Source organism: Enoplosus armatus, chromosome 8, assembly GCF_043641665.1.
Source record: "Enoplosus armatus isolate fEnoArm2 chromosome 8, fEnoArm2.hap1, whole genome shotgun sequence".
Lineage (NCBI taxonomy): Eukaryota > Metazoa > Chordata > Actinopteri > Centrarchiformes > Enoplosidae > Enoplosus > Enoplosus armatus.
This window is the reverse complement of record NC_092187.1, coordinates 4,536,182-4,680,360: the sequence shown is the minus strand read 5'-3', so window position 1 is coordinate 4,680,360 and position 144,179 is coordinate 4,536,182. Positions and strand designations below refer to the sequence as shown.

At 41.8% G+C, this 144,179-nt stretch overlaps 1 protein-coding gene across 1 annotated transcript; it reads left to right on the top strand.

Annotated features, from left to right (window-relative positions):
• Positions 1–29,199: 29,199 nt before the first annotated feature.
• klhdc8b (kelch domain containing 8B) lies at positions 29,200–143,297 on the top strand. Its single transcript, XM_070911025.1, has 5 exons — positions 29,200–29,590; positions 95,991–96,155; positions 103,014–103,238; positions 132,139–132,240; positions 143,101–143,297. Exons 1-5 carry the CDS (start codon positions 29,200–29,202, stop codon positions 143,295–143,297), a joined length of 1,080 nt encoding a protein of 359 aa, XP_070767126.1.
• Positions 143,298–144,179: the final 882 nt, after the last annotated feature.

Genomic DNA, 144,179 nt, shown 5'->3' with positions numbered 1-144,179 from the left:
ACAGTAACGAGAGTCAGCAGGGAGCAGCAAATCATTGGCCACATTAATTAGTGCGGTTTCAGTGCTATGAAAGGAATGAAAGCCAGATTGGAATTTTCCCAAAATACTATTGTGTAATGAAAACTGAAACTTTGAAATAGACCTAAAATGATTTAAAACCAATGGGTCGAGGCTAGATTTTCTCAGCAAAGGCTGGACAACTTCTTGCTCAAAGCTAGATGGGAAAGTGCCAGTGGAAAGAGAACAGTTAATAATCGAAAGCATATTTGGTCTAACGGTGTGAAAACAGATTTTTTCTGTGTGGGCAGGCTCATTGAGTGGGATAACATCACCAGGGGTCAACCATGATTCAGTGATCAGAAGGAAGTCAGTGTTGTTGGATCTTATAAAGTTTTGACACAAGAAGGAATTATTCACCAGCCCTAATGAAGTGAAACATTTAGAAATAGATGGCAGTATTATTAAAAGATGGGCAATGTGTTAAGTTTTCTTTAGACCCCCTCGGCTAATTACATAAATATTGGTCATTTTGTCCCTGGGAGCAGAGGGAATCCACTTACTGTGGGGCCTTGCTGAGGTACACATCATTCAGAGGGGCAGATTAAGACTTAATGTTGTCAGTCAGAAACCTCACTGGGAGTGAATGTCATCAGTTATGAACGCTTGTTCCAAAAAACAGTGGAAATGATTTATATAACCAAAACGTAGCAGTACTTTGCAGTACAAATAATCTGCAGCCATTGGTGTAAACTGAAGAGGCGACTGAAACGTAATTTACACAAAAAACAAAGAATAAAAATGACAATTCGCTGTTTTACAGGGGTTATAGGCCGAAGTGTTTTTTGGCTCCGAGCAGTTGCCAGGCAACCAGCTGTGATTCCTGGAAATTATTGCTCCCAGCCAAGAAATAGTCCAGCATTAATCCCCATAAAACGGCGTGCTGGTAGGTAGATTAGACATTAGAGTGGTATCAATCTGCTCATCTAACTCAGCAAGAAAGCGCACACGCGCATTTCCCAAGACGTCAAACTGTTCATTTGACTTTATTGTTTCCGAGGGCAAATTTGACTTGCAGCTAGGTTCAACACAGAACACACACAGACTTGAACATAAAACATAATAAACGCATGAAACATATAACAAAATATGTAAAACAAATGCAAACCCTCCTCATGCAAGCTCACAATAAAAACAATGTACATCAGTGACCATCATTGTCCGCCTCTATCATCTGGAAGACGGATCACCAGCTGAGTCATCCTGAGCATTTAACAGTTTCATTTCTCACCCGTTAGACCTGACTTTAGGAACTCTGAATATCCGTCTAGGGGGGTAGAAGCTCACTCTCTCCATACAGAGGATGAAGAGGACACTCTAAAATGAGTCGAGCCTTTGAAATAGCTGTCTTTTAGAAGATGCTAGACAGATCGCGAAGTTTGACAGCACTGATCTTACTGGCCGCTTTAACTCTGTGGTGCAGCCTGCTCTTGTCATCTGCAGAGAGATAATAAAGAGATGATAATCTGGGGCTATCGCTCCTCTTGCTTTCTAATTAGCAAAAAGCTGTGTCATATATCGGTTAATGTTAATTCCGTGTGTAACTTCAGGCCAAATTGAAACTTGTCTGTTTGAGTTTTAGTGCTCTCTGCAGCTGGTGTGTGTCCTCAGCGAGAGAAAGATCTTTAGTGAGGGAAGGACCTCCACTCTGTAACACCACTGTACAAGTGGACTGAGTGTTTGTGTACATTCAACAACTCCCCAACAGTATGCTACATCTTTCCTAGTAAAACCATCACCTGATGGTGTCTCGTCAATGTCAGCAGTCACATTCTCCAGTTAAACTTTCATTGATATCAGATCAATAATTCAAGCTGATAAATGTAGTTATTTTAAACAGGGACCTTCAGTATTTGGATCAAGTAGCTCGTGAAAAATAAGGTGCGCCAAATGTACCAGATACTTCTTTATGCATACCTTCTGCTGCTTTGTATATACAAGTATCGGATTGGACTAGGTTTTGGCAGATACACAATAATACTTGATCTGGATCTACTCATCTGTAAATGTTTACGTGGCTCCTCATACCTTTTGAGCTGTCACTCCTCCTCTTCTCTCCTCTTCTTAACCGTGCTTGATGAAACTAAGCATAGCTTGGATCACTGGTGTATCACATTACCATTAATGCAATCGTAGCTCTGTATTAAAATAACAAGCCCACAGGGGCGAGTGTGTTGCATTGCTAACTTTATCACCCCTTTGGTTCTGTTTCTCATCACGTGTCCTTGTTTTCTCCCTCATTCTCCATCTCGTCTCCTCTCATAACGCTGCCATCCTTTCCTCACCTCACATTAGTTTCTTTATTACACTGTGCTTTTACTGCCACTGTGCACATTAGCCAACATAACTGTGCCAGCCACATATTTTTACATTTTTCCCATCTCCTGTCCTTTTTTACTACCCAGTAGCCCACTCATTGCTCTGTTTTTTTTTCACCAGCTCTCCTTATTTTAGTCTTATCGTCCACCCTCTCTGGCTTTTTCCTTGTTTATTCTCTCTCTTCCGTCATCTACTGTCCCTCCCCCCTCCCTCTGTTGCTTCTCTTAATTCGGCCTTACATCCTATCTATTTAAGGAAGAAAGCAGCATCTGCTGGGAAACTGCTGGGCTGGGAGGGGAGATTCAGCTGAATGGCAGCAGCAAGTCCCCAGATGCCTTGTGGCTCATGCTGCAAAGGAAGAGAGGAAGAGAGAGGGCGATGCACTGTGGCAGATAGTCAGATATGGACGGGGCAACAGCATGAATAAGAGAAAATGACTTTAGAGAGAGGGAGAGTGGACAGAGGAAAAGATTTACAAAGGAAACGGAGGAGTAGAAAAAAGAAAGCTCCACCTCCGCTGTGCCCTGTCCTGCTGTGAAAGCCTCTTAATGTTTCTGCTCCACCATGACTCATGGCTGCTGCTGGCCACCAAAGCTGCGCAAGCACCCTGTACACACACTCAAATATACACACCAACAGCACCATAACTGATCTCTACTCACCCCAGAGGTCCGCTGATCTTATAGAAGACAGTGGAAGAAGCCATTCCTGACATAAATGGTATTTTGTTTTTGATTTCACTTTAATGTTGGGTGTCCAGATACTGGGCACATTTTGTTCCATTGCAAAGTATAAGTTAGAGGACAATAATGATTCTGGTTTGTTACAATTCACTACTGGAATGGACAGTTTACAGCCTGAATGTTTCAACTTTGATTTACCGTGCTTGCCATAGTTGCGCACACACAGTTTTCAATTTCGAGTGCTCTCACTTTCAGTTTTACCTCCAAAAGTGGCTTTAGATAAACTTGGTAAACTGCTGGCTTTATCGTTGGACCGCTCGTGTTTCTTGCCTCATCTGTGTTGTAGAATTGTCTCAGCAATTAGTTTGGTGAGTATGTTGCTATCATATCCAACATAACAATGATGGCAAAAACGACATCCCCTTGTAATAAACCAGAATCATGTTTTAAAGCTTATAGCAATCTTCATGGCTATAAGGTGTATTAACGTGAGAAAAACGAGCAGGAACAGCTGTAGAGAGGGAAATCTAAATTGGATAGCAGAGGGTGGCAATTACTAAATGAATCGGAGTGCTCCAAACCAAATCATAACAGCGCTGGTCGTGCCAGACCGGTGTGGTTTACAACCCATTTAAATTCTGTACACAAAATGTCACATCCCGCTTGTGTCTGCATGAATCAACAGAGCAGAGTGACAAACAAAAGTGAGAGTGATAAAATGCAGATCTTTCATGTGGGTTGGGATGAATGAACTCTTTTTCTTCTGAGTGAATCAAAATGGGAAGTTATTGTTTTGTGCTTTCACTTTGAAATCACAATTTGATCCTGCAATCGAGTGCGAGGTTCAAATCCCCAGAGTTTCACTTTTAATACCTTGCATAATTTAGTGTTGTAACAAGCTGTAGCAAGTCAGAGTTTTACGCTGGCAACTGTTGCCGGCCATGATGACAGCTGTCATCGGCATACATATTCAGCTGTAGCTAATTAACGTTTAGTCTGCGAGTTGGCAGAAGAACCAAAAAAAAGAAGCTCTTGGCTCTGGTCCGGTTAATTATGCTCTCCGGTGACTGAACATTGATGCATGGCCAAATATTTTTGGAGTTATTTTAGAAGAAAAAACAGAGTGGTCCGTGTTGGTTGTTCATGAACAGCAGTCGCAAGACAATCAAGGGTGATTGCCTCTCGCCAAACTTCAAACTGGTAGCTAGCAGATAGTTTGGCGTTAACGGTAGCTTAATCTGCTGTAGTGCAGAGCTGCCGTTACCATTGGGTTTCATCAGTCTGATAGCAACACATTGTTACTCGTTACTTAAGGGCAGTTTGATATATATAATAAAATATTGATATCATCAATATGATACCGACATTCATTCTCTTTTAGCTCTGTTTTACGTCTCTACCAGCTCTTGAAGGAAACCTGGATCTGTAGCGGCTAAATGCTCCACTGTGTTCACGACGCTATCAGAGCGGTGAGAGTGAACCAGAACAGTAGTCGTGGGCCGGACAGCCAAACAATGAGCTGAAACTATGAAGCTCAGTAAAGTTGAAGGGAGCTGCAGATTCAGGTGATAATTCTCTGAAGGTTCATCACTAGTTCACTTAGAAGTTGACTTTTCTCTTGTCTCTCCTTGTCTGAAGGACCTCAACAATTATTTTCTCTGATTCTATTCATTTAGAAACAGGATTAGTTTGTGACTGTGCTTGGTACAAGTAATACTCTATCTTGTTACTATACAAGACTATACACTAAACTATATAGACCACAAGTCCCTTGGTTGCTTAGTGGAGTTGCAGTCTTTATTGTTAGACCACAGTCATTTAATTAAAAGAATAAAACAACAGTTCAATTCTATAAATTGGTTTAGTCAAATTTATAGAAAATAACCAGAATTTTAAATCGTGTTGCAGTACAGAAAAAATTAGAATTAGAAGCCTTAATTTGGATTAAGGAATTGATTGATTTTATATTTAATATTACCTCAGTGCAACCCTTCCTCAATGAGCAGCATTCAGTCACACTACGTGCCGCTGTTTGACCATCAGCTGACAGGCATTCACTCCATTTACCTGATTCTCTCTTTTTCTCTTGCTGCTACACAACATGTGGCATAACAGCCAGGCAGCGCGGAGTTCAGCCTGTGATATGATAGAGGTGTGTGACCACGAGAGAGCCACAACATAGCCATTAATCTGGTGGGATGTTGTGATGGGTCAGTCAGTAATGGACCGAACCACACTATATACTTGTCTATCGTCACAGCATCATATCTAATAAAGCAGAAATACACTTTTGAAACAACTGTCTGGATTCCTCTCACTCGGCTCTCACTCATCCACATTCCAGTTTCAGTCTTCATCTCTGTTATTCTGAGCTTCTGTGAAATATCTCATCACTTTTCATCTCTACTGGTTTCTCAGTTGTTTAAGTCTTGTTTCCAGGCAACCCTTCTCAGCGGAAGAAACACAGCAACAGTGTCAGCTGCTAAATCTGCTGATATATCTCTGTTTATGTTTACAACAGGCCTCTACGAGGAGACGTATCCGTTCCCCCACTGTTCACGTCTCAACCCATCTTCTCTTCCTCACCCCACCACCCCAAACATTTTTTTTTTTTTTTTTAGCAATCTGACCTACTTCATGATTTCCCTTGGTCGCTTAGTGGAGGTAGTCGTCTCTTTTATTTTTCTCTCCCCCTCTCTTGATTTTTCATTACAGAGTGATGTTCTTGCATCTCTCCAGTCAAGTTGAACACCTCCATGGAATAGAGCAGCACGCCGCTGTGTTCTCAGAAAACTTCTGATTCGATATGAGCTGTGGGCTTCACTCTGTCTTCTCTCTGCAGGAAGGTGCATCACTCAATATCACTGCATGGTGAGAATGAAATAAATAATAAAAGCCTGCCCAGCAGTGCAGGCTAATTTCCCTTTTACACAGAAGCAAGTGAGAAGGAGAGGTAAAGGGGTGTCAAGTGTTATGAATAATGTGAAGAGCAATCATATTCTTGAATTCAAATAACTATTGTCATCTTGCTCTACACAGAAATGCTGTGTTGCATATATTCATTGTAAGATTTGTAAATTGCAGAGCTGCAGGAAGAAGACAGTGCCCCCTCCAACTCCATGGATTTTCTCAGAAAAGAAAAGAAAAAGTCAAACCTACCCAGCATCCCTCCTGTTCCAATTAAACCAGTCAAGCATTGGTATTATCTCCAGCCCAGTGTGTGTGTGTGTGTGTGTGTGTGAACTATGACCTCAACCCAGTTGTAGATTAAAGCTCTCGAGGCTGGCATTAACAAATAAAACAGATGGACTCAGAACATGACAGGCTGGTGTAGCATGCACATGTTGTTCTGGTGGTGTGTTATATCAAACATCATTTTGAACACACAAAGCCTAATCCTAAACTACGTTGTAGATTTATTGTTCCGTTTATTTGCTGTGTTTCCACAGCCTCAGTTATCATTACAAGTCAGCAAACAGTCCTTTAAACACGATCTTTCCATCTGTGGTGTTGAATGTGCTGCCACACATTACTTCTCAGATGGTCAGGATTATCCATACACCACGGCTCCATTTTGCGTTAGTGAAGATAGCAACAATAGCCTAGCTCACGGAGAACAACAGGACAATGGGTCAGACAGTACGTTTTAGAATCGCCCACTACTGGAGTACAAAGCACACTCTAATGTTTCAGCTAGGTTATAGTACATCAGCTATGTAAAAGTTATAATACTTAAGATTTCAGTCTTGGTTGATTTGGCGACACCTGTGGTTACTGGTGGTATCAACAGGTGCAGTGTAAGACTACAGGTCCCAGAATTGTGGGGGGCAGCAAACACTCCTTGGGAAGCCACTTTGTCAACAATTTTATTGTGAACTAGCAACAGAAGAAAATGTTGGGTTTGTATTAGCAGTAACTTAGCTCTGATACGGCTGTAGGAGAGTGAACAGGCTCATGTCAATAAGATAACATTACAAACATTAACCCTGGATCACATGCATGCATCATTTTCTGTGAATCCCTTGCGCGTAGGTGGGCGATTTGAATCCAGCGTAGGAATGGCGGACTCAGCCACTCACAGTGAACACTGCTATATGGAGAGAAAGTTGCTGAAAAATGCAGACCATGAAAATCTTAAAGATTTTAGCTTTAGGTCTGGGTGGAATATGGCTTGGAGTGGATGGGTGCACGTGTGTGAGACAGAGAGCATTTATGTGTAAGTATGTTGATAATTGGACAACAAAATGACCTTTGTGACTTTGTTGTAACTCACTCGACAAAACGAGTCTGATGTAGACGCTATTAAGGACAATTTCCCGCAGTTTGTTCTCCTGTAGGCCAGTATCGGTGGTACATTAGCACAGCTGGACTCAGTTGGGCCCTGGTGCAGGGTCTCCTCAGACTGGGGCCTCTGGGTATTAATTAGAACATGTGTCAGATCTTACTCTCTTGAGGTCATGCTGTTAGTGCAGGTTAGTGTGAGACATCAGCGCTGGAGTGCTTTCTGAGCTGATAGTGATGGATGACACCAGCGGTGGAGACGCAGTGCTGATCGGAAAACTGACAGCTTACACAGATAGGAGACTGGGTTAATAAGAGTGGAGTTAGGTGTAGGTCATAGAGTCAGATAGCGAGGGTTGACGGGGTGTATAGCTAGTGACGGTCAGTCCCACGAGGGGCACACTGTTAAAAATGTTTGTGTTCGCAGAACTCTGAAAGATGCTTTGGAAGAAAGAGGGAAGGGCGGAGTGTAGCAACTATTACACGGCTGGATATAAAGAATATACGCATTATCCAGCATTTATTACATTGTGATGGGTGTATTTTAACTGTTATAAATGGTATTTGATATTACTGACCAATAGACCTACTGAGACCTACTGCTGTCTCAGACTGCTATAATTTCCTGGTTGCTAAACATTCAGTGATGGGACTCAACTAAATGATTTAAACCTGCAGTAACAGAATTTTTTGTCCATTTGGGGGCAGTGGTAGCAAGTTGTAAACACAACACTGACATATTATCAGCTTTTAAGGTGATATGGCTAACTTGTTAAGTAGTTTATGTACACATCGAGCAGATATGCAGCAACATGAGCATTCGTTTGAAGTCATGTTTCTGGCAACCTGATGAATGTTAGTCCAATGTTCTGTTATGGAGTTCCACCAACTCCTGCGGGAAGTATCTGGCTCTTAGCCTATTGTAGATAAACCAGTATGAGTGTAGAAGTCGCCCAACAAGAAACATTAAATTCCTTTAAAGTAATGCCAAAGATATGTAGAAACAATGTCTCCACTACATTACACTATATATTTTTAATTGCAAAATCACCCACTCAGTAAATATTGCAGTCACAGTTCCTTAAAAAACAAAACACAAACAAATTTCAGGCATATATAATTGAATATATGTAATCTGTACATATTTATATTTTCCGTGTATATATTTATTTTGTTCCCCACATTTTTTATATCTGTATTTATTATATGTATATTGAAGACTGGTTTTTATTGACACAGTGCTTGTCTGCTGTGTGTTTCTGCACCTTTCTGTCTTTGCTGCTGTGACTTGTAAATTTCCCCGCTGTGGGATAAATAAAGTCTAAGTCTAATAGGCAATTTTAAAATATTGGTCAGCCTATAGTTTTCGGAAACCATGAAGCTCAAATATTGCAGAATCAATAGAAGTAATAAATCTGACATTTCTGTTACGAATGTTGATGCCTATTTCTAACCTTCTTAAAGTCGAGATGAAATGAAAAATGCCTTTTTAACCCTTTTAAGATCACATCCCCGGTCATATTGTGTACCTATTTAACAATATATGCCAAAGAAGTTACACAAAATCAATTTCTTTGTGTTCTCATGTTCTCAAAATGCAATCATTTTTCTCCCTGTAAAACAAAATATGACGTGTGCTTACGTAAGCTTGAACCAACCAATTTCAACCAATAATATCCATCCACCCATCAATCAATCTTCAACTTTTAGTGGCACAGTTCGTTAGCTAGCTAACGTCAGTTAAGACCATATACTCTAACTATGTATACTATATAAAGAGGGACGACGCGTCCCCACTTCCTCCCACTGTACAAAAACGAAGCTAAAATATCCCGGATACGGGTGCTGCCATCTTGCACTGGTGACGTCATTTGGAGCCAGAGTCTGCGCAGTGGTGATCGGCGAATGGCGCCGCGGTGCTAGGCCCCGCCCATGCACCCGCCCGACCCAATCGCGAGCACACCACAGTCAATCACAGCTTATCAGAAAAATGAACATCAGCGTGATAAGAACTACCTAAAATGACAGAAACCATCTGCTAACATGGAGGGGGCGGGGTTTATGACCTATACAGCCAACTACCAGGGGAGCTGTCATGTTGTTTATCTTTATATACAGTCTATGGTTATGACATATTCAAATCAAATTCCTACCAATGTTATCTCCCGGCTGCCAATCCTGTTTAACTCGGAAATGCGTCTCGATACGGAAGCTAGATAGCCTCCAAAACGTTTCATCTCGACTTTAATTCGCTAGCACTTGGACGTCAGGGGAGGGAACACTTGACCTTTGAACCTCTTTTTTAGGTGACACCTAAATGCCGATTTCTGACTTTTCTCAAGTGTTGAAGTTCTGGTTGCTGAATCAAAAATGTCACTCCAGTTGTCACAGAGAGGGAGAAAAAGAAAGTGAGAGCCGGACAAAGAGGATTACATCCAGAAGATTAAATGTTACGGACTGAAGTGAACGAGCAACATAATACTAACGGTCTTGTATGTTCCTGTGGGGTTGCGACCCCGGTGACGTGGTTGCCTATCAGTTTGTGTTACCAGCCAATACCCTCGATGATGTCACCGGGGCTGTCTCCGTGGAGACGGGTAGTGGAGCGACTGATTGGACAGTTGACCTCAGGGGCATCCACGACGACTGGGCCTGCTGCTCCTCTTAGTGGGACTGATGGGAAATGTGCTCCAGAGAGAAACGCTTTCATTTCGCCTGCCAGGCCGGCACTGTGTGTTGGTTTAATTCCCACGCAAACAAATTTTTCTGTGCTCTTATGTGCCTCATTGACTGTGACCGTCCTCTCCCTCTACTCTCTGTTTCTCACACTCCCTGTGTTTTTCATTTTTATTCTGTCACATCTTTAGTAGTGCTTTTAGTAGCTGTTCCTTTATACTCTTTATCTTCCTTCATCTTTTTCTTTCATGCAAATTGCAAAAACTACTTTGCATTTTGCGTTCAGTCTTTCTCTTATACCCCCCCACGCTTCTCCTCTCTGTCTATCGCTGCTTTGAACATCGTCTCTGCTCTTATTCTTTTTTGGTCATAATATGACTCAGCTGTATTTGTATGTGTCTCTATACTGTCTGCTTTTGTGAATGTGTGTGTACATTTGTGTCTTTCTCAGTGTATGTGTGTGCGCACTGTCACACTGGTTGTCATGATCTCTATTGAAATTCCGTGTTTACGTTCACTGGTTCCAGTGAGTCAGGCTGAATGAGAATGGGATAACCGATCCAGAACCCATTCACATTTCAATATACAGTGCTGTACCTCAGGAAGTTATACGAAGGCAGAACTTTTTTATTACTTTTTTATAAGCGCTCTGCTGCTCGTATTGACTGGCAAAGGATGACACCATGCCAGCCTTTTCCCTGTGTTCCTAGTTTTTCATTGTTAAGATTTTATAGTTGGAGGGAATAATTGGGGAAGTTTTGATAAAGAGACATCATGTGCGGCTTTTCCGTAGCGTTGCAGACAGCGCAGCCACAGAAGAGATGGCACGCAGGACCATGCTGAGCCTGAGCCTATTTTTTCCTTCCAATCAGACATTTAAAACACAATAAACTCTGCCCTTGTTGGCATCACGTGTGAATCTGTGTGCCTTGAAAAATTAAGAAATTATACAAACTTGGGAAATATCTAAGTAAGTTAACCGACTTTTAGAATTTTTTTTTATCACAGTTATGAGTACTCAAGATCCAGAATGAACCGACACGCTCAAGAGATTACATGTATATACAATAAAGCTATTTATTATCACATGTAAAGGAGATGTCAGTTCATTCTGGTGATATTGTTGTATTTAGAAATAGTACTGATCGGCTGGTTAACTAGCTGTTAGCTGACTAGGTAGCTAAGTCCGTTAACGACAAAAGTGTATTCCTGGTTTAGCCTATAGACTTTTGGCTACATACATATGTTGCTAAACCGTGCTCAGTGGCCAGCTATCAATCTAACACATTCCACTTTCTAAAAGACTGGATAAAAGCATCCTTTTGAATATCTAATTAGTGTAACTGCTTAACCACAAACTGCCATTTATTTAGACAATGTTTAATCCACATATCTAGCAGCTATCAGTGGTACTGGACTTCAACACACTTCCACACTGGCTTCAGCTGTCTGTCCTGGTAGCAGCCACTCGATACAGATGTTATTTGTTATAGATGTTCACATCATTTTTATCTTGCATTGATGTCACAACGCAAACATTTATTCAACAATGTCTTGTTCTGTTTCTGCAGGAGTGCCTCAGTGGGTATTTGGGAATTTCAATTCCGTGCCGCTCGGCATCCACAATATTGCCTCAGCAGTTATTGCCAATCTGTCTGAACCAGATCAGAATAGAGGTATTATTGTATTAGTGCACTATTGGAATACACTGGAATGGATTGTGTTTGCTTAGAGCGATGGAAATAGCTGGAATGACAATCCTAAAAACAGCAGCCCTCTATCAAACCCTCCTTGAGGGATGATTCACTGTGTAACGTTGGGATCCAATTTAACACTTCAGAGGGTATTAACAGCTCAACACAAATGTTTTAAACTCGACCCCACAGGAAATAATCTCAAAGTTTTCTAGAGGCTTCAAATGCAGTTTGCATATCTGTGTAGTTTCCATGTAAGATCCCAAGTGAAGACGCTGAGTTTTAGAAGCACAGGCTCGGTCCGCGCGTGACAGCTGTTCTCTGCACGAGGCTCAACATTTATCTTCTTGTGTATGGCAGCACATAGTCCGAGGATGGCAGCTACACACCTGTCACAGCCTAGCTCTGGGGCCACGACAAACATGGGAGACACCATTTCAACAACAACTGAAGTCACTGAAATGTAAAATGCCAAAGCATGGGACGTGAATGTCAGTAGGGTCAGTAATGTAGGGTGTGCGTGGAGGGTCAGAATCCTGTGTGAATGTTGTAGAATGCAAAACCCAAAAAGAGTTCATGCAGGGGGAGAGAGAGAGAGAGAGACAGTGAGTAACAGAGGCTAGATTTTACAGGCTGGTAACACCGGGGCCAGGTGTCACCAGAAGGCACCGATGACCATCCAGTAATTAACTTCCAGGCATGGTAACACACCGACACTGCTGAGTAACAGCAGGGTTCCACACAACACCCAATTGTACCACCTGTTTCAGCATAGCAGGTACATCAGCTATATTACCCCTTTAGTTTTTAGACAGTGAAAAGAAAAATGAGTATAATACAGCTGGGCAAAATTAGACATCATAATCCTGCTGAAATCCTTGATGAAAATGATTGTCAAGCTTGTCATCCTACAGTGAATGCCCATTGCCTCAGGCTTGTGGGTAATTACGATAATTGAACTCGTTCTGTGACACGTAGGATTTGGTTGCTGCGAAATACAGTGTTTGTGTTTGTCCCAAGGCAGCACAATCAATATTCTTGCTACTGATAAATATCTGTATACCGACATTGCCTTGAAATGGTGACAGGAAAAAAAAGCAAAAGCCAAGATTAAGTTAGTTATTTATTGTGTTATTTATCATGTAATTCACATACAAGAGCCAAAAATACTGTTGCAGTGGTGAAATAACGCTGATAAGATTGTAAGTTCTTGCATAGAATATTACATTGCAAACAAAGAGCTCTCATTTCCTTCCCAAAACACAACTCAAGTTCTTTATAACCTTTTTACTAGAAAGAGTAGCCCTTAGATAATCATATGATAAGCAATAAACATGTTTTTCTGTACAGACCAAGTAGCAATTACCCTATAAACTGTTTTGGAAAATAGAAAACTTAAATGAATCAAACAAAATAACAATTTTACCTCACTAATCCGGCGATGTCCATGCTGTCTCTCATGTTAAATAACCCTCATCACGATTAAATTGGCTGCAGAAGATGTGTGTAATTTCTCAATGTCTTTGTGCACAAATTTCATATTTGATGCAAACAAGTGAATAAACAGGGATGTTAGTTAAATGGAATGTGCACAAGTTGTCAAGAGATGCTTTTAGACACTGAGCTGTAAGTGCTGCGTCTGTTGCCTTTTTATTAGCCATGCTAGTGGCGTGGCTCTAGAAATGGCAGTGTCGGTCAGTTGGTTGGTCGGTCCACCGCTTTGGTCCTGACTGATACATCTCGAAAAGCTATTGGATGGATGCCATGACAGTCATGGTCCCCAGAAGATGGAGTGTAATGACTTTTCTTTAGCGCCACCATGAGGTTCACATTTGGGGTGTTGAGGGAAATGTGCTTGAAGAGTATTGGATTAATTGCCTTGAAATTTGGCACACAAATTCATGGTCCTCTCAGGATGACTTGTAAAAACTGTTGTGATCCCAAAACCTTTCATCTAGCGCCATCATCAGGTCATTCTACTTTGCCCAATACTTTGCTTGTTGATGAAATACCTGCAAAACCAATGACATTCCCATCAGCCTCAGCTGTACTTTGTCCCTGCGAGCATGTTAGCTTGCTGGCGTTAGCATCTAGCTTAAAGCACCGCCGTGCCTAGGTACAGCCTCACAGAGAGGCTAGTGCAGCTGTAGACTCTTATTCTTGTTCATTTATATGTTTGTTCACTGCTGGTGAAGAGGTCTAATTATTCAGGAAACTCAGATCCCAGTGAGTTTAGCTCCTGCATTGTTGGTGTTGTTTCTGTGGGAGCCATAGTCACGAGGCCGCAAGTTGGAAAAGGTTCCGTCATCAACCAGACGGCAGCAACTAATAGGGGTATAGATTAACGTTATGTTGCCGCCTTCCTCGGCAGGACGGCTGTAGTTGTGTTTACAGTGGGAAGAATGGAGGCTGTCTGAAAGTACCTGTAGTATTGTGAGGACACATTTAGCGGCTTGTTCACACAGTTTGCACGAGGCTTAAACTCTCCTTGTCATGCACACGAGTTAATACTTAATTACCAGAAAATACATTGTTTCTCTAATCCCACAGGAGGGTTTCTCTGAAGGTCGGTATATACCTGACGTGCACAATATCCATTCTGTTTTCCAAGACACACACACACACATACACACACACACTGTCATAGACACAGGCTGAGCCTCTGCAGCAGACTCGGAAAGCCAGCCTGTGTGATGTTACTATGTAAGCAACATTACGTAACCAACACAAGATCTGTGTGAGCCAAAGTGATGTTTTTTCACTCTCATCATCTCATTTGGTCAAACATCTCTTTGATCAGACGTCTTGCAGCCTGGGAGGATTGATTCCATTCAGCATACTGACCAATTTGTGCACCAGAAGGAGACGCAAACTGAAGAGAAAAGACTGGAATCTCTTATCTGCTGGGAATAGTTTGGGCTAAACATTACTGTGAATACAAGATCTTATTAGTACTTTCACGCTTGCACTGATATCTCTAAGTGTGGGTAAACGTGTATGTTTGCATGTAGAGCTGCCCATGGCTTTTTCTTTCTTTAAGCTCAGCCACCTATCTCTAGACTCTTACAGGGTTTTCGTTTTAAAATGTACATGTCAGCTAGCTACCGTGGATACAATCAGCCAGCAGCAGTTGTTTCAGATAACAAAATTGACAGTTGCCTCTGTCGGAAATCGGGGGCACTACTGTAAAATTACTAAGGATTTCAAGCTAACCCATTGTGAACTACATGTGTCATGCTGGACTGAGAAGCTTACCTGGCATAAAAACAGTAACTGAGGATTTTAACTGATAAGAGTACTTACACGTACACGCAACAATATTTTGTAGCATCTGCAATGCTAGAAAAGTGCCCTTCTGTTAGGGGTGTAAACTTAAATGTGTGTTTAGTGCAGCATCACACAGGTGTGGAACAAATCACATCATATTTCAAGTACAGTAATTTGTGTAAGTGTATTTTTACGAGTCTACATGATGACGACTACATGATGTAATCTACTTGGCTTGAGAGTCTAATTCCCATTTCAAATAAATCTTTGATCTGCTTTACTCTTATTATTAAAAAAAATATATTGCATTGACCAATAAAAGTGCCATAGGGGAAATAAGCTGCCAAAAAGCCTTTCATTGAGTAGATGGCGTCCTGTCAGTACATAGCACTGGGGCACTTGGCTTCCTGAATTCCCACCAATGTTCCCCCTCACCCTCTAAAACAGCCGATATAACACTGTCCTTGAGCTGTACTTACACCTTTCATTTGAATGATTCATTAAATGACATATCAGATGTATCAGTGGTGAGTAAGCCCCTCTGGTCATGTGGTCTGAACATGGCAGCCATTGTGATACATTTAACAGGAACTGGAAGGTGAGAATAAAAGAGCTGAGAAGTAGAAAGAGGAGAAAATCCCAGGAGAGCAATGAACCAAGGGAGGAGGATGTGGAAGTGGGGAACCAGTTCACAATGCTCGTCACATTTAAATTATGAATGACGAGCAGCATCAAACTTTCAGACTGAATCTGGGATGCAGCAAGCAGCAGGGATGGGAGAAGAGAGAAGAAGAGCGAGGGAGGGAGGGAGGGAGGGAGGCGACGGTGAAAAGCTGGCTTGAACTATTTTGAGTTTGGGGCGGGCTTGGATTTCATCTTATTGTTCAGAGCATTAGAAAACAGCCTCCATGATGAAATAGCCGAGAGGAAATTAAAAGGCTTTCAAGTATTCACAGCAGAGGGTGAAGCTAGCGGAGCAGCCGCCGCGATTACGCGCCTGTCTCGACACACTTCACAGTTTCTGCATGGAGAGGCTCTCCAGCTCTGAGTTGTGGGAAGTGAAACATAAACATATTTGACCTTTTTGTTGCACAAGATGTCTGAAGAGGTTGGCACACATCCTGTTCAGAGACGAGACCTGCTGGCATGAATTTCTGTCTTAAGGGTTTCTAAGCAGCGAGTCTTGTCTGTCAATAACTCTGCACGTGTGATATCGTATTTCAGGTATTATAATATCTAATGCTTCTTCATTAACCTCATTTAAAAAAAAAAATCTTACCCAGTGCAGCTGCAAAGCTTACGCACATCAGTGAGACTAACAAAGGGTGAAGCTAATTTAATCAAAGGTAACAGAACGTTTGGTGTTGTATCTGTAGCTGATGGCCATCATAAAGTTTTGCGGATGTCTGCTGTAGTTAGAGATGGCCGAGACATGATTATCTTTCAAATGGGGGTAACGACACACAAACTTCCGGACAGTCTTTCCTCAAAGGCGCTGTTGCACATGAGAAGTGACAGAAGTCATCGTGTGAAGAGTGAAAAAGGAGCTTGAAAGAGAAGTTCTGTCTACTTTCACACCTCCGCACACCCAATTGTTGGGTGCGCTTGTCAGATTGTTGGTTTTCTGAAAGGTACAAATTGTCGCACCACCACTTCGGATCGAAAAAGTGTTGGGGGAGGGGGGTTTCAGACACAATCTGACAAGCACTTGGTTTGAAGCATACAGCTTGTTTCCTTTGTTTTGTGTTATGGAAGAGCAACAATATGTAAATCTGCAGAGGGCAATTTGGCATGCAGTGGATCGAAGTAACTGAACATTTTACGACCCCTGCTGCCGCACGAGGCATGGATTGTTGCGCTTAGGCGCTGTGAATTTTGAATTCAAACCAAATCATTATAGATTGAATATTTTATTCTTTCTGTCCTCCCAACTAGGAACCTGCTGTGTGGCGTATACCAAAGTGATATCATCAGACAAGATACCCTGATTTGTTGCGTTTACGTGTCCAGAATGGGCAAAGAAGTGGCGTTCTTGGGGTGTAACCATAAAGGCTGCATTTTCTAACATATAAGGTAGTGCAGAACCTCTATTACATGAAATGCAGATAGACATTCACACTCACTTAAGAGCTGCCACTTTACCTACCGTGCATGTCTTTGGGCTGCGGGATAAAACTGGAACACGCTGAGGAACCCTTTCAGTGCTTGATTCTCTTTAGATTATGGGCTATAAGCAAATCAGCTGTCACTCACTTTCGTCTCACAGGCCACTAATCATTCAATCGCCAGTTGTAAGACCTTAGTGGATTCATTATACCCATGTCCTGAAACATGGTGGGAAAGACAATACTCTGTTTGGATGACGATGTAGTCAGTAAAAAGTTCTTGTCAGAAACTCTGTTACTCACCTCTCCTTTGTGATCAGAGTAAGAACTCAGCTCAGCTCAAGTTTTGTACTGTCTTCCTTTACTTTGTCGCAAAACCGTCAACTGAAAGCCTGCCTCCTATGTTATATTTAGAAATACAGAGAAGTTCATGAGCACTCCTTTAAATAGCTAAACCTCTTTCCTAAACCTCTAAGCTTCTTGTTCTGTCTAAAGATGCATATACAGTACACTGCCTTTTCCAGGGCATTTACTTTCTATTCGCCAAGTTCTCTTTTGTGTAAAAATGCGCCGGCAGTTGGAAAAAAGTGGAACACTGTGAACAGCCTGAAAGCTGGTGAAAGAGGATTAGAGTTTCCGAAGATACAGATGGAGGGAGATTTGGCCCTTGCTGTGACCTTGGGACTGCAGAGAACTTTAAGGCCATGAATGAAAGAGCCCCAAGGGTTCATCATTAGTGAGGACAACTTCTCAGCACAGGCTTTCTTTCGATGATCTAAACAATTGATGACGCTTAGATTTTAAAGAGTATTATGCCCTATACATACACATTAATGTACTGTATATCAAGCCAAACTTCATCCTCTTAACTTCTCAATATTCCAACTTCCTCGACACTACCAATCTTAACCATGAATGAAAGACGAAACAACAAAACGTCCTTTGTGTCTCACAAAACTGAAGACACTTGCGGCAAGGAGTTGCTGTATTTCTTCTATTATTCAATTTCATCAGAGTTTCCCACATCTTGAATTATGCTGAACAAAGTAGGCTGTGCTGAACACGAACAGCTTCTTAAAGTGAGTTGGACGTGTAACTTCTTCCTCGGTGCAAGAGGAGATGGCACCAGGGCTCGGTAAAGTTGTCATTATACTTATAAAGAAGTGCAATCGTCGAGGAGTGTCTGAAAGCCACTCCCCTCCCACCTCCCACTGCACCTTTCCAATGTCGGAATCAGCGGGGTCGTGTCCAACAATTTTTGCAACTTTCCAGATGGACAGTCTGACAGTCATGCCCACTTCGCGCAGTATTTGTCGAGATGGGTGGAGGTGAGAAAGTAGGCAGTGTGTGAACTTCTCTATCCCATATGAACAACTATCCCATCTGTGGCAGTTCGTAAAAAGCTATAAACACTTTCACGTGTGGTCGGACAACATGCCATATGAACTAGTTGAGGAAACCCTGGATTTAACCCTCTGCAATCAATGGCCTGACCTTTATTAAAACTTTGTGAGTGACACACCCAACATCCAGCCAAGTTCTCGTTCACCTTCATAAAGACCTTTGACAATAGAGTGGAAGTGGGAGGGGCCGCTGGTTGCGGAAGTGTATTTCCTCATCCTGTATTCTCTATTCTCATTCTCATAACTTTTACAGCTCTATTGTGACATTGTGAACTACACCTTTATCTTATCATGTTGAAAAATAAAATCAGAGCACAGGGCGGAATGGTAGCGAAGCTCAAACCAAGAAACCCCAAACTGTAGAGACACAGTTTGTAAATTGCAGACTTTACTAACTTGAAGTAGATACATTTCATGATATGGTGCCATACTTCAAAACTCTTTTATTGTACCTCAAGAAAAAACAAAAGATGCCGCTGTCATCTGTGCTGCTGTGAGACTGATTTGCATACCTTTCATATACAAACCTTGTTCCTTTGTTTCCCTTATTGCTTTCGACTGGCAAGCCTCCGCTCCCTTGAGTCGAAATGCCGGTTGATAACATGCGATAAATACGAAATGAGTTGTGACACTCGATACCGATTGTCAGCAAGGGCATGTATGAGCTGCGTTTGTCACTCAAAAGCTTGCGAGCAGTTCAGGAACTCAGCTGCCTTTATAAGCATTCATAGTGTCATTTCTGAATCAAGTTACTCTGTGATTGAAATTCACATCATTGGCTAGGCGGTAATTAAAGATTCACCTCGATTCCCATTAGAATGTGAGGAAATAAAATTTGAAGACATGAGCGGGGTAAAGATACCGATCAAGCCACTGGGAGCATTGTTCACCAGCATTATCTCACCACCAGCATAGTCTCTGTCATTCTCATCCCCGAGGGCCTCTTTGCCATCTTCCTCCTCCACTTCTCCTCATAATCACCTCCACAGCTTCATCCTCTATTATTTATTCTTTAAATGCTAGTGCATAACATATACATCTATCATTACTCACTTATAGACAATAAAAGCACATTTTTAATCATTACCAACATGAGCACTTCCACCTGAGACAGTGAGATCTTTATTGCTGCTGCCACAGATTCTGTCGAGGGAAATCCACTTCACATCAACTCAACGACTCTGTCTTAAATTCTCTAATTTAATATTTACACATTTGCAAGAGAGGCATCTCTGAGGCATTCCCACAATGAGAATATGCAATCAAAGCACATGTATGCTGTTAGCAATTTTTCTGAAGCGATTAAAGAGACTACTGGAAACAGTCACGTCATGATTGTTTTGATTGTGAGAGACATAAGGCACAAACAAATAATGAATTGAATTGCAAAGCTCTCCTAACTAAGGAGTGAGTTTTCCTGTAGTGGGTTGGGCATGTCTGCGTCGTGGCTTTGTCTGAACACTGACTGCAGCCAATGGGCACATTTTGATGTGATATTTGGTCTGAATAGCAGCCAGCTACTTTTGCTGCATTAAGTGCCATCCATTTTATCGATAGTTGTTTAAATGAACTGCCAAAAACAGTGCCAAACAGGTACTCCATGGCTAGTAACCTATTCCCTGGCGATTGTAACGCATGAAGACTGTGGAACCTGAAACCCTCCTACCACACAACCCTGGCTCGCGTACGTTAGTTGTGTGTTTGGGAAGTGCAGCTCTTTATTACTGTCATGTTAGTGTAGCAGAGTTAGCTGAGCTTCCTCTTTTGGGGCCCCTGCAGACTTTGTTACCAGTCTACTGTACCCTGACCCTGTGGTAGATAGATTTGTAATATTGGTAAGCTCCTTCGAAATACTTCTATACATACGTCTATAGGTGTTTCTGTTACGGTTGAACTGGTTAAACCAAGCGTTACGTACCGTAACCCGTGTTGATTGGACAGCTGTTCTGGCAGGAAGCCTATGTGGCAGAAAGCCTGGTGTTTCCATTTAATGAGTGACCCTGCGTCTGTTGTTGTCGTAGTTGAAAACAGCGGGAGAACACGTAGCTGTCCCCGTAAATGCCTCTTTGTTTAGTGTCTCGTCAAAACATACCTATCTGACTAGTCTTTGGAGTCTTGTTTGAGGGAACGTGTCACACACTTAAACAGGAAGAGAGCAAGTTGCTCTCAACAGCTGTCGTAGCTACGACAACAACAGACGCATTCGGCTGAAGGTCGCCAGTCATCATGGTCACTCGTTAAACCGAAACACCTGCGCCGGGAGCCCAGAAGGCGAGGACAGCTATCAAATTTGGTAATGTGTAACCTGCATACTTTTTCAAACCCTGATGGTGACTTGAGTCCAAACATGTGCATGTGATGAAGTGCGCGTGATTAAGAGCATCAAGTTATCACTCCAGCCAGGAACCCAAAGTTGGCAACCCTGATATAAAAAGTAGGTTATTCTCATAGCTGATTCAATTTTTGATCTGGTGTCAAGTTGGTAAAATTTAACAAATCTCTTATCCAGTCACTTATTCTCTCTTCCTTTTTAATAGCAATGGCAATGTAAAAGAACACTCAGATAGCCATTTAGCTAGATAGCAAAATACATTCTAGTATGGCAGAGATGACGGATGGCATAGCGTGGGCAAATGCTAGGAGCATTTGAGCCTCTGTTAATATAAAAACTTTAATTAGATAAGATTAAAACCTAAATAGACTTGATTCAAAAGTATTCGTTATTCAGATTCTGTAAATTGATTAAAATCTGGAAGGTTTAATGAAATACTGTCGAACCTCAGTTTTACAGTTTTACCCAAATTTAGGATCTACTCCAAAATACACTATATTGCCAAAAGTATTCACTCACCCATCCAAATAATTGAAATCAGGTGTTCCAATCACTTCCATGGCCACAGGTGTATAAAATCATGCACCAAGGCATGCAGACTGTTTCTACAAACATTTGTGAAAGAATGGGTCGCTCTCAGGAGCTCAGTGAATTCCAGCGTGGTACTGTGATAGGATGCCACCTGTGCAACAAGTCCAGTCGTGAAATTTCCTCACTCCTAAATATTCCACAGTCAACTGTCAGTGGTATTATAACAAAGTGGAAGCTATTGGGAACGACAGCAACTCAGCCACGAAGTGGTAGGCAACGTAAAATGACGGAGCGGGGTCAGCGGATGCTGAGGCGCATAGTGCGCAGAGGTCGCCAACTTTCTGCTGAGTCAATCGCTACAGACCTCCAAACTTCATGTGGCCTTCAGATTAGCTCAAGAACAGCGCGTAGAGAGCTTCATGGAATGGGTTTCCATGGCCGAGCAGCTGCATCCAAGCCACACATCACCAAGTGCAATGCAAAGCGTCGGATGCAGTGGTGTAAAGCACGCCGCCACTGGACTCTAGAGCAGTGGAGACGCGTTCTCTGGAGTGACGAATCGCACTTCACCATCTGGCGATCTGATGGACAAGTCTGGGTTTGGCGGTTGCCAGGAGAGTGTAAAGTTTGGTGGAGGGGGGATTATGGTGTGGGGTTGTTTTTCAGGAGCTGGGCTTGGCCCCTTAGTTCCAGTGAAAGGAACTCTGAATGCATCAGCATACCAAGAGATTTTGGACAATTCCATGCTCCCAACTTTGTGGGAACAGTTTGGGGATGGCCCCTTCCTGTTCCAACATGACTGTGCACCAGTGCACAAAGCAAGGTCCATAAAGACGTGGATGAGAGAGTTTGGTGTGGATGAACTTGACTGGCCTGCACAGAGTCCTGACCTCAACCCGATAGAACACCTTTGGGATGAATTAGAGCGGAAACTGAGAGCCAGGCCTCCTCATCCAACATCAGTGTGTGACCTCACAAATGCGCCTCTGGAAGAATGATCAAAAATTCCCATAAACACACTCCTAAACCTTGTGGAAAGCCTTCCCAGAAGAGTTGAAGCTGTTATAGCTGCAAAGGGTGGACCGACATCATATTAAACCCTATGGATTAAGAATGGGATGTCACTTAAGTTCATATGCGAGTCAAGGCAGGTGAGCCAATACTTTTGGCAATATAGTGTACTTGTCACAATCTAGTCACGTCCAGGTATTTGGTTATCTGTGATAATCACATCATCATTTTTGAGAGAAAAAACTTTAATTTTAATTTTTTTGTCTTTCTTTTCCCTTTTAGACCTGTGAGCTCGATCAGATTGAGTTCTGGCTACGTGACGTTAGGCCGCAGCAGGCAAACACGAGATCAGAAACTTATTCATAGCACAAACATCTTCACTATTATTAACTTGTCATTGCTGGCTAGAGGTCTAAGCTGCAATCAAATGTGATTTATTTATAGTTCAGTGGTTACAGCTCTGTTGTAGTGTAGCCAGGAGTACCAGCTCTAGCTCTGCTGCAGTGCAGCCATGGATGTCAGTGAGGGAATCTATGGTTATTGCCTTGATGAGTTACATTTGAACAGAAGCTTGTACACTCCTTTTAAAGCATTATTGAGCGTCAAATGTTTATGCAAAGTCGCTGTTTCATAAGCTACAGGAAGCTGGTCCTTGTTGTAAAATACGTCATTTAAGCACAGTTGCTTCATGCGTAGCTTGTTGGTGATTATTGTGCAGTTAGTAATCATTCTCTTGCTGTCCCGGAGACTTGCTGTGCCTCTGGGATTCAGTCTACTCACGGAGGATTTTGTTGTGTATAGTCTTAACACTTAATCCATACAGTAAGTTGACCAACACGCCAGTCTACCAGAGACTTTGTGTGTTATTTTAATCTTGAATAATTGCTAGTACGTGACTTATTTTTACCTTCATAAATTGGCAGTTCCAGCTGTCGTTATCGCCAGCAGCAGCAGCAGCTTAATGACTTTTGTAGGCATTTGCTGAAAGTATGCCCAGGAGGGTTTTTGCAGTATGCCACTGATGTTCCTGTTGTCTCATGGGAGGACTCCCAGCTGATGATTATACTTCCTATCTCAGTAGAGACCCATGGGTCAACTTCTGCAGAGTCCCTCCCCGTACAGTGGTGTGGCTCTGAGGATGGCACTTTGGTCCAGACTATTAGATGGTTTGCCGTGAAATTTGGTACAAACATTCATGTACGCTGAATATTTTTGGTGATCCCCTGACCTTTCACCTCGAGCCATGTCCAGTACTTTGGATTATGACCAAATGCCCGCTGAACTAATGACATTCCCATCGTAGTAGTTTGTGTTGGTGGTGAACATGGTTAATATTAGACATACTAAACATCAGCATTTTAGCATTGCCATTGTGAGCATTTAGCTGACAGCACTGCTGTGCTTACATAATCGTCCACCCTCCTTTCACACACAAAGCAAAATAACCTTGTGGCTGTACTTAATCCGTGATAGATGAAGTGGCTGTTTGGTATCTCAGGCTAATCTATCCGTATTTAACTGTCACTGTTTGTTGCTTAGCAAGGACAGACGAAGGCCCCCACAGGGTTTTGATTCAAACTAAATACATCCATCAGCCTTTCCACCACAGCCCATTATTGTATTCCCATGATAGTGTGGTGCTTTTGATTCTATTGGATTTCTTTTCTCAAGTTGTTCATCGCACGTAAGGCTGCTGTGGGCAAGATTACATTTTCCAAGTACAATTGAACCTCAGCATCCCTAAAGGGTCACACTGCTGTAACTGTACTCCATTTTTCCCTTCCATTAGGTGGTTGATTCCCTGCGTTTAACTATGATTGTGTCGTTGGCTCACTGTATTAGGCTGTCAGCATGTGTTGCTAGTAGGGACAGAGCTCCCCAGGGAGTGTTGATCATAGTCACATCTGCCATGCATGCTCTAACACAGCACCATTCACAGCTAATAATCAAGAGAGTATGATAATCTCTAGCAGCTGAGCATTGGGAGAACGGTGTGTACTCTTTAACCTACCGGTATTATAAAATGAAGCGGCTCAGTTAGATCCTTAAATGAAATGCCTACAGTATGGGCAAATTATAAATGCATAATGTCTCCGCCTTTCTAAGTCACCTATTTTTGGCATCATCAAGCACAGCATTTAGGGAGGAAATACAGAAAGGCTGAATGTGAGAGGAGAGAGATGATATTTATCCAGTAATGAACTGTGAACTAGATATGTGTCTGCTAATCTCTGTGGTCGACTCTCTAGAAGTAAAAGAGATCCACAGGAAGGACTGATGCCTTTTTTTCTTCTCGGAGGTGTGTGAGGATGTGGGTGCACCTTGTCTGATATGACGAGCTTCAGATGTTAAATTTAGCAGCAAGACTTTAACATATGCCACATGACATGTTACCACGCTGCCATGTATATTTCCCCATGTTATTGGAGCGTGTTTGTGGCAGAATTCTTATATCTTAACAAAATAGTGAGCTTGGGATTTGACACCCAAAATCATCATACACACACACACACACACACACACACACACACACACACACACACAGAAACACTCATCAAAGACTACAAATGCTGTCAACATTATTTATGCAATTTCTTGAAATACAGACGCAACACAAACAGCTTCTTCTTCATTGGGGCTTTCAGCTTTAAAGGTAACCTGAACATGACGGATGAATTAAAGGAATAGACATTTCAGGAATTATGCTTATTCTTATGCTTTCTTGCTGAAAATTAGATGAGTAGATCAACACCACTCTCATCTCTGCACCCTGACTATGTAGCTAGAGCCAGGTGGCAATTAGCTTAGCTTAGCACAGCTAAGCTGTCTCGTAAGGTTAAACACAAGTGTAAGAAAGCACGGAGGGCACCCAAATGGTCAACAGTGGCCCTGGCGTCCCAGTAAGTGAGCACCAAACACTGTATACACTTCATGCATTATTTATGTATGTGCAACACCTGCGTGTGAAAGTAGTGCAATCCAGTTATGCATTGCTAATAGATTAAGTGTGTTCACATCATCAGCTAGAGGTGCGCCATACCATATCCTAATAATACTATGAAATGTATTCTGAAGTATTAAAGTCATGACTATGTACAGCAGCAGCAAGCATGGCTGAATGCAAAAGTAACGTTGCCGCTGGCTCCACTGAGCAGGAGTTAATTTAAAAAAATAAAGGCAGTAACTTTGGCAGTTTGGTTATTAAAGGGCAGATCAACAAACCACAGTAACATTTAAGCCGTGGTAGAAGATGGTGAGAGCAAAAGGGTGCAACACAACAAACTTCTCACGTTGTTGTTTTTTTTTTTATTATATCATTATCGCAAAAACAGTATTATTTCAAGGCAATGCCACCCACCCCTGTCAGGTTTTTTTTCTTTTTCTTAATCCTTCCTTTTCCCCTCCTGTAAACACACTCTCACACACATACACACACACACACACACACACACACACAAACACAAAGATGTTCATATGTCTACTCATATGCAAATACAGCCACATAAACGTGCAGGGACGGACACACACTGATCTGGCTGCTGTCGTCCTCATTTCTCTTCCCCTCTCACTTGTAAAAGGTCAGCGTTGCCATAGGGCTCAGGCCACTAAGTGGGACAAGGAAGAAGGCATCATGAATTATGAATATATAGTATTATTAGTGAGTGTGAGTGAGGACAGCAGAGGAGAAACTGAGGTACACAGAGAGATATTGTGTCGCTTTCCATCTCTCCTCCCACCTGCTAAATGTCATTGCTTTCTCTGTCAATCCTCAGGTCACAGTGTGCTCGCCTCCTGCTGTGTCTCTGCCACACACACACACACACACACACACACACACACACACATGCACACACAGCCAGACGTCTCATTGCTGTCAACAGTATGAATGCAGTTCTGATTATAACGTGGATTGTAATCTGAATGCGATGCTATTATGTTGAGACCTGACTTGATTACTTGTTCTGCTTCTAACTCAGCCTTGAGTCATCCATGTGGGGGAATGGCAGAATCAGTAAGCAGTAGGACATCAGGAGGGATTACATTTGCACAGCAAAAGCTTTATTGATTTAACGTAGATTTGATTTTGATTATATTACATAGATCCCAATTACAGGGAAGGAATTCTGTAAGTCACTCAGAAACAGTAAACCTCCTGCCTGCATGTTGTATGGAAACCATGGTGCTGGTGCTGGTGGTGCTGGTGGTGGTGGTGGTGGGGAGGGATCAGCCACTGGAGGACGGTGAGATGCAGGAGCAGTAAATACAGACTACACTGATTAAAGGATGTGAGGGAAATACATAATTGAGCTTGCTGACCGGTAATTAATATCTCTTTCCATTGAAAGTTTGGGCATTTTAACTCACATGTATTAAGATATTACATGAGGGGTACACGTAACATTACTCACCGATATTGAAATACAATCATGACATTCAAAAGTGCCGTTACATTTATTGACACATAGTTGGACAGATCTGGTAACAGTAACAAACTGCTGGTAGGTCACGTCTGACAGTGTTTATATGAGACAGCTAATCGTTAATAATGCCGTCGACAGCTCCGCGCTTTAGCTGCTTGAGCTTCACATTGTCAGCTCAGCCGTGACTGGCTGGTTTACGGCTCACTGAAAGGCTGCAAAAGCCACACAAGCGATCACGATGTGACGACTCTCTTGCAAATAGTTGGCTGCTGAGCTGTTAACCTCACATATTGTCTTGCATAGGCCTAATGCTGTACTGAACCCAACGTACCAGCAGCAGACTGAGCGTGCAGCTGAACTGAAGACTGTCAGAGTCAGACTGTCACAGCGGCACGAGCGGTGATGCGTTCACTCATGCACTAAAGTGAATAGTGTGATCGCTTAGCTCAGGAAAAAAGCGAAGTGACAGATCGTTGAACGTAACTGGAAGAAAGGTTCTGAAATCAGCAGAGTGTTTGGTGATTTCCACCTGTACTTTGCAGCTCTTGATTCTCTGTGACGAGAATGGCAGCCTTTCAAATCGCACTTTCAGTATAAAAACGATTAATTGATCTGCCGTACTAACTGATTTCACATGGGTGGGTGACATCAGTTGATGAAGTTGCCTTGCAAAATAAAAACGGTGAATTTGTAACAAAATATGTAGTTCCAAATATGGAATTCATCTGCTGTTTTGGTGTCTGACAGACGTTGTTGTGCTGGTGGCCTTCTACCACTCCTCCATCAAGAGTGTACTGGTGCTCATGTCCGCTCAGCAGTGGACAGGAGAGCGCTTCTGAGGTTCATCAACACCACACAGAAAATCATGGGCTTTTTTGGTGTCACTTTTTTTGGTCACGTTTTCTGTAGTTTTAATCTGAATGAGTAACAAAAGCAAAAGGAAGTATTTGTGAATTGAGGGAGGCCAGTCTTAGGCTGCGTTTGTACCAGCTTTACCTCTGCGGGCCTCTCGTAGAGTGGGGCCAGTCCTGCGGCGGAGGGGGTGACAACACAGAGGGCTCCGGCAAAAAAACACTTGGTTGTCTGGCAAAAAAAAACGTGAACTGTACTTCCTGGATTGTATTTCATTGTCTCACCTGAAGCAACGCGCCCACACCAAGGCAGCCCCTTGCGGTCTGAATATCTGCTTATAGATTAGTCAGTATATAACTGCTGGACAGAATATGACATAATATTTCATCTTATAAACAGGCTGTTCTTTTTTCCTTTAATGTAAGGTTGTCATTCTAGCTCTTAATTTATACTCCCAATTCCTCTTCTAATCCTGTGTTGTCTTTTCTTCCAGGTCGGGCCCCGCCAAAGGACCCTCATCCTCTCTAAAGCTACCAGGAAGCTGCGAAGCACACGGTGCAGAGGGCCCCGTGCCTGACAGCAAGTCACAGAACAACGCACCAGGATTTGGAGTTCTTGCTTAATTAAGGGAAGGAAATCTTTCTTAAAATACAAGGAAGTCTCGCAGTCATTACACTCATGTAGAGTTTTCATTTAAAGACTTTGGTTCATTTATGAAAGGATCTTTTTTCACTGTAGGCTCTAACACCAGGGTGCAAATAGAACTGCGGAGCTGCAGCTGAGGGGGACTGGTAGCCCTGAATAATTGCCTTTTGTCTGATGGTATAAAATTCTCTGCCGTAAAGGCTTTCTCTTGGATTATCAGGGCACTGGTGAAGGTCAGTGTTCCTCAACTCTCTCCTCCCAGGTCTTTGATCCAGTGCCATCTCCCCACTCATTCTTTTTTTTCCTCTTTTTCAATTCCTCCACTCTTGACTTTGAAGTTTTTGTGGGATTAAGTATTAAGCCCTAGGAAACCCTCTTCAAGCATCTTTTTTTTCCCCAGGAATATTCTCAAGCCAAAACTTTAACCAAAATATACCTCCCGGCAGGATGCAGTGAAGGAGAGACGAGGGCCGAAGAGAAAGGAATAGAGGGGATTGAAGGGCAGATGGCTTGCCTGCTTGAAAACACCAACAGCCGGATGAATAAAACATTTGAATAGAGAGAGGGAGTCGTGACATCTGGCTGAGGAGTGAGTTCGACACTCTCCTCATTCCCTCTCTTTCTTTTTCTCTATTCAGTCCACTCTTTCACTCACTAGCATCCCTATCCTCTTCACCCCTCTATCAAACCACCTTCCACTTCTTTTTATTGGCTCTTTCCCTCTGTGGACACAGGGGTTCAGACGGTCACTCAAACAGACAGAAACAAGCTTGTGCCTCGGCTTGTTTCTTCTGCTCTCGCTCAGTTTCCTTCCACCTTTGCGTGCCCCCTCACTCTACCCTATCCTGCTTCTTCTCCTCCTCTTCCTCCTCCCCGGCGCGGTGTGTGTGATGGTGTGTCCCCTCCTCTCGGTCCTGGAGACATGCCTGTGCAGGAGATGGCGGTGAGTCCTGTCAAGTCCCTGTACTGGGAGCAGTTCCCCCCCATGTCGCAGCGCCGCGTCTATTGCACTCCCGTCTACCACGAAGGCCTGCTCTATGTGCTGGGGGGCTGCAGCGAGACCGGCATGCCCCTGGACAGCGTCGAGGTCCTGGATGTAGAGAGCCAGACGTGGAGCCAGCTGCCGCCGCTGCCCACTGCGCGGGCTGGGGCCTCGGCTGTGGCGCTGGGGGGCCAGATGATGGTGCTCGGGGGCATGAATCAGCAGCAGACCCCGCTGGCCTCCGTGGAGATGTACCATCCCGACGAGGGCAAATGGGAGACGAGGGCCAGCCTGGGTCAGCCGTCCATGGGAGTCACCACTCTGGAGAAAGGTAAGAAAGTGAAATGTGTGTAACTGTGCTCTTCATACCAAATATGCAGCTACGCTCTCCTGAAGGCAGGTCACGCCTTGAGACTGTTGAGCCGATAATGAATGTGATGTGATTTTTCGTTGGACCGGGTCTGGTCCTCTTTGGGACGGTTGGTGTTGATAGTCTTCAGATAAAATCATATAGTGTGTAATACGTGAAGATTCCAAAATTAAGTCTTCAGATCCTGTCACTGCCAGTCGTTCTGATAAGGATTTTTTTAACATGTTTGATGTTTGCATTTGACATTGAGACATTAAATAAACAGCTTGATTGAAGTTAGCGTCGGGTCAGGTCAAGCTCACTCACTTTTTGGGCTCTTTTCCCCTGTTTTTTTGGCCTTTTCGGTGCAAATTGTGCTGCATATAAAAAGTGCAAGCTGCCAATTGCGATATTGCCTGCTGCAGGGTGAAGAGGTTGTGGCTGGGGTGGGTATTGTGTTTTAGTGTCCTTTGGGCTCTGCGCAGGCACCTCACCTCCCTGATATCACTGATGCTTGGTAGATGGGTACCAATGATGTTCTGGGCGGTTACCTACAGTACCACTGTAGCATTACTCCCAAGGCCAGGAGGTAGCCTTCATATCATTAGCTGGATGTTACAATATCAGAGTTAAAAGTAAGGTTAGCTAGCAGCTCTGATCTGCTTTTAATTGGATTTGGGGACGTTGCTAAACTCAGTTTGTCCCCAAATCTTTTTCTCATGCAAAGCATAAATCTGATCATTGGGTTATTGGTCCAAGTAACTTGTTATGAACGTCTCATCTTAAATCTCTTCTTATAATGCTAATGCTAACTACCTATGCTGCTATAAGAACAATGCTGCTCTTTTATTTCCATGTCTCCTACATGGATCATCAACTGAAGAAGCTAACGTTATTTTCTCGAGACATGTAGCTTCAGCCACAGTCTTTGTTGCATCATTACATGGCACCAAATGCATATTTAAGACCCCTTTGCAGGTTTCTAATTTTCACTCGAGCCAACCGGAAATGTTAAAAAGTCCGCTGGAGATTAAGTTTCCAACCAACTCGCTAAAGCTGATTAGCTAGCTGGCTACAGCTGATAAAATGTCTGACTAAGAAAGAGCAGAGAGGTTGCTTTTGCCCACCTCCGTCTTAAGTTAGAAACCAGGGAATTCCCTGAGTTATACAACTATACTCTTCGGGGTAAAATCTCCTTGGATGACTGGTAGATTGGTGGTATTTGTGAGTCAAGATATATGCTCTGTATATTAGTTATACACATACACATTAGGTGTTTACAATCTTTGTTTGACAGGTTTACTCAATTGTAGCGCTTGGAGACCACTTGATTTCCGCTCTGATATTCTCAATTTGTCCTGCCAAAAACTTCATGTAGGCTCATTAAGAACTGATTAGGTATGCAGCCGCTTTGACATATTCATAAGACTTTGAAACAACAACTGCAACAACAAACTGATTCCTCTGAAGTGGGGAAGTTAACTAATTAGCTTTTCATTTTGGGAGAAGCCCCTCCAGGCTTTTCAGTGACTGAAGCTGCTGAAGTGTCTCTCGAGTGGAAGCCGATCACATGTGATTAAAGCTGAGTGGCGCTGAGATCGATGGCTACTCACACAAGCCATGAAGCTGGTGCTTAGCTTGGGCTTAGGTTCAGTAAATATTGCAGTGAAGCCGTCCCAAGATTCTGATGATGTAAATGGTCAATAGGTTGCATGTGGGCGTTTGTGTGTGTGTCTACGGTGATATCTCTGTCTGTGTGTGTGCGTGCTTCCTCGCGTGCTTCAGCTGAATGTCAAACACGGCTCGTGTGGAAGAACCAGTGGTCACGCAGTCTACCTCCGCTGAATAAACATACTGGATTTAATGCTCATTCCCCAGGCGTGTGCAGGCTGTCTGAGGTTGTGTACGTTGGCACAGAGGAAGGGAGAGTCGTGAGAAAGTGAGGAGGAGAGAAGAGAGGAAGGAATGAAGCAAGAAAATGAACTGATCAGAGACCATTATAGGGGGAAAGATTTACCGCACACCTGTAGCCAAAAAGTCCAGAGAGATTTACACAATTCCTAAAAACACTAAACCCCATTCTCTGAACCCAGTGCTTAATGTCCTAAACCCATTTGTCGAATCATTCACTGCTTTGGCAAAACTCTAAACGCACTCTCACTCACTGAAACACATTTGGCACTTGCGATGCAAAATGGTAAACATGGACGGCAGAAGCTGAACGCAACTACAGCACAGTTTACAGTCATCGTTCACACACGACGACTCAAAAATTGTTCTCAAACCGATTGAATAGAATATAAGCCAGAAAGATGGAGAATCACGGCAAACCCAAAAATATATACAATATGGCTCAGCACACACAAGAATATAAGCCAGTTCAGAATATACAGGTGGGCACAAGTGAGTTGAATGTTGATACCACCAATGGATGGAAACAATGAGAGGCAGAGGAGGAAGAGTACGAGTCAAGGCTGAATCCGGCACACTAGAGGGCTTTTCCCCTTGTGTCCTGTGATGTAGACGAAGTCTTCTTTTTTTTAGCTGACAGTATACACAATACCTTATATTGTTTATATACTGACTCTCTGCCTGTATGATCTGAAAGCATTGTTGGATTTTGAGGCGACTGATTTCACCTGAAGAGTCAGAGGTTTTGTGAACGTAGTTTGAAGATTTGGCTTTGTGTTTACAGTTCTGAGAAAAGGGTGGAAGGTTTCAAGAAATGTATCTCAGCAATTGTAAAATATTGTATTGATAGACGGCTGAGGGCAGAAAATGAACAGAGAGAGAGAGAATAGAAGTTAGATAAACTTGATACACAAGTTCTTCCTCTCTGCAATTTCCTGTGTACCTCAGGCTGCATGCTGTTGCCGATCTGATAAACCGAGGAATCAATATCACCTTTTGAGGTAATAGAGACCGAGTGAGGGAATATTTCTGTGATATGCATTTTTATTCCATAAACGATTTCATACACAAGCTAAAATACTGAATCACATCCGTTTGATTCTTCCAGCATTTATGGGATGTTTTATCCAGTGCGTATCAAGCATTACATGACGTTGGATTAAAGGGTTATTACGTAAAACTCAACCTGATCTCACAGATATACGTGAAATGACCGCGACCTCTTGACACTGCATTACGTGGTGGTGACACGCAATGTGTTCAAATTACGTGTTGATTGGCCAATTGGGATCCTTCAACCTGATCGGGTTGGCAAAACTAGCTTATTTAGCTTAGTTTATAACCAGCTTATTTCCTGCAGTACAAACGCGAACGTAGAATTACTTCCAAGGCCGTGAGTTAGCATATCGTTAGCTAACTACATTATTATGTGGGGTTACAGGTCATGATAGAAAAGCCAGGTTCAGCACTGGCACATCCGCTATGTGGGAGCTCCTCTGGATGCTACTATGCTATATGTGTAGGCTAACGTTAGTTGATCTGTCCTGCTCTGTATTGGATTTGGGGAAGTTTACACCAGCAACCCGAAACAAACTTGTTAACCAATTACGTTATACAAATACATCGAGAACAATAAAGCATAAAACTAATCTGCGTCCAAATGTTTTACTAGAATTTAGCAGGTAAACAGGGTTATGGTAGTTTGATCTTACATTTTCCCTTATTATACTGTACTGTAACACCAAGGCTAACTAGCTACCCTGCAATGCAAGAACAATGCTGCTCTTTTATGTCTGTATAAGCAGCAGTATGTAGACATTAATTACGCATGGAGCTAATGTCAGATACAGAAGTTAGTTATAGCTAGCCAGCAAAATAAACGGTCGTTGGCTAGATATGAGAGGCTGCTTTTGTCTACATGTATCTGAGATCAAGGACCCAAGCACTTCGAATTCCGTGGTAAATCTGTAAACTGCATATGTGGTGCGCTAGAATGGAAAGCTTGAAAGGAAAGGGTCATTATCTTTAATACAGTGGCCATAATGCTAAAATGAGAGATTTTAAATTTTTAGTCTAAAAATGTAGTCTGATTCTGAGTCATAATTAAAGAACCTAAATTAAAGATTAAATTAAAGAGGGCCATATTCTTTTTTAGCAACACCTTTGTAATATTTTATGTTTAGTATCTCAGGTCTATATTTATAGTTGCCAAAGAGGACAGTGTTTTTCGTGAAACTATCACTGTGAAGTCTGTGGTGCGTTGTAATGAGCGCCGAGATGGGACATGCTTTCCGTCCAGAAACTAGTGCAGCAGAAGAGTTCTGCTGTAAAGCCTTGCAGTCAAAACGCTTCCCTAAGTGGGTGCTGTCACACTCATTAGAGAAAAACTCCCATTAGAGGAAAGCTTAACATTAACAGCTCAAACGCTTATGTTTTCATGTTCGGTGAGTGCTGCAGGAGAGATACACCGGAGTGCATTTTTCTCTCTTAGCAGTGGCAGTGTGAACAGGAAAATATACAGGAAATGCATACAAGACAGGCACCTCGTGTCGTTCATTTGCAATTATTTGTTTCATTCACACTGTTGCCAGTCTTCAGCAATTATGGAAGGAAGAAGATATTTTTTATAGTTAATAATCACCACCACCACCAGTAAGTTTGTTAAACCCAGTGTTAACCTGTGGAGGACTATGCCTGCTGCTGTACATGTTAATTAAGATTTACGTCACCCAATTGTTTATTACTACACGAAAGCTCTGCAGCATTATTACTGTAGAAACAGTACAATCCACTTGTGTGTGTATTGTGATATTTTGCTAAGCAACATGTCCATGTTATTCTCTGATGCCTTCTGCCATCTGTGTGACCAACGATATGACCGCTGTGTGTGGTGTGTTTATGTGTGTGGACTTCTGCATGTGTGGCCCCCTGATTGCTATATGCTGGTTGATAGTTATTGGCCACCACTAGCTGTTAGTGGAAATAGTAGAAAAACTTGCTTTAATTGGATACTGGACTTGACAGTACAAAGATTTTACTGCATGTGGACACCTACTACACTGTTCCCTGTAATATGTATGGTTACAGTTAACATCCTTGCTAAAGTTTCAGGATTTGTAACAAAACATTTGAGAAACCATTATCTCTGTGCACAGTCACATCTAAGACAGTTTGCCTGCAGCAGAGTCACGTGAAACTCCTACAGTTGCATCTGCCCTTAAGGGATACAGAATTTAAATGAGATTTCGGTGTGAGGCTGATGGAGGTGGAGAGCAGTGATGAGAGCGGTTGGGCACAGCATACTGTGCAAACTCGCGGCCTTTAAACCCCATTGCTTCATTTAAATAACAAGCCTAAGGAAACACAGATTGTGATGCAACAAAGTGTCCAGTGAATGAATTTAAACCCAGGGTGCCATGGTTACAGCTGGGATGTAACACCTCTGATGGACGATGTGAACATGTATTCTTTCCACAAGAAAGCACTTAAGTTGATCGTGTGTGTATGATTTTACTGCACGTTGACGGATGCTAATTGCACCTGTAAACCCGAACTCTAACCCACCTCCAAAATCTGGTGAACTGTAAAATGGATGCTTGGTTTTCTTATTATGTGTTAATTTGATAATAATATATAGATTAACACACTAATATATTATGTAATATTACATCATTTTTTAATAATAATATTTAATAATTTAATAATGTTTCTCAAATGTATGAAAGGAGAAAACATAAATGAAAAATCCATTGCATTTATACTGTGAGGTATCTATCCATTAAACTTTTATTTCATTTAAAGATTTTCATGGTCCCCAGAGGACGAATCCTACTGACTTGGTTATCTGACTTTTCCTCTGACTTTTCCTCCAGCGCCACCATGAGGTTGACATTTTTTGTTTTTCAATGAAATGTCTCAACAATTTTGGATGGAATGAATGAATTCAAAATGCTTCATACTTTATTCTCAGACAGTTTGCTGTCAGGATTATCAGTTCAGCACAGCTCACTAGTTTTATTTTGTGTTAACAAACAACAACAGTAGACTGATAAGGCAAGAGGGCATGCAATACGTCTTTACACTGCATTCACTGGAAGTGAGGAACAGCTCTGCTACTGACACTTTCAGACCCTTAGTATTGTTTTGGCATGTTTATTGTTGCTGGAGAGACCAGATTCATGAAAAGGAGGAGCAGTTGGAAGATGAAGGTCCCTAGCTAGATTCAAACCAAAGACGTCACGTTTTCATGGCATGCGCGTTGGTCCACTGATCCGGCAGAACACCCACAATCTGAGTGCCTACAGTGTTTACATCCTCCTACTGGTCCTGTCAAGCTGTCAGGGCCAGTATGTTTGCATGAATGTGTGTATGAAGACACAAGACTTACTGTAACTGGCGTAATGTTTACTCTGCCATAAACCAGGGATTATTTTAGTGTCAGAAAAAAAAAATCTGCTCCGTGACAAAGTCGATCACCACTTTAAGGACCCATTTAAGATGTAAAATGAGAGTGAAATATAATTGACCAAACGGGAAAAGGAAAGCACTGCTGGAGGAAACAATGTTTAAAACAGGAAACAGAAGCCCTTGAGAACCAAAGTAGAAAGTTCAATTTGAGGACTACCTGAAGGAATGGAAAAGGGGACATCCTGACATGTTATATGAACTTTTGGGCCACAAAGAACTAGGGCCGTCACACAGAGCTGGGCAAAACAAACAGCAGCGATGTAAGACTGGAAGGGTGAAAAGCTTCAAAGCGAGACAGGGCTTAATATTCGTCTTGCGGTTGTAACGAGGAAATGCTCAGATGGGCTGAAATGAAAAGGATATAAAATCAGCATTTTATGTCATGTCTTCTAGACTCTAGACCCACATTCTGCAAAAAGGTACATTTCCTAGAGTACGATCCATCGACCACCCCCAGCTGGTTTTGAGGAGAGACCACAACCACAAATTTCTAAATATATATAGTATGACAAACAACAAAGAATTAGTATACACAAAATAATAGACAGCCAGGAGGTCTGGCTTTTCCTAGTCTTAAAATTTATTATCTTGCCTTTATGCTCAGGCCTTCTAAAATGGTTTGATAAGGACGAGGACGTACAAAATTTAGTCAAAAAAAACACTTTTGTTTGACTGACTTTGGACCAATTATTGCACATTCAGTTCATATGTATTCATATAAGGAAACAAGTTAGCAGAATAGGTCAATGGGACGTACAGTGCCATATTTAGACACAATAATGTCCTTATTGATGGCAACCAGTTCAGACTTTTTTGATGAATGTGGCCATGGTCAGGATCTTAAAATTACTTTGAATTTGCGGTACCTTTATATGTATCTACAGCTACATATGGCAATGTGTACCAATGGTGTCCCCTGAAATCAGCCCTTGTCTCTTCATCCCTTACTGCATTTAAGGATTCAATCATTCAAAACTTGGTTTTGACTCACAATTACAAGACAAATGAAATAAAGCTGTAGGTTCTGTTGCTGAATGGGATGTGGATTTAAAAGTTACCATTTGTGTGGAGTAATGTTGTATAATAATAATTATTATTAGTATCAATCACTGCACTATAAGTTAATTCAAGTATCTTTTATCTAACATCAGGAAAAAGTTGCCAACTAAAAATGACTCAAAAGCACTTTGTGTTCAAAAGTCAGTTGGTACTTACATGCATACAATGTGGGAATGATCTAAGTGTACTCCTGTTGCTGCCATCCCCTCTGACATATTGAATAGTTCCACAAATCTTGTTACTAGACAATGAAACAGCTGTAAATCTATCTATTTTTTTTGGCAGGATTAACAGCAGCAAAAACAATTCTGGCTATGAGTCGGAAAGCCGCCCCATGATCTCAGCATATTTCAATGCAAACTGTCGTTTTATGATGTCTTAAAATAGACAGATTTTATTGTCCCCAAAGCGCGCGGGGGGGGGGGGGGTGTTTTTCCTCAGAGTGTGCATTATTCATTCCTGCAGAACATAGATACATTTACTAACAACACCGTGCAACATAAATACATGATGTTTAAACAGAATCTATTGAAGCCCCTGTCAAAAACTCAACTCTTTAAATCTTTCTTGAGTAAACAAAGTACATAAGGGAGGAGGTTACTATCTATCTAACTGTTGTTGTCCTAGATCTTGTACATTCAGCAGCAGTAGATAACTGCTATGTATTATATATGGAAATCGGGGTGTATGTGTACATAATATTCTAAGTTTGGCTTTGGCTGTTTTTTTCCCTTTCTTTTCTGTATCCAAGGGGTACAGGTGTGAGGAGGTCGGTGCATAGAGGCCTGTCTTCTACAGTAAAGACCTGAGACAGAGACGATGATACATCTCGTCTGTTTGTTCGCTTTTCTTCTTCTTTTATGAGACTTTTTGTGAATATAAATGTATCGAGTCTATGTTGCTTGTATGAGGGTACTGTTATATTCCTCGACCGCCTCCAAATTAAAAGGGAAAATGAAATTTAAAAAACTGGTAAAAAAAAAGATATTAAGGTTAAACAGGATTATTAAGTATTAAGAATAAAATTCCTTATTATTACTGCGTCTCGTATATAAACATGTTTATTTTCAGCTCATCATAGAAAAATAATTGAATTGATTGAATACTGTATGTGTGTAAATGTATTCCTACACTACCTGTTGGCACAAAGAACCAGCCGCATGTAAATCATGTTTATGAATGAATCAGAATCAGAATCAGAAATACTTTATTGATCCCCCGGGGGGGAAATTATGCAGTACCGGTGCTCCCATTCAAGAGTAGAAAGTAGCATAAATTTAGAAATGAGAGTATGTACAAAAATAAGATATAAAAAAAATAAGAAATAGAAAATAAAAAATATACACATTTACAATATTTAAGTGAAAAATACAAGAAAAAAATATATACAATAACGTATATACATACATATATATGTATGTATATATATATATATATATATATATGTATTGTACTGTTGCGTATGAATATATATGTATTGCACTGACATTTAAAGAGTAAGTAATGAGGTAGTGTATGGCAGTTGAACAGTCTGATGGCCGCAGGCAGGAATGATCTCCTGTGGCTCTCCGTTGTACATTTGGGAGGAATGAGTCTCCCACTGAAGCTGCTCTTGTGTCCGGCCAGTACGTCATGGAGAGGATGTGAGACATTGTCCAAGATGACCGGCAGCTTGGACAGCATCCTCCCTCTCTGACACCACCGTCAGAGAGTCCAGCTCCACCCCCCACAACGTCACTTGCCTTGCGGATCAGTTTGTTGAGTCCTAGACTCAGAGAACATCCTCAGCATAGTCCAGCAGATGTTGAAGGACCTCAACAGCTGCATGCTGGTCTGTCCTGCGCTTTATTTGGTTTCGGGAAATTTACAGTCCAGCAACCCCAAACCTGAGATAGTTTCACGTGTGCCAGTCTCATCAAGTCCTCATTATCAAGGCATTTTCTCTTGTATACGTTTGAAAATACAAAGCATAAATCCAATCTTTTGTGTTGCTTGTCCAAGTATATTTTTTAGAATTACGTTTTATTTATGATACTGTACTATTATACTAAAGGACTAACTAGCATTGCACCGCAATACAAGAAGAGGAGCTGGTCCCTATTTCCATGTCTTGCACATGGAAATCAGCAGAGGATGCTGACTTTTTCCCAGGGGCATGCAGTCTTTTAGCACGATATGGCTACTTCATCCTTTTACAGGGTTCTGGGTTTAAACAAGTCAACTGGAAACATTAAATTGTCAGCCAGAGAGTTTTCAGGCAACTCACAAAGCTGTTATCATTGTCAACTGCTGTGCCAATGCAGGTTGTGGGAATAATGGTCTCTCCCTAAGCTACATATGGTGGTCTTATTAGTGCTGGTGTTTGTCAGTATTTCCCCTGAACCCCTGTTGGTTCCCGACACCAAGGGGGTTGCTTCATATTTAGTCTTACAGTATATTTGGTCTTTATTATCTAAGATACACTTTTTGAATGAATATTGATTTTCCACAACGTGTTCATGCAGTGGCATCATTTTGGTTAATGAAGGAAATGGTAATATGTAAGTTTGTGTGTGTGTGTGACCAAAAGAAAGACAGTTCAGTGTGTGCCTTGAGCATGTGTTGGGATGTCAACATCCACACATTCTGCACTGATGTCTTCTGATGCCTCTGGTGACCCAGTGTGTGTGTGTGTGTGTGTCTTTCAGATGGTGGTCTGATGACATGTTTGACATGTCTTGGCCTTCTCTGTAGCCCTAGAGCCTCCCCTCCTCTCCTTCTGCTCCTCCTCTCCTCTCCTCTCCTCTCTCCTCCTCCCCTCTCCTCTCCTCTCTCCTCCCCTCCTCCTCCTCCTCAACTCCTCTCCTCCTCTTCTCTCTCCTCTCTCCTCTCCTCCCCTCCTCTCACCCCCTAGCTGTTTTCCTGTCTTTCTCTGCATTTCAGAAGCGACTGATCAAGCGAGCATTGCTGTTGCTTGGCAACAAGTGTGTGACTGCGGTGTTTGTTTTTAGACTAATCAGAGGGAGCGAGCAGATTAGTTGTAAATGTCTGTTTGTGCGTGTCAGGCAGAGCCACCGGCAAAATGTGTGTGTGTGTGCTCTCTTTGTTTTCTTAAGTTAGCAGCAGGTAGAGCATGCATTTGCCAGTGAGTGTGTGTCTGTGTGCATCATGTTGGTGTCTCTTATCCTCCAGTTCTGTTTTTTCATCCTTCATCATTAATCCCAAATGCTGCCGTACATCACAGCAATCCCCCATCCCTCTGCTCAAACGTTGGCCCACTTTCTGTTTGTCTCTGAGTTTTGGGTTTTGCCCTTTTATGCTGTCTCTCCCCTCACACCTCCTTTACTTCGCTCATGGATCAGCTCACGCCTCAGCAAACTGTGAGACACACTATTTTTCCTCTGGCTTAGATCGCTTTGCACAGGGACTTGAAACACAATAAACGCAGTCACCCACTGCTCCATTAGAATATCTAGCTGTTAATCCTCTGCAAGCCTTTAGACGAGCCACTTTTTAATTGCCGCTGTAGCATGACTCAGAAGTGTCACACTCCTACTGCACTGATGGGTATAATTTCCCTTTTTCCCTCTGATTAACGGCTGCTGCCCTCTCCTCAGTCAGCAGTCACCGTCTGTCTGTCAGCTGGCCTGACTGAGAAGTAACTGTTCCGCAGCGCTGTCAGGAAAGATATAAAGTATGTTTCTACAAGGAAAGAAGATAAAGGCACGCTGTAATGGCTTCAAAGTGGTGGAGGAGAGTGTTCTTTGGGGGGGGTGAAGTCAGTTACAAACCCTGGAAAGACTCCACTCTATCCTCTTGTGAGAGAGAAGAAGGTTTGAAGGCAGCTATACTGCAAATTTGCCTTATTAATACAGCACGGTAGTCGCCTCCGACTCTTAGAATTTAATTAGATATGTATGTTTTTACTTTCTTTGTGCTTCAGAACTTCCTGTGGCAACTTCCACATCTTTTCAGGTGTTTGCTTTTTCTTGAACCACCTATGGTGACCTGGTTTCTGGGCCCCTGGAGTGCATTATGCGAGAGTCTGCTTCATGCTGTAAAGTTCTCTGTAGTGTGATAGTGTGCTGGTCATGTGATGGATTTGTGACTTAGAAATGAATGAATAGTAAATATCTTCAGCTGCAGTAGTACCCTTTAAAATAAGAACAACTCCTTGGAAGAGCATGAGAGCAGCCTTTCCAGCTTCCTTATGTCGACACTGATGCAAATTCGGATTCTGTCTCTGCTGTTACATCTCTGTTAACAAAGTAAAGAAGTACTGGAGGACACAGCAGGACACAGAAAGATTCCTCCGCAGTTTCCGTGTATCTTCATCAGCGGTTTCTGTGTGTTCTTGCAATGGAAATTCAGGTAGCTATTCTACAGGGTTATCTAACGAGCTTTTAGTTTGCAGTGTGTCTCCTCAAAAGGTTTTTTTTTGGTAGCAGTCGGTTACAGCGCTGGAGTTTCCTCCCAGACCCGCTCCACTGATCACTTCCTCTTCTTTTGTGCATTTCAAATGGAGATCTATTGCAGTGGTATGAAAAGAAAACCCCACTCCTGCATCCTGTATACATCCTGCGTGGAGCCACTACTGTGTGTTGCAACACAAAATTCAAATTTCTTTCAACCAACTTATTACTCTGAGACGAAAGCAAAGAGGCATCACTATTTCAGCAAGCATGCAACAAACAGGATGCTGAGGTCCGCAGTACAGTAAAGGCTCAATTCGCTTTTTGGTTCATTTGTTTTTAAACAATATGAATATATGATAGTATATGCAGCAGCATTCTTCATGGACAACCTATAAATGCAAAATCCCCTTTATATGCTGTAGGAATGCCAATGATTAATCAATTATTGGATAACTGGCATGGATACTTTGCCTCACCGAGTTGTTGTCCGACAGCAGTCTGGTTTAGCTAGCTATCCAGAGGAAGCTACGGTGCTAACGTTCGACGCCAAAACAAAAGTCATGAACTTTGTGAGTGACATCGGCTCTTCAATTCTGGATCGATTCACAGATCGCAAACGCCGGTTAATACGTCGTTAAGAACATTATGTCGCAGCACCTGGACGGTTTACAGCGTGTCTTATCTAGTGCTTCATTTTCAAAGAAGAAAAGCGTTTAGGCACATTTTGGATTTAATAACTTAGTGCTGCTAATTAGCTTTAGCTCTTACGACATCACGTAAAGACTAAAGTTGGCAGAGTGGAGCACGCCCAACAACCAACACACACTGCAGCACTTTGCAAAGTGTTTCATTTCACAACACGCGCGCCTTTACAGCTGGAGCCAGGCAAGCCATGGTCTCTCCACTGCTGGAGACATGACGTTAGGGACAGCACAGCCGAGCTCTGCAGACCAACACCGACATGTAGCCACTGATGCTTGTCAGTAAATTACACTTTCATTGAATTATTCTCATACAGGCAGAAGACTGTAACATGCTTCCAAAACACTGCAGCTACATTCTCCCACAGACACTTTTCTATTCTTTTCAGTGGACTAAAACACGAGTGAATGATTTGGCACACTGGAGCCAAACACTGGAGTTAAACAGACAATGAAAGCTGTAGATTTAGACTAAAAACACACATGTTGAGGTGGGATCACCATGCATGTTTACACAGACATGCAAACAAAAATACACACTTTCGGAAATGACACACTGACACAGGCACACGCACACACACACACACACACACACACACACACACACAAATGCACCCGCTCAGTTTGAATGTAATGAAACCATTAGTCCCCGTTGAGGATGTTAGGGCTCTTTGATCTGATTTCCTGATCCTCTGCCTGCATTACTGCTCATCATTGACCAACAGATCACAGGGAGATGCAAGTACACACACACACACACACACACAAAAACACACACACGCACACACACACACACACACACACACACACACACACACGCACACACACACACACAAACACACACACACAGTTGTGTGCACAGAGGCCAATTTTGAGATCTTTCTGCCTTTAGCTTCAAATGAGCTGGCTTAGGTTCACCGCAGAGGATAATTATGTGTGTGTGTGCGTGCATTTGTTCTTTGTGTGTTTTGTGTGTATGCATGTCCCTGCTTTGGTTACATATTCTGTTTTTCTTCATTAAATATAATACCTGTGTTTTACTCACTCACACACACACTGAGACGCTCACTGAATGCTAGTCTGAGCAGCGTGTTCACATCACGTCTCTCAGCAGTAAAGACTAAAAATGAACAGGTTTTAAGCCATGATTGTTTGCGCATACTTTTTATGCAACTTTTAACTTCTTCGTTTTCTGAGAGGCTTATAGTCATGAAAGCAGCAGAGATAATGGCATCAAAGTGACATTCGTCTGTGGAGACTTGGCACTCGTATTTACTCTTTTTCTGTGATTGGAAGACTTCTCCGCTCAGTGTTCTGAACTTTAAAAAAGAAGGCTTGTACTTGGAACGAAGTTTAAAACTTTCTGCTTTTCATGCACCTTAGCAAAGCCCTTAACCCGCAGTGCTGAGCACAGTGCTTTCTATTCGAGGTATCAGTGTCTGATGGCAGAAGCATCTGACAGTGTGGCCCGGCTGAGCCGGAGCTGAGATGTTCTGCCGGAAGGCGCAAGCTGGAGTTTCTACATATTCATGTCTCGTTGGATACCGTATCACTTTAAGAGAGCCAAATAGCTGAAAGAAACATCTGCATTTACATTTACTTTGCATTTACAAACGTCATCAAGCAGAACTACAAAACACAAACAAGGCGACTGTATGTAACTTTTGAACGAAGAGACAACACATTCTTCCTCGTATAAATTATAAGTTGAAGTCATAAGAAATAAAATGTACCTTGCTCAATTTGTTTTTGCAATGTTTTGCTGCTACAGCTACTTCATCTCGTAGGACCACGAGCTTCTGGTGGCTAAAGTTAGCAGACTTTATATAGATATAGCTGTATAACTGACGTTTGTGACACGTTTGCTGACTTTATCCAGCAAAACATTAGAGAATAAACAATAAAACAGAAAAATAAAGGGAATAATTCTTCTAAACATCTAGCAAATACTTCCTGTGATGCAAGTTTTTATTTGTAGATTTGTTATTTCTTCTTTCAGGAGTTACATAACCTCGCTCTAAGTACAAAGCTGGAGTCAGCTAGAATGGCTCCGTCTGCTAAGCTACGCTAAGCACGTCCTTAATCTAGCTCCGTACTTTCTCTTGGGGAAAAAAAAGCACCTAGGGTGTATCTGCTTTAAACTCTAAAAAAGTGTCTAAGCTTTTGTTTGTTGGTGCATTTTTGTCACTTCCATTGATAGCTATCGCCAAAAATTACAGCACATTGAATATGTTTGATAGCAGGGGATTTGTGAGCTATTGAAAGCATTAACAGTCATTATAAGTTTGGGGTCAGCCACTTTTTCTTTCTAGACTCATCATGTTACACTGTTGCTCAGGGAGAAGGCCGCTGCAGAAAGGACAAGATACGAGGTCTCCATTGACGGTAGCCTCCATAGACCAGAATGCAATAGGCCTACAGCCACAATGTGGAGTTCTGAGCACGGCTCTAGCTTTTTCTCAACTGGAAAAACACCCTCACTCTTATCAGTGTAAGTACCGCTGTTGCTCGCTCCACCTACACATACTGACTGCAAAACAGCATTCAACCAGATCCTTCTTCTGTCAGAAGACATTCAGGAAATGTAAAAGTCTCAAAGTAGAGGTAGATGAGAGTGGCAGAGCAAAAGTGGATACAGGGGAAAAAAAGTCAAAGACGGCCCGTCGAGAGGAAATAACTCGTGGAAGTGCTGTGAACATCACAGATTGATGATACGTAACAACTTTAGAGTATCTGAGAGTGCTGATGTCCTTTAAGGGGAAATAAGTGCCTTCACAGTGAAAACACTCTGATCATATTCCCTGCGCCACTCTGACCCAGCAGAGCTATAAGTCTAGACTCGAGGCGCTTTGGCCAAAGACTGAGGTGCTGACTCTTTTAAAGTTGCAGCCAGGATTACTTATGCTGGAAGCCTGGTGTCTGATGACACTCTCTCCATTTACCGTAGACTCTAGTGGCAGCGCCTCATCCTCTCAGCAAAAAGCTCTTTACCAGGGGAAGCCTGGAGCCCTGCTGAGGCTTTCATTAGAAGCTCAGAGAGAGGATGATTACAGAGGAAAACCTACACAAACAGGAGTTGGCTGCCTGACAGTGTGAGAACTGGCAGCATAAAACAACAACACTCACTTGTGTTCCAGGAAAACGGAGTTTGAGAATAGTGAATGAGAAGAGCACGATGCAAAGTAAAAACATGTAGGCTTTAGGAATCAAAAGTGGAGACTGTTTCGGACTCTAGTAGCTTTTGATTCAGTTTGATGAATGCTAATTTGATGGAGGTCAATTCATAATGACATATTTAATTGTTATGATGGAAACCAAGTCTCTTTTCTCTCCAGTTGACTGGATGCTGCGGTCTCCAGCAGCACTTGCGCTTGCTCGACAAAGACGACTGGCAGCGAGCCCTGGCAGGGCGCTTTTAAAAGAATAAGAATGAGCGATTTTGAACACACGCTGTGCTTCATGCTGTTTTTTTTTCTCCTTTTTTTTGTAATAGTACAGCCTTAGGTTGGCAAATATAGCACTTCTATCAGTTTCTACATTCAGGCTGAGGTCGGACAGGGAACAGGCGTTTGCTGCCACTAAATTTCTAGATGCTTTTTATAAACTTGAGATGAGTGCTCCCGCTGAGGAAATTCTGATTTCAGCACAGAAAGCGACAGCTCAACAGTCACAACAACCTGTGTGAATATGTAACTTTTAAGAGAAGAAATAACAACTCTTTCTTACAAATGTAAAGTTTCATTCACAAGCAGTAATCAGTACGTGCTACCAGTAAGTGGCTAGTGTTAGCTAATGCACATTACTGAGCTTGTTGACTTTGTGACTCTTCTCTACTTGCGCTACTGTTACTGTAGTTTAATAGCCTAGCATTTAACTACATAAATAATAGTTTAGCATTTAGCTTTATCTCCTAATTGTCGCTTGTTGCCACAGCGACCGCTATTTAGAAAAGGTTCCGTCGTCTTGCTTTGATTGTAAAGAGCTGTTGTGTATAAACAAGGTAACAAGACATCGGTGGTGCGGCGATACTTTGGCTATTGAAAACCAGTTCCAAATCGGGGCTAGAGGACTAGAACACTGCTGAAATCTGTACCAACAAAAACAAAAACAAAAAAAAACGCCAAAAGAAACACACAGAGACTCAACCACCAGCAGTTAGACCCACCTCATGGAACAAGCAGCAAGGCGCTCTGAGAAACACCCCAGCAGCTGACTGTAAATGCCTGGATTAATGTATGAAGGCTGCTGTGCTCACCTGTATGAATATGATTAGATAGCCAAGCAGCTGATGAATGAGCCACTGATGGTGAAGCAGCTGTTGGCAAATCAGCGAATCCACTGAATGCACTGGAGCGAGACTTCAGTCCTCTGCCCGAACTAATGAAATCCTGCGCACGTGCCAGAAACCTTACAGGAAGCATTTCACAGATATAGTAGGGAGATCAGCAACACAAACCCAGACTGGCTGCGTTGCCCACGAAGACCGACATGGAGCTGAGCTAACTGACATGACGTGTTAATGCAAGGTGTTTCAACTGAAATGAGAGTGAGTCGATACATTTACATTTATGGGTGAACTGCTGCAACAGGAAGTATCAAAATGAACCCCCAAATGTACACACACCTAACCGTCCTAAACAGTAGTCAATTAGCACTTTGTCCATGCAACAGTGGATGAAGAGACAGAGAGACGTCGTCATGTAGTTGAGAGTCCAAAAGAGTATCTTGTATTTAAAAGTTTAAGGAGGACTAGAGAGATGAGGGAGCACCTTCTGTATTTCTGAAGACACTCTGCACTGACAGGCCGATTTCGCCGCAGGCAGAGATTTTCTCCCGTGGCACCACAACAGACACAGAGCGGGCAGAAACACACTGTACCATTACATACACCCCCCGCCCCCCCCCCCCCAACTCTTTCCCTCTGTGCCTGACCTCCTCATTGTCACACACACTCACCATCTTTTCATTCATTCCAAAATTCCAGTTTGGCAGAGGGGCATGCTTCAGGTTTGCATTAGTTTGTTTATACTAGGAAAAAAATAAATCATTGTTTCTTGCAGTTTGGAAATGACAATGTTGCAGTTCCTGTCACGTTCTTACCGGCAGGCGTCCTCAGTGGCACCTTGTCTCCGGTGTTTACTGCTATCAGCTGGCTAATAGAGTGATACAGAGCACCTAATAGAACATCACATTAGCATATCCTGTTTCATTTGATTTGCTTTGGCTCAGTGGCTGCTTTTTGTCCCAACAGGCACATTGACAGAGAGACACGCAGCTGAAAGGCTTTAGCTGTGCTCAACATGAACACTATTCGTCCGTGTGGTGTCACTTTTTATTTGCAGCTATTACTCTGCACACATTCTTCATACTATTAGCTCAAAGTGGACTATTAACATCCCCGTCACTGTCTGTTGACCCGCAGACCCGGTGGTGTTCAGCTTTACCCCACTGACAGATAGGAGATCTTCATCAAAGTAGTGGTCAACATAGTCTTGAATGTTTCGTGTCACATTTCATAAAGTCATACCTTACATTTGAGTTTCTTTGTGCCCGTAATGTTTGCAGTATAATGACTGCACTGCTTAGAAACTATATTCAGAGAATCCGAACATGGCTTTGTACCGCACTGTACACATGATGCTAAAAGGACTATGCAAGGCAAAGCAGCTTTATTTATGTAGCACATAGAGTTTGCAGGCATACTCCGTAGGGGGACACTATTATCGGGGGACACTGCTGTTGCTGGCTGCTACTTATTTTGTGACCCCGCTGTTAATCTGCTGACACCGCTGTGTATGAATCATTACGTGCCATGTAAACATAACTCATAACGGATATGGATGTGCGCAGGTGAGTTTCCTAAACTCGAGTCCTGCAGTAGTTAGGAAGTTGAACAAAAGATCAAACAACAAAAGGATGATCTACAGCCTGAAGTAAGAATTAAGTGATGTCCTGAAATGATTCTCTTGATCAAGATCAGGTTCAGTCCAGTACATTATTATTATTGTACTTTATACGTACAAAGACACTAGCATATTAAGAGACTTGGAGGACAGATGATAATAAACACTAACACCAAACCTTAAGACTTGCTAACAGCCTACAGTAACACGCAGTGAGTCAGAGTCACTGAATACTTGACCCCACAGTTGTTCGGATGTAAATAGAGATTGATTTGCTCCCGTGTTTATGCACCATTAGATATTATGATGCGGCGTAGCAAGGCCATGGGTTAAATGCATGCGGCACAGCACCTCACAGTCACTTTGCTGATGCTTTTCCTCAGGAGCACTTTCACAGGAAACACATTGGCTATTACAAGAATCAAAGAGACTGTTGATTTTCTTTTATCACTCTGTTCATGCTGCCAGGTTTAAGATTTTAATTGTTACTGTTAACTACTGGCTACCAGACTTGCTTCCCCATTTACCCATGAATTCTTTTGTTGGCGTTTTGTTGTGTTTTGGGAGTTGTTTCAGTAATTGGCTAAACTTGTGTTTTTGCTGCTAATGAGCTTCACTGCACAACTGAAAAGGAGTGAATTCTCCAGTTGTGTGGCTGTGACTGAACCCTGTCAAGCAAAGTCTGTGTCTAAATTCTATTTATCCAAGTTTGTTAGTCTGAGATCTCCTCTCGGTCCCCTTTCTCAAATCAATTCTCGTAATTGTTCTGCTGCATTTTAGTCTCTTGGATATTTTTTTCTTTCCTCTTCTCTGTCTTTTTTCTGCCATTTTCTCTCTTTTATTATTGTTCATGCCATCTCTTCTCCTGTGTCTGCCTCTGGCCACCGCTCTGTCTCCACTTGCACTCCATGAATAATAATAGTGAGCTAGATAATAGAGTATTAGTGTTGTCTTGATGACACTGTCTGAATATGGATGAGAGTCTCATTATTGCTCAGGGCAGGTTGGGGGACAGATAACGATGATTGCATTGAGAATGATGAACACCCATCTGAGAGCAAACCCTAATTTAATCTATCTAACCTGGTTCAAGGTCTGTACATTAACTGAGGTCATGACAACAACAACGACAGGAACATAGTTCCTTTGCCCACAGTGTAAAAGATCCGATTCACAGGAGCTGCTCTGGGAACAGAAAAGGCAAAGCTGCTTTTATTCAGGACACAGAAAAAATAAGAAAAATGGGATGTAGTCATAGAGAATTAATGTTAGTCCCCACGGAGGTTGTTTACTTTCTCAAAGCTTTGACTCATCACTGTAATGGACAAACTAGAACAAAACACAATCTACCCCGTTAAGATTAGATGAAACTTTATTGATCCATTTGAGGAAATTGAAGCATTGTGGTGGAAAATAGGATCGCATCTAAAAAATTATGAAATAAAACCAGAACACAAGCAATAGTAGCATGGTTGTATAAACGTGCAGATACCAAGCTCAAGCTCCTTAAGAACAATGCATACAGATACATACCCTGCATGGCCAAAAGTATATGGACACCTGAACCAAAGTGTGTGCTACATCTGTTGCAACCTCCACCCTTCTGGGCAGCTTTTCCTCTAGATTTTGGAATCTGGATGCAGGGATTTGCTCCCATCCAGCAAATAGTGAACCTAATTAATTAGTGAGGTTGGCCACTGATGTTAGGGGATAAGGTCTGGCTCATAGTCAGGTTCCCAATTAGGGCTGCAAGGAAGTCATTTTCAGTTTTGATTAATCTGCAAATTATCTTTTGAATTAATCATTTTGAGAAAATAGTGAAAAATGTCAATCACAATTACCTAGAGCCAGAGGTGACATTTTCAAATTGCTCATTTTGCTTAACCAGCAGTCCAAAACCCTAAATTATTCAATTTAGAAAGAAGAGAAAGAAAATGGCATTTCTGCTTGTACTAGAGTCTACAGTCAGCATGCTAATATGCCCACCATGACAATGCTAACACGCTGATGTTTAGCAGGGATACTGCTTTCCATATTCACTATCTTAGTTAAGTGTTTTAGCATGGTAACATTTGCTAATTAGCACTAAACACAATGTACAGCTGAGGCTGATGGGAATGTCATTAGTTTTACAGATATCTGATCATAAACCAAAATACTGGACAAAGGATCCAGGAGGGAACATGAAATCTCGTGACAGCCCATCCTATAGGGAAGAGACCTTTCCTTCAAAAACAAAAATATCAACCCGCTGGTGGCGCGAGATGAAAACTCAAGTCCCGAGTCCTTAGGCTTCATCCTCTGGGGACCATGATTGTCCGTACCAAATGTCATTGCAATCCATTCATTAATTGTTGAAATATTTGGACCCAAATGGTGGACTGACATTCTCATAGAGCCACAGCACAAGAGTGGCTGAAAATGATTAACTGATTATCAAAATAATTTTCTGTCTATCAATAAATAGATTTATCTGCATGCATAGTATAATCTGAAATACTAAAGGTCTTACACTACATGTTGGGGGGGGGGGGGGGGGGTTCGGCACTCTACATGACAGAGCCTCAAGCTTAGGTAAAAATGCAGGAGCCACCTTAAATCCCATTTCAATTAACATTGTACTTCAGGGGTGCATATTACCAAACAAATCCTCAATTAGTTGCCACCGCTTTTCCCAGTTGGTAATCCAGCTTTAAGGAAAACCATTTCTATATGGACTTAAGTCATATTGAAATAGGAAAAGTCCTTTTTCTAAAATGTCATTGTATGTAGATTTCCCTGAACTGGAACTACGGGGCCTCAGACGAGAAAGTACACAAATGTATGCGAACATGGGTGTCCACAGACGTTTGGCCATGCAGTCTGTGCACACGTTGTTTTTATGGATTTAGACGTAGATTGCTGTGCATATAAATATCTTTACTCTGTCTTTTGCTCCTCGTTTCACCATTAACCTCACTCTCCAGGCATGCCTCGACTGGTCTTTCTCTAATTCCTCCTCAGCGCTGATCCTTCCTCTCTATTTCCTCTCCTTAATCACACCTCCCTCACCTCCTCTACCTGCCTGCTGGCATCTCTTGTGCCCTTTTAGCACTACTTTGTCCTCATTCTGTCTCTCTTTAACACTCTGACCTTTGCCATTTCCACAAAATCTGTCCAGGTTACTCAAACACGTTTTTGATTAACAGTAATGGCCCTACATCATCTTGGCTTCACCTCGTTCTCTCTCCCACCTCCTTAGTCTCTTGCTCTCAACCACTTTTCTCAACAGCGTCCTCGATATCTCATCAACCGGTTAGATGATGTGATTCCATGAGTGCCTCTTTCTAACCAATTACTCGTCCAAATCTCTGTGGACAGAATGAGTCATATGCATTTACACTTTGCTTTTTCTGCTTTTCACACAAAATACATCCACACAATCATGCATATTCTGTACAGTACATAACCACGCATGCAAATAAGCTAATGATGGTCAGTCTTTTTGAATGTTAACCTTTATTTGACTTTGATGATTTCTGGTTCGTAATGACATTTAGTTAAATGAATAAAACTGACTTTTTTTTAAGCGAGTATGCACTCAGCCAGTATGTTTTCTTCTGAAGCTGCCACACATTGATGGCCCTGAGATGTAACTGTTTGAATTTTGCAGATGCACCTGAATCCTCCAACACGACACCTAAAAACAACAAAGTCGTGTTTGCCAATGTTTGTAGCTGCTTTGTATCAAAGAATGCAAACGGAACAGAAGAGGCAACAGAATTTGAAATGTCTCCCTTTGAGATATTTTGACTTTCTGTTGTATCTTCTGCTTTCTATTTTATACATCTGTTGCTATTTGCATTTAGATAAGACATTTTGAGTGCAGTGATGTGTTTTCTTGCCAGTAACCATTTAGAAAATTGTTTTGGTCTCATTTGTAGAGGATTTCATATAATGGATAAAGTGGGTCTACTTTGCATAAGGTAGGCAACTGGGACTTTTGTGCTTTCAGTGGTTTCAGCTGTTTACCAGAACAGGCTTTCTTAAAGTCGAGCTGAAATTAAAATACATTTTTGCGAAGAAATGGACGTGATAGCTTTCTAGCTTCCACTCCCGTAGTGGAATGCAAACTTAAAAGCGTGACAGGTCTTCCCAAATGTTTAATGCTGTAATGGGACAGACGGCTTGATAACCAACCCTATGTAGGCCTGGCTCCAGTCAGTAGTGCACCACAGAAGGTGATAGCACGTCTCCCAGCAATGCCAGCCCACAAAGTCCGTCAAGTGCTGCCATGGGAAACGCCCACTCAGAGGCCTGAACGCTTAGAGGCTGCTTCCACATATGTTCAGTTTTATTCACTTTTGAAAAACGGAAACATCAGCACAATAGCTTTAACGTCATTCCAGTTTGTATTTCCTTACACAAAAGGTAAGGAGAATTCAATCTCTTTTAACATGCTTACCGCTGATCAATTTTCCAGCCTCTCTGGTTTCTGCCTGTTCCACTGGAGCCTGTGGTGCTGCTGTGTGGTGGGACGGGACCTCTGTTCTAAGTAAGAAAGTTTCATTAGTGATTCAGCTAATGTGTTCTTTGGCGCGCCAACCACGTTTCTCTCTCGCTCTCAAATCACCTATTAAGTGGTCAAGGACCCATAGAGGTAAGAAGATATATTCTGCCCTCATCCACACTCTCTGTCTCACACACACACACACACACACACACACACACACACACACACCTGGGAAATGTCCCTGTCTTAATGCTGTCTTTACTCTGCCATACTGACTCATGTTTTATCATCTTTAAACTCTCCTTTCTTTCTGTAGGCTGCTCCACGTACCGTCATCTTTCCCCCTGTATAATCCAATCCTTTTATTCTTCATATATGGAGAAATCCATGTATCCCTCTAAGGAATAACGGCAACGCCAGAGTGTGAAAACACAGACAGTTGCCTTGTTGTGCATTTGTCCACGTAAACTGTAGATTTTGTGTACAGTGTTGGGGGAGAATGCATCTACTTTAACTGCATTTCCCATGTAATGTTCGGTTTGCACTGGTATTTTCAGAATCATGCAACATTTCCAGTGGTGGGACAGCGGTGACAGGGACAAATCAAGCAGTGTGCTGTCCTGAGTGACACACCTGGCTCTGGAGAGGGAAGGAGACCAGCACAAGGCCAGTTCCCACCCTACTACCTCTTACTGCTGGTGTGGCCCTTCCGTTAACTTAATGATACAGATGTTTAAAAGTCATTAAAGAAAGAAAGAAAATCAATATGAGCTACACTTAATCCACGGTCTGTCCCACAACTGAACTGGCCTACGAAAAAGCCTTTTTTAAACCTTTTTAATGGCATACATCCAAAATGTTATGTTTTGTAAAACACAGCGGAGACACAAGGCAGAGCCTTGGATCCAAGTTTCTTGAAAGTTATGGGAACCTTGAGGTTGTGGGTTGTTAAGTTTCCATTGTGGAAAAGACCCGTCAGTTCACACATAAACAACATATTTTTTTAATCATGCTGTGTGATATCTAGCAATGCGAGTAGTTTGAGTTTGATCTGTCAAGGTTTTGAGGTCTTAGCGGATTTGTTGTGGTGCAAAATGATCCTGCACGTAACTGTCTTATACTGTAGTTGGCGTGGGTGCCGACTCTAAAGTTGCAAACGAGGTGTTTTGACTGTAAAGTCTGGAGCGGACTGGACGGACGTTTGTGACAGATGAAATGGACAGTATTTGCTGGTGGTCTCTTTTGCTTGTTGCTGCATCTGTAGGTCTTTGGCATGGCAAGAGCAAGCCTGATTGGTAGCTTTCCAGGTTGTTGTACTAGAGCGTTGTAGCTAGTAGGCATCAGTAGGCAGATCTAACGCACAAATGAAAATGCTAAACCGGACAGGAGCTGGTGTAGCAATCAATATATTTGGAATAATATCTCCAGCTCTCACACCTCCCCCTCCATCTATGGTAGCTCCAAGCATGTTCCAGGGAGATTGTACAAGAAAGTGGAATCCAGTGAGTCAGTCAGTTTGCATGTGTGTGTGCTGCTTCATGCATTGAGAAAACAGCGAGGAGTGAGAGCTTTCACCCAATGAGAAGCTAATCAGATGAATAATCTAGGGAGCCCTGGTGGATCACAGTGTTGGAAAGATTAAAGGCCGTTCATACTGCGTTTCTGCAGCAGTATGGTTATGTATATTCATGTCAGAGGAGGTCTGCATGCTTGTGTGTGCATGTACAAAAGCATCAGGTTTGCAGAATATTACAGTATCTTATATAATATTTTGCAATCCATGAAGACCCTTAGGTGATGTGGCAGTGCAACTCTCTTCACAGCCTCCACAAATAATTGACTTATGAAAGTGAGTAACGCACACACACACACGCACACACAGACCCACATACACACACAAACGCACACACAGACCCACATACACACACACACACACACACACACACATGCAGACCCACATATACACACACACACACAGACCCACATACACTATTTATAGCAGCATACTGGGATGCTCAGCGCACTGTGATGTCTTGTTATTTTCCGCTAAGTTCAGTTCTGATATCACAGTATGCCATTTTTTTTTTATACTCATCTATCATCAGCTGTCTTTCCCACATGCTCCTCGGGCAGGTTCACGGCTAACAAGGAGATGCATCTTCAATAAACTAAACACAACACTATCATTTCAAATTTGTGGATTCAGATAAGACTCAACAGACAGTCATTTGCAGGATTTTCTTCTGGCTGGCTGAGTAGACTGCTCCACTCTCTATAGCAACACGCGTTACATATTTTATGATCAATTCATATTTTGAGGCATGCAAAGCAAATCAGGATGCAATCAAAGAGCATATGCAATGCCAAAGTCACAGAAAGGGTCTTTAACTACAAATGAAGTGCCACGAAAAAAAAAAAACATGGAGAAATTCACAGGAGATGCACAGGAGTGGTGAACAGGAGCAAAAGTTAAAGCAAAGCAGAAATATGAGTTGATGGTGTTAGCTACTTATAATGTCAACAAAGGTATAGAGGTCTATGCTTTTGGAGGATTGTTTGGTTTATTTGGTGGTTCAGGCAGCATGCTAGTTAGGTAGCTTAGGTTGTTGTTGACTTGCCTCTTGTTAGGTGATGGTGCTATGATCTGGTGATGGTGTAGACAGGAGCGTATGCTTTGTTGCTTGCTAAGGTGAGGTAGCTGTGGAAGATTGTTTGGTTGTGTCTTGGTGGGTTGAGCAGCATGTGATACCAACATGCTATTTAGCTTAGTATGCTGCTGGCTGATGATGTTGAGGCGGCTAACATAGCTTGCTGCATCTTGCTTCAGAGGGCTGTGTTGAGTGCAGGTATGAATAAGGGGGGTGGTTTTGGGACGCTGGAACACACTGATGGGTCTACTCAGTGTTGTGAACTCAACGAAACCCCAGTTATTGAGAGGGTGCCCACCTGATGACCCTGTAGACCTGCCTGGAAGACCCGGGTAGAACTGTAGGGCCCAGTGATGGCTCAAAACACCATTTAACATTCTTCCATAGGAACGTTCACCCAACTTTTGGCGCATTTTACTGTGCATGGGTAAGAGAAGTGTGAAGGATGACATGGATGGAGGTCAAGAGGCTACCTTAGCAGTAAGAATGGTAGGGGGAACTGTGTGTCTGTGTGGATGGGTTTGGATAATGTGTGTTGATGTGTGAAAGTCCATGCTTTTTATGTCCCTACACTAGGCTAGGCCTTAACACAGACAGACCAAAATAACTTGATCTAGTAGTCCAGGACGTCTAGGATCGTAGTTTAGGATGTAGTGTCATGTAGCTGTTACAGAACTGAGGCACAGCTGAAAGCTTGGCTGGGCTCAAAGTGTTTTCCGACAAGCTGAGACACAAAAGTCAGAGCCCGGTTCTCAGGCTGAAACCTTATGGTGCTGCTGCCAGCTAGATTTCCTTCAGTGAGCCCTTAAAAGCTGCTCTAAGTCCTTATTTGTCGTGTTGTCAGACTCACTCTATCAATGGATGACGAAGCGCCACACAAATGTTAAGCAAACTTCAATAAGTTATAAAGGAAGAAGATGTTAAAACAGTTGCTTCCTCAGTCTCTTACTTTTAAGATGGATGCATGTTGGTGACCTGCCGCAAACTGCCCACTATTCTATTTATTTTAAATCCGTTTTTTTTCAGTGTTTCACATACTGTATGTCATTGAACTCCTCAATGAGGTGAACAAACAAAATGTGTAAAAATAATGATATTATTACCTTACAAGACAAGTTGAGTCTTCCTAATATATCTGTAATCTACGTGAGGTGATCAGGGTGACCAAACAATCCATCATAGAATTGATTGGTGAAAGCATGAAACTAGGAATTTTTCACAGCAGACATTTGACATGTCACAGCAGAAGAAAAGCACAGATTTAATTAATAATATTAAGAATAACTGCATCCCATTTAGGTGTGAATGCCTATTTTCAAAGTAACCTTTACACCAAAACTGCTGTTCTGTGGGGCTTGTACCACTCTTACGTATAGGGCATTAAATGAAACATGATTTCCTCCACTTTCTGTGAATATTAATAAGAATACGGCGTATGCCATATGAATATTTTTGTACATTTGTATAATGGATGTAGTTTTTTTGCATTTCATTTTATTGCCATTTGAATATTTTGCTCGACAGCTGGCTCGAAAAAAGAGTTTGTGAAACATGATGTAATGTAACACTGGATCACAGATCTGGTACACGAAGGCTCAGACTCAGGAGGGAGAGCAGGTGAGGTCTGTTCTAGGTCAGAAGGCAGTCAGACCAGGGAAAATAATACAGAGGGTTAAAGCAAGCAGATGGTGAGAACAGGTAGAGGCAGGCAGAACAGAATGAAGCCGAGATTGCTCAGGCAACATAGACGATCTGGCAGAGTGTGACTGATAGATGTCCTCTGACATAAACTGAGGCTGATTGCGAATGAGGAGCAGCTGGGTGGGCAGATGACCGCATCAGGTGATGACAGGAGAGGTTAGTATGTGCAACACAGATGCTGTGGCCCAATTTAGGGGCATCTGCAGAACAAATATATCATACCGGGCAGACATGGCCTGTCCCATTCCAGGCTGCTCCAAATGAGGCGGAGAAATGTAGCCCCGTTTGGCCCAAATTTGGAGGACAAAACTGGTGTCCCACAATCCAGTATGCGCTGGACAGTTGTTGAACGATTGCACTCAGGTGATCAACAGTCACAAGGGTTTAAGTTCCTCACGTTTCGGCTCAAGTTTGGTTGCCTTGTTTATGTGGTGAAATGTTCCGGAAAATGTTCTGTAACATAAACGGAAATAAATCTTGCAGCACTTCGGCCTGTCTGTAAGGCAAAATGATACTCACTTTTGGGAACCATTGAGACAGAAGAGGGAGGAGAGGAGGGAGCAGTCGTTGCCATGACAAATGCCATGATTAGCTAGAACCTGGAAAAACTCAGGCAGCACTGCGTGTTATGCAGCAGCTGAGACATGGCAACAGACACATAGTGCAGAGACAAAGTCTGATTTTCTTGTTGGATTTAACAGGCAACTGCTATAGCTTAATTTTTATATAAAGCTACTTTATATGTTTCAGTTTCTCCTGTTTAGAATGACAGTTTGGAACTTTTTTAACGTAACATTTAATATGGGGTGCTCATGCTACAGTCAGTGTGTTCAGAGCAGCCCCTCTGCTCATGTTCATATTTAGATCAGAGACTTTGTCTCCAAGATTGTGCAGTGACAGCTACTCTACATGCTGAGATACCAGACTTAAAGGGGGAATGTTTGAAGACACACTCCACTTTTCTCCTCAGGGTGTCTAAATTTCCTTATAGTGTTCATCCATGGCATTTAGATCATTGTATGCTAATGGGTTGTATTTCCTTTTAAACATCGGAGGACAAGTTAAGGGTTCGACCCGTGTCAAAGCTCCATTTTCTTCCGGTTATCATGCTGTTTCTGCTGGCCTCTCAAGACGACGCTTGATTTGAACTCTGTAACACATTTTTATGGCCCGTTTTACAAACTTCAAGTGCTTTGACAGTTAAATAAGATCTGAAAATGTGGGTAACCAGCAAAGAGACTGCAGAGCTGAAGTGATGTGATGTTTGTTTATGACAACTATCTTCCAGCTGCATTTTATTCACGCTGTATACTTGAAAGACACAATTTAAATTGCTTTTTAATGTCAGAAACAAAAATGAGAAGTGTGAATGGCTTTCTAAACGACTAAAAGGTGAAAACAGCTTGTTTTTGGAGGTAGTTTTCACTGACTGATAGTAGCCAGTTCATTTAGCATGCATACATATATATTGTCCGATATAATCCCTCAGGTCACAATAGTGACCAATAAAACATTTTCAGGTAATACATTTACTTTGTAAGAGGTTATGAACACGTGTTATTAATAATACAATATCAGCATGTGTTGAGGAGATTTGCTGTTTACTTCCTGAGTCACCACAACTCCACAACAGAAAGTTAGTAACTTGTTATTACTTAGATATAAAAGATATGTTTGGTATATACAATCCTGAAAGAGTCTGGTGTTAATAAATTATTTTTGAAAAACTAAAATGCTTACTATGTTGCTCTTAGCATAAAGAAATAATTTGTCCATCAACATTTTGACTGGTGGGAGAATAGTATAGGGACTTCAAAGATACATTTACCCGTCCTATTCCGATTTCTCTCCAGTCATTTTGATTGACTTTAAGTCAGGCTTTGATCACAAAGGGCCGTCAGAGGCCACATTCAACATCACGATTAACTGTTTGCCAGCTCATTAGCTCAGTTGCTCAGAGGACAATTACTTGTTTATTCAGTTTATTCAAGAGACATATTTGTACCATCGACTCCTGTCTCTTAACTGCTTCTCTTTTATGGAGCAATTTATACTTTGACATTGTTAGAGAAAGGTTGAAAGGTTGATGGAACAGAACAGCTAATAAGCTGCGATAGCTTCCTCTGTTTACGACTCTCCGGCTCTCCGTTACCTCACAGGTCCGTACTGTCCTGATGGCATGGTGCGAATTTGTTGGTCAAAGTTGACCAAAGTTGAACCCCACGAGAAAAGCATTCAAGCAGATTTACTTCGCCCCCACGAGCGAATCTACTGATTGCCGCAATTCCATGGGAAGATATTGATTTCGCCTAGTGACGCCTTTTAAATCCTGGTGTAACCCGGCATTCTTAGGGAGGAGGTCAAAGGGTCCCACTGACCATCATCTCTCTAATCTTTTGTGTCTAAACTTTGGGGGCGGCAGATCAGAAAACAGTCATATGAAACGGGTTTGGAAGGCACTGACAAACAATGTCGTTATATGGGCCATTTTGGACGACCTACTTTGTCGTTGTTGAAAAGTTGATACTACACAGACTATCACTCTGCATAACCCACGCCAAAAACAATCGGCCAAACTGTGGTATTTCACGTCAGAGAGAGTATTTGAAACAGTGTTTTTATCTTGTATCGGGACACCGTATGTTCCCACAGGTCACAAGTGTGACTGAACACTTTTTCACACATTTTAGTGAAAAGTCATGCATGTTTAGATAGAAAGTTCATTCTCGACCTTGGAAACGGAAGTTGACAAAACTATCTCGCCACAAGGTCCATTAGTAGCTGCTTCTGGAGCTTTTGATCGTATCAGCAGAGGGAGAGTGCCCAGCTAATGTGGTTTACTACGGCAAAGACGTATTGGATTATTACATTATTACATTATTTTTAGCTTTGCCAGTATCATTGTATCCACTTACAGTCCTTGACATTGACCTGCACACCTACAGGACCCAGAGGGAATAACAGACTGATATAAATATAATGAGTCGACTGAAGCTCAGAGTAGCTTTGTTGTCCTCAACTGTTTGTAGTGTGATCATTACTGGTCCTTTAATCAATGTCTTTGAGGGGTGACTCAAGTCGAACTCTATTAACTATAAAGCCTTAATGATGTGTACATGTGGTCACAAAGGCCGTAGAAGGAGTGTTTATCATGAAACCACTCTTAAATTGTTTTTAGAAGTCTGCGTGAGGAGGTTATCAATCATCCTGTCAACAGACTGATGTAGAGACTGCATGTTTTGGAGATAGAACCAGTTGACTTTTGCGAACGTGCTTGTCGCCACATTTCCTCACCTGCATTTTCAAAATCGATCAATCAGAATTGGCCTCTTCCTTTGCACCTAAGCTCCTAATGTTTGATGCAATGCTGCCACACATTCATGAGCAGCTTGTGAGGTATCAGGTGCTGCCTTACCTTCCCTCTCCACGCTCATCTGAATTGCAAATGTGCTGAAAGGAAGAAGCTGAAAAGCAGCCGCGAGCTGCCTGCTGAGGTTCCCGCCAATCCAGACTCCAGGCGCGGAGAGAGACGAGGGGGCAGGACAGAGCAGCCAGCTGGTTGGTGAAAATATGAAATACTGACACACACACACACACACACATACACACACACACACACACGCACACACACACACACACACATGGAGATGGTGGGAAAGAGGGAGAATCTAGGACTCAAACCACCCACACAGTTTACATACATAACACAGAGGGCACAAAGGCTCACACACAAAACATGCATGTGCAATGAAAACACACACACACACACACACACACACACACGGTATAAGCTTGATGTCGAAGTGGAAGGGTGGGGGGAACACAGGATAATAACAAGGAAAGGTACAGAGATGATTCCTTTTCCTTGTCAGGACAGTAAACACTGGCAGAATTCCCATGGTGCTTTCTTCAAACAATGTTTTATCCGACTTCACAGTAATCCATCTGCAAACTAATGACTCTGAATATTAATAGTACAAGATGGTGTAGGGCATAAGCTGTTGCAGGCAAACCTTGAATTTAAAAGTAATCGTCTGTGTATAAGAAAGTTTTTTTTCCCTTCTTTTTATTGTGCCTTTGCAGACTGCCTGCAGAACTAGCACAGCTGAAACCTGCGTGTGTGTGTGTGTACCTGTGTGTGTGTGTGGCATATGGCTGCATTGCCAGTGTCCTTTGGGAGAGACGTTCAGCCTCTCTGACATGGGAGAGGAGGTGAGAACCAGAGCTACTCAGGGAGAAAAACGTGAAAGGAGACAGGAGGAGGAGGAAAAGGAGGGCTGACAGAGGATGGAGGATGGATGTGGGTAGTGTGTGTGGGGGGGAAGATAGGAAGTCAAGGAAAGAGAGAGCAAGGAAAACTGAGGGGGGAGGGAGAGGGTGTAGTGGACGTGCAGGCACAGTCTTTCACATTTTGCTGCATCACTGCTGCTGAAAGCCAACCTGCTAACACTGCATCTCCACGCTCTTATTTTTACTGAATCAATTTTTAAATATCTGTGACTGGGCTGGAAATACTCAGCTTGTTTTTAGTACAAGTCAGCTTGTCTAAATATATTCTTAAATAAATGGCTCGTGTGTGTGTGTCCTCCTGATAGGAATAAAGTGGCCTGCTTCATTTCTGCTTCATGTCTCATTGGACGTAAGTGAAATATCTTAAGATATGTTTTAAAGCAGAGATTTCCAAACAAGGGGGGGGGGGGGGGGACGTGAGGCAAAGCTATAGTGTGAGGTGAAACAGGTCTTTGTTCTAAAAACAACTGAAACAATTTAGTTGTTGTAGTTTGGCTGATTTTGGTCAGCAGTTGGACCTGCATATACACATATCTCTAGATTCAGCGTGACTTGCACTTTCTGAGGATGTCATTATATCTATCATTATGTCCATGGCGAATAAATGTCCATAAATCCTCTGAAAAAATAGACGCTCCTTATAACTCAGAACTGTTTTTGAAGTTTCCTTCAGTATCAAAGTAATCCAGTGATCGTTGTCTGTAGATTAATGGCGACATTGGGAACTGGAACCAATAGTTAATCCAGAATAGTTTTAATAATAACTCACTGACTCAGTGGCCACATTATACTTCCATTTTTGCAATCCCCAGAGCATTGCAGGGAACTGAAAAACTTAGATGGTTAAGCCCCAAATAGAACTAAGACAAAGAGTAATCATAGGCATGACAAAATCCATTAATATTAAAAGAAATTAACATTCAAACATTTTATTTCACTTTACTAAGTTTCAGACTGTCCCATCAACATGCTTTCTATATTCTTGGAAGACTCCCTGTCAAAGCTTTCGAGGAGCTGGTAGGCAGATTTTGTAACTCTGGACAGAGCCTGGCTAGCTGTTTCCCCCTGCCTCCAGTCTTTATGCTAAGCTAAGCTAATCGGTTGCTGGCTTCAGCTTCATATAGAACATACAGATATGAGAGTGGTATTCTTATTCTCACCTAACTAACAAACCATTTCTTTAGGATAAATATTATTTTAAGGCAAGACCAAATTGATTGACGGCTTTTTGATTTAAAGGTGAAGAGAAGCTTATTGAATGTTAAAGAGATCAACAATCTGTACTGTCTTGTGTGAGCTGGCAGCAGTGCCTGACACGGAAGTACAACATTGCTCACATGTTGCACCATCTAACTGTGTTTCTCTATTAATCTGTGTTATCTGTGAATTGCTGGAGACACTCAACTGGTTTTAAGGTTGTTAGTTATCAGCCATGACTGTGACATCATTTCTCTTTCAGTTTTAGTTAAACTTCTTTACATTCACATACTTTACATACGCTCTATTGCAACGACTTGCTTGACGTGTCAAGAAAATCATAATGAGCCATAAAATCTCCTTTTGTTTTGTCATGTGTTTAGGATTGTTTCACTGCTGCATTGTCCCCAGAATCGGGTGGGATTATAAACACCTTCGAACACCCTCAAAGTCAGGACTTTAATCTCTTTGTCATTGTTTCACTTTTCACGTTCCAATTCTGCGATTCAGAGCTAAAACAATGTGAAAAACAATCATGCCACTGTTCAAATACTTCTGCTCTGTATTAAATTATTTTACTTTCATCAACAACAAAAAAACAGCAGTCTGAATTATGCCAGACCCAATTGAATCAAATGAAGTATTTAATTTCTCCTAAGGCTGCAATTAAGTCAGCGTCTTCATTCTGATGCTGTGACAGTTGAATTCTCATTATATGAGGAAATGAGAGCTCAGTAAATCAGAGTATTCTCTCTTGATCTATCATTATCCATTTCTAACTCTCGCTGATGGATGTCCTTACATTTCTCATTGATCACGACCACCCCCCAACCAACGGACCCTCATACCCACCTTTGCTTCCACACAAAAAGACTAAGGTCGTGAAGAAGGAGAAAACTCAGTAGCAAGTAAATTTGCTTTATTTTCTCCCCTCGTAGATTAATGTAGTTGGACCTTTTTAAAGATCGAAACAAGGCCATTCTTGATTTCATTTGAGGAGCTGACTGTTGCAGCAAAGTGCTGCTAATCATTCTTTCAATGGTGTGAACAGGGACACTGGGCAATATCTCATCACAGTATGTTCCCCCTCATAATTTCAATAAAATGTCTATGGAGATTAAGTTATTATTAATATATATGAATATACTACAATAGTGGCAAATCCATTGAATGGAAGCCAGTTCAAGATGCATACTAAGACTTGGTTTAGTGTAGAAACTTTTCATTGCTCTGTATCGGAGATAACATTTATCCAATTAGTCTTTGCAAAATAGGTAATGCTAGAAGCTTGGTTATGTATTGGGACTACTCGCAAGGCTAATTGGTGAACTAGTGTAGCTGGCTAACACGCTAGCCAGGGACATGCTAGCACTAGTCCAAGCTAGCCAGCTTGCAAACAGTCAGTTGTCAAAGTAGGAAAAGGTGGCACACCGTCGAGTCTGTCAATATCTATGTAGTTTCCAGGGGCCTCATTTATAAAGGCTGCTGCGCACAATTTCATTTCGTTGATTGCGCCAAGCTAACTGACTGGACACCGCGGCCGAGCCAGAGAATAATACATAAATAATAAATAATACATCGAACTTGAAAACATCCTTGGATTGTTGCGGACCATTGAGAACAGTAGTGACTGACGAGCCTCATGGCAGCAACGACAAATGACTTGCAGTCGCACTCGTGCCCAAGGCACCCAGGCTTTCATGTGGGGGGAAGAGACCACTTTATATATACTATAGTACAATACAATGGATCCCTATTCACAGACATGTAAAAGGCCCCCCACTCATTCTACACAGGACCAAAACACCCCAACCTAAAGAGATACAAAACTGATGCGTCTCTCACACTCATTTTGTGTCTCTTTGTAGTCAGTTTACATCTCCTTGCAGTTGTTTTGGGTGTCTTTGTGGCTGTTTCCTGTGGTTGTTTCTTTGATGATCCATTCATGCACACATATACAGTGCAATGTGGAAAGAAAAGCATATCTGAGAAAGGTTCAAGTATTCAGTCTTATTAAGAAATATATTGTCCTCTATTTCACATCAGCCCTCAGCATGGGGTGTGATTGTGTGACAGATGGTTCAGTGTCAGGTTGGGTGGCCCTTTTTGCAACAGTTTGTGCCCCCGAAGAGTCTGGAGGTATCACTGCTCCCATCACTATCACATCACCTACACCTCATTTCTGCCTTTTCCCTACCTCCCCTCTCTCTGTCTCTCTATCGATGTGTCTCTCTCTCTCACCGGGACTCACAGGGGCATGTCGTTATTGATCATACAGCCCAGTACGTTGCTTTCGGCTGCTCAGCTTTTCATGGAGCCAGTGTGCACACCATGGTCTCCTAGTGAACCACTAAAAATGCCCAAGGTACTGAAAAAGAAGGGGAAAAGTGTGTGTGTGTGTGTCAACCAAGTCTGCTTGCCTGAACACTGTCTTCACACGTTCACATCACACAAACCTTCCCACACACACACACACACACACACACACACACACACACGCGCACACACACAGCAGTTCAAAATGCGTAGTTTGTGCACCATTCACAGTATTACTGTAAAGGTAAAAATAGAACTCTTACTTCTCTCTGTAGCTCTCTTTTCTATTTTTTCTCCTACATTACGGCCTTGCACCATTCCACACAAGGCTTTGTGTTGTAATTTTATTTAATACAAGCTCACTTCATTTGAGCGCTTACGATCATTAGAGCGTTTGTTTAGAACTGCAGGAGCTTAGGATATGAAGATAAACGGCTCTAATGTTCTGGCTGCCTGGCTAAGAGATGTCTGGCTGAACACAGACACAACGGCAGGAGGAGAGAGTCAAACACACACAAACACACACACACACATACACACACACCCTAAAGCCGGCACGGGCAAATCCACATGCTGCAGTGCACGTACATTAAGGGGAGAGCACATGCACACACACACACACACACACACATACATGAACAAACAAACACACACATAGAGCAACATTATTTTCTGTGTTTTGAAGAGATATCTGGATGTGCTTCCAGCACCACTGTGCTGCCAAATGTGAAGGTTGTTTTTGTTCATAGGGTGTGTCAGTCTTCATTCGTGTGTGTGTGTGTGTGTGTGTGTGTGTGTGTGTCTCAGACTTGGGACTCAACATGTGTAGTAGACTCATGCATGAGTCTACTACACAGACGAGCAGTGTACAGTATGCACAGTCTCTGCCTCACTTTCTTAACTTTTCAGAGCTGTTGATGGTGGTATTTACAGTTTACAGCCTTGGCGATATGGCAACAAACTCACATTAATTAATATCAAATCAGTGTTTATATTGTTTATTTCTCCAGCCTTTACCTTTTACTGCATGATTGATGGCAGTGGAAATATCCAGGAGTGACACTTCTCCATTTCAAAGTAGTTTCTTTCAAAGATGAGCCAGAGATTGACCTGTTTTCAGTGAAAATACTTTGTGCTGTAAAAGTAGTCCCCATGGAAACCGTTCACAGCAAAATCTGTGAATTTCCCGCAGTGCAGGGACTTGATGTTGCTGGTGAATTTTTGCATGTGAACATCACAAACCAAATTCTATTCTCCTTCATGTTACAGGTGTTACAGGTGGAATAATAGCAAATAATAAGAAATGTCTCAAAACCTGGGCAAATGAAGCCAAACATGGCTCGATAGCACCAGAGGTAGAGTGAAAATGAGAAAATGATTCTCTTTATAAATGGGCAAACCAACCCTTCAAGTCTTTGGCTGGCGACAAGTCTTACAGACATTGACTGGTTGTGGCATTGTTAGGATTTTATCTCTAAGGTTTCACTTGTTCAACTAGAATATTTTGAGCTGTAACCTGGATTGTCAGAGGGTTTAAAGTTTGAGGTAGAAAGACAGCAACATTCAGAGTTGGATAACCTATTGAAACCGTGTAGCAGACAACAATGACAAGATTTTGCCCTACTGCTGCAGGCCCAGGAAATGAGCTGCACCAATCTTCCATATTTGTCATGCTGATTTTAGAACACAATTCTAAATGGAGAAGGCTGGGAGTCAGCGAGGCTTGTAATTGGCTTACAGCATCTGCAGGTCCTCGTGGGAAACATCGGAACCATAGGCTTTATGGCGTAGCAAAGAGCATGAAGGCTAGTCACATCTGATGCTGCCTCCTCCTGTGGTGATGAGAGAAATACGTCTGGTCGATCCCAGAAAAAAAAAAGGAGTGAAACTGACGAGCAAAAAGCTGCATTGTTGGGTTTGTGTGTCACTTTCAGGATCATCGGTGTGGGTACTGAATGTGTGTGGGTGTGCAGCAAGAAGGGTTTGACCCTGAATTCTACCTCTCTGGCTATCAACACAGCCTCCTCTCTCTGTCTCCCATTTCAGCAGACGTCTGTCTGTGTGGATCCCTTGCTGTCTCTTTTGTTCCTTCTCATCCCTCCATCCCTACAGACCAGAGGGATCCGGGTTATATAATGTCCCATTCCTTACGCTGACGTCTTGTGTGCATTAATGAGCCAACTTGTTTGCAGGAATAGAGATGGAGGGAAGCAGGGAAATACGGAAACATGAAAGCGGCAAACTCTGAACCCTTGAGACTATTATAACTCTACCTGCTTAATGGTCTGCCTGTGCAGTGTGTTGAGGACCAACTTCAATGGGGAAAGTAGTCGGAGGTGCACATTAATACATAACTCACACAGATATGTACAATACCTGTAGGAAAACGCCTAAAGAAAAACAAATCAAACAAAGAAATACATTGTGTTCTGTGTCATATTTGCATGAAAAACACACGTTAAAAGGACAATTATTTAGCTTTTAGTCTTTAGTACCTGAATGACCTGTTTTTCATTAAAACATGAATACACAGTGAAGATGTGTAGTGCATTGCAGTGTTGTTCAGGGGAGACCTGCCAAAACGAAATGCAAAGCACTGTCATTAGCTTTCATGAGGAGGTGCAAGGGAGCGTTTCCTTTTTTGAAAAGGGTATCTGCAGGTCTTGAAAAGTCTTACATTTAATTTTCAAAAGTCTGAAACATTTTCTCTTGCCTGCCGTCGGCAGTAATGTAACTTCTGAAATGTATTTGTATCAGATCGCAGGCTGTCGGGAGACGTTGTGCACCTAAACTAAAAGATTGTTGCTCCAGCGAATTGTGCTGCAGGATCCTTTTCTGTGGAGTTTCCGTCAGCACCATCCAAACTGTAGCTAATGCTGCTGCTACTGCTAGCCACTGAAGGTATGTCATCGTCTCATGAGGGGCTAGCGTCAATTTGAGCAAAGACTTAAATTAACCGAAACAAATTCATACATTTTCATTGATTTATCCAACCATTCATTTTATGCCCCTTATGCACTTGTCCCTTATCCTGAATCCAAACCTAAATTGACACCAAGCCCCGCTGTGATAGGACAGTTGGTTGTTTTTCATATTGGCATGGACAAAAGTCCTCATCTCAAAAAAAAAAGATTTCTTGCACCTCCCCATGAAAACTAACGACAGTGCTTTCTAGTTAGTATTAGCGGGTCTGTGCAGCTCGCTACAGAACAACACTGAAATGCAATACACCTCTTTCTTTTTCTGTGCTGTGATTTAATGTGGGATGGAAAATTCATGTCACAATGAAAAACAATTCATTCAGTTATTTAAGGCAAAAAGCGAAGTAACTGTCCTTTCAGTTCCAATTTCCATTTACTGTGTCAGATACATGCATCTGCATGCATGCAAAAGGAATGCATATATAAATGTGTATTCTATTTCACTTTATTTTATGTTTGATTAGTTTCTCTTTAGGCATTGTAAATCTTCCATATATATGTTCCAAAGTGTGCACACACGCCATGATCACAGCACCAGGTGTGCTGGTCACCCATTGATTAATAATACCTTCATCACAGAGTCAAGGCTGGCTGTTTTCTACATGAATAATCTGTCAGGGAACTCAGCATGGGATTCCACGTGTACTTAAATTATCACAGATTTGCATTAAATATGAATGGAGCCTCGGGAGTGTTAGCGCGAGGAAAACACCAGGCTGCCTGGCATGAAATGGAGGCCAACATACAGCATACAGATGGAAGAAACGTGTCATATACACTAAGTGCTATCTTTCCTTCCTCTTGTCCTCTGGGTGCCAGATCAAGCTGCAGGAAACAGCTGAGAGAGAAAAAGTGGAGGTATGAGCGCTTGTGAAGGAGCAATGACGTTCCATACTTAGAGCTGTATAATCCCAACAAATATATGATATTCTTTGGAGGTTGAGGGGGGGCTCAAAATGTTAGAGAGAATGTCTATTCATATGCTGGTGCACCTGTGTGTCCTGCAACAAGCTGCTTACAGGAGGAAAAAAAGAACAATGTCTGCTTACAGCGTGGGCATGTTGCACAGGTGTAATAAAGAAAAGGGGATACAGAAGCTCAGAAACTCACAGCTAGACTACCTGTGTGCTCTTTTCCTGGCATGTGCCTGCTGGCCATTACACTCAATTTGAAACAGATATATATAGTTGACAGCTCATGGCCCATACAAAAGGCGCTTGATTGCAGCAGAGGTGGGATATGTGTCTGCCAGATTCATTATTGATTGCAGCCCATTCTTGGACTTCTGCTGTGTGTGTGTGTGTGTGCACATTGTATGTGAGTGTGATGTCGGACTGCTGAGCGTCCAGCTGGGTCGGTGTGGGCGAGAGAGAGGGGGGGGATCTCAGCTCTAATGAGGATTGTGATGTAAGATGTCCTATAGGACTCAATATGGCACACTGACTGTCTTCCTTCCTGCACATGTGCTAAGATGTGCCAGAACGGGGGGGGGGGGCTGGTGAGAGAGACAGCACTTACTATCTTCATTGGTATATTAAAACGTGGCTTTTATTTTGGCCATCGTACTCACCAAGTTCAGGGTGATGTCACTACAGAGAAGTTCGACTGACTGACTGTAAAATTTGCCAATTTATCAGTCGCCAGGAAACGGCAAATCAGACTCCACAATGCGAACACAGTGACTCTTACCAGAGAATCAGATGAAATGCGCAATGTACACAAACTTAATTATGACTGACAGCTATGGAGCACCTCATACCTGATACTAATCAATCACCATTAGTCATAGAGCTGATCTGTTGCGCAACTAAACCGGCCAAAAACAGTAACGCACAGTCAGACCAAGTTGTCTTACCGTCCCCTGCGCAAAAACATCCACGTTGTTAAAACCCCAGGGCTGATTTCTTTCTCCATGTTACAGACCTGGGCCCTGTTTTCTGAGAACGCGTGTCCTACAAAAGGCTACAATTTCTTATGTTTCTTCCCTTCTAAGTGCACACGCAACCTGTTAAGAGCGTCTTAATGCCGCCTGCCTGTGGTGCAGAGGACGATGGTACATATTCTTTTGAATAAGTTTGGATATTTAACTGTGGGTGGAAGTCAATTTAAGAAAGTAAACTTTGATTTATTTAGCTGCTGCTTGAAGCAGACGGTACTCTCAATGACATCCACATTTGATGACATTCTGCGAACATCTGTATTAGACCTACTATATATAAGTGTGGGGCAAACAACATACTGTACGCACCATGAATATAAAGAAAAGAGAATATACGGAACCTGAAAATCAACCATTTCAGCCAGAAGAGATGCATGTATTAGGCGAGAAGAGGGAGAGGAGGACGATAATGACAGAAATTGCGCAAATCAATTGTTGGATTACTGTGTGTGCGTTAGTTTAGTCTTATTTTCTTGTTTTCTAATTTAAACATTGTTGCAAGGTGAGGTGCAGGGAAGCATGGTGAGACTCATGGAGGACAAAACAACATCACACAGGCAGGGAGTTATGCTGAAAAAATCAGGTAGACTTTTATTCTCAGTCTCCAAAAAAACAAAAGAAAAACAAACAAAAATGAAACAAAAGAGAGTTAGAAAAGAAACTCTTCTTACTCATTCACCGCTCAAACAATTCTGGTGCTGCTCTTCCTCAACCAGTTCCCTCTCTCTCTCATTGCACTCACATTTATAGTATGAGGCCCGCCTTGCCCGTTCAAACTGGCCTATCAGGTCAGCACTGTCATTTATCGCACATCCTCTGACCAACCAAATTGGAGAACCCGCCCACTTCATACACCACATAAAAGGGCTATAGTTGAGGCGTGCAACCTCTTTACGCACCAGCACAAGATGGCCTCCACAAAGGACTCAAACAGGTTATTCATTATTCTTAAGAAAATCTTAAAGATGTAATAATGTATGGATGTATTTCTAAATGAATGTTGAAACCATAAATTAAATAAAGAAAAGAAAGAAAATTGCAAATGAGAATTCTTCATCCACCTTTCTTAACCAAAGAGGGGGTTTAGCAAATAGTTGGTGAGGGAGTTGGTGCTTCCTCACAAACATTATCACTCATTTTTACATCAAATGCCACTTAAAGTGATGAAAGTGTGAATGATAATGAATAAAACATGTAGTTTGCGGTTCCTCCTGCAGGTTCTGGAGCTTCTTTAAGATGCTCTTAGCCCGCTACGAGTATGTAGGAGGCACTGGTTAATTCACAATCTGTTTTAAGAGTGTCTTCGGTGCAATGCTTTTTGGGAAACATCTCTTAAGCCCAAGAGGGTTTGGAAGACCGAGGAGTTGGCGTGCACAGTGCTAAGCGTAGCTCACAGTCCAGTTGTCTCATGCTCTGGTTTCTAATCTGGCTTGTTTACAGTCTCTTTGATCGTCTGACCTCATGTGTTTTGTCTTGTTTGACTCGGTTGTAGTTATAAAAGAGAGACAGTTTGAGTGACAGGACAAAATGTGCCAAGAACAGCAAAAGAGACCGTGTGTTGTCCATGACTGAGCCGATGTGTTTGTGTGCTGACTGTCATTCAGTGGTCGGTTCAGTGGAACAGTTGGGCTCTGTGTGTGTGTTACTCAGCTGTAACACACAGAGCGATGGTGTGGATGACAGCAGAGTTCAACAGGCTGCAGAGCTAATTCAGCAGTCATCATGAGTGGCACTGATGCATCATGCACTTACATCGCTGTTGATATACTTATCACTTCAACTCCTGCAACTCTGTTGATCACGTTTAGTAACAGATCTTTTTCTTTACTGTTTGAAGTGTTGAGGTGAGCCAAGAGTTGTTTTTTAGAGGGGTGACATTTTGAATCACGTAACAGTGGCGATAACAAATGATAAAGGTTATTCCTTCTCTCTTCAGACACCACTGATGTACCCTTAACAAGGCACTGAATACTCCAGCTGAGTAGCTCCGTAGAAGTCTTTGCTGCTGTCTTGCGAGGTGTTGTCAGGTAACCCCCTCTGGGTAAATTAAAGGTTAACAAATGCACAATATGGCCCCTTCCATGAGGCAATTAAAGCTTGATTTAAACTACTGCTGCCACTCACTGCTGCTGCTATTAATCTTCCATACAGCTACTCGAGTGTATCAAACTCTGAAGTCTATGGTTTTCAGCGTGTGAGTAATTGCAAAGCTCAATAAAAGCCAACAAAATACATAAAAGGTTCAGGCTTGGTACAGAAATCAAGGCCAAAATCAATAGATGAAATCCGATAGAGAAACTCTCTGTACAGGATAAAGTAGTTGCTCTCTCAATAAAAAAACAAACCCCTGCTTGTGTGTTGGTGTCATTCTGGATCAGGTCCCCACAGACCTCTGGAGGAGCTTGCAGAAGTCTCTTATCTCTTTGTGCCGAGAGAAAAGGAAGTGAGGAGGGATGTGTGCAGGCCTGTCTTCACAGCGCTCTCAGGTTCTGGTATTGACTTATACATCAGGGTCATATCTCTGGGTGACCTTTGTCTCTTTCTTTATCCAAAGGACTTCTCCCACTCGACCGCCAACTGACCTACAGGGGGTGGGATTGAAGGATTTTGGGCTCTGACTTCTCCTTAGTTCGTGAGAATAATTGATAAGTGATTCATTCAATAATGTACTATATTCATTTTGGAACTACGTGATATTCATCTTTCTTACAACAGCAATCGTTATCTGTAATGGGTTTCACTTTTGATGTTGGAGTGAATTTTGTAAAATTGTAAAAGGCTAAAACCTCCTTTGGAAAAGAACTTAATTTAATTTACTGTACAAGCGTTCAAATCCAGCAAGAGTTGAAACTGGGTCAACTTTTGCCGCAACGCAACATCACGTTTTGGTGTCCGAGAAGCCTTCACATTCACAAATCTGTCACTCAAAAGTCGACTTCCTGGATTGTATTTCATGTCTCACTGTTTCCTGGAATAACACCAGCGTAGCCCCTCGCATTGTTTTAAAGCAGGGCTGATTTTGAACGCCTGCTCACCACGAAACGCGTAGACCAGCTTCTGTTTTACAAAAGATAATTAGGCAGTGGTTTGTTTCTTAATGTTGGTCAGACGGTGATCAACACCAGTTAGCTTAACAGCTCCAGTTGCATTTCAGTGAACTAAAAACAGGAGTGTATGGTGTTTGGCACACAATGCACTGGGGGAAATGATGCCCCCTTTTCTATTTATTGAACTGAGAATCTATTCTTAAATCGAATCATGACACTTCTATTGGAATTGAATTGAATTGTGAGATTCCCAAAGATTCCCACCCTATTTCTCCAACTCACTCTTTGTCATTGACCTTTGACCCCTTTCCCAGTCAATGCTGTGCCTGGTTTTGGTCTGGTGTCAGCTGATGTTTCTGGTCTTTTCCTTAATGTAGTGTTCCCCAAAGCTGTCACATGTGATGTTGCACACCACTCCAGTCTTTCTCTATGGGGGTCCTTTCTTTGGGTCGTACCAACACAGATGGTGTGGTATGACCCAAAGTGTGGTGATATTCTATATTTTTCATTTTGTCAACAAATCCCACAAAAAGACCTAAAACCAACTATGAATAATTCTACTAACAAGTACTGTGTGTGTAGATCCAAATATATATTTCCCATATTTTGCCATAGAGCTCCATTGTTGTCTGAAATCTAACAAAAACACATCAATGAGTCACACTGTTGCGCTGGGTGACACATTCATTACGATAAACATGGGAGTTTATTTTTAGTTTACTCCCACTACGCCATCCTGCTGCTGTAAATACTTAAAAGAGAACCAAATCTTCAGTTGAAAATAGTCCCCAACAAATGCACCATTTACTCCTGTTTCAGTGACGTCTGATAAAAACTACGGTGCCCAGCTGTTAAATTGAAACTAACTGAAATTACTGGGCCTTTTTAAAAAATGAAACTTTGTATTTCTGTCCAGTTTTTAAAGATTTATGTCTTTAGAAGGAAGAATGGGCTTTGGGCTGAGTGCCACAGGCAAGGTAGGGAGGTCAGAAAGTACTCAGAGACAGACTAAGACATTGTACGTGTTGGTTTTCCATGGGATTTGTTGACTCTAAGAAAACTACAGAATATTTCTAGCCTTATCCCTTGAGGTTTTGAATGGTTTGACTCGAAGACTCTGGCTAGATGTTGGGACGCTCCTGGTTCCTGTTGAGTTAGCAGTTTCCATCCTCGTCTTAAGTCAGCGTGGGAATCTCTTCTTTGTTCCATTTGTCAAGCGAGCAGCGTCGGCTATCATGTGAATGTAAAAACTGTGAGCCTAAATGTCAATAGACAATCAAGCCTGGTAGGTGAGTGTAGGTGTACGGGCACAAAGTGAACACCTACTTAGTGCCGTCAGCTCACTCTGCCTGGTGACACACAAAAGCCTTTGTTTTGCACAGTATTTGTTATTACTTATTTATGCCTTCGGACACAGAGACAACATTATTTCCACGTGACGACATATAACAAAGCGTGTTTGTAATTGAATCTCTAAATCTGCTCTTGCCTTCCTGTTCACGCAGAATCTGGTGTTATACAGCTACCCTGAGAGCAGAGCGCCACATATCTGTGAAAACTGCACATGATTGATTATTTCTGTCCGGTGAAAAATACAGCAAATTCTTTTAGTTCGCCAGGTGACTGAAAACGTCAGTATCAGGTTTACCGGGGATGGTTATGAGATGCCAGAATTCCCCTCACCTCAGCCCTCTGCAAGCATTCGTTGGCCGAGCTGCATGAAGTGACAGGAGCTGCCCACTCGACAGCCTCAATAATGCAACAGCTCCCACCTGCCCTTCCTTCCTTATGACAGCCAGCCCAGGCTTTATTATTGGATTTAAGTGCCATATAACCATCCTTCACTTTGAAATGAGTTTTATGCTTAATTTCTTTCTCACATCTCACCTCTGTGAAGCAGGCGGTCCGCTCCTCTGAAATAGGGAAGGTTTACAAGATGTACAAGGACACCTTTCTTTTCACATACACAAGCATGTTTGCCTCCTGACTCACCTTTTCTGAGGACTTGAATATTAGCACAGCTCAGCCTGTGGAGAGACCAGTATTTGGTGTGGTCGTTCCTTATTGTGTAGATCTCTGTCCCCTCTGATTTGCAGTGCTCTCTGATCAGTGCAGACTCTGCAGGTGTGTTGCTGTTGGGGGTTAATGTGATGTGGGCGCTCGAGCTGGTTTGGGTAAACAACGAGTATGAGCAATGTTGCCACATGCTCACCTACCTGCTTTTCTACTAATTACGTCATTCTGTTATCTACAGCCAGAAAGAGCCAGTGTGTTCAATGTTTAACGTTGCATCCACATCCACAGCCCTTTAATTAAGAACAGGTAGGGGAGAGTTAGTGGGGTAAAATCACTGACTCTGCTGCTGGTGACGGTTGGCACTTGATTGAAAGTAATTGAGACGTGAGCAGAGTTATGCTGCCTGGTTTTAATTCGATGAGAAAAACGAAAAAAGAATCTTAAACTTTTTGTGCTTGACAGACATCTTGAATGACATCCAGACCTGCTGAGTCCAGTAGAGACTTTTCCCGTTGACTCTTCCAACACCTTCTGTTTCTGACAAATGACTCAGACCTCCCCTGAGCAAATAAAGCTCGCAGCCAATGAATTTTTAACAGCATGCTGTCCTCCACTAATGGCCCATTGTCAAGAAACACATCACCATAATGGAGAATAATTTGTTATCTACCAACTCGCTACCTGAAGTAGTGTCTTGCTGTAGTGCGTGATGTGTGTGGAAGAGGTCGTGCTTTTGATTCTGTGCAGTGTGTGAACCTCCACATGTTCTGTAATTTAATTAGCAGAATCAAACATTGTGTGTGCGTGTAATGGGATGTCTGCTGTAAGCCACCTAAAGGCGTGGTCATCACCCCAGGACATAATCATGACAAGAGCACAGCTGCTTCCTTGTCTGCAACCTGCTCTGCTTTGGGGGGGAGGACTACATTTCCTGTTACTCTACGCAGCAGAAATGAGATATGCACCTACAGTAGGTGGCTGTCAAACCATTTATCACTTTAATAAGGCGGATGGTTCTGGGGCCCTGAGATGCTTTCTTCTTCTTCTTCTTCTCTTTACCGCACTGCCGTCTCCAGGGGCCAAATTCAGCTTGAGCAAGTGATTGTAAGAGATTTCGGCGCTCTACAGCTGGGCACTGTGAAAAAACACTAGTGCTGTTTAAAAAATATCTTTTAGCTGTTATTTTAATCTCCCATAACCAATTAACTTCAATGATGTCACATATTAAGAAAACATGTTTTTTCATCTCTACATTTATTTAAGGACTCCTTCGGTACAAGTTGTGTGCACTCTCTGCAGATAAAAACGGCTTTCTGTGAAGTTGACACCGAGCTTGCCTTAGAAGGAGAGCAGCATCGACATTCATGATACTGTGCAACCGTGTACTGTCGTGAAATGTTGGTGAATATACTGGGCTGTTGTGGCTGCAGTGGGAAACAAATCTATGAACAAGACTGAATCATTTCTGAAATGTTGTTTTGATTTCGCTTCAATGAGTTGCTTATGAGGAAAATAACACAATCGGACTGCAGCCACTGATAATGTTAATTAATGAATTAAAATTTCAACAGCACAAAACTCGAAAAAAAATAACTTAATTTGATTCATCAATGATCAAAATAGTTGCCAATTAATTTCCTGTAGACTGACTAATCACTGAATCATTTCAGCTCTAATTCCCAGTCTTGGTTTAGAAGTTATTAGTAGTATTCTCATAAAACATTGTTCACCGTCTTGGCAGCTAAAACGTCAGATAACATTAACGCAATAATTCCTTTAGCACATTGGGGAAGATTTAGATCGTTAACAGTCGACATTCATTCTTAGCGTTTGCATGTAGACATGAAAGTAACATTGAAGTTACAGCCACAGCCCTTGATTGGCCTTCCTGTGGTTAGCTGCTTTGTTGCAGCTTCTTCTCTAATTTTCGGTGGAATTGTAGATGAATTTAGTCCATATCTTTTGCTTCTTTCGTTTTAAGAACCCGGAAACGTTACCTAACATTACTGGCAGAGGCATAGCAACAAGAAAGACAGTTTTTTTTTTTTCTTATATTGATATTTTAAAGTGATAATTGGTCATTTGGAGTAAAAAGCAAGACAAGCAGTTGCCACTTACACAGTACAGCAAATTCACCAAACCCAACCTGTGTTCTACCCCTGATCTAAAATGACTCCTGTTCAAGCGCTTGAATTCATACGGTGGCTGAATGTTTAAACCCCTCTGTATCCCTCTGGGCCTAGACCTTCCAGTGCCTTCACCTCTAGAGTCTAATTGTACATTTTGATCAATGCCAAATGTCATCTGCAAGTTTCCCATTAATTTTCCATGCAATGTGTGCATTGTGCTAGCAGTGTGACGGGTTTCCACATTCACTGCTTCACATTTGCATAAAGTAAAGGTCCAGCCTAATTAATGCATACTACTCTCAAATTAAAACTTTTTAGCTCAAAAGTTATAGGTACCACGCGGGGTTTTGATTGGAAACATACTAATTTATGTTAATCATTTACTTTCTGTTTATCGCAGGTCCCTTGACTTTAGAAATGCTAAATCAATTTACGATCAACCTAAAACTGAAAAATCTGCTGAATCTGATGTTTTTACTTTAAAGGAGCCTCTATATCTAACTGCCACCGTGTGAATGCTTTCCTGTATTCTGGATGTGTGTCTCTGTGCAGTTGGGGGCTGCGTAAGAGCTCCTGTGGTTTGTGAAAATCCCAGCCATCTGTCCGGTTATGCTCCGCTGTACCGGTTGAGCTGTGTTACTTCAGCGAAATCCTCAGTGGAACATTAGCTAACGATCCCATCAAAACTTACATTACCACCGAGCTTACCAGGGATTACACACTGCGGAGCGCACCAGAGGAGCGTGCAACGGAGCACTGCAGAGAATGGTGTCGACAACTTATATGCTCCCAGCGTTGGTACCACAGCAACAATAGAGAAATCCTGCAAGATACAAATAGAGTTCAGCAGCAATGACAGGCATATGGGGTGTGGGAGGAATTTTTCCCCTGAGACAACAAGGGATTGAGATGTTTTGATAATGTTATCGGGACTTTGGTGTGATTTATGTGTCCATTGCATTTGGCCACTTTTTCCGTTCAGGGTCGTGGAGGGTTGGAGCTCACATCCATTGGGCAAAAGGCAAGGAAATACTCTGGATGGGTTGACAACCTGTTTTTGGGCTAACAAGATCACTCACATTCATGCGACATGTGAAGGCTCCAATCTGCCTGATCAGCTTGAAATAAGTTGCCCGCTCCATAGACAGGCTCAAACCCAGGTGATCCTTATTTCTCCGTCACTGTGCTTACTGCTGTGCTTACAGGTGCTGCCTCCATCAATTTATTCCAGAGTAAAAAAACTGCACATTTAAAAGAGAAGGAAATCTGTTGAAGCTGACTTTCTTGGTTGGCACGTTGATTACAGTGGATTCTAGAATTTGCATTTCTCCGAGGGGACATGAAGGGGACGTGGAGCGGCAGTGATCTGAAGCCTTCCTGACTGAATCCCAAGACCGGCAGAGACAAAAGTGAACGAGACAGAGCAGCATTCTCGCCTCCTTGATGACTGCTGTCCAAAAGGCACTTGAGCAGGGCACTGAAAGCAGAATAATAGTGGGCGGCTGCATGTGAATCAGGGTGTCCTTCTGTGAAGGACTGTGGTTTCTCAGACCACCTTCCCTGAAGAAATATGAGTAAAAACAACCAAACTATGAATTAGGAAACTGCAGTTTTTGGTGGCATTTGAGCTATTTTATTGAAACACAACTAAACTAACTAATATATCCATATCTTGTTTGTGTACAGTGCTCTTTACTGGTGAACTGCTCGAGTTGCCAAGCAATTAAATCAGTCATAATCATGGTCACAATAGCTCTCCGAACTAGCTAGCTCATTAGCTGGGTTGCTAATGGTACAATAAGTATATGACATATTTGTACCATCAACTCTGGTCACATAACTATCAAAAAAACATTCCTTATTTATACTCTGACGGAGGAGGGTTAAATAATACAACACAGCTTTTAAACCACAACAACTTTCTCGATTTTGGCTCTCTGTTCCCTCAAAGCTAAGCTCTGTCACTGTCGATCATGCCGATTTCCTTGCAATGAATTGATTTTGCTGCAAAATATGAAAGCACAGAAAAATGACATCTGAAACACTCGACAACTTTCCAGAAACGAAGTCCAGTTTAGGATCATCCACAGACCTCGCTGTGAACATTTTTCATATGGACTGTTTCTTTGGTAGAAAGCAGTTCCAGTGTTTCAACTGGTCTGTTGATCATACAGGTTTCATACAGTGAATTAGAGTGAGTGAGACTGTCATATGTGAGTGAGCCCATAATGGTAGCTGCATTAGAGTGTCCGGTACCAAATGTGCTTCATGGTGGATTTTGTCACGTGTTTAAACAGCTTGAAATGTACCAATCTTATTTTTGGACAAAGTATGTTGTTTGGTATTGATATTACTTGTTTGGTGGTAGTCTGGTTCTTAAGTGGTTGTTTTAATTGATCAACTGATTGACCAGACATCAGATAGTGATTGAGGCTTTACATATATATTCATATGTTTAGGGCACCCCTACAGGGAAAAGAAAAAGGTTTGAACCAGGATGTCATTTTTGGAAAAAGAAGTTTTCTTTACAGGAAGCTCAGAAACAGATATCTTAAAATCTGGGCAACGAAAACCAAAACTTTTTGTGATATGGGTGGACTGCCACTTTGATCACGTTAGTGAGTGTGTTGTTTCGTTAATGTATCTGATATCCTTCTCCGTCTAGTTCATTGTGTTGCGCCAGAAGAATATTGCAAACCGTTGCGGTGATCCTCGGAGAGGCGTTTATACACACAGACGCTGTTTGTTTTGTCGTCAAAGGAGACGGGCTGTCGCAGCCTGTTGTGCCAGTGTTGACACCCGCAGAATTACGGGTAATGATGTTGTTTTGCCACTGTGTTTGAACTGTGCGAAGCAAAGCCTGCTGCTGTGTCGCCGCCCTGTCATCAGCCAACTCAGCTCAGGCTACACGACACAATCACCGCTGTCACATCTGCAGAATGGGAGAGAGAGAGAGAGAGAGAGAGAGAGAGAGTGTATGTGTGTGAGTGTGAGAGAGAGGAGGAGAGAGGATGGGTGTGTGTCACTGCCTGTGCTGTGCATTGTTCAGCTGTCAGTTTAGGTTTATGTCCGCTACCTTGTGTTTGACATACGAGGACAAGCCTGCACAGCATCACAGCTGGCTTGTCTCTGTATTTCATCATCATCATCATCATCATCATCATCATCATCATCATCATCATCATACACACACACACCCTTTGTGTCTCACTGACATGTATGCATCCACACAACATCCCCTGTCTCTCACTCATGTGCACACACAGATGAACATGGCGAGATTGACTCACACACACGCCTCTCAAGCTGTTACTGTTTCATATCCTCTTCAGGTGAGTAGCCCATTAAGTGTGGAGTGCAATTTTATTTAAAGGTACCTGTTCGCATTGATTGTGTGGTAAATTAACCACCATCAAGGCCAAATCTGATGACTTGTGTGTAAGTACATCCATTTTCATCGGGCAAAAACGAAGCTTTTAGCATTTCTGAATCAAACTCCAAACGCTGGTGTAGAAAACACTAAAAGCATAAACAAACCTTTGGCTGCTACACTGCAAAGTATTACAATTATATATTCTCATTCTCTCTGGTGTCGCTACACAAAACCTGTCCTCATACTGTGGCTGAGTACACAGGCAGAATCTATTATGCTCTGCTTTGTACGAGGCTCACAAATTAAAACAGCAGTTAACAAACAGAGGCACTAATTACAGTTGCTCCCAATCATTTCAACAGTGGCTTTACAGGAAATCTGATTAGTGCCGTGTGCAGAGCGACTGGAGACCGGTGAGAGAAAGCAGCTGCACTGATGGATATCCATCCAAATGGAAAGGTGCTTTAAGGTATTAACAGCAAGAAAATGTGCTTAGAGGCAAACAGCTGCAGACTTTTCACTTGTAAGACAGCAGGAACACGTATTTCAGTGTAGGGAAAAAACATTTTCAGTGACAAATTCAACAAGCTTGTCGAAAGTTGTTCGTTGATGAATGACATGAAATGAGTATATAAAGTTATGCTCTATTTGTGGGCAAGTTTCAATCACAAAAATGTTCCTCTCAAAACTTTAAGACTGTTGGACATCAGCACATCAAAAGAAATGCATGGGGCCTAAAAATGACATAGCTGTAATGTAGTGACAGAATTACAAAGGGAATGGTTTGACATGGAGTTTGTTTGTTTGTTGTTTGTTTTCCCCGTACCTGCGGGGTTCTTTCCGGGTACTCCGGCTTCCTCCCGCAATCCAAAGACATGTTAGGTTAATTGACGCTGTAGGCGTGAGTGTGCGCATGAATGGTTTGTCTGCCTCTATGTGTTAGCCCGGGGGAAATTTGTGTTTTAAGTTCACCAAAGTTGAACTAAACGCAAATATTTCCATGGATTTATGTTGCCCCCACCAGCAGGTCGTGGCAGTTAGTGGCAGTTGTATTGAAATGAATTGGTTTCATTGCAAAATGTTGCCGTTTTGAATGCTGATGTGACCAAAAGTGTTTTTCCCCCCACAGACTATCTGTACTTGACCAGTATGACAGACTTGAACTACACAGGAATTTAATTCTGGGTCAAATGTGACACATCGGTGAATGTGACAAGTTCCCATAAATCACTCGAACGTGCTGTTACAGAAATAATCTGTTCATGTGACTGGCGCCTGCTTGAGGCCAGGGACGGCTGACTGAGCGCTAGTCCTCTTTTACTGCAAGATCCTGCAAACATCCTCTACTGTTGGCGACCAAGCAGCGCCACTGAAGCCATCAGGTGCTTGGTGCCTTGTAGAAGGGGACATTAGTGGTTTTCCTTTTCTAACCTTCACAGTCGCCACAACAAGCAAAGGTCTGTAGGTCCCTTGCTCAAGGGCACATCACATGCTGTTAAAGCATGGGAGATTACAACCGATTGAGTTTCCTTGCCTGGAGTTCCAGTCACCCTCCTACTCAGTACAAAGCTAAGTGAATGTACGTACAGTATGTGCAGTGCAGTAAATGTCACAGCACAGTGGGAGAATCAGGACAGCGATCAGGAAATTGAATGTTCTGGATGGGTTTATTTGCAGAGAGGAGAGGCTGCCAGATATCAATATCAAGCAATTTTTCCTTAACAAGCACTTTATCTCTTGTCAGCTGAGATCGATGGCTACTGATGGTGCTTCATTGTGAATTTAAAGTAGGTTCAAAATCAATGGCAGTATAGCTATTCTTGATTACTTACAGTGCACATGCAGGGAGCAAGACAAAGTTTTCACACAGCACTGCAGTTTTACTTCAGAAACATACAGGCAGTGGCAGTTTGAGGTTTTTCCAGTCATAGTGCTCTGTCTGTTCTGACCTTTTTCCTTTCAGTGTCAAATAGCCTTTGTTTTATCCAGGATTTATCCAGTCCCATTCGGCTTGTGTCTGCAAAAAAGCAAGAAACACAGAGTACATGTGTTTTTTTTTTTGTTTTTTTGCTCAACTTCTACATTTGACATTGCTTCAGTATTAAACACAACATTTTCTATGCATGTCATATGAAATGATGAAATAATTAATCACATTTTGCCAGACCCCTCAGTTCCTGCTCAAACATAAAACTTTCTCCTCTAAAGGAATTTAACCAATTAGTGCGCAGTTACTTTAGGACCTGGCTCCTGTCAAGCACATGGCATTCAATCCAGCAAGCCATAGTAAGGTTGTGAAATTAAACAGAGCAGCTTGGTTTTCCCTTCACGTGGCTGCAGGGGTTTAATGTACTGAAGGAGAAGCTTTTTTTAAATGTATTTATTGGCATTCCTTCTTCAACCACATTAAACGTTATTGTTTTAAGCCAATGTAAACGCATCTACCAGCTAGGGACTCTTTCAATAAATACGTTTATCTGTGTTTTAAGCATTCTGTTTTTGCTCCATTTTCAAATATTTTGTTTACAAAATCATCAGATTGGCACCAGATTTACATCGCACAAGAAATAGCCATGATTCTGAAGCGTCTATTTTCAGCACATCTAAGACCCAGTTTCTACCAACTACTACTCTGCGCTGCCTCCCACCTGTGCACCTTGTGCTCTGCACTTGGCACCAAAATACCGCAAAGTGAATTTCCAGGTCATGAAATTTATATCAAACTGTCAGAGCGCTGCTTGCATTGGTCATTGCCCTTAGTCTGCATGGGGTCTTGTATTTGAGCTTCACTTTGACAAAGAGGATGCCATTAAAGAAATAAACAACCCAAAGACAGAAACAAAGAAGATGAACATAAATAAAAAAGTATATAAAAAGGCAAAGAATCTAGAGGAAAGACAGGGCCTTCTTGTCATCATTTGACGAGTCTAACATCAGATAAATTATGTAGATCATTTCCTGCTGGCAAAGTGATCAGCTCTTATTGGATGTTGAAGTTGAAATGAGTTCTATATTTGTGGCCACTTGTGAACACTTCATAATAGAAGCCACAGAATCATTGCATACTTGTAGCTTGAGCTAAAAATTGCTGTCAGTTAGTGATGACATTTTCCAATCGAATGCTGCGATTTGAAGTGTTTTTCTGGAGGTAATGGTCCCTTTTAAAATGCACTGGAAGGGCAGTGTTCAATCATCTCTAAAATACGGTGCAGTACTGTATGTGTCCTTCCGGGAAGGCTAAAACCTATAGCGCCCTACAGTGCTGTGAGTGGATATGATTGCGGCCCCAGTGGGAGACAAACCCTGGCAGCATTACTTCGTCTCTGTGCCCAATAAGCTGCACAGGCCACCAGCGTAAAAAAATGGACCAACATGCAAAAGCACAGGAATTAACTTCAAAAACAGAAAACACTGGTTTTATGCTTTAAATCAAGCAATTACAAAACTTCAAGCACTATTCTTTCATTTTGCGTTTTTCTGGGCAGCTGGGCAGTCTCTGTCTTTGTCACAGTGGTGATAATTAACACAGCCGTTCCCCGCTAGCATTCTTTGATTCCTGTCAAACCTAATATGGTCTCTACTCAGTCACCCTCTGAACTACAAATCTAATTTTTTTTACTGGGCTTCGAATCAAAAGCTAATTTCCTGAGCGCCTGATTTCCTAAACCACAGTTTGAAGTGTAAAGAGGACATGGGCTCAGCGTTGCCAGGTCCCCACATAACGAGAGCGGTAAAAAGCTTCATGAAGCCGGGTGCTACTGGCAGATACTGTAATTATGACTTTGAATCCCTGCCTTAGTGGCATTATGACTATTTTTGGGGTGCAGCAGGTGCAATGCTGTCATATTAATCATTTATTTCAAGGAGACATTTAAATGTCAGTAGTTGCGAAAATAATAGGCACGGTGGTAAGAAAAGGTTTTGTGCTGTGGGATTGTGAGCTAAGTAAAGGAGAGACAGTAGTGAAGGAAATGGAAAGGTCAGGAAGGAGCAGCTTCCTGTTAGCTGATTAGTGCAGAGGAGCCTCCTGAGAGGAGTGAACTTGTAACTTGAAAGTTGTTTATTTGAAACTCTTACTGCTCTAAGCACTGCTGCTCTGCCCTCCCATTTGGTGCTCTTGGCAAAGGCACTTGAACTCTAATTGCCCATGTTCCCAGCAGCCACCAGCTTCAGATGTTTTGGGACTGGTCAGCTCCTGGGTGGCGTAAAGGCCAGTGGCAGTACGTGCAAAGCTTGAGGAAATGAGACTGAAAAAGGGGAGTTAATTCAAAATAATGAAGTCATCATGTGTTCACCATGCCGTTATAGTATTCTTCATTAAAGAACAGTTTGTAACTTTTGCTGAACAGCCTCTGCTAAATGCTAATAGTATGTATTTATCTAAAATGCTAAACTATTGTTACAGAAGTGGAGAAGAGTCAGAGTCAGCAGACTCAGTATTGTGCCTTATGCAGCATAACTGACCTAAAATTAGCTGCCAATATTCTACTGGTCATACCAGACCAAGTTAGGCTGCAGCAGCAAAACCCCATTATGAGTTCAAGATACCAGAAACTCACCGATCTTTCTCTGTGTTATCGATATGATATTATAGGCACTGTCAGTCTGTCCTGTCCAGTGGTTCACACTGCTGTGGGGATATTGCCCTTTACCGCCAGTTTACGGGCATGAAAGTACAGTCCAGTGTGTTGCTGGAGAAGAACATGATTTGCTTTCATTTAAATGTAGAGCGAGACATTTAGTTGGAGGGCGGGGACTCAGGGGGAGTAGAGCAGGGGAGCGAGGTTGGCACAACGGGACTCAGGGGCTGGAGTCAGAGCAGGTGGAACTGCAGGCGGAGGGAAAAAACGTTAGGCAGGGGACAACAAGAACAACAAGATAGCTAATCAGTAAATAAGGGCTGGAAGCATAGATTAACTGGTAGTGACTACGATCTGGCAGCGAGGAGGTGGCTGGGCCGAGTATAGAGGTCTTGATTATGGAACAGGTTGCAGCTGGTGGGCTCCGACTCCAGCACACCTGTCTCCACTCCCAGTCACACACAGGGAGAGAGCCCCTCAGGAAGGCCCGGGATGGGAGGGGGACGGGGAGGGGGAGGCAGGTGAAGCAGATGTAACAAACAGACCCCCAACAACAGCAATGCAGGAGGAAAACATAGAGATTAAATCATTTATTTGTATCTATTCGTATGCTTGTACTTTTTATATACAAGCCTATTTCTAAACCTACTTGTATGTACATAATAGTTCTATGTTTACCTCTATCTTTGTTCAGCGTTGTTGTCCTTGTTTTTAGCTGTATGTCTATTTCTACCTTCCCGTGAATTCTTCTTGGAACTGTGTGTAAGTACACAAATACACCTCGTATGTGTACTCACACGTGGCCAATAAAGCTGGTTCTGATTTTACTTGAACACAAACATCAACATGCCAAACATAAAGAATTTCTTTCACTAAATGATTGTACTTCTAAACACATGCTGCATTTGGTTCATAGGAACTGCATCAGGAATTGGTCAACAGTAAAATGGACCTGCATCAAACTTGTACAGGAATGTAAGGGGGTCTTGAGTTTACTCCTTTAAAACTCATTATAAATTCATGACAGTACCCAAATGGTTGTTGTTTAGTTGTTTAGCTAGTTGCATGGGAAAGGTCATATTTAGCATCTGTCTTTTTTAATGAAACATTTACAGTTAACTTCTGCTCAAGATTCCAACACTGTGTCCTAGCAATTACATTTATATACTATTAGTGCTGCCTGGAATATGTTCAATGGCAACTTTTTTTTTGAGTGACGGCAGTGCTACTCTTTTTTTCCCCCGCAAGCTAATCGCAGAGTGTCACAGTCGGGCTCTTAGACTGGGATGAAAACAGGTGTCCTGAATACTAATTAAAACTATTTTTATAACAAAATAATGAGAAATAATAGAGCAGGTTGGATCTGTAATACCAGTCGTGTATTGAGTGGATGAGGAGAAGAGGAGATCTCAACTGGAGGCTGTCACAGGAGGGGGTCGGGTGTAGATGGTGGGTGTACGACAGTGCAGGACATTAACCCGAGTCCGGGGTTTACATTCTGAGTCCCACGTGTGGTTGGGTTAATTCAATGAAAGCCCTCTGGATAAGTTAAGGGAAAGGTTTTGGTTAAGGTTTTTGTGGTTTTGGTTAATGAAGTATACATACCCCATCTTGTGCTTCAAGTCGCTGTTGATTTCCTCAATACTTAACCACGACCACAATCTTTCCCTAACCTGTGCTGTGAGTGCCAAAACATAACCATAAACAAACGGTGTTAGTTTCTATGGACGGACGTTGGTCCCCCTTTTCGTGAACCTTGCGGTGCGTTGGGAGCGTGCCAAACACACTTTTGGTATTTTCGTGGCAAGGCTTGCTGGCTGCACCTGTGAGGTGGATTCAGAAAGAATACATTCTCATCACATTCACTACTTTCATCCCAAAAGACAAAGACATTGCAGTGCAGTAAACCATCTGCCAAGCCGCCTTGTAAATAAAGGCAAGTCTTAATTTAGCTGCTCTCCCTCATTTTCTCTCTCTCTTACATACATTTCATTTAAACATCAGTAACATGAAATGAAAAATGAAAGACATTTAATAAGGCTTATTTTCAGTTCACGTCTTCTTAAGGTGTCTTATTAAACAGTTGTTTATGGCACCTGCAACTGCAAATTATATTGACTTTTAATAATCCATAATAAGGGCCACAGCTTGGTGGATGGACAGAATTTCAATAACAAACTTTATTGTGGGCGCGAGTGATTACAATCTCACTGGTAGAGTGGGAGTGGCATGGTGCCCATCAAAACATTGTTCCATAGCACTACGGATGGTCAAAAACTCCTACGGCTTGGTTTGGGAAAGATCATGGTTTTGGTTAAAGTAAGAACTTCCTTGAGGTCAGGGGACCTTCGTCATCATGGTTGAAATTATAACTTGATCAAGGTTAGGAAACGATCGTGCCCAACGACAAGCTTCATAATACCAAGATTTTCTGAAATTTCTGTACATTTTTATTACAGATTTAACTTTTCACTCAAATTGTTAAGCTGATATATCATTTGTAATGAGAAAAAAAAGTATTCCCTTCGAAACAAATGCAAAATAGAAGTATCTTGACAAGTGGTCTCAGACTTTTGGACCCCACTCTATATTTTGGGCATTTTGCCTTATTTGACAGGACAGTAGGGAGACAAGAAAGGCATATTTACAGTGGGGTCCAAAACCTGAGCTGGCATGGACTCCACAAGTTTGTGCAAAACCTGATGGCCCATGTTATCCCAGCATGATCTGACAATGTTCCAAAGGGCTTCTTGTGATGTCACAGAATGCTTGGCTTTCTGAGTCTTCAAGTGCCCCCATAAATAGTTCAATGGGGTTGAGGTCAGGTGACTGTGGAGGAAAGTCCATGACAGTCACGACTCCTCGGTCTTCTTTGGTCTTTAAACAATAACAAAACAAATACAATATTTCCACCACCATGTTTGATACACTGCGGTATCCTTCTCTCTCCAGTTCGTCTCCTTACATACACCCTTCTGCTACTGCCATAAATCTCAAACTTGGATTCATCAGTTAATAAGACTTTTCCTCATCCACAGTAAAATGCTGGTATTTCTTAACCCACCCCAAGTGTTTGGCCTTGTTTCCCCTTCTGAGAAGTGGTTTAGAAACTGCTACTCGTCCTCTGAGACCACAAGACAGTCTTCATTTGACAGTACTTTTGCTGATTGGAGTCTGGCGTTCTTTATTTAGCAAATTCTGTATCTGTGATGAAGTTGCTTTTCTATCTATCGGGGAACTAAGCTTGATGTATTGATCTTCTGATGGCGTGGTCACTTCTGTCTGATCGTGCTTTGGATACAACTGATCCCGTTTGTGCAAAGTGTTTTAGAGTTCCATGCACTGCCCCCTTAGAAACCTTTAGTTTAGCCATGATTTGACACTGAGAAAGCCCCTCTTTGCTCAGAATAACAATTTGACACGTCTGACACTGTCGCTGTGTTCTGATGCCATGTTTCTCACTATCACAATGCTACTTAATAAGCAGTGATCTGCTGGAAACATGAGGCATTAGCCTTATTTATCACAGGTGAACACTGGCTGCAAGTTGATATTCATATATAATCTGCCATGTGGTTCCTCAATCTATTTATGTCGAGCCTACATGCTGCAGGCCGAGAAAATTAACACTTGAACTGCTGCTGCAGGTCAGTGTTTTCTCCATTAACACGGCCAACTGAAAGGAAGCTGCTTTCACCTCTGTTTGGCCTCCGCTGTGGATCTGAACTCAAAGTGCTGAACCTGCTTCTTTTGTACGGCTGTTATTTAAACTCTCTTTCTTTACAATCGGTCGAGTACTTTCAAGCCAATAAATACAGTTTGATCTTTTCTTTTCTCAAGGTGGTCTTCAGACGGAGGCTTTGATGGGACTATTGATTGACCCTTAGTCTCACTAAAAAGGACATAGTGATTGCTCCAGTATGTACATATATATACATATTTCCCCTCTGTGTGAGTGTGTGTCAGTGGTTGTCTGTGTTACACTGCATCTTCAGGACCATGTGGTTGTAGACCAGACATCCTCGAGATTGATTGAAAAGTTTTGTACATCTGCAGGGAACTGTGTAATAAGGGAAGAAGGAAAGAAAGAAATAAAGATAGAAGACTCGAGATCGGTTGAAACGTTTTTTACATCCACAAGAAACTGAAAAAAAGAAAGAAATAAGAAGGAAAGAAAGGGAAAGAAGAAAGCAAGTAAGAAAGAAAGAATTGAAGGAAATAAATGAAGGAAAGCAAAAACAAAAGAAGGAAGGAAGGAAGGAAGGAAGGAAGGAGAGAACGAGCCTGACTTGTCTCGTCTTTCTGCCCTTGTGAGGACAATTGATCCTCCTAAAGTTAAGACCCACCCCTCGTCTCTCTCTGTCCATAGGTAGAGCATGGTGACTATAGCTGACAGCAGGCGGGAGGTTTTTATTGATCTGGTATTGACGAGTGTTCATTAGGTAAGAGTGTGGTGCCCTTTAAATGTCACTGTGGGAGAGCGGCTTTCGTCTATCACAACAGCAGTAAAGGCGGCCATTACAGGAGCGTGGGGCCACTTTGTACCTGCCATGTGTTTCCAGGGATTATAAATAACAACTTGCCCTGGCAGCACTGTAGATGTGCAGCTTTTTTGTATACATTTTGTATAGTATATCCCAGATTCAGTAACTGTTAGTGGATTTTTGAATAAGGAATAACTTACCACTGTGACCATAACCTTTTTAATCTAAGCCCGTCACTTGTTTTTGTGTAGTTTTAGTACAGTTTTTTTTCTTTGGAAGCCTTCCTTCGCAACTTCCTTTGTTGCCTCTTTGAAAGACCTCTTATCTCCTAAGTTTGTCCTCTTCGTACCCTATCTCCCCGCCTCCTTCTTCTCTTCTCTGTCAGCTGTTTAGCTCGCTGATCTCCACTTGACACGTCTGTTGTGCCTGATGTGAATGTAGAATTTGAGCTAAACCTCCCCACTTTATTGTGCAACCCTGTCTCCGAGACATGACATTTGTATACTACTAAACTGCAAACGCAAACATGTTTTGACAGAAACATAATGCGGTCCAGATTATGTTTTCATCAGACATTTTTAGGTATCTGCAAAGTTACTGATTCCAGATTTAGATTTGATAACACCTTTTTGATGATGACTGTATAATTCTTTACATATTTCTAACACATGGAGTAGATGAAGGAAAAAAACGTCTGATAGAGCCTCTTACTTTACTATATGAATTACAGACTGTACAATATATGTTCATGACCTGATTCTGACATACAATGTGTTAACTGACATGAATGTAGATTTTGTTTTGTTGGGGTTGTGTTTGTTTATATGCATATATTATGTTTATATTTGTATTTATGTGAGGCTGCATTCATACATTTATTTCCTTTGTTATTGGATATCTGGGACACTATATGTATGCTGTTCATATTTGTATGAGGTCGCTATGTTGTGCTGTTAGATGCTGGTGGGTATACATTCAGGAATGTTAGTTTGTTGTTGATTAATGTGTCACGAGAGAGAGGTCATATAAATGACCAGGCATGAAAATAAGACTTTTAATTTATTAATTTATCCGAACATATCTGCAAAATGTTCACTAACAGCTTATTTTATTTGCTTTCCTACAATAGCCACTCCTGGCAATTAAAGCATGATGTTTGTTTTATACGGTTATGTGTAGAGAGAGATGGTGGTCCTGGTTGAATATTGAAATGTGCTGACACACTGACTTTTTAAATATTAAACCAAAGCTGTGTTATTTCCCAAACCTTGAAGGGACATTTAGTGAGAGACAGATAAAAAAAATGGTTTAAAATCAAATCAAAGCAGCAGAGGAAAAGATATCCCGACATTTCGTCCTTAGCATGGGTCAAGCTCCAAGGATGCTGGATCTTACAATTCCCATAATGCAACTTGATTTGGTTGGACTGCTGCAAAGCAGACCAAGCCCTGTAAAGTCTGTCCCTGACTTACTGAGCGATGAAGTTTCCCCATTGGCCGTTTAAAAATAAATAGGTGCAAACTGTGATCGATTACGTCCTCAGGAGGCTTTTACAGTACAATATAATATATTTCATAGGCTGGGTCACACTCTCAATAAACAGCGTAAACAGACCTCTATGTGTAAAATCAGTGCCCCTTTAACCAAGTGTGTTAGTAGCCTATAAATCTAATAACAAGTAGGATGCAGGCCATCAGCCCTGGTCTGTGGTGTCAAAGTCTTTGTATCGTAGTACCCCGCCATCCACCAGGACCACCTCTGTATGACTGTTCAGCTTTAGGAATGTCACACTTACTACCTTTCCTCCAAAATCTATTTAACAAAACAGGTTAATAGTATATAAATGTATTTTGTAGGTTTGAAATTGTTCTTATTTACTCTCTCTCTCTTCCTGACGTCTTCTCTCTCTCTCTCTAAGTCTGTTTAATCCAGACTGAGCCTGGATCCAGGAAGCCTCTAAAAATAGGAGCACTGGTCTGATGATTTATTTCTGGTCAGATTATTACATAAGCGCTCTGCTTACCTCACTGGAACTTAAGTGGCCAACAGGTCGTCAGCAAACAAATGTTTCTGAAGTGAAGCAAAGCCCTCAGAAGGAAAATATTTTATTTTTAAGACAAGCTGAACGTGTCATTAATCTTTAGAAAGGACTAAGCTGTGATATAATGTACTCCAATGGGTCTATTAAACAGTCGACAACCTAATTGTGTATCAACGTGAAATTCTGCAGGGAACAAATGCACTTTTTATGGTGTTACATTAATCTGTCCTGAGCTCTGCCATGAGGAGAAAGACATTAACAAGAAAGAGCAAAAAACAGACTGAAGGACTAAATACTGATTATTAGTTCATTACAACATTTTACCTCTATATTAATGCTTTTTGCTTTAGCTGTTTAATTGTATCTTCCTCCTTTTTTCTATCAGGAGAATAACTAGATTTATTTAGCAGAAATGTGATGTTATGCAGCATGCAAAACATACTGTACATTTTCACTCAAATTACTCTAATCATACTGCAACGATTGGTTGCTTAAAACATGTATTTAAAGGTCCCATATTATGCTCATTTCAGCCCTAGATTTTTATTCCTGGACTCCACTAGAGTAGCTTTGCATGACTCACAGTTCAAACAAGTCCTTTTTCATCTTATACTGGCCCTTTATGCAGCCTCTCAGTTCACCCTCTGTCAGAAACAAAACATTTTAGACAAAATGAACAACTTCCAAGCACTTGAAGAGTAGTCCTGAGCAGAGCGGTCGAATAACTCAGACAGACTGAGTGGGAGGATGAGTGTGTCCCTGTACTTGGTGGGCGTGCTGTGCCTGGAGCAGATGACCTGCTGGGGGTGTGGCCGAGTGCGGTGACTGTATAGCTGTGACATCACAACCTTACGGACGTCATGACGGCTCGTTTAAAGGCACCGTTTCTGAATACGGGCTGTGTACATTTCTCCGTGGACTGAGCGCTTTGATACTTTCACAGTATTTATAAAGCACCTAGACCTGCTTTAGAATCAAACAAGACATGGGAATCTCACTTTCCACAGTATGGGACTTTAAAGTAACATTTAAAAACATTCATTCACTGTTCAAAATGTTCTGTCATTTCTTCCTCTCTCTGCTGTTACTGTAGCAGGGCATCCAATGCCAGGGCTGTACGCTGCATTGTGTGTGTGTGTGTGTGTGTGTGTGTGTGAGTGTGAGCGTGCAAATGGATAAAGAGTAATGAAAAAAGAGATGAGATGGAAGGATAAAAGGACAAAATGATAGGCAAGAGAAAAAAGAGGGTGTGAAGGCACACAAGGGATGAAGCAAACTGAAATAGATAAAAAAAAGGGGCATGGAAAATGATGAAAGTAAAGTGAAAGTAGCAGTGAGAGGAGGACCCAGAAAGAAAAAATGGTGGGGGACAGGCAGCGGGATATCAACAAGAGAGGGACGCAGACACACAGAGAGTGATGGAAGATGGAATCAAAGCAGCAGACTGAGTTTGTACATCAGAGTTACGAACGGGAAGGACAGAAATATAAAGGATAACTAATGCGTTGTCCTTAATGTCTGCTGCCTCTGGTATATTTGCAGTTTTGTGCGTCATTGTTTTTGATGATTTGTGTGTTCAGTACAGGGCGTTATGAGCACATTTTGTCCAAAAACCAAGCATATTTTTTTCATCATATCGCTCCAGGTAGTGAGTCAGCGGTCTGGCTTTGTGCGGTGGCGGTTTTCTGTTCACCGACCTGCCGAAACAGCCACCCCATAATAACAGCCTGTAGGTTAGGCAGTGGTTGTCATGGAGTCTCCCGGGGTGACGGGCAGAGAATAGAGCACGGTTTCCTTAATTAGAGGAGATTGCGCATCATTAGAGCGAGGCCGGGCCAAAAGATGAGAGCACACATGCAGACATAAACACACCCGCAGTAAGAGATGCTGCAGGTCACAGGTAACAGAGTGGGTGGACAGTGAAGGTCAAGCATCTACAGTCAGTCAAATAATATAAAGTATAATAAATAAATAAATAGTCCAAATTGGTGGATATGTATTGCCAGTATTTCTAAGTGCATACAAAGTTGTATTCCTATAAATCTTTACAAGGGCATAGATTTGTTCATAATGTAAACAACTACCTCTACTTTAAATCATGTTTAGTCCAGATACTGAGAGACCTGATACTTTATGATGATGTTGTACATTTACATCTCCATTACGAAGACCACTGTGTTTTATCGCCTTACCTTTGATTGATTCATTTTTTTTTCCCTAAACAAAAAACACAGGTGGAAAAAACTTTTCAGCCCTGACTAATGTCTGCATTCTTCCTCGCAGGTTGGGTTCAGCTCCAACCAATGTGCAGTGCCCCCCAATTCCAATTCAGTATGTTGTACTCGTTGTTGTGAGTTTTATTCTTTTCTTTTGCTTAGTTATCCATTCGAGCTGTGAGCAGAAGTCAGTCAGTTTTTGTGCTCTTGATGATACTCATTCATATTCATATTACTCTGATTAAAATTGAATGTTCCATTAACAAATACTTACTTTTTTTTTTAATCCACTGTCCTTTGTTGCTTTTTCACTGTGGCTAAAATAGCTTAATGGAGGTTTTGACCACTGATAGTGCTATAGAGCAGTGTTTCTATGAGCGGGTCCTCATTTTGTTGGGCGAAGCAAAAGATATTCCTGGCCGTGGTTTCACACTATTCAACATGAGTTAGGGCTTGGATCCACATAGGAAAAAGCATAGCGTCCACATGTGTGCGGTGAGAGAAAAAACGCTGCGTGTTGGTTTTGTTTCTATGACAACAATATCTGAACGCTACGTTAAAGGGTTTGCCACACAGCTAACAACAAGCTAATGAGGTGTAGGGTGATAAAAGGAGGTGAAGCGATACTGTATATGTTGGGGTCTTGAGACTGACAGGCATGGGATTTATTGCCTAAGCCGAACGCATTTACAAGAAAACTTAAGGTATCCAAGCTTTCCTCTGGGCGTGTGAAAAACTTTTTTCTATATTTAATCTCAGTGAAAACAGGCTCTCATTTCATTGTACATGGAAACCCTTATCATTCTGCTGTGACAAAGGAGCATTTGGAAGTGTAAAAGCTCAAGTAAAAGCAATTTAGTCTGACAGACGTTGTGACAGTTATTTTCCTTGTGCTGTTCTGTTGTGCTGAATTGATTTACGCACCGACACACATCCTGCATGTGAAATAATTTGCTCTATTATCGATACACACATACACAGATACACACTGTTGACTGTTGTCTAATCTACTCTATTTCTCCCTATTATCTTTTCTATTTTCCCTTTGACACACACACACACACACACACACACACACACACTCACACACAGTAGCCTCCCTTTCCTGGAGACTTCATCACTTCATCTTATCCTTGTCCTTGTAATCTTTAAATTTATTCAACTTTTTTGTTTTCCAAAGCACTTTTGACATTATGCTAATTGCTAATTACACTTATTATAATTTTGGAGACATTAGCGGTCTTTGTGAACTTTGATGATCCCCAAACGTCATCTTGCACCACCATCAGGTCTGTACAATGACCTGTACACCTCACAGAGCCATTGACAGACACTCTCCTTGTGCCTGATGAAGGTGATCTTACCAAAAAACAATTAGAGATCATTATGGGGACTATGATTCCATGAAAATACAAATTAAGCTAAATAGAGGAATATATACAGTGTAAAGCTACTATTTACAGGTAGCTCAATACTGCACCATCCGTGCATACATTGTGCACAAGTGTGGCCCTTTGTAATTAGTGTCAGTGCTCGGCTCAACCCACTGTGCTCCCAGGTGATTTGAAAAAAAAAAACCCAAACTGGTTTTACAAGCCGAGGAATACATGTGTATATGTTTTCCTCCATCCCTTCCTCGCCCCGCCTCTCCATACGCATGCATTGCGACACACAGGTGATGAAAGTGTCCTCGCTGCCGTCATTTATTTTATGTACAACAGTAAAATTGGATTTACTCATAGTCATAACTGCTGAACAGTGTGGCAATCGCGCTTGTGTTAAGCTGCATTCTGAGTGACAGATTTATTATTGCTTTATTCTTCACAGTTTAAGTCACAGCTCTGTGGATCTGTCATCTGCCCCCCCCCCCCCCCCCTTCTCTACCTCCATGTCTCTCAGCTCCTCTCTCTCTCTCGCTCCCTCAGATTTAAGTTTACAACTTTCAGAGGGCTGATGGGCTGTTAATCTATCACACTGCTATTTCCTCCCCTCTCCTCTCTTGTTCTTTCCTCTCCTCTCCTCTCATCTCCCCCCTCCCTCTGTTTTTCTCCCGCAGTGTTTCCACAGGAGCACTGTGCTTGCTTGCTCAGCACTTTTCCTCTCCCTTTCCCTTGCTTCTCTGTATATTCTAATGACACTGCAGTAGTTGGGGACGTTTGCGTGTGTCCTTGTGAAAAAGTGATCGAAGGGTCATCTGGAAGTTTCTCAGGCCTGGGCATTAATATTGCAAATTGTTTGGATGTTTGTAGACAGATGGTGGACATGACAGCTGGACCAGAAATGGCGGGAGAAAAGGGCACCGCAATGCATCACCTTCTCCGGTGGTTTGGAGAGGTGTTTGGAACATTTTTCCTTCATTCACCTCACAATAACCCGACAACAAGCTTGGGGGCAAACGTCTATTGACTACATTGTTGCACCAAGAGAGTAAATTATAATACGCTCTCTAAAAGCTGTTGTTTTATTCAATGTGTCTCTCTTGCATGTCTCTCTGCAGATGGAAAGGTGTATGCCTTGGGCGGCATGGGAGCTGACACCACGCCACAGGCCCTGGTGAGGGTTTATGAGGCAGAGAAGGACCAATGGCAGCCTTTGACCTCTATGCCCACGCCGCGGTACGGAGCCACACCCTTCATAAGAGGAAACAAAATCTACATGATGGGTAGGAAACAAGACCTCATCATTTAATTTCTCTCTTTTTATCTCTTCATTCCTTAAACCAACACTGTTTCTATCCCAGTGGTTCCCAGACTTCTTTTTGACCGACTAACAAAACAAATAAATTATATCTTAAATATGCTGCACATATCTAACATCAATATAATGTGAAATAATAAGGGCCCATTCTCAGTCACTCAGGAAAGTTTTATGCTATGTAATGCAGATTTGCAGATAAATACTCACAAACAATGAATGGATATTAGGTGCGCTAATAGATTAAATGTATTTCTTTCCATTTGTTTGAAAATAAAATTAGCATACATATTTGTTTTTAGCCACGTGCTAGCAGTCGGGCGATCCACCACTTTGGTCCAGACTGAAATATCTCAACAACTATCACATAGATTACCATGAAATTTGGTGCAGACATTCATGGTGCCCAGAGGATAAATCCGCATGACTCTGGTGATCCCCTGAGTTTCCCTCTAGTGCCACCATCAGGTTGGCATTTTTCAGTGAAAAAATCTCTACAACCATTGGATGGATTGCCATGAAATTTGGTTCAGACAATCATGTTCCCCTTAGGATTGTAAACACTTTGATGATCTGTTAACTTTTCCTCCAGCGCAGCATGTTAGCATTGTCATTTAGCTCACATCACTGCTGTGCCTGAGTGCAGCCTCACAGAGACACTAGCATGGCTGTAGGCTCTTGTTTGAGAAACACACACAGAAAAACACAGCATTGTTTTTCATCTAATCACTTTAGTCGCGTGTATTGCAGCAATGCCACATCTGGTAGTTTTGCCCTGTAGGTGACACAGTCCAGCTTTCACTGCGCAGTTTGGGTTCTACATTTGGGTTCTACGATACATCAGCATTTTGTGACAAATCTTTCCAGCATTTGATTCAACAGTCGACTGCTGTGTTCCTAGAAAACCCAATGACCATAACTGTGAGCTTGCGTCACCATACACCATACAACACGTCACATTCAGCAGTTTTTAATGAGCTATTTTAACGCTTATTGCTTATGTCTTTTTTATCTATAACTGTAGCCCTCTACTCATATCTGTCTCGTCTTTCCTGCACATAGAGCCACAGTCTCTTACACATCCCCTGAGAGTTCACTTTATGGATTCTGTAGGAGACACGTGTTCAAGTCACTATCTCAAGTACATTGATAGCTGGTGATGGATGACATATTTGAAATGCATCAGTCCTCGGGCTTTGGTGTCATCCGTTGACCATTTTCAACCTCTGGGCTACTCTGATGCATACTCAGTGCTTCTAGAGAGTAGATGAAGGGATAGTAATTGTAAGTTTGCCCACTCTACATGAAAGTTGTGGTTGTACTTGGTCAAGTCTGTCTTACACACTTGTGGTGTCCCTCTGTTTTACTTTGTTGCTCGTCCACCGCACACACACACACACACACACACACACACACCCCTACTGAACCGTGTGTCCAGAGATGTGTCAGTGTTGTACTGTTTTCAACATAAGCCTTTTAGCTCTGTGACTTTATCTTCCCTGATCCGTGAAAGGAACTGATGGAAAGACAAAAATGTGTCTCTCAGGTCCGAGGAGTCTCACAGTCTCGATACAATATTGATGCCTGTCTGTCCGTCCTTGGAGACGGATCCCTCCTGTGTTGCCCTTCCTGAGGTTTCTTTCATTTTTCCCTGTTAAAAGGTTTTTTTTGAGGGAGTTTTTCCTTATTTGAATCAGAAGGACAGTGTTGGAGTTAAAAGCTGCTCTGTAGGAAAGAAAAGAGAATGTGTGTTCAGTGCAGATCCTGTGTTTTGTTTTTTCCTTCTAAGCATTTTCCATCCATGATCAGAGGTGACACTTGTTCTCGTTTTGTCTCTTTGGGGGGCTGTTATTGCTCATTGACACTTGGTCAAAATTTCACACCACTGCTGAGAGAGAAATTGGCATCACACAAGGCAGGGTACAATCATTTCATCTCACTGAGGAAGCGCTTTGCAAAGAGATGAATCCATTTAACTACATGCTACAAACAGCCACACGATCCACATTCATACACAAAGTAGCTGTAACCTCCCGAGAGTAGGAGCTTTGGTCATTTCCATGTTGATGTTTTTTCTCACACACCAGAGAGACAGAATTACTCTTTATTATGTGCAGTGGAAGAGAGAGCTCAACACTGCAACACAAGCAGACGGAGAAAACATATTCATCAATTTTACACATAGTGTGCATTTAGAGATACTGAAAACATGAGCAAATGCACATGGAATGTACTGTAATTGAGTATAAGTATAACTACTGTACTTAAGTACTTGTATGTTTCTTGAGTATTTTCATTTTGATGATGCTACTTTATACGTCTTCTCCACCACATTTCCGAGGGAAATATTGTACTTTGTACTACATTTATCTCACAACTGTAGTTACCAGTTACTCTGCAGATGAATATATAAACACTATATATATAGATATAAACATAAAAGGCGGCTCGGACATGAATGCAAGCCATTGCATCATCTGCATAATTTTAATCATTTATTAATCAATAATTTACTTTGGATACTTCAAGTACATTTTGCTTATAGGTGTTCTGTACTACTTAAGTAACTTTTACTTGTAATAGAGTATTTGTAAGTTGTGTTATGGCAAAATTTACTTAAAGCTGCTCAAATCAATATTTTTTATATTAAAAGTGGAGTAAATGACTACATCTAATGTGAAGGGAGACTTTCATACTGACGAACCCACAAATAATTATCTCCCCACACTGCAGTTCCCCTCAGCTCTACGAAGCATTTTAGAGTCTTTGGTCTTTGTTTTGGTTTTACAGTCCACAACTTTATTGGTTGGGTTCACTCTCACTGCTCTCATTGTCTCATTGTCGTTGCTTTCAGCCAATCTCTGTTCTCTGTATAAAGCTCTGATAAAGCCGCTTTACAGAGTGAATATTGGACTGACATTCATCATGTGGACACAAAAATGACTTCAAATGAATGTTACTGTTGCTTTGTATCTGCTAGATGTGTAAATAGGCAACTGTTAACTGCTAACATGTTAGTAGTATGTTGTGTTTACAACTGACAGCTGCAAGAAGTGCGTCTTTGCTATCCAGTACACCAGCAAAACGAGTCTATCATAAGGTAGCCTACCTAGGTTAATAACTGTAATATAGTTACAGTTACTGGAAATTGTAATGCCTTACACTACTGGTTACTGGGGAATGCGTTACTGCCCATCACTGTTTTTCATACCCTGAAGACTTCATGGAATTGTTCAATAGCATTTTACTGCAGAAAACACATGGCTATATTTCATATATATATATATATATATATTTATATGAAATATAGTCATGAAATTGAATAAGGTGTGTTTCTCAAAATGTTGAACTATTCCTTTAAGAGTTATGTAGAGACCCACTGAGACATGTGGGTCTAAACTTTTGATTTTGAGCGCACAACAGCTAAACTTTTGCACTTTTGAGTTGTGATCATGCTCGTCAAGTCTTGCATCTTACCTGTGAGATTTTACTGGTGTTTGTATGGCTACTTCCAACCACGAAATGAAAAACTCATGAACTGCCACACTTCAAAGAAAATAATAATTTTTAGTTCAGTGCACCACGCGGCTTCAGCTGTGGTCCTGACAGCACTGTCAGAGGAGGAGGCGGTTATTGCCTAGCAGTAAAGGAAGCACTTTCTGTTGTGTATCAGGACTGGTATGGCCTCCAAAGCACCGAGCAGGTTAGAGTGGTTTGCTGGACAGCTATATGAGTGCATCGTCAGTGGAGTCAGTGGAACAGCACATAGACTTTTCTAAAACCAACACCAAAATGAAATAAAATAAAAATTAGAAAACACGACGCTGAAAAGAGAGCGGTTTGCCCCCAAAATAAAACATCCATAACTTCTCTTTGGATTAGCAAACTAATTCATCTTGGTGTGGCTGGAGCTAATGATGCCTGGGAAGTGCACACACACACACACACACACACAAATACACACATGGCAGTTTAATCACATTGTATCAATTAATACACAGAGTTATGAGCGATGTCCAAACAGAATAATGTGATATTCATGCTTTATATCCATGTTCGTTTTATAACTGGAAATCCAGGTCATTATTTCTCTCTCTCTCGCTCTTTCTCTCTATGTCTCTCCCTCAGTCATGTAGTGTGAATGTAATGCCTGTTCACTTTCTGTAGTTGGAAAGTTTATCGTATCTTGTATATTCATGCTGCTTCTTCAGCTGCCGCTCCACTCGGGGGTGTGTTGGGATCAGTGAGTGCCTGAACCCCCTTTGATTTAAATTCTGTGTGTTCCCAGTCAACAGCAGACTTACTGGCATGTGACGTAACTCATCAAGCTTCATACTGCTTTAAAATCCTCGTGTGTCTGTGCGTGCGTACACAATTTGAATCAAGGATTTTGTTGCAGTGTCAAGGTTGGTAATCAGCCCACAAGTGCGGCTGATAGGAGTCTGTCAGCAAGTCAAGGATGATCAAAAACTCTTCTGAGAAACGAAAAAGATATGCATATAAACTCACAACACTTGAGCACACACATACAGTACTTCCTTCGTTGCAGTTACAGTTTCTTATTGCGTGTTCTTGAATGAGGGAATGTGGGATATATATGAAAGTAACACCTCACGCCTTCAGCTGCAAAGACAGATAAGGAACCTAAATCACCACAAAGACAAATCTCCTCAGTCCCTGAAGCCCTTCTTGCTACTGAAGTTATATATCAGTTAACATCAGGTAAATCAGAAATGGTCACTTTTCCGGGCCAGCAACAAGCATTATGGCCTGCAAGAACACAAACCAAAACACAGCATTTTGCCTGCTTACTTCCTTGGGAATTGGGAATGGGTGATCTGAAGTGGTGGCTGCTGTAGCTTGAGCCAAAGTGGAAAGAGGTTATGGCCCAAAACAAATGCATAGGGATTCAACCAACAGCCACAAATCAAATGGAAATGTATACCACCTGTTACAGAGTTAACCATCTGGTTCTGTATTGGAAGAGATAGAAGAGGGAGACAGGCCCCAGGATATTTTGCTTTGCCATTTTCAGAAGCATAAAATATGTGTTATCTCTAGCAGAAGCTTCCCTTTGCATTTTTATGTTGCATGTTTAGTATGTTGTGGAGTTTTAATGTGTTACATTAAATCAGGTACAATTGAAAACAAGAATAAGAGTCCACCACCATGCTAGCAGCTCTGTGAGGCTGCACAGCAGTGCATTGAGCTCAACCCCAACGTCAGCATGCTAACAGTGACAGTGCTAACATGCTAACAGTGACAATGCTAGCAAGCTGATCGTTATGTTTACCATGTTCACCGTCTTAGTTTAGCGTGTCAGCTAACATTTGCAGGTACTTGGTCATAATTCAAACAATTTTAGATGTTCACCTGATGATGGCGATAGAGAAAAATGTATTATCATTAGGATTCATTATCTGGGAGCCATGAATGTATGTACAGAACAAAATGTTGGCAAGTAGATATATTTCACAGGACAAATGAAAGGTTTCACCTGAGGATGGCGCTACAGGACAAGGTCAGTAGCACTCATCCTCTGGGGACCATGAATGGACAAAATAGTTGAGATTAGGGCTTCAACTCAATTAATCTGCGGATTATTTTCATGATTAATCGATTAATTATTTAGCCCATTAAGTGTGTTTTTGTTTAATCAGAAACAGAAGTCTCCCTCTGAGTTGTTGCGGTAAGACAACAGTGTTTCTGGTCAATGATGCAGCCTCAGTTTCTCTCTTTTTTATAGTCTTGTCTAAAGATCTGTCTCTGGATCACTGTGAACTATCCAATCTCACATAAAACATATGAATATATGAAGTCTATTTTAATGTGGATTTGTAATGCCTCTGTAACATTTGTATTGTAATCAACAGATCCTTTAGCTCAAAATGTCCTTCTTTCTCTCACACCTCTCTGACTCTGATGCTTCCCACTCAGTTCGACTCTTTGTCTCGCTGTTGCTATCGATCTCCATGCCACCCCGCCCACTCCAGCTGACCCTCTTCCACTTTCTTCTCTCACTCCTCCACATCCTCCTCTCTTCCCTGTATTGCTTTTGCACAATTTCTCTGTGTCATTGTCATTTTCTCAGCCTCCACCTCATTCTGCCTCTTTCTTCCTCACCATCTGTTTCTGTAGTCTTCTCCTTCCGTCCTCTGTTTGCCCTTTTTATGTTACCCTCAACACCCCTCTCACATTGTCCAGCACTGGCTTCCCTTTCTCCATCATTCACATTCTCTTTCAACACTTTGCCTTGCCCTTGTAGTTATATTTTACAAGGTTATGATTTGTGGAAGTAAACAACTTGTAGGCGTCCTGAGGGAGCACCCTGCTGCTGTGCTCTGCTGTCAGTCCAAAATGAAATGCGGTCCCAGCGCTGGTCTGCACGCTTGCCAGACTTCGACATAAATGCCAAAGAAACTTTGTTGCGGGAGCAGGGGATTAAAAAGCAATGAAAAGAAGAGGGAATGGAAAACAAGGACAAACAGTGTCACACAGAAAAGTGCAAGAAACATTTGCAAGTCCTTGGCTTTATTCATGTACATGCTAATATTTCTGGAAATGTATTCCTTTTATGAGATGGTACATGCAGATGCCACATCTTTATGATAATCCAGAAGCGATTTGTTGCTTAAAATCTTGGCTTTAGACATGGCTGTGTGCAACAGCTAAATCCAGGGATCCAGCGGGTTATTACAGCATCACATTCCCAGTAGATTTGAATAGATATACAGTATAAGCTCTGTGGATATGTAAAACATATAAATATGATAGCATCATAAATGTGTTTTGGCCCTGAATGTGAAAGCTCTCCTGCCTCCTCCAGGTGGTCGTCAGGGAAAGATGCCGGTGACGGCGCTGGAGGCTTTTGACCTGGAGATGAAGAGCTGGACACGTTATCCCTGCATCCCAAGCCGGAGGGCCTTTTCCTGCTGCGCCACAAATGAGCGAAGCCTGTTCAGCCTGGGGGGTCTCCAGCAACCAGGGCCGCATAACTTCTACTCCAGACCTCACTTTGTCAGCACCATGGAGGAGTATGATCTGGATCAAGGTAAGTGGTGACCTAACTATGCAGTAAATGGTAACATTAAAGTACTACTTTTAAGGCAGGATTTAAGGAGAGACTGTCCACCTGGAGTAACGGGAGCTTTGAAACAAGCTGGGCTGATGCTATGAAACAAACACACTATCTCCCTGTCTCCATCCCCCCACCCAATCACATTCTTTCGCCTGGCTGTGTCCCGTGGCGCCGCCTGCCGCTTTACCGTTTGTGTTGACATCATGGGAGTATTCGAAACCGCCTACTATACTAGCACCGGAGTATCGGACCAGTCTATATCGCATACTGTGTCCCACAATGCAAAGCGCTGGTGGTGGATTGCCATTAACATTATGTAAACCTTGACTTATTTCACCTTAGCAGTCCACTAAAATCTGTTTCTGAACAAATTTGAGGAGAAAAATAAGCAAACCAGCTACTGAATCTTCATTCATATTAGATCTACTAAAGTTTGTTCTGACTTTCATTAGGCAGGGGCATAATACCTGCATGATTATTACTTCTGCTTTCCAAAACGGAAACTACGCCTGGCCGGGCATATTGCAAAATAAATCGATTTGACAGTTTCATACTGCATACTAATATGAAAAGCAGTATGCCGCTTGTCGGTCAGAAATCTGGTAGTATGTAGTAGGCGGTTTTGAACACAGCCCAAGTTAACACTGTCAGAGCTAACAGAAGCTGCAACCAAGCTAATCTGGGTTTGGTTAGCAGCTGACATTATTTATCTCTCTCCTTCTGCAGTTGTTTCATCAGACTTTCTAATATACTAATAACCAAAGTACTCAAGGTTTTTTGTCTGTTTGATTTGCTTAGACTTCCCTTGCAGGGCTTCGTTCTTACACAAGGATTAGTTAGCAGTGAGTGGAATGTGAGAAATACAAGAACCTGTATATTGTAATGCAATGCAAATAGCACTGCTAGTTGTCTTACTTATTAATGTTCAAGGTTCAAGGTGATGTTTCTGTTCTGTTGAAGTGGACTGTATCATATGAAAAGATGTTTCTGATATTTTGTCCACCTCATTACAACAGTGCCAACATTATACATGTGGCTGTATGGGGGGCTGGTCCAGTTTCATAGCCCCGGGCTGTTTTAGACAAAGAATTTTAGACAAAGAGAGACACAGCGGACTGCCAAAGCTTGTGAGGTGCTGGCCACAAGGCAATAGTCAAAAACAAAGGAAAAGATAGCTCATACACTCATATCCCTGATGTGAAAATGACTTTTTTAGACAATGTTTCAAAGCACAACTGTACATAATTGTATAATTTCCCCCCAGGGATCAATAAAGTATTTCTGATTCTGATTCTGATAACAGTTTGAGGTCTTAACGTTGGACAAATCAAGTAGATTTTACGATAGAGTGTGTGACACATCAGTCCTTTATGATTCTGTTGATGTTCTGTAATCCAGCCCAAATATAGGAGGATTATGCAGAAGCTGAGTCCGATCACATCAACGCTGATGATGATGCTGATAGAGAAAGACCAGGGAAAGAAACGAACAAATGCTTCCACGGGGCTTTTTGCTGATGAGTGCTGGCTCACTTGAAATGTTGCTGCAAAAAACATAACTGAACAAATGCATATATGCAACGTGGGTAACTTGTCTGCTGATTTACATGAAGCAAATACATCAGTGGCTTAAAGATGCCCTCAGTTGCTGTAAATCTGAGTGATTTTAACTGTGTGCCATACTCCTCGCTCCTCCTCCTTCACAGTGCAGCAAAATGCCGCCTTAAAATAATCATTACCTTGAGAACAGGATGATTTGGGCTATGATAAGCTTTAATTAGCCCACGTCATTATTTTGTACTTTTGTGCTAGCATCACAACATCTGCTACAAATCCCATTTTAAGCACCACGGCAACAGAACAGAGTGTTCCTCCATCATATTAGGCTGTAATTATGTCTGTTATGAACAAGAAGAAGATATCTGATATTCCAGATGAGTTTCAGAGGCTCTGTGTGGCTCTGAGGATAATCGTTTTGAGCAAGACGGAGGAGAATCGTGTCCCCCATTGGTGCTATGGATTTTAAGTACATTTTAGGGGATTATTACAGTTTTATTTTTATGGAATTGTAGACTGACCTCCCAAGAAGAAATAAGAGCATCAGTCCTTTTAGCAAATGCCCAAAAACGACATATGTGTACGTTACATGTCTAAGTCCATGGAGGGAGGACGTCAGGGTGGATGGTTAGGTCAACAAAATGTTGGACATGGGAGACTGCTGTTTGTTTCCTGTTTTCTACCAACAGTCAACGTTGGTTTCTTTTAACCATGATGACAATTGTTTCCCAAGGTTGTTTTTTTGGTAACCATGCCGATGAAGTCCCCTTAACCTTAACAAAGTAGTGATTTTAACAGAAACCACAATGTTTCTCTAAAGCATGGAGCAGAACCAGAGATATCGTCTTTTTTATTCCACGTATTCTTCTTCCCTGTCAAAATTTGGTGCCTACATTATCCACAATGCAACTCGACCGCCGACAGTTCCTTCATAGATTTGAGGTCTGGTACTTCTTTCTTTTAACTCCACACCCCCAGATTCTTTTCATTTTCAAACTTGTGGTCTTCAGCCCCAACCAGCGCTGACTCAAGTAACTTCAGGACAAATCAGACTTCATGCAGCTCTCTCTGGAGACACAGAGGGCTTTATACAACTTTTTTCGCTTATGCAGTAGTACTCCCAAAGACCTGTAAACAGACTTTGAAGTGTAAAATAGATGGAAGCCCCCTTTGACATCTTCCCTCTAACTCTAACCACGTTGTTTTTGTGCCTAAACCTAATCAAACTGTATTTTTTTAAATGGAGATCAATAGTCAATAGTGGCATCAGATCAGAAAAAAAGCTTCTATGTTTTGTTTTGGGGGGCATGGACTTTTTTTGTCATTTAATTTGGAGGACTTGTTGAGAAATTGAGTACCAAAATCCCACAATGTGATTGTTGCCATGACCAACGTTTACAGAATATGACACGAAATTATGCAAAATTTCCTCATCGTCCTCCATGTATGTGCCTACATTGTCAAAACATAAGAGAGGCACAGATAGATGTCATGGTGAGACGATGACGTGTCTCTGCCAGCATTGCAGAGAAATACAGAATCAGTCGTTTCAGCAAATCTTCCAAAGCCACGTTTTTGTTCACTAGTGGTCGTAGGAATCATGACAGGAGCAAAGGAGGAAATGAGGTAAAGTTAATTCATTATTAAGCAACAAAGTTCACTTGGGTGTTAACACTGTTTGTTTCCCAATTCCAAGCAACAGTCAACGTTGGTCTTTCTTAAACCATGACCATGATCATTTCCTAACCTGAACAAAATGATTGTTTTATTATAGTAACCATGATGACGAAGGTCCCCTAACCTCAAGTATTTACTTATTTTAACCCAAACCACCATCTTTCCCTTAACGTAACCAAGTTGCTTTTGTGGCTAAATCTAACCAAACCTTAACCATAGCGTTGTCACATTGTAAAACTTATTTATTTATCAACAGTGATATATAACAATTTTAGGAGGCACAGACAAATTATGTTGTTGTGCCGATAGGAACGTCAGATCAGAAAACGCTTCTATGTGTCGTTCTGGATTGCATGGACAAACACTGGACTTTTTGGCATTGTGCTAAAATTCACTGCACCATCTGACATGACTGATACAGGCTGTGACTGAGACTTGATTAGACCAATCTCAGTCACATGTAATGAACTTGTATGATTATTGTTATCGCTCAGTATATGGGCACTTTAACCCCCATGTCAGGATTACCACGTCAAATATGGCGGTAACGCTGATGCTGATGGGAGATTCTGTTACAACCTAAGTGATAATGGTGCTGGCCGTTATCGTGCGAGTGCACCAGTTGACCGCCGTCAAACTACAGGCCAGAATCAGTAGAGCAGAAGCTGATTCTGCCCTGCCCATTGACAGTTGATGGAAAGTGCTTTGGTTGAAGTTGCTGGGCAGAGAAAGGCACGCAGTAAGACAGGCTGCTCTACTGCAGCTACTGAAGTGCCTTTGTCAAGCTTTCAATAGCTTGATTTATAGAATGTCGAGTATTAAAGGTGGTCACAGGGTGAGCATGATGTAGATACAAAGAGGATGCTCTGACTCATTGTCATAATTGGAAAAATCTATGCAGCAGCAGCTGCAGACTCCACGGGTGTGTTAACGCTGCAGGTACGCTGCAGGTACGTTGATTGGATTATCAGATAGATGAGTTCTGTTTTCTGTTGAACTCTCTTGCACACAAATGTTCTGCTGCAGCATGTAATCTGCAATCCAATATTGAAGAGTGCACCAGAAACATCACAATATCATAATATGATTCATCCCTCAATAATAATTAAGCACTGTTGGGAATGTAGCTCTCATGTCTTTTCCTTTTACGGTCATTCACTGCCGTTTTAAACCCTTCACTGTACCATTACATTTTATTAGCAGAATGAGAAGTTAAGCCTCCCGTGATTCTCACCTGGAGTTTGAAACACTGATTTTTCCTACTCGATTTTATCATAAACTTGGAGAGTGCAAGTACATACATGAAAAAGAACTGACAATCTAAATTTAGAGCAGGCCTACACATGTTTTAATGTGTGGGCATGCAGCAAAATACTGTATGTGAGTGCTCACTTCAAGGGGAGTGTTAAGTATGCATGACGGATGGATGGAAAACATTTCCACCTACTGAACAGGGGCTGTCTACTTTAACATACATGACTGACAAATCATCTAGGTGTATTTTTCATCTAATGTAGCTGTTAGATTCAGTAAAGGCAGTGTCTCAAAATGTTCTCACTGAAACTGTGATGATTCATAGTCTGATTCATAGTCTTATAGATACATAGATAGATGGCCGTGGCTCAAAGCTCTGTGCAATGAGTCGTGATTTGATTCAGTTTGAGAGAGAATAGAAAACTAACTTTGGTCTTGAAGAAAAACAGAGCAACAATCAAGAAAAACACAAAGAGAAAAAATAAGAAATCTTATTCAAAATAAGAAATAAGATTTAAAGAGTTCAGCTAACGATTGTTCTGAGCACTTTATGTACCGACTTAACATTCTGGCATCTACTTTCATGAATCAAGGGGCATGGTACCCAGCGCGCCCAGGGCAAGCCAGCACTATTTTGGTCATTTTGAAGCCAGAGGCACCCGGTGCACCTAGATATGGGGTAGGATCAGAAAGAATACATTATCATACATTATAGTGGGTGTGTTAGAGGCTGTGACAATCAACGCCAATCACATTCACCGCTTTCATTCGTTTTAAACACAGGGCTCTCCTGACAGTTTGAGAATCCTGTGGTGAGTTTTCCTGAGGAAACGTATTGCCTAAATAGCTGGTAAGAATGTCTCATTATTCTTTATGTCGCTGGCATTAATGCATAATTGGAAGAAAACTATATTTTTTCGGTGTGATCAGGCGTGAGTCGGTTGAAGGATGCATAATAAAAGGGTTTGTGTGATTTTAGAGAGGTGATGGAATATCACAGAACATAGGCGTGCTGTGTCCACTGCTATGTCGACCTGGCGGCGCGGCGGATGGCTCAAAATGTGGCCATTCTTGGCAACAGCACACCATCTACTACGCTTCGCCTCCAGGTGAAGACCCACTGGCATTTTCTGTGGGACGCAAGTGAGTCCCCTTTCGAGGCATTGTGGGACTGCAGGCGATGCAGGAAATGACCTTTTTCACTGACAATAGTTTGGCTTTTCATTGCAGGAAAAGCACAAGTTGATGACTTTAAAAAGGGGCTGCATTCCGTTTAGGTGAGCTAGTTCCAGGGTCCTGGTATTGTGCATGCTGGCTTTTCCAGCAATGAGTATTGAGTCACAGCAATACTAACCCAATATTTAGAAGTATCTCAATGGTTCGGGCAGAAAACATTGTACAGACATGGTTTCCAGACTTGCCAATCTCCTGACTTTTCCTCTAAAGCCACCTTGAGGTTGACATTTGTAGTTTTGAGTGAGATGTCTCAACAGCTATTTCTGTGAAATTTGGCACAGACATTCTCGTAACCCTCACGAAGAATTATAATCACTTTGGTGAGCCCCTGACTTTTCCGTAATCAGTTCAAACTCTCAATACTTTGGTTTATGACCAGCCTCAGCTGTACTTTGTGTTTAGTGCTCATTAGCAAATGTTTGCCTGCCAACACGCTGCATTGTGTAGAAAGATGGACGACACGTCTCCACTTCCTCCCACTGTACAAAAATGAAGGCAAAATATCCCGGATACGGCTGCTGTCATCTTGCGCTGGTGACGTCATTCGGAGCCAGAGTCTGCGCAGTAGTGAACGGGGGGTGGAGCTGCGGTATTGAGGTCCCCTCCCATACACCCACACGACCCAATCGCGAGCACACCACAGTCAATCACAGCTGTCAATCATGAGGTCTCACCCCATTTTTATAGCATGAAATAACTAATTAAAACCAAACTTATCAGAAAAATGAACACTTGAACAAATGTGATAAGAACAACCATCTCTGGGAAACATTCATTTGACGTGTGCTTTGATTTTTTTAGTTTGGCCCATGTCCCATCTGCTAACACGGGATTTATGCTGGCGGGGTTTATGACATGTACTGCAGCCAGCCACCAGGGGGCGATCGAGCTGTCACGTCGTCCATCTTTATATACAGTCTATGCTGTGAACATGTTGCCAGACTAGCATTAGCATTTGGCATATAGTACAGCCTCACAGAGCTAATACTATGGCTGCAGACTCTTAGTCTTGCTATTTCTATTAGTGAAGGTAAAAGCAATTAATTGACCAGCTCAGAGATTAAATCCCACTGAGCTCACTTTGACAAGACTTGCAAACTGTAGAAAAAGTCCCAGACAATAATGGGTAGAGAGTCGACACACACACACACACACACAGCAAAAAGTATCAAATGACTCTGAGACTGTGGTGTGTCCTGCGGCTGTGGTGCAGCCAGGTGAGGGAGGATGATTAGATATTCTACAAATGAACTCTGGATGATTTAGCTGCTCATTGTTGGATTAATGGATGAAACCACAAAAGGATATCATAAGCGGCTACCTACTGCATGCATCCAAGTTCTGTCTGTGTGTGTGTGTGTGTGTGTGTGTGTGTGTGTGTGTGTGACTAAGCAAACACCTACGCTTGTTTATGGAGAGACGTACAGACGGATGCTAAAGAACAGGAAGTGTTTCAGTGTGTGCAGATGTGGGGATTATGTGGTTGCTCGCTCATAAAAAGCGCCCCCCCCCCCCGCCTGAGTGTAAAGTATTGTGTCATTCATGTGTAAAATCAAGCGAGTCTAACCTCCATCCATCCATAACAACGCATCCTTTCACAACCCCTGTGCCTGCCAGCTTCCGATGTAACTTTTGATTTATCCTTTTGCTCATGTGAGTCCTCTCAGTCGGGTTTAATGTGTTTGGCTTTGAAGGATAAGGGCCTTTTTCTCAACTATCAGGCTTCATTCTCACGTCACCTTTGAGAGGGAGCCCTGACTTGAAAGCGACGTGAATGCAGCATTGCCCTTGGGTGGTTAGGTGGAAACGCAGCATTGTTGCACAATAATAATAGATTATCTTTATTTGTATAGCACTTTGATAACACAGTGAGCTAACTACGTGGCCCACAGGACTGAAATGTCGAAATGCAACCTTTGACTACTTCTTCCTCTTATTTCTAATAGACGAGGGTCTACGGACAGAGGTTGTTGTATGCTGTACAGATTGTAAAGCCCACTGAGGCAAATTATGGTTTGTGATATTTGGGGTATATAAATAAAATTGACTGTGTGAACGCACTTATGCACTCAAAGTAGCAAGTGAAAGTAGGGAAGAACGTGGATTGAGACACAACACTTGACATTAATCCAATCTCGCCTGTAACACACATGTAAGAGACACTACTGATCCAACCATAGAGGTCTGCGAGTTAGCTAACATTATCTTGCAGTTTTCTGCATACAGCCTGTGGTCATCGATAGATCATTAGCTGCTATTGTCTAGCTTTCCAACAAATGCAGTTCTAATAAACTTATGATGGTTTGATCAGCAACTAACTATATAACTAAAACACCATACGGTTTTCTTTGTCATTTTCCTAATCTTTAATATTATCCATCCATCCATCCATCCATCCATTATCTATAATTCATACTGCATACTAATATAGCTAATATATATAGTTTACTTCTTCTAAGTGATAACAAGCTGAATTACAAATGTTACCGATATGATTCTTGTAAACATCGTCGCCTTCTCTGGTTATAGCTTCAGTTTATACTAAGATCCACTCTTGATAAATGAGACACTGAACACTTCCTGTATGTACTATATGTGAAACACGCACATTTAACATGCAGTATGTATTAATGCAAGTATTTCACATGTAGAATGTGGGAGTCATATGAGCAGAAAAGTTTGAGTTGTAACTGCTGTGTGTGTGTGTGTTCATGTGTTCAGTGTGTGTGACTTAATTTCCCTGCATCGCTGTTGTTGCTCGGGATTTAGCGTTTTATCTCCGTCGCTTCCTCTTTCATGTCTGTTCCTTTTGAGGGTGTCTTGCCGCTGTCCTGGGCGGGGGAGTCAGCGGGCTCGGCGGCAGCGCTGTGATTGACACGCAGAGATTGTAGATCACATGAGCAGAGACACAAGCGAGCGTACCGTGGCGCTAGCGACAATAACAGCAACAGCAGCATATTCATATGTAGTGTCCTCCCGAACACAACACAGAGCCTCCCAGTGAGACCGTCGGAGAATCACAGAGTGCAGATATGAAAAAGACAGCAAATCCTGCAAGTAGATTTTGATTCATGCATTTAGTTTGATTTAGTGGCCCAATGGAAAGTATGATCAGGTTTATCCGGAGGACAATTATGAGAGCTGAGAGCTGTTGTGTGATTATGCTCTTTAATAGAGGTTATAACCCTCTGGGCCTTTGCTAATACCGAGCAGGTTCATTACCTGTTCATTTTTGTACAGTCTCTGAAATGTTTTAATCAAGGTGATTTGCATTTAAATGTTCTCCACATCAGCATTCAGCGCTGACGAGAAGCAGAGCGGCACGCAGGGTTAATGGGTGTTCTGGTGTTCACTGTGAGTCATTGCTGTGTGGAAGACACAGTATCTTCCACTGAAAGAAGCAAAAAAATAGGCTGCAGCACTGAGGGCAGATCATTCTGCTATGCAAGATTAAATGACAACACAACAGCTTTTTAAGTGCATGCAGCCTCGTTTTGGGTCAACAGACCTGTAAACTGTTTTAGAGTAACTGTCTAAAGTCCAATTATGAGTGCAGGGCTCCATGTTAGCTTTTTCTTCCCAACCCTAACCCGAGGAGCACACAAAGAAATGTGGGAGCACAGTGAAAAATACCCACGCCACACTTTATGTAAACAAGATCACTGAACAGTATTGATAACAATAACCTTAGTTAAAATAAATGTACAATAGAACAAGGGAAACATGTTGCTCTTAGGAGGACACTGGCTAGAAGGAGCACATATTAGCACAATGGCATTGGCTAAATCTACATCTATCCACTACAGACTCACTATCCACAACCTGGATGAGTATCTAATATAAAAAGTAGTGTATTAGTATAATATTATAATATTAAATAGAAAGTATACATGAATATAATAGCATAATGTTAGTAAAATATTAATATATGAATTATATAATGTTCATTATTCATTATAATTTCATATAAGAGTACACTATATGCCTATAGCCTACCACTAGTATAATATTAATTCCAGTTGGTCAATACAGCAGTTAGTCTTTGTTAAGGCTAAGTACTAACTTGTCAATCATCATAACCATCCATGCATAAGTTTGCTGTAGCACGTCAACCTTTTTTAATGTCCCGCCCCGTCCAGGTTGTGATTGGTCAGTTCACGAAAAGTGACACTGACGAGCGCATCAACTTCATGAAAAGTTGAACGTGTTTCAACAAAAGGCACCCGATATAACTATCGCTAAATAGCCAGCTAGCCAAACCCAAACCCTGCTTATCTTACCGCTGTTGTTTTCTGTCTTATGGCTTCTGTCTATTTTTAGGGGGAAATGCGAGTGAAATACTCGTACTGTCGAGCCCTGGACAGACAAGCTAAATGGTATGGCTTACTCTGACATTAAACTGGCATGTAAAGAGCTCACTCTATTCACTTTTTTTTTTTTCATCACCTCTTTTTTAGAGTTGCACAGCATTATGGGCATATTTTGATGCCATCAAAACATGTCAGCAACCCCTTCTTACTATTAGTATGACTTATAGTATCGTCAAATATGTTTTTTTTCTGTTCATGATAATCAACACCTGTTGAGTCAAAGATGACAGGATGTTACAGGTACACTTTGGTGTGTGTCCACTTATCAGGGATGTTAAAGGTGTTAAGCGTCTATAAGGGGTAGTGTGTGTCTTTGCATGCTTATACACATGTGAGAGTGGTTGAAAGCAAATGTGAAATATACTAGATATACACAGTATTTTTAGACTGGAGATAATACATGCATACTGACTCCACATCCCATTTCATTCCCGACACTGTAACATGTGAGGTTATTAAACAGTGACTGGTAAATGAAAAAAGAATGAGAACATAATGGCAGCCATGGTTATTTGGTTGTCTAACAGGTTCATCCAGGATATTCGTTATGTTTTAATCCTATTTTTTCTATAGTGTATAAATACATTTTGTGAATTGTAGTACATCCCATCTGCTTAAGTAGATTGATTGTTTTATGTAATTGCTATGGGACTTAAGCAGTACCCCCCACAGTTAGACTGCTGAAAAAGGTGGCCAAACTAATTGACCCTCTGCTCAGCATGAATACACACTCTCTAGTCCCACCGCAGTGTGAACATCTGTTTAACCAAGCCTGATAATTTAAAAGGAAAAGAGAACCAAGGCATTAGAGAAAAATATTTCATTATTTTCTTAGCTTCGGACAATGTGACTCGATTAATTGTAGTTCTTGCTAATGGCTGCTTGTGAATCTTCAGGGAAATTTCTCTACACTCCCGCAACTAAATACTATGAACACGATTCCACAGCCCTGCTAGCAGCTCTGTGACGATTTGGACGGGCAAAGCGGTGCTTTGAGCTAAATGCTAACGTCATGAAGCTAACATGCTCTCTAGCATGCTCACACTGACATCGCCAACATGCTAATGATAGCAACCTGATAGCAGGTAATATTTTACCATGTTCCCATCTTTTTAGCACATTTTAGCATGCTAACATTTTCTAATTAGCTCTAGCTTTGCAGATATTGCGTTGTTAACCAAAGTACTGGACAAGTTAAAATGGGGGCCTAATGATAGTGCTAGAGTAAAGCTTAAGGGATGGAACGAATGACCGACCAGCCGGCATTGCCACTGCCAACTTTCGCAACATTGCCAACTGTTAAAAATATATGACAACACAACATTTCTCCAAGACATATATTTTATAGTTCTGACAAATCTTATTCCCTGTCCTCTAATCACTGTCATTGCTCTGTTGTATCTTTCACCTAAGCTTATTCAATTTTAGTACCTCTCCCAATGTGGCTCTGATTATTGTAGGCCTGCTTAGGAAATGAAGCTCATTCTGATATCACACTCTACTGTTGCAACCCACTAAGGAAAGGAAAGGGCTGTTTAGAGAATCAATACAGTAATTAACAAGTAATTAGAATGTAAACTGCAATTCAAAAAGATGATGACTAAACTTCGCTGTACTCTTCAAATGCCTTTTATATGAAGTTGTTTGTTTTGTAGAGAAGTGTGCTCCTGCATTCACTTTACATCACCTTCTGTCTCGTTCACGTGCATCACAACCATTTAATCCTAACCTGAGGGTGGTGCACTCCTCTCCCCAGCATGAAAATATTCTGTCCATGTCTCTGACATGTGGTCACTGGGTTGATTCAATATTATTATCTGTCTCCTCTCTCAGCTCAAAAGTCATGCAGGCTTGTTCGGCTGAAACTTATGTGCAAGATAATATGGATTTTTAGAGTTCACTCAGGCGATAAAGCCTTAACACCACCAGCCTGCAAACCTTCCTCCCAGAAATGGTGTGCCAATCAAACACACGCCTCCTTAGAGGGTTAGGATGCGGGGCTTTGATCTGCCAGCAGATTGCTTGTAGTGGGAATTTTATGTCAACCCATTCTCGATCTCTAAGATTTCTGTCCTTCCTTCCTCCTCCCTCCTCCTCCTCTTGTTGCTATTCCAGTCAAGCTTTCTGTTCTCGCACGGCATATATGGAGTTCACAGTGATGACAATGACATTTACCACACAGTTTAATCCCTCCCTTACACTTTTGCTCTTGTGTGTGTTATTGGATGAATGGGACGATCAGGTAGGCTTTTCAGAAAGTCTTCCAGTGTCTCCCCAGCCATTTCCTTTCAGCTTTTTGCACTCTCACCCTGTCCATTCACACATGTCCATCCCTCCTCTCACTTTCACCTCCCCATCCAACTCCCCTGGCCTCTCGCTTTTTGAATGTTTCCACTTTTTTCTCACATTCGGTCTCATTGAGCTCTTTGACAATTTCTTACCGCTGTCCTCTTTGCACACTTATAGAAATTAAAAGTGACGAGGTTCGGAGAAGCTGAAGGCTCTACTGCCCTAATCTCAATTCTTCTTATTTTCTATATAGCAAGATTAATATATTGAACCCATAAATAGAAACAATATTTTTCCCAAACTACTTTACTACCCATGGCGTTATTTGTAACTAATCCACATTTCTCTGCATCTGCTCCCCGTGCCGACACTGATTAAAAGACAATTACACAGTAATCAGCTCAGTTGACGTTAGTGCTTTTTCATTAGGAGTGCTTGTTGATTAGGAGAGAAGTTTGGCTTCTGAAATGTCAAAAGAAAAACAGCCAATCTAAAGCTGGTGGCTCTCTGTTGTTGGGTTTACCTCACCTGCTCTCGCTTTCTAACTCTGTGTCACTCTCTTTCAATAACTTTCCCTCTCTCAGCTGATGCTGATAATGAGTTTCATTACCGAAAGTGGCCTTCCAGTGCTTGTTCAGGGGATTGTAGTGGTGGTGAAATGCAACAGGTCATCACGGTGATTTGTTTTCCGCCTTAATGTTTTACTCACCACTTAGTCAGAGATTTGTGAAGAGACTCGTGAACAATCTTTATTTATTCCGTTTTTTGGGGCAGCGCATTAGCATACAGGAAATCTGACGAGATGAATGTCTTTCCCTCCCTCATTATCATACATAACGTGCAGCTGCTGTGCCTCACACAAGGCCCAAACAAAAGAATTGCTAAATGTAACGCTTGCTGTATCAAAATAAAGGATGCTGGATCGGCCACATCTAACTTTATCAGGCACCTGAAAACATGGTCAGTCACTTGGTAATGTGAAAGTTAACGTTCGCGCCAATGGACAGTTGGCAAACATGTTTAGCTCAGCATCAGTTTGTTTGCTTGTCACATAACTTAATCATCCACGTTGCGCTGCCACCATCTGCTGGCTAGCGTTAAACCGAGAGAACGACTGCGTTATTATTAATGTCGGCTAAAGGCAGGTTATAGGTTTATTGTTGACCACATACGTCAAAGGCTTATTAGGTTACCAATACACTGGTTATGAGAGGGCAGAGGGATGTGTAAATTAACAGTAGATTATGAACTGTCATTAGTTGGAGACCCAGTGACTCAACACTAAAATGTAGCTGTATGTTAATGTTTACAATGTTACATGTTGCATTGCAATAGCCTGTTGAAAGTGATCATATACCAAACAAGTAATCAATGTTGATACTGTATGTCAATAGATAAATGAGTGATGATAATGCAGTACGTGCTTTGAATTTTTGAGATATAACCTGCGCGGGACTGTTTTCTTTATCCCGCTCCTGCTGACCATTACAGCCCGCTCCCGCAAGATCTGTGTCGGTGTCCCTCGGAACCAGCGGGATCCCAATCCCAATGCATACCTGTCGGTGATATAGTAAAATTATGTTCTCTCCACTGCATTTAAACATGACGCTTAATTCATTGTATAGATCATTTGGCTAAATTATTTTCCTGCTTGGTCGTTATGAGCCACCATATCTTGTATGTGTATCCATGGCAACTCCAGTCAACCTGCTTAGGTTCAGTGAACTAGACCGCCGGCTCCCGTGAGATTTGCTGGATCCCAATCCCAATGCAGTCCTCTAGCATGCAGCAGATGACAGAATGTTCATTACAACCGTAAGAGACTTGAGACTTGAGACTTGACTTGGACTTGCCCCTCAAAGACTCGAGACTTGACTTTGACTTGGAAAAAATGACTTGTAGGCATCTCTGCCATGCAGCACGGCCATAAAGATGTGACAGCTGCAGACGTATCGGTACGCAAATGCATTGGCTTTGTGGTTGTTATATTCATACATGTAACTGATCTTCTAACTGACAGGTGCTGCAAACAACTGTAATTATGTTAAGTATGACGCTGTTTCATTGCAGAACAGGCGTTACACATCTGTTGTCTAAGTATGTGATTAACAGACCGGCTTACTGTTCAGACTATCATTGATTAGGACATGCTGTCACAGGGAGCCTATAAATAGACCCTAGGGAGTGCTGGTGATGACGGTGTGTTGTTTGTGCGTGCATTTACTGATGTATGTGTGTGCCCTGTGTTAACAAGATGATAGCAGTGGTGGGATGGTGTTTTGAGGACAGGAAGTTCAGGCAGAAAAGAAATCACTTATTTTACCAAAATGATGACAGAAAGCTTCCTCAATTGTCATTTAGTGGAGATTCCCAGCTGTGGTCAAATGTGTCTGAGCATCTCAGGAAGACGTGATTACGTCTGGATGGAGAGAGGTTGGGAAATTAGAAAATAGATTAATTATGCAGTGCCATGTTATGCCAAGGAGCCTGAAACCAAAGCTTGTCTCACCATAAACCATGTACGGAACATGTCTTCATCAGCTGTGCTGGTGGTCGAGGCTGCATCTCTAACCATTGAATCCAGCCTATGAATCCAATGATGAATGGCTTGTTCGTGTGAGTGACAGTAGCAACAAATAAACACTGAATCGCTGTGTAAGGCGATTCAGGCGATTGTGATATACTTGCAAACCGACGGTTCGTGTCGTGTGTTTAAAGCATGACTGTGAGGGCTCCTCTGCTCGGTTTGCGTTCTGTCTCTAGGGCTGCAGACCTATTAGGAGGTTAATCAGTGACCCCGTGAGCCCCATGCATATAAGCCAGAGCAGCCAGTCCTCGGACAGATCCCCTCACACACCCCTGTGTTGCAGTTTTTGTTTCCCCCTCTTACCTTTTTACAGCACAACATCCATGCAGCACATTTTCAGTCATCCACTCCCTACACAACTGACGTCAAGATCCCTCCCATCTTTTAGCCTAGTTCGTGTTAGTTTTGATTTTGTAAACAAATTGATTTGTTATTTAGTATTATTATTATTACCATGACGACGAAGGTCCCCTAACCTTAACAAAGTAGACATTTTAACCCGAACATGTTTCCCTAACCTGAATAAAATACTTGTTTAACCCAAATGATTTTTCAATGATTTTCCTAAACCTAATCAACTTGTTTTTTGTGCCTAAACCTCACAAAACCTTATTTTTCAACAGTAACTTGTAACGGTTTTTGAAGACAAAAACAAATTATGTTGTCCTGCCAAACGGGGCGTCAGATCACAAACTATGTGGCATCCTAGAGAGCATTTTGCCGTTTAATTTGAGGACTTGTTGGTATTACGTCCAATGGCAAAGTTATCAAGATTCTTGCTTTCTACAATATCTGCGCATGGCAACTATGGTATGGTTAAGGTTAGGGAAAGACCATTGTTATGGCACATAACCTCAAGATGCTGCCTGTAAATGGATAAGGCGTCTAGCCAAGAGCTGACATCTAAAGTAGTCATTACTCCAATTAAACATGGCTACAATGAAAACATTTCAGGTTAACATGGCCCTTAGTGACATGAATCTCATTTTTTTTTTTTTTACAAAAACATTGACTGTGTGCTTTTGACAGCAGCTCTGTGCCTGTTCAATGACGCACTCACAAAGACAGAAATACTGAGAATGAATTATTATCACACTTTTTATTCTTATAGTGACAAATAGTGAAAAACACACACATACAAACCACCATATCCATGCTGAATGCAAATTCAATAATGACCTTGAGTTATTGACCGAAGGGCTCTCCACAAGTGTCAGATTTGTTCCGGGCAAGAGCAGCATACAGAGGTGAACTAGAGAGTGATTAAATCTCCTGTCAGACAAAGTCAAGGTTTTATCAAGAGGTTTGGAGAAACACTTGACACGTCCCACTGCCCCAAGCACTCATTCAAAGACACACACTGAGAAACACACAATGGACTTGAACACAACCTCTTAATCTCTCTATAGGCAGAACTCCATCAACCTCTTGAAAATGACCTTGTCCGGCTAAAGCGATTTGCCCTGGCCGTGTGCCCTCCGAGAGTGTTTACATCAGACCATCAATCCTCCTGAAGGCTTCTCTTAGGGGGTGTGTGACTGAAGCGTCTCACGCTTTGACCCTGTGCCTCAAGTTTTTCCTCTGACTCAATCTTACTCTGTGACATGAACAGACACGCCATAAACACTTTTTCTAAATGCAATTTCTTTATCGCTTTGAAAGGTCATTTCGCCTACATAAAAAACAAACAACACATATTTTCTTATTTACCTGGAGTGACACCTAGCTCTGTGCTGCGACCCCAACACAATGGGAAGTGAATGGAATTTTATTTGTGGTGTTCTCAGCATTAAAAGGATACGTCTGATGATATTTCATATTTTTGTTATAGCCAACAATCTCATGAAAAAGACTATTAAGACCTATTAACTAGTATTATGTGTGTACCCAAAACCTGATATATCTCATTCCTCCGTGCCATAGAGCTCAATTTTTGTCCAAAACCTGTTAAAAACACACCAGTGAGCCACAGGTACAGGTGTTTCTTCACTATGATGAACATGGGCACTGGAGTTTCGTCAGTACCACAAACACCGTCCTGCTGACGTAAATTGTCATATTCACCGCAGAAAATAGTCCCCCAACACTATTGCCTGTTTGAGTTACTATTTTGACCCAAACCATGATTGTTCCATACCAAGTCGTTTTTTTTGTGCTTAAATCTAACCAAACCTTACTCATAGCGGTGTCAGATCAGAAAACTATTTGGCAATAGTGATTTGTAACAGTTTTGTTTTGGACGGCACCGATGTGACATGTTGAGAATAACAAAAATATAAAATATTTCCAGCCTCATTCTTTAAAAGAAATTACATTTAAACAGTAAAATATCGAACAGCTTTTATTGGAACAATTTCATCAGTAAAAAAAAAAAAAACTAGTTGCAATGAAAACTGGTCATGGTCTGTGGATTGCTCTAACTTACCCGAGAGAAGTGTTGCTGTTGAACTTTTTAAGTGTGATTTTTCATAGCTGTGAGCACCACAAATTAAATTTCTTTCACCTCCATTGTATTGGGGTGGTGGCAGAAACCTCAGAGGTGAACATCTCAAAACCTGGTCAAGTAAATCTGCTGGCTGGAGTATGTGAGAAATGGTGTATCATAATGTGGTACAACAGACACACTGTGCAATGTACACACACTGCAGGACAAGTCACCAAAAAAATCAACCACACACTCGCCGTCACAGTGTGAGCACGCACATTCACAAAACTGTGTTTCTCTCAGACTCATGCGCGGTGTGTACTCACACATGTGAACACGCGCACACATGCTGAGAGGCTAATGGACATGGATTCCGGTCTCAACTGGCCCCCGTGGGCTGCGTTTCACACAGTAATTGAGCCACATTCAGCTTCAGCGACATCCTCATGGTCTCGCTGTTGGCTGGAGGTGGAAGGGAGTTTATGATAGAAAGAAGGAGAGACAGAGGAAAAAAAAAAGAGAGACAGAAGAGTGAACCTTTATATGACTGATCTTCAGAAGCAGAATCGTCATCACGATGAGTGAGCAGTAAGTTGGAAAGAGTGAAATTCAGACAAAGAGGTAGAGAAACGCTGTTACAGTCCAGCAGCTGTCATATCCACTCTTGTTATTCTGGAAGTGCTAACGCTGATATTATCCTGTGATTGCATAGACTATCAAACAGATTTGTTAGGCCTCCTGCTGATTACATCTCTTTCTATTAAAGCACTCTCTGCAGAATAATCACGGTGTGCAAATCAGTGATACCCTTCCTCGCCTGGGGGAGAGAGGAGACCGCAGAGGTGTTGAGCAATGATTCAAAACCCGTCTGCCACTGTCAGACCTTCAGAAACCAAAGACTTGTTTTTCTCTCTCTGAATCTGCTCTGTCATGTTTACACTCTGCCCTGCATGTCTTCTGTTTGCTACCCTATGAACAGATTTCAAGATGCGCCCTGCTGTTTTGGAAGCTGTGAGCTCTTGTAAAGCTCTTTCCTTCCAACACATTTCGCTATCTCTCTTTTGATCTCTTTTACCATGCAACACTGTATAAATAGGTGATAGTCAAGGGGTGACTGATTGAGAGACAAGCTAAAGCTCATAGTGACTCAGAGAGATGGACCTCTTTGGACTCTCAGTGGTGTTTCTTGATCTAATTGCGTAACCATTCTAAGAGAAATATCCCTTCTTCCTTTCTATCTTGCGGTATGTCCACTACTCATCTCTAACGCTTACTATGCTTTTGCAATGACACGGTGTCCCCATGGGGACAATTAAGATTTCATCTGAAAACCCTGGTAAAGCAGGGAAAGTGGATGGTGAATGAAATATTCACTCAAGAAGCTTCTTAGATTCAAAACAGGGATTTCTGCTCGGGCTGTAAGCTGTTCGAGCTGATTATCTTTAGCTCTGTTGTGCACTGTTTGAAAAGACTCCCGAGAGGTGCATTTGTCCATTATGAGCAATGGGGGAGCCAGCAGGGTGGCACAGGCCCCCACTGGCATCTGATTGCCACCTATGGCTGGCACCATTAGTACTTATCAGTATTAATGAATTAAGTACGTGTAGCACTGTGAGAATGAACCTAAATTGAAGCTGAAGCAACTGCATCTTAAAATGAATGATTTAAATTCACTCAGTGACAACAATGTGAGTTGGCAGAGGCGTGAACACAAAAACACACACACTTCCAAAAAGGCAAAAAACCTTTTAATGTGTGTCTTAGTAGGGGGCGACGCTACTGGTTGTAAAAAAAAGTCTGATTGTGTAGAGGTCTATGAGAAAATGACCCTACTTCTCTCTTCATTTATTACCTCAGTAAACATTTTCCAAATGAGTTTATGGACCTTTACATCCCCAGAGGAGGCAACTTACTGATTGCACCACTTGAGAGTATCTCCTTGCAACACATGACACACTTCGACACAGATGATTGGCAGAGTCAGACAGAGAAAGAGAGCTTTAAACAAAAAAAATGGCCTTAACTCCAGTAAATACTTGTTGCCTCACAGATAAACGTAGTTTAACACACAGATGACATTATCTGTCATTGACAACATATTTCGGGGGATTTATGCAGCTTCTCACTGAGCTCACAGATGTCAGTTTAGTCAGATCTGACATGAAATATCTTGCATCTGCTGGATTTTTAGCAGTAGTTATGTATTGATGTTGTTTCACATCGGAATATCTTGGCATTCATTTCAATTAAAATATAAATGTATAGTTTATTATTCCCAAAAACCAGGACTTTAAATTTGAGTCTACATTTATGTTCATTTTACAAATGTGCACACCCGCTCTGAATCCATGCCACAGTCTGGCCCGCCCGATTCAAAGGTTTGAGAGAGACTTATATACTAACATGCAATGTTTCTAGATGAGTGCTCTTCATCTTCATGTAGTGTTTCCACTTGGCCTTGCTTTGAGTGGATTTTTGTATTGTGTCCAGCAGCTGACTGATTCATTTGTACTTGTTTGCACTCTGGAAGGTCATTCACAGTACGCTTCCCTTGCACACACCAACCCCCCGAGCGAATGAGGGAATTTATAAGAATCAGAGTGGAGAGGAATGATCATTGGTGGGAACATCAGGAGATCTGTTAGAAGTTCAGAGGCGTCAGGGTGGATGGTGTGGTCGTGACAGTGGAACTGATTAAAGCCCACCTCAACCTGTAGGCCCACCCACTGAGTATGAATATTTATAGGATTACTGAGAGGCCAAGGAGACTCATTAGCAGACCTAGTAGAAACCTGCAGCTTGTGTCTCCTGCCCCTCACCACTGGATACTGGATAAGACTGAGCCGCAATAATCGCTTTGTTCAGGCTCATCTCCAAAATGAGCTGGTTAATATCTTGCCTCATTCATCAGATCCTCATTCAGCTCGGGCAGCTGTCTATCCTCTTCATGTGGAACTGTCCATGATGCTTAGGGTGTGCATGTTACAAATGAACACATACTCTTATCTCTGTACTCACAGGAAGTTTTCTAAGTCCTGCAGGGTGTATTGTTTTTCCCAACTGCCTTGCACATCCTCTAAGTCCTGATAAGACGTGCAGATTAGTGCATCGATCCTTGTAATCGATAGTGGGGTGCTATTAATCAAGCCTGCATTGCAGCAACTCCCTCAGGCTATGCATTCATGAGTGTGTGTGTGTGTGTGTGGCTCTGTGAGTGGATGTGATTATCTGTCCGGGATGCAAATCCAGTTGCAGAGAAGAGGGGCATAAATATTCACTATCAGAGAGCCAGATAAAGAAATGCAGAGGGAGAGGAGGCTTTGTGTTGCACCAACGGATCCAGCAGAAAACCTGGTTAAGCGAGTAAAGAACAGGGAAGACAAACAGAGTTTTGAAGGCTTTTTATAGCAGCATGTAACGTGATTCACCAGCACATTTAAAAAGACCTGCCGAGAGATGGAGAGTTGCAGTAGAGATAAAAGCTTTTTTTGCGTTTTGTAGTTCGTAACATCAAAAAACTTTTTTTTCCAGCTGTGACCACACAGTTTTCTAATTATGAACCTCCACCACCGTCCATTTTACAGCATCTGCATGGTTTTCTCCATTACAGTAAAGTGAAACAAAACATAATTTTAATGTCCAAAACCCAACCAATGAAAACATTTTACGAAACATAAACATGTTTTATTGCACTTAATGAGGAAATAACTAATGGTCAAGCATAATAACAAAAGTTTAACAATATGTAGTTCAGTCTTTGTTTTGGTGCCACAGCTCAGTCGTTTTTTGGGGCGAAGGATCCATTGCTGGCTTTAATTTTATCACAAGAAAACTATTTCCGACAATGATTACCATATTCACCATACTAATTGCTTTTTAACATTTGCTAATTAACGCTAAACACAAAGTACAGCTGAGGCTGATGAGAATTTCACTAGTTCTGGAGGTATTTGGTCATAAACCAAAGTATTGGACAAAAAAAAACAATTGACAATTGATGATGAAGCTATGTCAATGTACCACCAATGTGCGATTCATTCCGAGCAGGACATGACTGACATAAACGTCATGGCCATGGCAATCCATCCATCCAATAGCTGTTGAGATATTTCAGTCTGGACCTGACCGTCCAGATTACCTTTAAAAACTAAACCATGAACAGGCCACATGCCAAGAGAGATTTGTCTGTCACTAAGTTTCTGGAAGGAAGCCACCTGAAAAGGTCTGGTCATGAAAACCGCAGTGTCCCCCGTTGACTCTTTTGGGACTAACAGACGGTACTTTAACTCAGTCAGGTTGAGTTAAGTACACACTAAACAACACACTAAAAATGTGCTCTATCAAATAGTAGAAAAAACATTTTTTTTCCATTGATTGCCATTGCCAGCTTGTATGTATGTGGGTGTTTAACAGCATTCAGTTTGGTTTCTGTTTGCTTGTTGCTGGCTGAATGACTGCTAGCACCTCAGAAGCAGCCTACGTCTTTTTACAACACACCGATGAAATCTCGTCCTACCTGCCTGTACAGCTCGGTGTGGAGTCATCATCAGTTTTGTCAGCCAGCAGATGCAGATGCATTCGACCATATGGGGACAACATGGCATGTATGCACACTGTAGACCTTGATGTAAGTCAGTAGACTGTGAAGGGACAGCAAAACACTCCTGACAGTGATCAACCTAATTTTCAACACCTAGGATATATTAAGGTCATTTCTCTTCATTCTGCAAACACTTCCAGCGATGATTCACATGCTGAGATTAGCGTTGGGTATGTCTGCGTGGTGAATACTGTTGTGGACAATCTTAATGGTTATATATTGCATTCAAATGTGGACCAAATGTGTACTGATATTCCATCTGTGAGGCACTACAGGACGAACAAAAAGGGGGAAATGCAGTATCTGCAAACAAAGGATGTTGTTTGAGCTTTCTTGCCCATTTGAACTGGTTTTACTTTATTCTACTTACTAAATGTATTTCTGTGTTGCATTGTGTATTTGTCTATCTACTATTCAAAATGTATTTTGAAATTCACATAAAAGTATATCTACAATCGAATACATTTCAATGTGTATTTAAAGGTAATTTACAGTAACCTTGGGATCTTTGTGATACATTGTCATAGATTGAACTACCCAACAGTATATGAAATAGTTAAAATGACTATGTCAACCAACAGTAAAATGCTACTTACACTTTTTGCTTCAGTAATAAAAACATACAATCATATAACATATAATAATATATAAAAACGCTCACTGTGGCCATTTTTTTTTTGCATTAAGTGCTTTTACATGTAATACTTTAAGTACATTTTGCTTATGTTACTTATGTACTTTTACCTACAGAACATTTTGAATGCAGGACTCTTGTAAAGGTGTATTGCTACTTTTACGTAAAGGATCTGAATACTAGCGTGACCACTAGTTTCTCTGTGGGAGAGAGGGCAGTAAATGCAATGGTGGGTTCTACACCAGAAATTACTGAGCCCGAGTGCAATTACTGCAGCCTAGAGAGCAAAACAAAGCCACAGAGCAGTAACTAGAGCTTGGTTTTTAGCTCTGTTTCGTCATTATGGCAAACTTCATATGCTGTTTTCAGGGTAATTATACATTTCTATGGCATAATATTTTCTAAATATTCAAACAGATGTCAAGAAGTCAGATTCTGGTCTTAACTATTTAATTTCCAAAAATGTAGTTACTGCACTTCGCATCCGCAGGGCAGTAAACTTTGAAATTAAATGCACCTTAAATAGTCAGTCATCTAAAAAGGAAGGAGAGCTGTTAGGCAACATTTTTCTGATTGTACGAAAGAAATGTGAGCTGCTTAAGAGTTGTGATCACATGCAATGTTTGATTTCTGCCTGAAATATTCAATGCATTTTTGTCCATCCATCAAACCGTGATCACAAAGAGAGAGCCTGATGTCGTTATCACCTCATTTCCTTGCCAACATTTTCCCATTTCTATCTCGTGATGACATTTGGAAATGGGGTGTAACTGTATCCTTCCATTGGGCAGGTGTAGTGTGTGTGTGTGTGTGTGTGTGTGTGTGTGTGTGTGTGTGTGATCCTGCTTCTGTCTCATATGCCTTTCTATGTGTGTGTGTGTGTGTGTGTGTGTGTGTGTGTGTGTGTGTGCTTGTCTTTTTGAGCTTGGTGATGGGTACAGAGTGAAGTCTGGTGTCTGGGAGGGCAAAACAGGAGAAGGAAGAGGATTGATTCTGAGCTTTAAATAACACATTCTCCTCTCCTCCAGCTGAGTCCACCAGACGCATATCTGCCCCACACGTCACTCAACTCGCCAGCTCTTATGCGCCACGACAGAGAGTGTGTGTATGCATGTCTGTCTGTGTGTGCAGCCCCAGCAATCAGTTGGTCCAACAAGAACAAGAGGAATGGCAGCCAAAGTAAATTACTGCCTACTCATTCCTTTTCCCCAAAGTTTGTAGTTGGCTAGGGCCAATATAATAAATAATTTGTGCGGCCAAATGGCAGAATTCCCTCCTCAAAGTGGCTCATTTGTCCTCTTATAGGTTAAAGCTGCTCCTTTTGGTATGAGAGAATGGTTCGCTCTGTCTCTTGGTAGCTTTCTGCTTGACAAGCTTTGTGAGAGGTTGTGTGTGAGAATACACGTATGACAGGCTACTATGTGAGAACACACACACATGCACTCACACTCTCATTTGATAAAGGTGATGTGGTGGGGGCAGTTTTTCTGGATCTTAAAAAGGCACCACAACGTCCTCATTTCTAAACGTCTACAATTTTTCAAATCCTGCCTTGCCTTGCCGTCATAGAGAGGGGCGAGATGCAATAATTAGGGGGGGGGATTGATAAGATTTCAGCGTCAGTGCAACTGTTTGACTGTTTGTCATCATCATGGATGGAATGAGTATTTGTACAGCAATCATTTTCATTTAGGTTCTCTTTGTCAAAAAAGCCTGCCTGCGTGGCACAAATGTCACTGTAACAAGGGATATTTATAGTAACAGTGGCACTCGTGCACGTGTCAAATACACGGCATTCCTGGAATTTAAGCCCACGTTGCACAGAAAGATGTTTCGGCATATTGCTGGTATCTCCACCCTTACTTGAAATGATCATTTTACAGACATTATAACCAGCACTGTTGTCATCTTTCTTCGTGAAATGAAGCCACGCTTTGGACCGTTTCTTCCTCGCCGCCATGACTCCATGATGTCATTGTTTTGCAATGCGCAACTGTCAGAAAAACATTGATAAAAGGAATTGATATAATCATTTATATATGGGAATAACAGCGCACACTTTCAGACAGCCTCTCCTTGAAGACATACAGTACGTAGTGTTGTGCTCGTTTGTACATGTGAAAAGTAACAGAAAAGAATGATAAAAAAGTTAAAACCCTACCAACTTTCCCACCTCTGCACACCTGGTTGAAGTGAAGTGGGTGTGATTGTTGGATTGTCGGTTTCAGAAAGTTACGGAGATTGTCTGACAAAGCCCCCCCAATTCTGACGTCAGAAAGGTGTGTGGGGAGGGGGTTTCCAAAGCTGTTCAACGTTCTCACAAGCACTTCTGGTGAAGCATACTGGCTCCTTAAAACAGGAATTCCACAGGGTTCTGTCCTTGGCCCACTCTGGAGCAGCATTGATTAATGGATGTATTTAACAGTTTTCAGAAATAAAAATAACTTGGTTTTATGTTTGATTCCCCCCTAAAATTCGAGATACAGTAGACAGTTGAGAGATGATAGGAAATGAGAGGAGAGAGAGAGATGGGGAACGAGGACAATGTGTTGCAGTTCATGGTCGCCACATTAAAGGGGAAGTGCGCCGGTTTTGCACATCAGTGTAAGTCTATTTACAGGTCTTGGGGAGTACTACTGCATATATGAAAAAGTTGTATAAAGCCTGTTGTGGCTCCAGAGAGAGCTGTGAGAACTCTGATAAATGGCCTCAAGTGATGTCACTTGAGTCTGCGTCAGTTGGGTCTGAAGACTACAAGTATGAAAGTGAAAGAATTCTGGGGGTGTGGAGTTAGATCATTTGCTTGCCAGACCTCTGTAGCCCACTCCTCATCTTTAGGCTAGCGGCTCGAGGCTACTCGTCGCTGCAAGCATAACACACCAGAACACTTTTGTGGCTGAATTGCATTGTGGGTAATGTAAGTTTTAACATGGAAACATGAATGCGTGGAAATAAAAGCAGTGTCTCTCGTTCTGCTGCATCAATTTTGACAATACATTACAAAGTGTAATGCTAATTCTGTAGAGTGCTCTTGTAACATCTAGGCTACCAGGGACCCCCAAGTTTGATTATTAACGCCTAAATAACCAGGCTTCTAAGGTGCTCAGTGGCATGATGGTACTTCTCTGGCTCAGTAACATAGGGTGTGTCTATGGGCAACTCCAAGGTGTTGCTGTTGCAAAACCTCCTTTAGACAGACATATTTTTTTGTTTGGTGGATCAATATGTCAAAATTCATGAATGGGGTCATTTTAAACTCAAGTTGAAACAGTCATGAATGATCTGGTACACATACACTCACACAAACTTTTATCAGTCTATCAGAGAAAAAATGCAGAGGCTGAACTGAATCCAGAGATAGCAGAGACACTGAGACAACAACACTGTCATGGCTATTTCTGCCACTTTATCTACAGACGGCACAGAGAAGAAGCAGAAGTTACAAGCTTGCATGCCTGTTTGAAGGGTCAACTCCTCACTCCCCTCCTCCCGTATATCTGCACTGTATTTGCATGTTATCTGGACTTTCCATTTTCCACGGCTGAATAGCTGATCTGTTGCAGCCAGCATATCTATTAGTGAGCTGCTGGTGGCTCTGCCTTCCCTTCCTCTGACTCAGAGATTACCATTTAGCTGCTCTGCAACTCTCTGGCTTTACTTTCCTACAGCCAGAACTACAGAAGCTCTGCAACCCATTTGTGTCATCTCGAAAATATGCCTCTCCTCTCCGCTCCTCAAGCCTTTCATTGTTCACCAGAAATCAAACTGACTAATTCTATCTAGTTTCTGAACATGAGGAACATCTTTGAAAGTGTGTTGATTCCTTCATTTCTTGAGAGCTTTTCTAATCCTCTTATCCTTTCCTTTCTTATCATTATTGCTGACTAACAGAAATGAGAAAATGAATTTTTCCACCAAAGTGATGTTTTCCTTTAAATGACTTGGGTAGTGAGGCATAGCACATTTTAACAGCAGTCTAGAATTTGCTGCAAACAGGAAAATATCAGCAACGTGGATGCATGTTAAGAGAAAAGACGTACAACAGCGCCTTCCTCTCAAAGACTTTAACAATTGTTAAATTAATGAAACAAACTTTACAATCAGCTTTCTCTCTAGCCTCTGTCATGCTCAGTGTTGGCAGTTTTAATTGGCAATCTCCCAGTGCTTGACACCTTGGCTTCACTAGAAGTCCACTTAGAAACAAACACTTCTCTGTTAGGTGAGATAACAGCTCTCTGATGACCATTTTGCCTGCACCTGTGAGACAATGTGAAACTAAGCTTATTGTTTTGTCAAATGACAATTCATTACTTCGCCCATTCATCCATCCACTGATCGATACCTCCGTGATGAGTAGATGTCCCTTTACCTCCTAGCAATATCCTCCACCACTTCCATGGTGTTTACAAAGAAAGTGCTTCTTGGAGTTGTTCAGGCTGTCGTTTGTTGCGTTATCACTTCCACAGGAAGGCAACCAGGTCAGCCTGCTCATCTCTCGCGTGGGGGAGTAGCACCTTGACTGTGGGATTGATTAACTTTTCACCCCTTGAAAGAGAGTGAGACAGCCACCCTGAGGAGCTTGGGTACTGCCACCACTTATATTTGCTTTACAGTCACTTTCCAGAGCTCATGACCGCATGTGAGGGTTGGAGCAAGAATCAGCCGCTCAATAAAGAACTCTGTCCTGTGGTGTAGCTCTACCACAAACTGATACAGTTCCTCTATTTGATGCATGTAACTGTTGGTCTGTATTTTGATATATGTGACTCATGAATGAGGTACTGAGATGCCATAAGTGTTTTTGGCAATACCGGTCAGTCGGTCGGTCCACCACTTTGGTCCAGACTAAAATATATCCATATTTACATTACAGCCATTTGGCAGACTTCTGTCCAAAGCAATGTACAATGAGTGCATTCAAACGATGTAGGATGCATTGCCACGACATTTTATACAGACATTCATGGTCCACAGAGGAGGAAGCCTACTGATTTGGTGATCCCCTGACTTTTCCTTTAGCAGGAAGTTGACATTTTTGGTTTTTGATAAAATGTGTAAACAACTATTGGATGGACATTTAGTACAGATATCCATGTTCTCCGGAAGATGAATCATAATGACTTTAGTGTCTCCTGACCTTTCATCTAGCACCACCAGGAGGTCAAAGAAACATCTATTAGTTGGATTAGCACAAAATCTTGTACAGTCATGGTTCCCAGAGCAAGAATCCTAATGCATTCAAGGATCCCTGACTTTTCCTCTAACGCCACCGTGAGGTTGACATTTGTGGGTTTGAGTGAAAGGTCTCGACAACAATTGGATTGATAGGCACGAAATTTCAGTCATCAGGTCAAAAATTTCGTTTGTCCAATGCTTTGGTTCAGCTGTATTTAGTGTTAGTGATAATTTAAAGGGATACTCCACCGATTTACCACTGCTCTTCTATAACATTGTCGGATCTAAGACGGCCAGTTTTAAAAACGGAAAAACCGATGCAGCAGAACCAGAGATATTGTCTTTTTTATTCCATGCATTCTTTAAAATTATCTGCAACACCTCTAAACTGACTAAAACTGGCAGAGCTCTCCGAAATGTAAGCATGCTAACATGCTAAAGTAAGATGGTGCTGTGCTTCCAACTTCTCTTCATTTATTTTATTTTATTTTTTTTGCGTTATTATTATTTCAATCTATTGCAATCTGTTTTATATTTTTTCTTGTTAGATTCTGCTTCGTCATTTGTACAACCAAAAACCTGAACTAAATTAAAAATGAAAATGAATACATTTAAAGACAAAAAACATGACATTGTCCCAGTGCACAAAGCCAGCTCCATAAAGAAATGGTTTTCTGAGTTTGTAATTGTGGAAGAACGTGACTAGCCTGCACGAATCCCTCACCTCAACCCCATCCAACACCTTTCGGATGAACTGCAACGCTGACTATGAGCCAGACTTTATCACCCAACATCAGTGTTGGACCTCACTAATGCTCTTGTGGCTCAATGAGAGCAAAACTCTGCAGCCAGGTTCCAACATCTGGTGAAAAGCCTGAAACCAGAAGAGTGGAGTTACAGTGCTGTTACAGCAGCAGATTAATGCCCATGGTTTTGGAACAATTAAAACGTAATGTTAAGGTGTTGTTTTTCTTTAAAATACCTTAGCAATGAGAAACTGTTTTCTGTTGTGGTTGACTGACCTGGTCGAGGATGACTGACAGTATTTCTTGTTCTTTCACCTTTGGCAGGTATCTGGATCAAACCCAGACGAACATCCAGGATGAGGGAGAAGAGGGCTGACTTTGTGGCAGGATGCCTGGGAGGAAGGGTAATCGCAGCTGGTGGTCTAGGTCAGTACCTCCACCCCCCCCCCCCCCCTTTTTTCAGTGTGTTCTTCTCTGTCAATTAAATAAAGCGCTGTGCTTTGACAGAACAACAACCCAGGTCATCCTGTGACCGATTTCCAATGTTGCAGCACCTTTTCTTTGTTAAAGGTCATACCTTCCAATGGCCTTACCACAGTGTATTAACCGATTCATTTATCTGTGAAAAATAAATGGTGTAATGCTTCTTCTTCTTCTTTTTTTGTTAGATAAATATATAAACTTCTGTAGTAAAAACAATTACACAAACCATTGCAATAACACTTATATACTACATACTTGTACTGTTTTACACTCTTCTAAGTGCATGATGTATCAGAGTAATCTGATCAGTGTTCACTTCAGCCTACAACACAACAATGTGCCTGATACTTTCTGACTGCAAAGTGTGATTTGAGGGAAAAAGCTCTAGAATTACACTGATTACTAAGCTCATTATACTGTACCTCCTGATGTTTGATCTCCTCTCCTCTGGAGTTAAGGAAAAAAAGAATATAGCAGAATCAATATAGCAGAAGCCTAGAAATCCTGATGGTTAATCCCTAGTATGGACAAGCCCCAAAAAGGATGGATTCTGCAATTCCCATAATGCAACTCAATAGCGTTTTTATTGATAGCCTCTTAATAGACCGCTAAAACCTGCAAGGTGATGGTCACGTGACCGACGGACTCAGCTGAAGGAGTCAGTAGGGTTTTTTTTTATCTGTAGAAGAAGGGAAACAGTGAAGAAGCTGTCCTTGAAAATGTAGTAAAACCTTCTACAGAGAAAAACACAGACAAGACCCTCTTTGGTCACATGACCCTTGCCTTGCAGGTTGTAGCGGTCCATCGAGAGTCTTCTTTCTTTCATTATACCTCCTCTGCCTAGTAAACACCCACGTCTCCACCACTGTTTGTAACTTTCCATTTAAGATTTGTAGTCTCCAAGCTCCAGCAGAAGTTATTTTCTGAATGTAGAAAGGTCCCTCCAAATTCAGAGCAGACATGTTGTAAACAAAATGTAAAATAACCCATCTCTACTTTGCTTTTAATATGATTCTCTTAATATGAAGACACAAAGCAAAAGCTGAAATCATAAAAAGATGGTAGTTTCTACAGAATGACTCTGGTAATTGGTACCATTCCAAATATTTTCTTCACTGATTGTAAATATTTGTTAATTGGAAATATTACTCTAATACAGTTGGCTTGATCTGATAATAAAAGGCCTCGCCACTTACACACTAGAGAAAGTAAAGTTGTTAGTGCCGACTTCACAGCTAACAGCAAATCAAACACCACAATTCTGATTCATCACACACACCATACGCACGCTCACACACACAAAGCAAAATTAATTTCCCATTAACTTTCCATTTTCTCCTTGACTGAGCTGCATTTGTTAAAGTAAATATAGTGTGAAGAGAGACTGAGCAATGTTACAAATTAATCAGAGGTCGACTTTTGTCCTCGATGACATGCTTGTTAAGCAGATATTGACTTTATTTTCTATGCACCTGCGTGCATCAGCAAGATTACACCACATACACATTAACTGGTGCAAACCCCGAAGTTATAGAATGAAATCTATCGACAGATTCAAATGCCATGTATTCCTGCAAGAATGTCTATCAGTAGATACACACACACAAACAGCACAGCCCATGCTAGACGAATGGGAAGTATTTTACTAGAACATCTCAGTCAAAGTTGATACACGTGATATTTTGTCATCTATAAATCATCACTGCATCAATTTCGAGATATTGTAGCAAAACATGAGACCATTTCTGAGATTGTCAGCAGCCTTTACCAGCTTCTACACTCTTATTTCACTTGTAAATTATGCTTGGGATGTTTTTAGGGCACAAAGCAGGAAGAGTTCCCTGTTTTTACATATAGGAGAGCTTAAACCCCTTCAAGTTCTTTTCCACCATGTTTAGCCTCTTCAAATAGTCGATGCGACAAGAATTAACAGGTTATAGGGAACGGCACTAGCCTCGACAATCTGTGCATAATGCATGAGATAGAGGCTAACAATGATCTCAACCGTTGTCTTATTTATTTAAGGGACTCTCAGTTGCATTTCCAGTGTTGTACCACATTCCTATGTAGGCCTAATACACTTCAGCAGTTATTTATCTGTCCACAGCTCAGAGTGACAGCCAATAATGTGTAGGGATATCTGTTAAGATTGTGTGTGTGTGTGTGTGTGTGTGTGTGTGTGTGTGCCTGTGTTTGCTAACGTGGAAATGACAGAGTGAGAGGGAAAGAGGTAGATATGTTATATTTTTCTCTGTGTGAGTGTCAGCTGTGAGTCTGGCTTGCAGTCTAATCCATGGGGATATTTTGGGCTTGTGAGTCATAGCTGGTTTATGGCACATTTCCAACCCTTTGCCTTTTGACATGGGGAAGAAAAGAGGAAAATACATCCACAAAGACCAAAGAGCTTCTGTAATGCAGTTATACTGTATGTGTGTGAACTTATAAACGTACACACAGGGAGGCCGCCAGGGATTCTGGGCCCCATAAAAAGATATCATATTGGGCCCCACCCCAGGCCACGCCAGCCCTGCGTCATATTTCAGTCAACGTCAAAGCCATGGAGACACACCATGTCCATATGACTTGAAGGTATTATTTTAACATTGGCTGTCACTTTAATAGAGGCTGAGTCACTGAAGGCTTCAAACTGTCCAGCGTGCGACACAGACCACAGGCTGTATTTGTTTCATATGATGATCATTATGGGGAAAAATAATTACAGTGTCTGAATTATTTTCATTGAAAGGGATTCAATCATCATTTTTTCATAACAATTACTTAAAAAAAGAAATTCCCACGGACCCCCTGCAATGATGCCAACTGACATGACATTCAACACAATGCTGCTCACCTCATTCTTCAGTTGGGAGTAGGGCTGGTTCATTGGTAGGGGCATGGGGATGGCTGCCGAGCCTGAAGCTGCATTTGTTGGGTCTGGCACCAGGCAGGGGCAGGGACGACTGATTTAGCATGAATAGCTTGCTAAAAGTTTGCATGCACTGGTTAAATGTCTGCTAAAAGACTGAGAACGTAGCCTTTTTCACTATGGACTAAGCAATCAGGTTAATTTCCACCACTCATGGACTACATCCACCTTTCTTTGTAAAACATTGGGTAACATACTGTCACCCTTTCCTTTTTTCTCTCTCCTGTCTTTCTTTTCTTTCAGTTTTGGAAGTCAGACTGAGACGTGATGCTACACTGCTGTGTTGTGACTGCTTTGTCTGACTGATTTGTCTGTTGTGTGTATGCCATTTGTTCTGCAAAAGAGGTCCCGATCTCACTGAGACTTCCTGAATAAATAAAGGTTAACTTGAATTAAAGATACGTAACCATACCATTTTAAAATCATGCAAAAAGAACTACAAGAGGTTGCAGTTCAAAGGAGATTGATTTTAATTGAAAAAGCTTAACAAAGTTAAAAACCTTTAAGAGGCCAGATGACTCCTCTCTGCTTACTGATTCACTCTTAATGACCACTTTCTGCATGGTGAAATGATGGTCTATGGCAAAGCTGGATTCAGATTTTGTTACAGTTTGTGCTCAGACCTTAGGAGCTGTGAAGACAACAAATCCAAGATACTTTTCTCTTATGAAAGCTTTTATTTTTGTAGCTAATACTGTACATGGCATTACAAATTCAAAAGGTGCCCTGGGGAAGGCCAGCAGATGTCATTATCTATTAGTACGGCTCTTAAAGGTGCTTGAGTATGTCAGTGTAAAATGTAAAAATACATTGAACCCATTAAGAAATCTAAAGCACATGAAGAAGAATTTGTGTCCATGTGCATTTCTCTGTGTATGTGTCTGTTAGAGTGACACTAATGTAACAGTCTTCACCACCTTCGCCCACACACCCTGTATCAGTCTACCTCCTCTTCACTGCCTCTATTTTTGCACCCCCACCCTGTCTGTAGTTCATGATTCACTCCTGACATCTGCGTGTAAATTGTAATTAGATGCAACCCGTCAAAGAAGACTGACTTGAGATGCAATTATGTGCTCAGCCATATCATTTAATTATCACATTCTTTGTCAGAAATGTACACATACACGTGCACGCATGCGCACAAAACCAAATACATCACTCACTTATACTTTATGTCAAACATACACATAGCTGCTCACTTCATGCATTCATACTTTGTTTTCTTCACCTGTGCCTCTCAACCTTTTTAACTTAGTTTTAACTTCTTCTCTCATGAAACCTTTTAAGCCTGTTACATCGAATGGTATTATAAAAGGAGGCCTGAACTGTAAGCCAGAAACAAAACCGATAATTAAATGTTAATTTAGAATTAAAACCATTGTGGTTCGGGGTCCAGCGTATTCACAAAACATCCTAAGGCGAAGAGTTGCTCTAACTGGCAGTTAGGAGAAACCTTTAAAGATTAAGGTGTGCAAGTACTAACCTTAAGACTCTGTGTTTAGTCTAAGAGTAATTCATAAAGCATTTCAAAACTAAAACTAGCTCCTTTTATTATTAGAGATGTTAGAGTTCAGAGTACTCCTACATCTCTAAGGCCTACTGACAGTCAGCTGCTGCAGGTAATGCGCCTTGTGTCAGTGTTATGGAAAAATACAGTGATACCGAACTTTTAAAAACATATTTTGATGGATGATAAGGTTAATTAGGACCCATTCAGCTCACAAACAAATCGAAACAATTCAATAACACTGAAGATTACGGTTTGCTCAACTCTACTTGGGCAATGGGTCTTTCTCAACCTGCGTTTCTGTATTGTACTGTTCTTGTGGAAATGTCATCAGTCACAGCCCAAGTACTGTTCCAATTCAGTCCACATCTTGCCAAAAGACGGAAAAATTTTCTTGCTCCACCTGTTTTATTGAGGACACTTTGGGAGTTGATTTGTGTGGACCTTGCGGTTGCCAAGAATCTCAGAATGCATTTTGAGTCAACCAGCAGAGATTTTGAGCCAGGTTCAAAGATGTTATAATTTTCACCCAATAGCTGTTACTCTGTACTAAATTAAGTTTGGGTATTTCTTCAGGCGAGAAATTTTAGGAAACGTGGGGATCCGCAGGCCAGGTGAGACCGGACACTCTTTTTGGCAGCTAGCAGGCCAGCTCCTGAGATGACTGCCTGCACAATGTTCATCATCATCCTGGAGAGAACAGTCGTATATCCCAGAGCCCTTTGGTTATTTACCGACTCTGAAGTCTCCAGAGAATTTTAAACAGAAGATATAACAACTCTGCCTCTAAGGACTTTTGGGTCCTTACATGTACAGATATCACCACCTTTCAGTAAAGAACAATAAACTGAGGCAGGGTGGTGTGTATTAAGTTAGGATGACTGTTGCAGAATGCAAAGTCAGTGCTGAAAGCTTTTATTCTTTTTGTGTATTTTTTTCCAAAAGATCCTGTTAGCTTTGACTTGAGGTATTTTGTCACAGAACAGTTGTATAGTTGTATTGTGTAGTAGTAGTCTAAGAGTAGCCTAATAATCAGAGTCCAGCTGAGCTGGGATGTCAGCAAGAACAAGGCTGTTCCTACTGCAGAGTAAGCGTACTGCAAACTCCCGTCCCATCCATCTATCTATGTTTCTTGCATCCTGGGTTTTGGTAAATGTTTTATTTCACATTCACAGACACAGACTGGTCACCTGTCAACCGAACATTGTAGACATAGTGAGAAAGGTAATTCACGAAGCATGATATCCTCCATAGCAACAGGGCTAACCGCTCCCTTTCTCTTAGCTTAGGAGTTCTCTCAGTTCCTCAGTAAAAGTTGCTCTCAGCAGGCCTTCAGAAAGAAACTCTTAGCAAGGAACTTTTAGTGCCATTAAGGAGGACTCGTAGTGATTAGATCAAATAAAACCCCTGTGTTTGACTGCTTATAAGAGTCATTATGAGCAAGTAAATCACTGAGCAAGTTCCACTGAGCAACAATTAAAGACAGCAATAAGAGCCGGTCAACATGGTCTCCTCTGCTGTATGGAGGAAGGGTTGGCCTGCTTTTAAGCACCAAGTGAAGCCCTGGGTCGAGCACACTGGGGAGGATGATGACTGGGTTTGAATGCGACGATGGCGAAGCCAACAAACAGCAAGCCAGTCACCAGTCGATGCCGTCCTCCTGCTCATCCTGAGACTGTCCGCACTGCAAGCTCCTGTAGCAGCACAGGCTCCCTGGGCTGCAGCTTGTCGGTGACTGTCCACAGGTCAACCTCTGACTGTAGATCCACAACCAGCAGCCAGCTGGGACTGAGCAGTGGCTGACCTGAACCCTGCTAAGGCACGGCATGATGGTGTGGAGGAGATCCAGGCTTGCACTGAGCAGCGATGTTCAGCCATTTTGTGCTGGTAGCAGGTGTACAGCTACCTCTTGAACCTCTGAATCATGATGTTGAGCAGCACTTTGACCACTGAAAACATGTCTTTCTTATACTACGCAAACGTTAGTTACAAAGAACTGGAGGAAGCAAGCAAGAAGGTCAAGGATGAGTGCCGTGTATTACCTGCTAAAATATGATAAGTGCTGAAAAGAGGGTGTGTAATGTATTTACAGCACAGATCAAACATTACCACAAACTCCACTGCGGGTTTGTTGTGGCTTTTGTTTGACCTGTGCCATTGTCTCGCTGTCTGAAAACAGAATCTACAGGAGGTCAGAGAGAAGTGAACAGAAAAGACAGAAAATAAACACTTGTGAGCTTCAGAAATGGTAACACTGAAAAATAGAGATGGAAACAGTAGAGGATGAAATTGATTTTGGAGCTGCAAAATGCAAAAGATACAGACTGCAACAGATGTAGAATGAGTCAAACCTCGTGAATTGCATGAAATATTTTACTTTTTGTATTTTGAAAACAACGGGGGTATTTGTGAGGTTTTTTACCGTCACTCCCCACTCCCTGCCGTGTTGAGCTTGGCGTTTCCTTGTGGGGGATTGACAAGCTAAGAGCCTAGATGCCTTGACATCACTTCTTTTTTTTAAATGTCAGGCGAGCAAAGGGTTAAATAACAGAATTATATTATAATCCAATTCATCAGATCTCAGTTCAAAGACTCAATTTCCCTCATCTCTTTGTCCAGTGTTGCATGCAAATTTAGCCTTCCTCTGTTTCTTTGCCTTTTTGGCAAGGATGGCGATGTTAGTCAGTCGGTCGGTCATTCGGTCCACGGAAATATCTCACCAACAATGAGATGAATTGCCGTGTGTGTACATTCATGCTTCTGAGACGATGTATTCGACTGACTGTGAAGGTCCCCTGACTTTTCATCATGAGGTTCACGTGAGGTTTTAAGTCAAATATCTTGTCAACTATTGGATGGATTGTCATGGAATTTCGGTTCAGACATGTTTGCATATATGTTCAATGACCAAAAAAAAAGCGATCAAAGGATAAAATAGTATGGAGTGAGAATTATTTCAGAATCCAGTTCATCAGATCTCAGTGCAGAGCCACAGTTTGCTTGAAGTTCTCCTCACTGTAACGAGGTTCGCTCACCTTCAGCTCTCTCTGTGCAGTTTAGTCCTTTTTTCCTTCGTCTCTCCATCCAACATGCTATCCGAATTCAGCCTTTTTCCTCCGTTCCTTCGACTTTTCAATGCAAACTTATCCATAAAAAAATGCATACTAATTGTATTCATCTATCTATTCTTAATCTATACTTATACTTATAGGATCACAGCACTTTTAACAGACGGTGTAGTACTCATTGTCATGAGTAAACTGAACTTCATGTGCAAAAGTGCCCCTTTAACAAAGGGATAGCAAAATGTAATGTTGGGGGGGGATGGGGGGGTTTGTATTCTGAGGTGTTCCTGGAGCTGTTTCACCAATGTTTTCTCGCTGTTCCATTTCCTGGAAATCAACCTTTTTTATTACGTCTGCTAATGCTACACACTTATATTTTATTCTTTCACTTTTCTGGTGAACATACTACATACTCAAAACCTGCGTAGGTGTAGTCTTGATCTGGGACACAGCTGTTGTATTGTGAGTAAAAAGCATGACAAATTCTGTCTGCTGAAGACATTTCCAGGCATCCTGGGAAATGTAGGACATCAGTAACTGAAGTAAAAGAAGGTGAGGCAGGTTTAGGGATAGTGACTAAAAGGTACAAAGTGAATTATAACAATTTATCAATAGAAATAATTCTTGAACACACCGGTCATCGTGGACTGAGATTTAAACATGTTCAAGTTGATTTTTCACCTAAATGTTAGCGTGAAGCGCCATCGTGAACCACTGGGATCTCGTGGATGATTTTGGTGTGTGTTAGTGATCAACTATAAATCAAATAAAAAGGTTAAATCGCTGTACTGTATGTGCTGTGGCTCATGTTTTGTGTGTGCGACTGTGTGCATAAAGGCGAACAGTAAGGAGGTGAGAAGAGGAAAATGAGGGAAGCTCTTTCTAGAACAGAGAAAAAAACAGGAGAGAGAAGAACAATGCAACGGAGGTTCAGAGTTGGAGGGCTGACAGAAGCAGAAGAAAGGAAGACAATTTGAGACAAGAGGCATCAAAGAGGAAAAAGTGAACCCGAGATGAGAGCAGGAGAGTTGAGAGGAGGATGTTTAGCAGGGAGGACAGGAGAAAGAATGGCTGAGGTGAACAGAGGAGGAGGACGGCAGATGAGTAGGGGTTAAGAGCGATGAAATTGAAGGAAATTGTCTCTAAAAAAGAGAGGAATGGAGGTCAAAGGGAGAGCAGGAGCAGAGCAGGAGCAGAACGGAGGAGGAGAGGGGCTGCTGGATGAGCGGCTGGTGAATTGACATGACGTCTGTGGGCCATGAATCAAAGCGGCGACAGGAAGACTTTGAGCACCGAGAGCAGCATGGAGTATGTTTCTGTGTGTGTGTGTGTGTGTGCGTGTGCATTCATGGGTGTGAGTACATATGTGTGTCTTCATAAAAGAATGATAAAGGAGGTAAGGCCTGAGCGGCTTTGGAAAGGCCGACTCGGCACAGTCACTTTGTTCTTCCAACAAAATGATGATTATAGTCCTCTTTAGACAGACAGACGCGCACTTACGCACACACACACACACACACACTCACCATACACACTCAGCAGTCCATTTCATTTGGGGACTCGCTGTGATGTGGGTCTCCATGGAAACGGCAACAACTTAGTGCTGGCTGATGTATAATGACAGTGAGCATTGCACCTGAGGTGAAAGAGAGGGAGAGAGGGGGGAGGGAAAGAGAAACAGGGGGAGGAATAAGAAGGAGGTCACAGCAGACCTTAGAAAGGAGAGGATTTCTTGGTGAGACTTCTCATAGAAAAAACTCAATTAACTACTAACTAAAAAACCCTCTGGTATTCTAGTTTTTACTTATTGTAATTTAGTTGCAAACATCTTGGTGTCAGCCTCTCCAGGAGCACGCACTTAATCCAGGAACTTATTAAATGAATTATCCTTGCAAATAAATCTATTTCTGTTTTGTTCCTTTGCATTTCTAAATTATGTGAAAGAACAGTAATTACACCTACATTCTTTTGCGTTTTACATTAAGCTGTCATACAGTTGTCTATTCACACATCCAGCAGACACAGAGCAACTTTAGCATCGTCGGCAGTCAAGCATTGTGGGTAATGTAGGCACCAGGTTTTAGCAGGGAAGAAGAATACATGGAATAAATAGTATAATATCTCCGCTTCTGCAATTGTTTTTTCAACATAGTGAATCCCACACATGATATAGAAATGCAATGCTAAATTGGTGGAGGCAACTCTAATGATATTGATTAGAGTGGCTTTAAATCTATGTACCGTATGCACTGAATACATATTTTAAATGCAGATATTTGTAAATCTGGTTTTGTTACCACAGTTTATTCTAATATGAGATACCAGTTTTCTATACTGAGCCACAGCTATCTTTATAATCGTAGCTAAACAAGTTCTTTATCCATTTTACCACATTCGGTGCTATAACAACCTCTCCGATAGCTGCAGACAAAAGCTCTATTAGGACAAGACTGATTATTGTGCTGATACTATTTTAGTGTGTTTATGACAACAGGGGGAGATGGAGTCATGGGGATTATTCTTCACATTGCCGTGGGAGGTGTTATCTTGGATTTAGTGTCCTTATGTGTGTGTGTGTGTGTGTGTGTGTATATGTGTGTATTATATATTAACTCTCTGTGCACATGTGACTGAGTTGATAAGTTCATTCCACTCCCAAAGATCCAGTTACACATGATGTGATGCCCTGGAGGTGATATATGTGTGTCAGTTCATTTCAACATGTTTTCCTTTTAGAAAACAAGTCGCTGATGAAGGTGTGATGAGTACACATTCATTGTCTTGAAGTGTCAAATTTTAATGCCGTGTGTGTGTGTGTGTATGTGTGTGTGTGTGTGTGTGTGTGACCACTATGGAAGCACAAAGACTTGAATGTTATGAGAAACCGAATTGATTGAATTCAATTGAATTCAATTGAATTATTTTTACTCGATTTATGTGTGTCAATACCAAGTTGTGCAATATCCAAAACTTTATTTTGACAAATTCAGATACAAAATTCAAATAACCAAGAATCAAAAACTCTATTCAGAGTGCTCAAAAATCTGCTTGCTCATATTGGCTGTGTCAAGTTCATCCAGGATGTCAAGCACAAACAACTGAGCGTGATGGTTTTCAAAGTAAAATAAAATAAGTAAATATTTTAAGCGCTTTATATTTCAATAATCTCATGGCTTCCACAGTCCACTACAGAAAAATAAAGGAACAATTCAATTGTTTTCCCAACTGAATGATACTCATTGGTAATGCTGCATTTGAAACATGATTGCTGTCATCCTTACATGTTGTTTTCCATTTTGCAGGTAATGAACCATCGCCGTTGGGCACAGTGGAGAGCTACAACCCTGTGAAGCGGCGCTGGGAGTATTTGGTACCCATGCCCACTGCACGCTGCTCCTCTGCCCTCCTGCAGACAACCAACATGCTCTTTGTCATTGGCGGAGTCGCCCAGGGACCCAGTAATGCTGTGGAAGCCCTCTGCCTACCGGAAACCGTGTGACACATGCAGACACACTAACACACACACACACACACACACACACAGGAATAAATGCATACCAGCGTTGATATTTTATTCATGTATGTGCCCAGCCACAGACAAAAACACATGAATTGGATCCACAGGTTGCACTTAGATACTTTTCTACCCTCGTGTCCAACTGATGGATTCCTCTTGAACACTGGGATGTAAGAAACTCTTTTTCACATTCAACAAGCATTTTGAAATGGGGGCTGCAGAACCAATTTGTGACAGAGCTCGACGAATACAAGATTAAGGACATTCAAGCCGACTGCTGTGACTGGCAAGGATAGAAAACTGACAGCTTTTCTACACTGGGGAAATCAGAGGACAAGACAAAAAAAAAAAGAGCAAAAAACAGACACACACACACAGTGTCTGAAGAAACAACACGCCTTTGAACTGTTGAGCATTTTTCAGAATAAAAGCAGGGTACTTTTCTGGATATTTAAGGAACATAGGGCCATATCTGTATCTGTTCTCTGCAGCAGCGTTGCTCCCCCCCCCCCTGCTGCTGCTGCTGCGACAGCAAGCTTGGACACTTTTCTATGACCTTAGAAACAACACTTCGTTGACTTTTAGACAGTGACGTTCTGGGAATGTGAATGTCTGTTTTGGTTCTTCTATTTTTGTTGCAGTGTTGTATATGTGTGAAAGTTAGCACTGCTAGCAACCGCTACCACAGTGTCAACAACAGTGGCCCTTAACATGCGTTCACACCGCAAGCAACTCAAGCAACTGCTAGTCAGAAGCCCATTCCATTTTCAACGACCAGTGAAACGTTGGCTGATGTTGACCACAGTCACTGTGTTTTCCTTTATTTGTAGTTGCAGAAAAGTTGACTGTGGTCAAACTTGTTGG

Coding starts and splice junctions, on each gene's coding strand:
- klhdc8b (XM_070911025.1), top strand. CDS start 29,200: ATGCCTGTGCAGGAGATGGCGGTGAGTCCTGTCAAGTCCCTGTACTGG. Junction 29,591..95,990: donor AGTCACCACTCTGGAGAAAG/GTAAGAAAGTGA, acceptor GTCTCTCTGCAG/ATGGAAAGGTGTATGCCTTG. Junction 132,241..143,100: donor AATCGCAGCTGGTGGTCTAG/GTCAGTACCTCC, acceptor TCCATTTTGCAG/GTAATGAACCATCGCCGTTG.